Genomic DNA, 124498 nt, shown 5'->3' with positions numbered 1-124498 from the left:
GTTATTTGAAACACCCAGTCCAGGTAAGGTGGCTCATGCCTATAATCCCAGCACTTTAGGAGGCTGAGGTAGGAGGATGTCGTGAGCCCAGGGGTTTGAGACCAGCCTGGGCAACATAGTGAGACCCCATCTCTACAAAAAATATTAAACAAATAACCCATTCTGTGTTGTGATTCTCAGACCTAGGAATTGAATACATATCTTTTCTGTGGAAAGCAAGGCTTAGACTTTACTGGGTTATCTGATTCTATATGGCCTGCACCTTTCATTGTCTATAATTGCAAATTATTCCAGCTTATAAACATGTAAATACATTTTCCATTAAAGATGCAATTCATTTCATTCAGTGAAAGAGGCCATCTCTTAGTAATTCATTTATGCATTCCTGGTTATCTACATATGTGTTTGTTCTTTGGATTCTCCTTGGAAACAGTTTTTATATTTTACTGGTTCTCTCAGTAATTAATGAGTTAAAGTCTTTAAGATGTGTTCATTCTGTATTAGTATGAGTCATGATTTTACCTTTCTGAAAAAAAATTAGCAATAGGTATAGAGAGTCAAGGGATATTATTGTTATTATTATTATATATTTTTTGAGACGGAGTCTCACTCTGTCACCAGTCTGGAGTGCAATGGTGCAATCTCGGCTCACTGCAACCTCCAATTCCTGGGTTCAAGTGATTCTCCTGCCTCAGCCTCCCCGAGTAGCTGGGACAACAGGCACAAATCACCACGCCCGGCTAATTTTTGTATTTTTAGTAGAGACAGGGTTTCACTATGTTGGCCAGGCTGGTCTCGAACTCCTGACCTCATGATCCACCCGCCTCGGCCTCCCAAAGTTCTGGGATTACAGGCGTGAGCCACCACACCCAGCCAAAGGATATTGTTTTGAAACGTCTGCTCCAATTTCTCGGTTCTTTCCCAGGTCAGTTAACCAGGGCATTCTCCATTTACTGCCCCATAAAAGAGATGAATATGGCTGGGCACAGTCTAGCTGCGCCCCTGGGGAGAGCAGAAAGAACTTAGGCATAATCAGTAGATTCGGCAGAATATGAGTCTGAGCAAGTGCTCATGCTTGGTGCCAGATAGACTTCTAGGTGTGGGTGGATGAGAGCGACAGCAGGAGTGAGGAGCATGCAGCACAGCTCATGTGGATACCAAAGCGAGGGTGCCCTGTGCCTTTCTCTAGCCCAAGCCCAACTGTGGGGGTGGGACAATAGACTGTCTCATCACAATGAGTCAATTCACAGCAGAGGGTGTCTCTCTCTCTCTCTCTTTTTTAGAGACAGGGTCTCACTCTGTCACCCAGGTTGGAGTGCAGCAGTGCCATCATAGCTCACTGCAGCCTTGAACTCCTGGGCTTAAGCGATCCTCCCACCTCAGTCTCCCAAGTAGCTGGGAGTACAGCCACCGCTCCTGGCCTTAGTCTTCTATTGTCTTTCCTTTTCCTTTTGGTCTGGTAGGTTCCTCAGCTTTTTCCTTTATCTAGATTAGTGGCTCATTCATACTCAAGAGTAAATGACTGTACTTTTTAAACTGCTATAATATTTTGAGGGGCAGGTAAGAGGAGTCAAAGCCTTAGCTCTAAAGAGCTTGTGTTACTTCAAACATCAGTCACATAGGGGAGGGGACAGAGGATCACTTGAACCTGGGAGGCAGAGGTTGCAGTGAGCCAAGATTGCACCACTGAACTCCAGCCTAGGATACAGAGCGAGACTTTGACTCAAAAAATAAAAATAAAATAGAAACATTGTATTGGAAGAGCCCAGGAAGTTGAGCAGTCAAGGAGCTGGTACCCCATGGATTTAGAAACATAAACCTCAAATCTGGGATGGGGATTGGAGCCAGAGGGGTGGGCTTGGGGATTATCTGCAGAGTCTTGGCTGAAGCCAGGGGAGAGTGGAGGAGTGAGGCGAGAGCGATAAAGGAAGAAGCTTGGGACATGCATGGGTGGAGGCAGGAGGCGAGCGCTGGAGGAAGGGGAGGCTGAGGTCTACCTGTGCCAGGCACATAGTGAAGGCAGAGGCCAGGAGGAGAAGCCCTGGCTTTAGACTTGGGCCATTGGGAACTTGAACCCAGATGCTTACTATGAGCCTCCGTTGCCTTGTCTGCAAGAAGTCCAATACAGAAGGGAGATAGAGGTGTGAGGGACTGAACAAGAGCCCTGGGTGAGTGGAGGGGGAGGGATTGAGGGCACAGGAGGAGTATGGGGGTGCCACAGGAAGGAGAAAATAGCAGACTCAGCAATGCAGGGAGGATGCCCCCCAGCGTAAGACTTAGAGTGGCTGGGGTATCTGCCTGTCACTCAGGCTTCAGAGGCCCACGAGGCCGTTTCCATTGTACGCAGGCACTGGCTCCTGGAATTCAGAGAGTGGGGCATTTGTGGCACTGTTGTGAGCTGTTGATTCAAAGGTCAACCTCATCCTGGCCTTCCAGGTCCTGGCCCAGTTGGGGTCTGTGTGGGTTTCACAGTGGGCCATGGAGATGCCAGTGTGCTGTGGCCATCTGTGAGGGGCAAGTCCTCACTTGGGAAAGGCTCTCAGGCTCCCTGGGCTCCCATTTACCTATTTGTAAAATGGGTCAGTCCCGCTGGTCTACCTCCCAGGGTGCCACTGAGGCGGCATGCCAGAGCCTTTTGGAAACGGAAAGAACTCTACAATCTCAGAGATGGTGACTGACACCAAGCGTATCTCCTACGTGAAACAGGGTTTCCTCCCTGGCTGCTTCTCAGGAGAGTCTGCAGGAAATGATTTGGAAGTGCTTTGATCTCCTTTGCAGAAAGACACTGAATCCATTCAATATGTCACGGCGCAGTAGCCCTTCTGCTTTGGAACTGAGGATGGCCAATTTTATTCAATAGCTGGTGACAACCTTTTGGAATTGCCTAAAACCCCTGAGCCTCATGAAGTCCTGGCCCCTACACTGGCCTGAGTATTGTTTCTGCTTCTATCCCCACAGAGGACCCTGAAATAGGCCCGGGCTCCCTGTGAAGGTGATGTGGGGGCTGGTCCCCTGCTTATGCCGTCGTGTTCCTCGCTTGGTACCAGGGTGCCCATTCTTGGCAGTTTTTCCTGTGACTTGGGTCTGCTGGCCATGCTCAAGTCCCAGTTCTGCCTTGTGGCTACTCCGTCTCTCTGAGGAACAGGAATAATTCTTGTTGCTACCACTTACTGGGTGCTGGCACTTTCCCCACACTGGTAAGGTCAATGCTCACAATGCCCCAGTGAGGAGGTCTCTCATCTCCATCTTCCAGACCAGGTAACTGAGGCTTAGAGGGAACGAGCGCCTTGCCTGGGTCACTGAGCTACTGTGTCAGAATTGGGGTTCACACCTGGGGCTGTCCCATGCCAGGCCTGTGTTCTTTCCACTGTTACTACCTTCTATGGAAGTTGGGGATCCTACTAACTTCACAGGAGTGTCATGAGCAATAGGTGAGCGCTGAAACACAGAAGGTTGGCATGGTGGCATGCACCTGTGGTCCCAGCTTCTCAGGAGGCTGAGGTGGGAGGATCACCTGAGCCCGGGAGGTGAAGGCTGCAGTGAGCTGAGATTGCACCACTGCACTCCAGCCTGGATGACAGAGTGAGACTCTGCCTCAAAATAAACAGAAAAGAAACCTAGAAGGCTCACATATATATACATGTATATCCTGTCTTCAAGTGGAAAAGTGGGGAGGACAGAAAGAACTCTTTCTCCATTTGCTGCTTCTTTTTTTAATTTAATTTAATTTAATTTTTTTGAGACAAAGTCTCGCTCTGTCGCCCAGGCTGGAACGCAATGGTGCGATCTCGGCTCGCTGCAACCTCCGCCTCCTAGGTTCAAGTGATTCTCCTGTCTCAACCTCCTGAGTAGCTGGGATTACAGGTATGTGCCACCACACCCAGCAAAGTTTTGTATTTTTAGTAGAGATGGGGTTTCACCATGTTGGTCAGGTTGGTCTCGAACTCCTGACCTCAAGTGATCCACTTGCCTCACCCTCACAATGTACTGGGATTACAGGTGTGAGCCACCACACCTGGCCCATTTGCTGCTTCTTAATTGCCTTTAGCTCAAAAGTAGTTATGTCAAAGAGACATATCCTGGGGCAACATATTCTAGATTCCCCCAGTGGTGCTGCGCCTCTCCTCCTCTTTACCTCGCTCACTGCCTTTGCCCTCACTGCCACCCCACTGCACCAACTGCACAGAGGTCAGAGCCACACAGGAGTCACATCCTTGAGATGTGTTGCCCTGAAGAATAGGGGAACAAGGCTGGGCATGATGGCTTATGCCAATAATTGCAGTGCTTTGGGAGGCAGAGGTAAGAGGGTCGCTTGAGATCAGGATTTCGAGACCAGCTTGGGCAATATGGCAAAACCCCATCTCTATTAATAAAAAAAATTTTAAATTACCCAGGCATGGTGGTATGTGCCTGTAGTCCCAGCTACTGAGGAGGCTGAGGTGGGAGGATCCCTTGACATGGGAGGATTGCTTGAGGCTGCAGTGAGCCATGATTGTGCCACTGCATCCAGCCTGGGAGACAGAGTGAGATCCCAACTAAAAATAAAGAAGAGGGGCTTAAAAAGTGTAAATTTTGAGTCTTAAAAAGGTTTAAGTAGGCTGGCATGATAGTTCACACCTGTAATCACAGCACTTTGGGAGGCCAAAGCAGGAGGATCACTTGAGCCCAGGAGCTGGAGACCAGCCTGGGCAACATAGTGAGATGCTGTCTCTTATAAAAAATAATTAATTTATAAAACGAGCCGGGCGTGGTAGCTCATCCCTGTAATCCCAGCACTTTGGGAGGCTGAGGCAGGAGGATCACTTGAGGCCAGGAGTTTGAGACCAGCCTGGCCAACATGGTGAAGCCCCATCTCTCCTAAAAAAGAAAAAAAAAAAATTAGCCAGGCATGGTGGCACGCACCTGTAATCCCATCTACTTGGGAGGCTGAGGCAGGTGAATTGCTTGGACCCTGGAGGCAGAGGTTGTAATGAGCCAAGATGGTGCCACTGCACTGCAGCCTGGGTGACAGAGTGAGATTCTGTCTCAAAAAGACAAACAAATAAATAATTTTAAAAAGTGAAAAAGGAAACGCTCAAGGGCCTATGAGAATCTGTCACCTCCTTCCATACACATCGAATGAACATTTTCCAATCCATAACAGAAAGATACAGGTGGGAACCATGGATCCCTTCCTGTAGAATATTCTTGTCCACCAGACATTTCAGGCCTCCTTGGAACAATAGTGCCATCTAAGTAAGCTCTGCCCTTTGAGTTTAACCCTGGAAATAAAAGTGCAGGTAGGTTTGGCAGTTAGACTGACATCAGACTTAGAACCAGGCTCCCTGCTTTTCTAGACAGTGTCTGGTACCCTGAAGAGTCCTACCCCTGGGGCATTCCCTGTGCAGCCAGAAATGGGAATAGGGGTGCTTTCCCCCTTACCTTCTGTGGGATGGAGAAATGGGGTCTCCAAATGCACCACCTTAGCTTCAACAAAGACTTTGACCCAGAATATTCTCTATTCTCTCCTGGCATCTGCTGCTGCCCCTGGCTGGCCTCATTGCCATGGAAACAGAAGGGGAGGATCATTTTGGACTGGCTCAGCAATTCCCGTGCACTTGCCTCCTAGAAGGCAAGCACAGAAGGCAAGGGGATGTTATCGCAGAAGGATTCGCCAGATCCTTGATTTTCAACTTTGAATCACTATGATGTATCTATTCCACTTTATGTAGAAAGAAGTATAAAAATCTTGGAAAATTCCTGCTGCCTCCATGGCTCTTTGATGTTTGTCAAAAAGCGTGCTCTCCTGGCTGTCAGGTTGGCTGCACAGCTTCCTGTTCTGCCCTTATTTTTTTTTTTCCTCTTCATTTAGCATTAATAATGCACTTATATTTTTATGGATGAACATAGTCACATACTTGTGATCTTTTCAGGTTTTATTATGAAAATATTAAATGCCAGCCTGGGCGACATAGTGGACCCTGTCTCCAAAATTTTGTTTTGTTTTGTTTGAGACAGGGTCTTACTTGGTCACCCAAGATGGAGTACAGTGGCATGATCTCAGCCCACTGTAGGCTCAACTTCTGGGCTCAAGCAATCGTCCCACCTCAGCCCCCCAAGTAGCTGGGACTACGGGAATGCACTACCACACCTAGCTAAGTTTTTGTAGTGACAGGGTCTCACCCTGTTGCACAGGCTGGTCTAGGACTCCCAAACTCAAGCAATCCTCCCATCTCGGCCTCCCAAAGTGCTGGGATTACAGACATAAGTCACTGCGCCTGGCCCACATTTTTTTTTTTTTTTGGTGATTAGACAGGCACAGTGGTGCACACCTGCAAAGATCGTGCCATTGCTCTCCAGCCTGGGCAACAGAGTGAAATCCTGTCTCTTAAAAAAATTGTTTTATAAGTTTATTTTTCTTATTTTTTTATTTATTATTATTATTTTTACTTTCTTAACTGCTTCTTCAGCATTAAAAAAAAAAAAAAACTTTTATTTTTTTAAAGAAAATAGGCTGGATGCAGTGACTCACACCTGCAATCCCAGCACTTTGGGAGGCCAAGGCAGAAGGATCGCTTGACTTCAAGAGTTCAAGGCCAGCCTGAGCAAAATCGGGACACCCTGTCTCTATCTATTTTAAATTAAAAAAAGAAAATATTAAATAAGTCATAATGTTTATGTAACAGGTAAAAATGTATATAAATGTTCAATAAATTATAAAGAAGAAAGAAGTTCCCTTGTGATCACACTTCCTACCCAATGATGGTTTGCATTTTGCAAAGTTCTTCATCTATAGACACACAGGTATTGGTGGTGTTGCCATGATTATAACAATCCCTTTTGCTGGCTGCCTTGTATCCTGTCCCATCAAGGACCATGTGTTTTGAGGCAATTGATCTATCCTGCTCCTTCCCAGTGCCAAGCTTGGCATGCACCAAGCATGCGGTGCTTGCCAGAGGAAAGTGAAGATGCTATTCAGTTCAAGGCTCCAGGAAGGTGATTTGGGAGGTGGGGCAAGTCTTGAATGGAGAGACAGAGAAGGCAATCTTTGTGCCATGAGGAAAGGAGAGGCTGTGGGGACCTGGGTGTGGCCCTCCGAGCCTCTGTGGTTGATCTCCACTGCCTGTCCCATAGCCTCTGGTCCTCTTCTGCCTTCTCTTTGGGAGCTCTCAGCCTGGATCCTTCTTACAGTGAACCCTAGGAAACCACTCTAGGCACCCATCCTAGGGTGATGCTTTTGACCACCCACGGGTGCCAGATGTGCCTGTCCTTGGGGGCAGACAGGTGGACAGGGACTGTGGGTTGCAGCCACCCAGAGCTCTCACCAGCTAGAGGAGCAGCACTGCCTCTGGGGTGGTTCAGGTCATTCAGGTGGAACGTCCAGATATCTTTTCCCAAACAACATATGCCAGGGAATCATAAACTACCAAACACTGTGAGTGGCTGTCATCCAATTCTGAAAGTAAAACTTCCTACTTTAGTAGCAGAAACCAAAACTGGGTGTGAGAGGATCACCATTAGGTGCCAATACCACTTCAAGTGGAAGCCCCACCTTCTCTGGCTTCCGGTAAAAGTATGCATGCATCTCTTTTTAGTTTACAAGCACTTGGATGTATATTACCTTAATTCCCAAATTGACTCTGCAAAGTAGGGCAGTATTCCTTATTTTGAAGATTGATATGGTTTGGCTGTGTCTCCACCCAAATCTCATCTTGTAGTTCCCATAATTCCCACCACGTGTCATGGGAGGGACCCAGTGGGAGGTAATTGAATCATGGGGACCATTACTCCCGTGCTGCTGTTCTCATGATAATGGGTGAGTTGTCACGAGATCTGATGATTTTATAAGGGGCTTTTCCTTCTTTTGCTCAGTACTTATCCTTGCTGCTGCCACATGAAGGACGTGTTTGCTTCCCCTTCTGCCATGATTGTAAGTTTCCTGAGGCCTCCCTAGCCATGATGAACTGTGAGTCAGTTACATCTCTTTCCTTTATAAATCACTCAGTCTCCCGTAGGTCTTTATTAGCAATGTGACAATGGACTAATATAAAGATGAATACCCAGACTTAGGAATAAGACTTTGGGCCGGGTGCGGTTGCTCACGCCTGTAATCCCAGCACTTTGGGAGGTTGAGGTGGGTGGATAATGAGGTCAGGGGATCGAGACCATCCTGGCTAACACGGTGAAACCCCGTCTCTACTAAAAATACAAAAAAAAAAAAAAATTAGCCGGGTGTGGTGGTGGGCGCCTGTAGTACCAGCTACTCGGGAGGCTGAGGCAGAAGAATGGCGTGAACCCAGGAGGTGGAGCTTGCAGTGAGCAGAGATCGCGCCACTGCACTCCAGCCCGGGCAACAGAGCGAGACTTCGTCTTAAAAAAAAAAAAAGGAGTAAGACTTTGACTATACAAAATTCAACATTGCTTTCCATGTATTTTTCCCACACTACCTACTTTACGAAGGGCAGTGATGAGTCAAACTGTGTCATGGGGTGAGGAGGCCCTGAACCACATAATAACGAGAACAACTGAAGAAAGTGGGGCCTGTAATCCCAATGACTCAGGAGTCTGAGGCTGGAGGATTGCCTGAGGCCAGGAGTTTGAGACCAGTCTGGGCAACGTAGCAAAACCTGAATAAAGAAATTAGCTGGGCATGGTGGCATGTGCCTGTAGTACTAGCTACTCAGGAGGTTTAGGCTGGATGATCAAATTCCTTGAGCCTAGGAGTTCTAGGCTGCAGTGAGCCATGACTGCACCACTGCATTCCAGCCTGGGCAACAGAGTGGGACCCCAACTCAAATATGGAAGTAGGAATGATTCACCAGTGGAAGGTGTGAAAGTTGTCAGAATCAAAATGGAGTCACTGTGTTAAAAACAGCCTGGGCACGGTGGCTCACTGTTGTAATCCCAGCACTTTGGGAGGCCGGGGCGGGTGGATTACCTGAGGTCAGGAGTTCGAGACCAGCCTGGCCAACATGGTGAAAACCCATCTCTACCAAAAATGCAAAAATTAGCTGGGCATGGTGGCACATGCCTGTAGTCCCAGCTACTAGGGAGGCTGAGGCAGGAGAATCACTTCAACCTGGGAGGCAGAGGTTGCAGTGAGCCGAGAGTGCGCCACTGCATTCCAGTCTGCAATAGAGCAAGACTCGGTCTCAAAAAAACAAAACAAAACAAAAACAAATAAACAAACAAACAAAGCCAGAAGGCCATGAAGAGAGGGTTCTTATGCATAAATGCCTGATAACAAAAACTATCATAAAAGATGTTACAAAAACCAAAATCTTACTTGGGCCATTGTAACCTTAACACACACAAAAATTCTTCAAGGTTATCTGCTCAGCAACTGCCTGTTCAACCCCAGACTGCTGCCATCCTTGTTACTGATCCTTGTAGCCAAGGATAATTATCTCAAAACAATATGTAATCCTCCTCATTTTTCCTTTAAAAACCGTAGTCTTTCTTCCCTTCCTGAATATGCAGTTTACTGTGGCACGTGTATTCCCATTGCAATGCTCTACTGCTGAATAAACATTTTATTTTAGAGACAGCCTCTCTCTGATTTTTTAGGTTGACACAGGGAAGACAGTGGGGACCCGATGACTCTCTTCAGTTACATGGAAGATAAATTATGTGGTGGCCGGGTGCAGTGGCTCACGCCTGTAATCCCTGCACTTTAGGAGGCCAAGGCAGGTAGATTGTTTGAGCCCAGGAGTTCAAGACCAGCCTGAGCAACATGGTGAAAACCTGTCTCTACAAAAAATAGAAAAATTAACTGGGTGCAGTGGCATGCACCTATGGTCCCAGCTACTCAGGGGCTGAGGTGGGAGGATTGTTTGAGCTGGGAGGTCAAGGTTGCAGTGAGCCGAGATTGCGCCACTGCACTCCATCCTGGGAAACAGAGTGAGATCCTGTCTCAAAAATAAATAAATAAGATAAATTATTCTCTGGGGTACCAAAGGCATAATTAATGAGGTTAAGACAAAGGAAAGCAAAGTTGAGATATGTATGTGTGTGTGTGTATATCTTAAATATATATACCTAATATATATACATCTCTCTATGTATAATATATATGTATATATCTCCCTATATAAATAAAATAAACACTTAAAACTTTCTGAAACGTAATTACTTGAGTGACTGGTGAGTTTTTTTTTTTTAATCGCTGAAGGTATTCAAATAAAGGTTGACTGTTACAGAAGACATTCAAGTAAAATGATTTTTTTTTTTTGAGACAGAGTCTTGCTCTGTCAGCCAGGCTGGACTGCAGTGGCACGATCTTGGCTCACTGCAACCTCCGCCTCCTGGGCTCAAGCAGTTCTCCTGCCTCAGCCTCCTGAGTAGCTGGGATTACAGGCATGTGCCACTATGCCCGGCTAATTTTTGTATTTTTCTTTTTAGTAGAGACAGGGTTTCACCATGTTGGCCAAGCTGGTCTCAAACTCCTGACCTCAGGTAATCCGCCCGCCTTGGCCTCCCACAGTGCTAGGATTACAGGTGTGACCCACTGCACCCGACGGTAAAATGACTTTTAGGATATGTTTTGAGGCTGGGCGCGGTGCCTCACGCCTGTAATCCCAGCACTTTGGGAAGCTGAGGCGGGCGGATCACCTGAGGTCAGGAGTTTGAGACCAGCCTGACCAACATGGAGAAATCCCATCTCTACTAAAAATACAAAATCAGCCTGGCGTGGTAGTGCAGGCCGGTAATCCCAACTACTCAGGAGGCTGAGGCAGGAGAATCACTTGAATCCGGGAAGCAGAGGTTGCAGTGAGCTGAGATTGCGCCATTACACTCCAGTCTGGGCAACAAGAAGGAAACTCTGTCTCAAAAAAAAAAAAAAAAAAAAAAAAAAAAAAAAACGCATGTTTTGACCCTGAAATTCTATGAAAATTCTATGATAAGTTCAAGCTGAACATCAAGTATGGCAACAGGGAATGCTGCGGGACCACAGGAAGGGTGTGGTGGCTCACGCCTGTAATCCCGGCACTTTGGGAGGCCGAGGCAGGTGGATCACCTGAGGTCAGGAGTTCGAGACCAGCCTGGCCAACATGGTGAAATCTTGTCTCTACTAAAAATACAAAAATTAGCTGGGCGTGGTGGCGGGCACCTGTAGTCCAGCTACTAGGGAGGCTGAGGCAGAAGAATCACTTGAACCTGGGAGGCAGAGGTTGCAGTGAGCCGAGATCGCGCCACTGCATTCCAGTCTGCAACAGAGCAAGACTCCATCTCAAAAAAAAAAAAAACAAAAAACAAAAACAAATAAACAAACAAAGCCAGAAGACCATGAAGAGAGGGTTCTTATGCATAAATGCCTGATAACAAAAACTATCATAAAAGACTCTACAAAAACCAAAATCTTACTTGGGCCATTGTAACTTTAACACACAAAATAATGGTCCACAGGCTGGGCCTGGTGACTCACACCAGTAATCCCAGCACTTTGGGAGGCTGAGGCTGTCATATCACTTGAGGTCAGGGTTCAAGACCAGCCTGGCCAACATGGTGAAACCCTGTCTCTACTAAAAATACAAAAATTAGCTGGGTGTGTTGGTGGGTGACTGTAGTCCCAGCTACTTGGGAGGCTGAGGCAGAATCGTTTGAACCTGGGAGGTGGAGGTTGCAGTGAGCTGAGATTGCGCCACTGAACTCCAGCCTAGGCGACAGGGCAAGACTCCGTTTCAGAAAAAAAAAAAAAACAGGCCGGGTGCGGTGGCTCAAGCCTGTAATCCCAGCACTTTGGGAGGCCGAGACGGGCGGATCATGAGGTCAGGAGATCGAGACCATCCTGGCTAACACGGTGAAACCCCGTCTCTACTAAAAAAAAATACAAAAAAAAAAAAAAACTAGCCGGGCGAGGTGGTGGGCACCTGTAGTCCCAGCCACTCGGGAGGCTGAGGCAGAATGGCGTAAACCCGGGAGGCGGAGCTTGCAGTAAGCTGAGATCCGGCCACTGCATTCCAACCTGGGCGACAGCGCGAGCTAGACCTAGTGTCATCCTGGAAATTGCCAGAGCCCTTTCATTTCCCCACTTGGAGCCTATCACTGCCTCTTAGACAGCCCACTGCTGGACGAGACTCAGCTGTCCTCCCCTACTCCTTTCTCCAGAAAACTCCACTGCCATGAGCATAGAGGGAAACAGCCTTGCCCCCCAGGACCACAGCCCTGTAGAGTTCCCGTGGATGTGCACAACTCAAGCAGGCTCTCCCCACAGCCTATGCCAAAACACAGGGCTGGAGACACCAAGGCCTCCAGCCCAGCCAAGGATTTCAGGGCTCTCAGGAATGGATGAGTACTGACTTTTTAAAAAGTGATCAGCAAAGTGAAGCAGTTGAAGATGTGCTGAGTCCCACTGGTGTTTGAAGGATGCTGGTTAGGGCTTGGGAGAGGATGAGTATTTTTGGGGAGAAACAAGGATGATTTGGGGCTGCCTGGATTTGGTGGGCCAGGCCAAATAGAAGTGAGTCAGGCAGGCTGCTGGTAAATACAGAGCAGACAAATAGGCTTCCCTAAACAGTATGCAGGGGCCATGGATTTGGAGGTTTGTAATAAACGCTGCAGAAAAGCAGGGAACTTAAACTGATCGTAGAAACAATTAGGAATCTACTTCTGCCCCTCTGCTGTAACATGGTGTAGCAATATTGGCCCAGTGCCAGGAAGGGAGGGGACAAATTCTCAATTCAAATGCTTTGGCTGCTCCTTCAAGATGAATTTGGTTTTTTAATCCACTCAATGTCTTGGGAGCTCTAAATCTGTCTTATATAAGTGACGTGTTGTCTGCAGTTGAGACCATCTGATCAGTGCTGAAAGAGCATTATACATTGAAAAGCTGTATCAATGTAAGGCATTATTATTACTCTGCCACTCAAGTGGAGGGATGTCCTGTGGGATGGAAAATTGAGGCAATTGAGGCAAATATTCAACAAATATGTGTCAAATGACTTGTTACACATTTCTTAAAAATCTATGCAAAAATATGCAATATACTTACTGAGAATGTTTATGTGAGGTTAGAGGCAGAATAACTCATAGAATTCTAGAAAGGGAGTTCATAACCATCTATGGAGGGTGGACTTGAGGATCTCACGGAAATCATGGCTCCTCTCAGAAAAGTGCACAAAACACAGATTTACAAAGTTACACAGAATTTTTATTTATTTATTAAAAAAAAAAAAAATACAGACAGGGTCCGGGGGGCTGAGGCAGGAGAATCGTTTGAACATGGGAGTTGGAGGTTGCAGTGAGCTAAGATCATGCCACTTCCCTCCAGCCTGGGTGACAGAGCGAGACTCTGTCTCAAAAAAAAGAAAAATAGAGACAGGGGCTCACTGTTGCCCAGGCTGGTCTTGTCTCAAAATCCTGACCTCAAGCAATCCTCCTGCCTCAGCTTTCCAAAGTGCTAGGATTAGAGGTGCTCAGTCGGAATTTTTAAATACACACACACACACACACATATATATTTGTGCATTGGAAATTAATTTCCTTCACACATTCAGAACATTTATAAAAACTTTACAAAGAACTGCCTCTCAGGCTGGGTGCAATGGCTCATACCTGAAATCCCAGCACTGTGGGAGGCTGAGGAGAGTGGATCGCTTGAGCCCAGGAGTTTGAGACCAGTCTGGGCAACATGGAGAAACCCCATCTCCACTAAAATAAATACAAAAATGGCCGGGTGCGGTGGTTCACTCCTGTAATCCTAGCACTTTGGGAGGCTGAGGCAGGCAGATCATGAGGTCAGAAGATCAAGCCCATCCTGGTCAACATGGTGAAACTCCATCTCTACTAAAAATGCAAAAATTAGCCGGGCGTGGTGGCTCAAGCCTGTAATCCCAGCACTTTGGGAGGCCGAGACAGGCAGATCACGAGGTCAGGAGATCGAGACCATCCTGGCTAACACGGTGAAACCCCCTCTCTACTAAAAAATACAAAAAATTAGCCGGGCGAGGTGGCAGGCGCCTATAGTCCCAGCTACTCGGGAGGCTGAGGCAGGAGAATGGCGTAAACCCGGGAGGCGGAGCTTGCAGTGAGCTGAGATCTGGCCACTGCACTCCAGCCTGGGCGACAGAGCGAGACTCTGTCTCAAAAAAAAAAAAAAAAAAAAAAAAAAGCAAAAATTAGCTGGATGTGGTGGTGTGTGCCTATAATCCCAGCTACTCGGGAGGCTGAGGCACGAGAATAGCTTGAACCTAGAAGGTGCAGGTTGCAGTGAGCCAAGATCGCGCCACTGTACTCCAGCCTGGTGACAGAGTGAGACTCTGTCTAAAAAAAAAAAAAAAAAAAATTAGCCAGTTGTGGTGGCGTGCTCCTGTAGTCCCAGCTACTCGGGAAGCTAAGGTGGGAGGATCACCTGAGCCTGGGGAGGTTGAGGCTGCAGTAAAGTGTGATCACACCAATGCCCTCTAGCATGGGTGACAGAGTAAGACCCTGTCTCAAACAAACAACCCCCCCAAAAAAATGCATCTCCAAGTCTCTTTTTTTGGTTTGTTTTTGAGGCAAAAGTCAATAGCCAATATTTGTAATCCCCAAGCTTGAAACTATCCAAATGTTCAATGGAATGGAAATATACAAATTTAGGCATAGGCTGCTCTGCCTACATAGTAGCTATTCTTTATTCCTTCACTTTCTTAAAAACTTGCTTTCACTAAAAAAAAGAAAAAAAAATTTAGGCATATTCACACAACGAAACCCTATGCAGCAGTAAGAATTAACACCTATAAATACATGAGAAAATATAAATTTCGCAAACATGTTGACTGAAAAACACAAAAGAATATATGCTCTATAATTCCACTTACTACAACAATCAAAACAAATCTATGGTATTAAAAGTCAAGACAGGCCGGGCGTGGTGGCTCACACCTGCAATCCCAGCACTTTGGGAGGCCAGGCAGGTAGACTGCCTGAGGTCAGGAGTTTGAGACCAGCCTGGCCAACATGGTGAAATCCTGTCTCTACTAAAAATACAAAAATTAGCCAGACATGGTGGTGGGTGCCTGTAATCCCAGCTACTCAGGAGGCTGAAGCAGGAGAATCACTTGAACCCAGGAGGCAGAGGTTGCAATAAGCTGAGATTGTGCCACTGTACCCTAGCCTGGGCCACGCACCCCACCCAGCCTGGGCGACAAGAGCAAAACTCCATCAAAAAAAAAAAAAAAAAAAAAAAAGAAAGAAACCGTTAGGATAACAATTATCCTCGGCAAAGTAAGTATTGACTAGAACGGGGCAGGCTTCTGGGATGCATTAATTTTAGTTTGTGAAAACTAATTGAGCTATAAAATTGTAATCTGTATACATTTGGATTTTTGGTGTGTATGTTATACTTTAATTAGAAAATCGTTTAAAAAGAATGGAGCTTTTCAGTCCCTGTAAACAGCACTAAAATAAATCCAAAGTATATAAAATAAAATAAAACTCTAATGCTGCTCAAAGTATATTATTAGGTTGGTGCAAAAGTAATTGTGGTTGTTGCCACTGAAAGTAATGGCAAAAAAAAAAAAAATGTAGGTGCCATTTGGCTTTTAAAAATGTGTAATTGTGACACAGTGCTTCACATGGTGTGTAGGGAGAACTCTAACCATGCTTTTCCTCATTCTCACAGCACAACAATCATCGATGCAGAAGATTTCTGTGACCAAATGTTGGGGGTGGTTTCCCCACACACCAAGCAGTGGACACCAGCTGGGTGTCCTTTAATTCATTTCTGACACTGTCTATCCAGAGATGGTGTCAGATCCCACAGGTTGAGGGTTCCGTCCCCAAGACTGCCCATCCCCCAAACACCAGTCACAAGTCCGGGCCTCTGGAACTGACTGGCTTCAAGTTGGGGTTCCTGTGACTCCCTCTTTGAGTTTAATTAATTTGGTGGAGTGGCTCACAGAACTCATGGAAACACATTTACCAGTTTATTAGCAGCCAGGTGTGGTGGCCCTTACCTGTAATCCCAGCTACTTGGGAGGCTGAGGTAGGAGAATCGTCTGAACCTGGGAGGTGGAGGTTGCAGTGAGCCAAGATCGTGCCACTGCACTCCAGCCTGGGCGACAGAGTAAGACTCCGTCTCAAAAAAATAAATGAAAAATTAAAAATAAAAAAATGCACGAAAAACAACAACAAAAAAGGAAACAGATAAAGAGACATGTGGGGCGAGGTATGGGGGAATGGACACAGAACTTTCAAGCCCTCCGTGGGTGAGGGGGTGGAGGGCGCCACCCTCCAGGAACCTCCCCGTGTCCAGGTATCAGGAAGCTCCCTGAACCGTCCTCATGGGTTTTTGTGGAAGCTTCAGGACCTCAGCATTCCTTCCCCCAGGATATAGGGAGAACCTCTCTGGGGAGGATCTTAAGACCCACAATCTTAAAGCATGAAAAAGATCAGAGTTCTGCCTTGGGGCAGGTGAAAGGAAGGCAGGAGAAGGAGAGATTCTGTTTCCTGAGGCCTAACACACACCCAATATTACAACAAAAGAACTAACAAGGGCTATGGGAGTTATAAGCCCGGAACTGTGGATGAAAACCAATGTCTACCATAACACCATATGTGGTATAGTAGACATCTGTTATTTTTTTTTATATGAAAGCATTTATTATATCCCAAAGGATAAATTTATAATATATTACACATGAAAAACTCACAAAGCTCAACTTTGTAGGACAGCTTCTTAGAAATTTTTTTTTACATCTGTTATTTTTGTCTGCCCTGTCTACATTCTCTCTTACCTGTTAAGAAGCCTCAAATTTCCTTGGGAAACCACTTATATTAGTTTCCTATTGCTGCTGTAACAAATTAGCAACAACTTAGTGGCTTAGATAAAACACAAATTTATTCTTACAGTTCTGTAGTTGAGCAGTCTGACACAAGTTTCACTGGGCTAAAAATCAAGGTATGGGCAGGCCTGTTTTAATTTCTGGAGGTTCTAGAAGAAAATCCGCTTCCTTGCCTCTTCACTGCTAGAGGCCACCTAGACTCGTCAGTCTGTGATCTCTCCCTCCATCTTCAATGCCAGCAAGGTTGCATGTGCCTGACCATTCCCCCACTCCTATCTCTAACATGCCTCTCTCCCTCATCCATTTTTAATGGCACTTGTGATTACATTGGGCCCTCCCAAAATTTCAAGGTACTCTCCCCATTTTTTGCTTTGTCCTTTTTTTCTTCTAAAATCTCCCTATTTTAATGTCAGCTGATTAGCACTCTTAATTCCCCTTTGCCACATGACATGCCAAATTCACAGGTTCTGAAGGCCTGCCTGAAAGTGATACCAACAGAAGCAGAAAAGGATGAAGAGAGAGACCAAATCTCATGACTTTGTTACAGCTCTTCAATTTGACCATAGTGAAACCAGAAATGTCTCTGGGCTTTTCAGTTACATGAACCTTCTCCTCTTAAGTCAGTTTGAGTTGGGGTTCCCAAACTTGCAATTGAGAGTCTTGATTGTTATATATGACAGCATGTGTTATGTTTGATGTTGAATAAATTTAAGTTATTTTTGTTTTATTTTAATGGCAATAAGTACATACTAAAGTAATGATGAGTATGAGAAAATCAAGAGACACATCAAACTTCAACTTCCAGTAATGGCAGAAAAGGTCATTTGGACCACTCTCCCATCAAAGAAAACTGAGAAAGTTGGAGATCGCGCCACTGCACTCCAACCTGGGTGATAGAGTGAGTCTCTGACTCAAAAAAAAAAAAAAAAAGAAATCCATACTGAAGACACATCAAAATGATATTGCAGAGTCAGCCGGGCATGATACAATGGTCACAGTGGGGGATCCTGACTTTGTTCAGTGGCAGTGGTACAGTTCAATGCAATGATGGCAGGGCTGTGCTTCCAGCAGAGCAGCAGTGGGGGTAGGCACTGGGAGCTTCCTAATCTATGGGCAGCATCCTCTTCTCTTTGGCTCATACAGCCTTCCTGACATTACTATAGCCAACCCCTTCCACCAAATCCCTTTTTGCTTGAAATATCTGGAGTTATTTTTTTTTTTTTAAGTGAATGCTGACTGATTGGAATACTACAAAAAAGTTACATTCCCAAAATAAAGAGTTAATTGGATATTAAAAACGTGAAATCAGAAATAAAAAACTTAATGGAAAGGTTAGAAAAGAATGTTGATGAAATCACCCTGAAAGTAGGGAAAAACAAAATAAAAAAATAAAACAAGGGCGTGGCGGCAAGTACCTATAGTTCAAAATACTTGGGAGGCCGAGGTGGGAGGATTGCTTGAGCCCAGGAGTTTGAGGCTGCAATGAGCTATGATTGTTCCACTGCATTCCAGACTGGGTGACAGAGCGAGATCCCCCTTTCTCTCAAAAATAAATATGGCCAGGAGTGGTGGCTCACACCTGTAATCCCAGCACTCTGGGAGACTGAGTCAGGCAGATTGCTGGAGCTCAGGAGTTCAAAACCGGCTTAGGCAACGTGGCAAAGCCTTGCCCCTAAAAAAATAAAATCAAATTAAAAATTAAAAAAAGAAATAAAAAAATACATAAAACAAAAACCTGGCCAGGCATGGTGGCTCACGCCTGTAATCCCACCACTTTGGGAGGCTGAGGTGGGTGTATCACGAGGTCAGGAGTTCAAGACCAGCCTGGCCAACATGGTGAAACCCAATCTCTACTAAAAATACAAAAATTAGCTGGGTGTGGTGGCGTGGGCCTATAATCCCAGCTACTCGGGAGGCTGAGGCAGGAGAATTGCTTGAACCCAGGAGGCGGAGGTTGAATGAGCCAAGATAATACCACCACATACCAGCCTGGGCGACACAGCAAGACTCCATCTGGGAAAAACAGAAAACAAAAAACCCAACAACATCATAAGTGCTCAAAATTCATAGTAAACTGCAACAATATTATGTAACAATATCATGATGTAAACCACTTATTCTCATGTTATCATATAAATACTATGTGTTGCTGAGAGCCCGCATCCTGCCTGGCATTTGAACATGATGTACAAGTATTGCAGCAATATACTTACTGGTTAGTACAATTTCAAGAGAGCTGAGAAGTGTCAATTTAACGAAAACTAGAGGAAGATTATACTCTTCTAACTAACGACACTGACAAGAACATTAAATATATTTGTGGCTAGATAAGCTTTATTCGAATGCCTGCATAAAAATAAGCTGATGTCAAACAGGAAGAGGTTTTTCCAAAGGCTTAAAATTTATTAAACAGGCTGGGTATGGTGGCTCATGCCTGTAATCCCAGCACTTTGGGAGGCTGAGGTGGGTGGATCACTTGAGGTCAGGAGTTCAAGACCAGCCTGGCCAACGTGGTGAAACCCTGTCGCTACAAAAATACAAAAATTAGCCAGGCATGATGGTGGATGCCTGTAATACCAGCTACTAGGGAGGCTGAGACAGGAGAATCGTTTGAACCCAAGAGGCAGAGGTTACAGTGAGCTGAGATCGTGCTATTACACTCCAGCCTGGGCGATAGAGAGAGACTCCGTCTCAGGAAAAAAAAAAAGTATTAAACAATAGAACTTTGTGCATCTCTTTAATCTGTCTCTGAACTCAGTTGACTGACACATCATTATTAGTAGTCTGCCCTCACTAATCATTTTCACCACATACAGATCTCACATCTTTGGGCGACACTTCCCATGTCTCTGGAAATCTTTTAAACTGCTTTCAGTTACAACAGAAGGGCAAGGTTTTCATCTGGTCATACTCTACTCCATCAGAAGCAAAACCACTTCCCTTAATTATCTCGTTTAAATTGTGGCTGTTTGCAAACCAAGAACTTATTGTTAACGTACAAAAAGTATAGTATAATCTCTATGCTATAACAGTAAGTCCATTTTCATTAAATAATTATTTTGATTTTTATTATCTCTCTACAAAGAAACTACAAAAATACCTGTAAAGGCATCGAAACAGTACTTTAAAATCCTGAACTGATAAGATACATCTTCTATGGTTTACAAGAGTAAAATGTTAAATTCTACAAGTTAGAATTTCTGAATTGATTTTGACAGGAATTTACTAGAAGGAACCAGAACATTAAAGCTTACAGATTTTCTATTCATCCCCAATTAAGTTTCTGAAAAGCTACACATGTATTGACAAGCACAGTCCACTCAGTTACTTGATGCTGCCACTAATGGTGAGACTACTCTGAAGGGTAGAGGACTATATGCTGGAAATGCCCAGCCTTCCAGGCAACTGCTCAAAGTGCTCTCCTCCTATTTTTTCCCTTATGTGTAAAATGGAAGTACAAATGTACATATAGTAAAAAATGTAAATACTACAGAAAGATCTAAAATAATAAGTACATATCCTTTTTCCCATACCACAGCAAATCTGATGTTTTCAAAATCCTCAAATAGTCACATGAGTAACTCACAAACTAAAGTCAACCTTGGAGTCTCTTTATCTGAAAATTATTTTCAGGCCTTTGGAATGGTGTTGATTGTCTCATATATTACCTCTGTTACAGAGGAAAGTCACGCAGTCTTCTCCTTCTCGAAAAAAAAAAAAAGTTTAAAGCAACATGCACATACTGTTCAGAGACAGCAAAGTCCAGACAGCATCGCAGAGTCCATTGGATCTAGTCATGGCTCCGGAGAGTCCCTGGTATCATCCCTGAAATTAAGGAAGCACACTTACTAACAAGCCATTTTCAAAAGTAAGAAAACTTCCTCTTAATCAAAAAAGAGAAAAGTTTTCTCTTAATCAAAATGAGGTCATCTAATTCTTATAATCTCAACACTTTGGGAGGCCAAGGCAGGAGTTGCAGCGAGCCACGATGGCACCACCGGTGACAGAGTGAGACCCTGTTTCATAAAAATAAAACAACAACAATAACAACCAAAAGAAATTGGGGTCATCTGGTCATTATTTAATAGAAGGATATCTTTTATCTAACATTGTACAAAAGGGCACAAGCCACATAGTCCCAGGTAGTCAAAACTAGATCAAACCTTTACTAGAGAACAAAGGGAAGGTGAGGTGGCAAGGGACTAAGGATGGAGAAAGGAAATTCCTTGAGAAATTCCAGCCCCAGTCATGAAAAAGTGGGTGCGCTTACCCCCTGGCTGAGCAGGAAAGACTGACAGAGACACTGGGTGCAGGAGCTCAGCCGAGTCCCGCCTCAATGCCCCGGATCCTCCGGGCCAGTTGCACATCCTTTGGGAAGAGAGTAACTCGGCCGGCATGTAAGGTGAGGAGATAGGCATCTTCAAAGAGATGAACTAGAAATGCTTCTGCTGCCTGGAGACAGAAAGAGAAAAACAGATAGACACAGATGAAGGGGCATGGGCTGCTTTTTCTTGCAGACCAGCTAAACTTAATCTCAGGGCACAAAGGACTGTAGCAAACTGTTCACAGAATGAGACCGAACTTTGTCAGGGAATTCTGCTATCACCACACAGAATCCAGCCTCCAAACCCTCAGGGGTTACCTTGTTGTTCTTTTCCAGGAGGTCAGATTCAGCATGTGACACTCCAGTCAGCCTTGGAGAATTCTGGGCTGCCTCTTTCTCCCACTCAGCCCTCACCCAATTGTGCCTTGGCGCCTTCTTACCTCTTGTAGGGCCAATAGGGCCTGGGCTTGCCAATTGAAGTCCACACCACGAGTGAATTTAACACATATTTCTCTTGCCTGTGAAGGAGTGGGGATGGGGAGGAGTAGGAGTAGGGAGTAACAGAAGAGAGATTCAAGGGACAATGATGCTCTCCATGAGTTCCAGTGAATCCTCCTTTCCATTATTTTTTCCTGGCCCTTAATCTTAGGACCCAATTAGGAGCGGTGTTGACTCCTGGGAGCTTAGGAACTGGCAGATCTCTTACTGGTGATGGGGAAATCACCAGTAACTGGGTGATGGGAAGCAATCTCCCAGGATAGGAAAAGGGATCCAAGGGTGGACAAATGAGAGAGTTCCTATTTATATAGTCAAAAACTACAGTTTTGAAAAGGTAGTAGGGGTTAGAAATCAATTCCACAAAGAAGTACAAGGTGCTCTTGGAGGGCTCATGTTTTCAGAAAAGATTCCCCTACCAGGTTACAGAAGAGATCCCTTGGTCATTTAGGTAAGACACAGTAGGGTCCCTAATACCTGGGAAAATTTTAAAAAGGAGGGTGGTATAGGGGTTGGTGGGAAGCTCCCAGAGCTCACCAGGCGGCTGAAGGGGTACTTCCTTATCAAGAGGTGTGTGCTCTTCTGAAGCTTTCGGATCTCCTTTAGCCAAGCTTGTCTCCGCCGACCATGTTGACGGGAGGAAGGGCCTGAGCAAAAGAAAGGTAAGTTCAGTGGAAAATAGGTGATGCCTCGCAGCTTGGCTGAGTCAGGTAAGCTGTCAAATCACTAAACTATATCTATGTGCCTACACTCCACAGAACAGGGATTTTTGTCTTTTTATTAGGTTGGTGCAAAAGTCATTGCAGTTATGGCAAAAACCACAATTACTTTTGCATCAACCTGATATATTGTTATTTTGCTGCTATCTTCAGCAACTAGAAAACGGCAAATAGGTGCTAAATAAATATTTGTTAAATGAATGAGTGAATGATCCTCTGCATTTGATTTTAAATGCTAACTCTTCCATGAAGCCTTTCCCGAATCCTGATCCCTTCCAAACAGATGGGTGACCGTCCTCCTCTGGGCTTTGCAGGACTTTGTACAAGTCTTAGATCTTTCTCACCTAGATTGGAAGCTCAATTATTTTGTTTTTAGATTTCTTATTTGTTTTTTACAGCTGGAAAGAATCTGAGGGACTAGTACAATTCCCTTGTCTTGATTATCCTGAGGCCCAGCGAGGTGAAGACAGTTGGTCAGCCCTCATTAGTGGCCAAGCTGAGATCTGCGTAAGGAGTGGCCTAACTCAGTGCCAGTGTCAGGCACCTGGGCTGTGGAGTCAGAGTCTTTGGCTCAAATCCTGGTTCCAACAAGAACAAAAAAGAAAATAATCTTAAAAACATTCCCAAAAGTAGAAATCAAAAAAGTCAAATTCTCTAATTGGAAATTAAAAACCCATGAATATAAAAACCAGTTTCTTCTAACTAACCCTGTGTTGAAGAGGAAACTTAATTGAAATTAGACTATTTAGAAATGAATAACAATAAAAAGCCCATACCCCAAAACCTGGAGATACAGCCAAAACAGTACTAGAGGAAAATGCATAGCCTTAAAGTGTACCAATTAGAAAACAAGAACATTAAAAGATATCTGAGCTAAGCATTCAAATTAAGTATTAGAGAGTTATTAAAGTAAACCACAACAAGATAGAACAAAAGAAATATTAGATAATAAGTTAGTGAAAATGAAAGTTAAAGAAAAAACAGCACAGTTGCTCAATAATCACAACCAAGGACCAAGATGAGTGAACCTCCGCTAAGTTGAACAAACAAACAAAATAGAAAAATAACATTTTGAAGGATAAAATCGTTTCAGAAATGTTATTCAAGATCCAGCCAAGCAAAGAGACTCTACACCAAGTTCAACAGAAGGCATTTAATACAATAAACTAATCACAAAGTGTTAGAAGAGCTGCAAGAGCAAGTGGGGAAGGTGAGACAATCCAGAGATGGCCTATGCCAGGCAGCCAGCAGAGAAGATCATCCTTGGGTGAGGCTAGGGAACATAAGCCAATGAAACAGGGCAGTGTCCAGGAGACTGGTGACATTTAAAAGAGGGAGGACTCATACCCAGGAGAGAAGCTACTGACACCTCCCTCCCTCCCCACCACCAGTTGGCAATCCAGTCACTAGAGGCAGTCTTTAATAAACAGACACAGGGCTGGGTGTGGTGGCTCATGCCTATAATCCAGCACTTTGGAAGGCCGAGGTGGGTGAATCACCTGAGGTCAGGAGTTCGAGACCAGCCTGACCAACATGGAGAAATCCATCTCTACTAAAAATACAAAAATTAGCTGGGCAGGGTGGCGGGCACCTGTAATCCCAGCTACTTGGAAGGCTGAGGCAGGAGAATCACTTGAACCCAGGAGGTGGAGGCTGCAGTGAGCTGAGCTCGCATCGTTGTACTCCAGCCTGGGTGACAAGAGCAAGACTCCGTCACAAACAAAAATAAATAAATAAAATTAAAAAATAGACAAGACATAGCATTCACAGAAAATGTGAAGATGAACACAACTAAAGGTCACCCAACAAATTTAAGAAGGCCAATACCATGAAAGAAAGGAACCAAACTCAACAAACAAAATAACCAATACCAGATGAAATTGAGTTAATAGAGAAAAGAGACAGAAATCTCGAGAGAAAAATGGATAATAATCTCAGAGAGGTAACAGAGACATGCAATCCATGAACCAAGAACAAGTGGTTCTGCAAAGTAACCAATTAGAGAGCTCATGGAAAAGAACTGGGATCAAAAATTTAGTAGTTGGGTCTTGAAATGCCAACATGAGGATATGGAATTTAATCCTAATGTAATAAGAAGCCAGGGAAGAGTTTTAAGCAGGATAGAGATGTTGAAGGTCATTCCAGCTCCTGTGTAAGGAAAGAAGTGGAAAGGGACAGAGTGGAAGTGGATTAGCAGCTGATTAGGGGGCTCTCACAGTTGCTCTTGAAAGATGCTAGTGGCTTGGACTAGGGTAGTGGGAGCAGAGATGGTGAAAATGGAGTGATTAAGGAGCAGTTTGGAAGTAGAATTATCTGGACCTGCATTTGTATTGGAGATGGTGGTCTCCCAGGCTTGTGGTTTGAACAACTGGGTGGGTAGTTGTGCCATTTGCTGAAATGGGCAAACTGAGGATGACGGGGCTGGAGGGGAGTAACCAGAAGTTCAGTTTTGGGTGTGTTAAGTTTAACATAACCACGAGCCTTCAGATAGAAAGGCAGTTAGATATAGGTATCTGGGGTTAGAGGAGAGATCCAGGTATACATAAATTTGAGAGCTGTCAATGTAAATCGTGGTGGGATTTAGAGCCACCGAGGAGATGAGACCATCTAGGGAGGGGGTAGAAAGGAAAAGAATGTCAAGGAAGTCCAACATCAAGGAGTGGAGGGAGGCAGCACAAGCAGTAAAGAACACTAAGCAGAACTGCCAGAGTGCACAGTGGCATGGAAGCCAAGGGAACAGAACTCTTCAAGGAGAAAGAGGCCCACTGCGTCAAATGCTTCTGAGACACAGTAAGAACACAGACCCACCTACTGGATTTGGCACTACAAAAGGTGCTGGTGACCCTGACAGGAGTAGTTCAAGCAAATTAGAAGTGGGGTAGTGGTTGTGGGGAGTCAGATTGGAGTGGGTTGTAGGGTCACTAGGAAGGGAGGAATCAGACGCAATGTATGTGGACCTAAGTCTGGCTATTTTAAAAGCAGAGCTATGAAGGGAAATAGAAATGGGAGGTACAGGGAAGTGAGAATGTGGGGTCAAGGAAACACCCCTGTCCTTTCTCTTAAGATCATAAATATGGTTGGGAGCAGTGGCTCACACCTGTAATCCCAGCACTCTGGGAGGCCAAGGCGGGCGGATCACCTGAGATTGGCAGTTGGAGACCAGCCTGACCAACATGGTGAAACCTCATCTCTACTAAAAATACAAAATTAGCCAGATGTGGTGGCGCATGCCTGTAATCCTAGCTACTCAGGAGGCTGAGGCAGGAGAATCGCTTGAACCCAAGAGGTGGAGGTTGTGGTAAGCTGAGATCACCATTGCTCTCTAGACTGGGCAACAAGAGGGAAACTCCGCCTCAAAAAAAAAAAAAAAAAAAAAGATCATAAATACCAGAGCACATGTGCCAATGCCAGTGTTAAGTGTCTGGATTTATCTAAGCACAGGTAGAAAGCTCCTTTGTAGGTGACAGGAGGATATGACCAAGACCCCATGTAGAAGGAGGAAGAGCTTGAATAGGAAGGGGGACACCTAGTCAAGGCCATCATTGGCTAAGAGTAGGGGGAATGGAGCTGTAGGAAGTCGAGGAAGGAGAAAAAGGTATGAAATAGTCATGGGGAGAATGGAAAAGCAAGAATTTCAGACAAAGGGCAGGCACAATGGCTTTTTTTTGTAGAGACAAAACAATTTGTCTCTACAAAAAAGCTTTAAAAATAGTCAAGCATGGTGGTGCACGTGTCATCCTAGCTATTCGGGAGGCTGAAGCAAGAGGATTGCATGAGCCCAGGAAGTCAAGGCTGCAATGAGCCAAGATAGCACCACTGTACTACAGCCTGGACGACAGAGTGAGACTCTGTCTCTAAAACTGAAGGAAGAATACCAGACAAAGGTGGTAGGACTGCCAAGAAGTGTTGACTGCCCATTTGAGATAAACCTTCCATTTGATCCGGAGTAGAAGGATGCTTCTACCTTGGAAAGCAACAGCAAACATCATACTTAATATTCCTGTTAAAATTACAAATAAGACAAAGATGGCCAAAACACCACTCTTAGTGAGTCTCAGGGCCTTACTAGTACCATACAATAAGAAATAAAATGTTTAGAGTCGAAAATGGAAGATTCTAAAGTTATGTGCAGATGACATAATAGTCTACGTAAAAATTCAATTGAAGCAACTAAGAGACTAGGATGAACGAGAATTCAGCAAGTTGGCTGGATGCAAAGGTTAAATGCTTGTGTTTTGGGAAAGAAAAAAAATCCCATCTGCAACAGCAACATCTAGAAACAACCTACTCCAGCCTAGGCAACATGGCAAAACCCCATCTCTACTAAAAATACAAAAAATTAGCCGGCAAGGTGGCATATGCCTGTAGTTCCAGCTGCTCGGGAGGCTGAGGTGGGAGAATCACCTGAGCCTGGGAAGTTGAGGCTGCAGAGAGCCCTGATGGCATCACTGCACTCCAGCCTGGGCGATGGGTCTCAAAAAAACATAAAAAACCAAAAAGCCTATAGGCACGGTGGCTCATGCCTGTAATCCCAGCACTTTAGGAGGCCCAGGCAGGAAGATCACTTGAGGATCACCAGGAGTTTGAGACCAGCCTGGGTAACATAGGGAGACCGAGTCTCTACAAAAAACAATGAAACAGACAAACTCTACAATACACTTCCCATCTTCTTCATAGCTATGTAGCAAGAGTTAAGAGATAAGTAAAGCAGCTGTTGCCACCGTGTACCATACAGGCATCTGCCTCCTCCTGCCCTTAGGTCGCCCATCCACCAGCCTACCATACAGACAATGAATACACAGACTTTGGCCCCTCTTTCCCCGGACACAAGCTCTGGAAGGCAACAGCGTGAGCAGCGCAGAGGGCCTCTGTTCGAGGCCTAACAGCCTCTCCCGGAAGGGAAAAAACCCTGAAAGACACCTCCTAAGAGGACTCCTGTTTGATATCGTCACCGAAAGCAGTCAATACTTTTGCAATTTAAAAATGCACAAACACAGAGGATTGGAAATCCTGTGTCCGCCAGAAAAAGTTGTGTGACTCTGCTCAAGCTCCCTGGCGTGTGCCTTGGCTTTCTCATTAGCTGTAAAATGGGCACGATATGAAGCTGAGATAACGCACGAACAGTGGGAGGCAATGCCTGGTTGGCGGTGGGCGCTGGGTAACCGCTAGTCCTAACAAGAAGACGGCGTTAGGAGCCAAGTGGCTGCGCCGGTCCCTTCCCGCTTTCGGAACCGCCTGCTCCAGTCCCTCGCAGGGCTGCCACCGCCCGTGCCCGGAGCGGATGCCAGACGGCGGAACCGCGTTGTCCCCCAGCAGGGAAGGCCACGGGATCGGGACTCGGGAGATCCGGGCTCCGCCTGCGAGCCTCGGTTTTCTCCTCTACGAGATGCGGCCGAGGCCAGTTACCTAAGGAGGGGCGCCGCCGGGAGGGGCCGGGGGTCGGGCTCGGGCTGCGCCTCCTCGGGGCCTCGGGCTTGCGAATCCGGCGGCGCGGGCCCATGGCACGCCGCGGAGGGTGCCGGCGCCCGGCCCCACGGCTCCTGCTTGGGCGGCCGGGTCCGGGGGCGAAAGGCTGGCTTCTGGGGAGCCCAGAGAGCGCTGGGCCGCAAGCCTCACAGGAGCCGCTGCTTGGCCGCAGTCCGCGCCGCTCGCGTTCAAATCGCTCGCTCCGCCCACTTCACCGCCCGCGTTTTTTAAAACCCGAATCCAGCGACTCCCAGTGGCTGACTCTGGAACGCCCCTTACGTAGAGCGACTGCAGGTAGGGCCAATTGAGGGTATGAACAAATAGCGGCGATGATAGGAGGATAGGGGCGACTGATGGTAAAATCAACCAATAGACACCTAAAGAAGTAAGAGGGGGCGGGAATTCTCCTGCCCCCTGCTTGCCAATCTGGGTGCTGGTGTTTGCGGGACCGTACTGACGTCCTCAGGTGCCCTCCAGTCAAAACACCGAAGCTCAGTTCGGAACGTAGATGGTGTGTTTGTAGCACGTGCTTTTCTAGACAAGTCAGTTTCCTTAAACATTTTATGCTTTGCTCTGGCAACGCAGAGACGGCTTTTAAAGACGAGGAAACAGACCCACAGAGAATGTGACAACCCCATGTCGTGTCTGCGACCCTCCCAGGAATTATCCACAAATACACTCAGAAGCCAGTTCAACTCCGTGAACTTCAACTGCTGATCCTTGGGGTCGCGGGGACGGCGGGATCGGCGGAGCTTGGGTTCGGGCAGGGCAGGCCTCGGCACTATAGCAACGCAATCGTCCCAGAAAAACGCTCTCTTCCCTTTGTTGGGGATAATAAAAATTCAAGTCCTGTCCCAGTATGTAGAGTAAGGGGAATTTTAATTTTCTAAATTTTATTTCTTGCATTTTCTAAATGTAGTACACTGAACATGTAATCAGGAAAAAAGTTAGTTATAAAATTAGTGATTTCATGGAACCCTTGTGCATTGCTGGTGGGAGTGTAAAATGCTGCGGCTGCTGTGAAAAATAGTATTGGTGGTTCCTCAAAAAATCAAAAATAGAATTACCAGATGATCCAGTAATTCCACTTCTGGCTAAATATCCAAAAGAATTTAAATATAGCCAGGGACTTGAACAGATATTCTCATACCCGTGTTGATAGCGTGTTGATAGCGGCATTCTTCACAACAGCCCAAAGGCAGAAACAGCCTGAATGCCCATCAACAGATGAATGGATAAACAAAATGGGTCGTATACCACAATGGGAATTCTGACACCTGCTGCAACATAGATGAACCTTTAGGACGTTATGCTAAGTGAAATAAGGCAGTCCACCAAGGGACAAATGCTGGGCCTGGGTGTGGTGGCTCACACCTGTAATCCCAGCACTTTGGGAGGCCGAGCTGTTCAGATCCCTTGAGTTCGAATCCACCCTGGCCAACATGGCGAAACCCCATCTTGCCGAGTGTGGTGGCTCACGCCTGTAATCCCAGCATTTTGGGAGGCCAAGGCCGGCGGATCACCCGAGGTCAGGAGTTCAAGACCAGCCTGGCCAACATGGCAATACCCCATCTCTATGAAAACTACAAAAATTAGCCAGGTGTTGTAGCGCACACCTGTAATCCCAGCTACTCGGGAGGCTGAGGCAGAACTGCTTGAACCTGAAAGGTGGCGGTTGCAACGAGCTGAGATTGTGCTACTGCACTCCAGGCTAGGTGACAAAAGCAAGACTCTGTCTCAAAAAAAAAAAAAAAAAAAAAAAGGAGAAAAAGAAGAAAGAAGAAAGAAGAAACCACACCTCTACCAAAGATACAAAAAAAAAAAAAAAAAAAAAAGAAAAAAGAAAAATTAGCCTGGGCATGGAGGTGCACGCCTGTCGCCCCAGCTACTCAGGAGGCTGAGGTGGGAGGATCGCTCAAGTCCAGGAAGTTGAGGCTGAACTGAGCCATGATTGTGCCACTGCACTCCAACCTGGGCCACAGAGTGAGACCTGTCTCAAAAAAAAAAGGACAAGGCTGGGTGTGGTGGCTCATGCCTGTATAATCCCAGCACTTTGGGAGGCCGAGTCCAGTGGATCATGAGATCAGGAGATTGAGACCATCCTGGCTAACATGGTGAAAACCCACCTCTACTAAAAATACAAAAAATTAGCAGGGGGTGGTGGCACGCATCTGTAGTCCCAGCTACTCGGGAGGTTGAGGCAGGAGAATTACTTGAACCTGGGAGCAGGAGGTTGCAGTGAGCTGAGACTGTGCCACTGCACTTCAGCCTGGGCAACAGAGCAAGACTCTCTCAAAAAAAAAAAAAAAAAAAAAGGGACAAATACTGTATGAGGTACCTGCAATAATTGAACTCAGAGACAGAAAGTAAAATGGTGGTTGCCAGTGAGTGGGGAAGGAATGGGGAGTTAGTATTTAACAGGTGGAGAGTTTTAGTTTGAGAAGATGAAAAATTCTGGATATGGATGGTGGTGATGGTTGCACAACACTATGAATGTGCTTAATGCCACTAACTGTACACTTAAAACTGGTTAAAATGGTAAATTCTATGTTTTGTGCGTGTGTGTATATATATACATATATACACACACACACACATATATATATGTTTCCCCCCACACCCCAACAGGGTCTTGCACTATTGCCTAGACTGGAGTATAGTGGTGCAGTCACAGCTTACTGCAGCCTTGAACTGCTGGACTCATGCAGTCCTCCCACTTCAGCCTCCTGAGTAGCTGGGACTAATAGGAATGCACCATCACGCTTGGCTAATTTTTTAAAAAACATTTTGTAGGCTGGGTGCAGTGGCTCAGGTCTGTTATCCCAGCACTTTGGGAGGCTGAGGTAGGTGGATCACTTGTGGTCAGGAGTTGAGGTCAGAGACCAGTCTGGCCAACATGGTGAGATCCTATCTCTACTAAAAATACAAAAATTAGCCGGGCGTGGTGGTGTGTGACTGTAGACCCAGCTACTCGGGGGGCTGAAGCAGGAGAATCGCTTGAACCCAGGAGGAGGAGGTTGCAGGGAGCTAAGATCATGCCATTGCATCCCAGCCTGGGCAACAGAGCGAGACTGTGTCTCTGAAAAATAAAAAAAAATAAGTCTCCCAAGTGCTCCGGTAACTCTGGCTTATCATATAGCCCTTATTATACAGTCATGTATCTATAATAAAGGCATTATATAGTTCCCATGCTTAACAATGGGGATATGCTCTGAGAAATGTGTTGTTAGACGACTTTCTCATTGTGCAGTCATAAAGTATACTTACACAAACCTAGGTGGTATAGTGTACTCACACCTTGGCTATATGGTATAGCCTATTGCTCCTAGGCTACAAACCTGTGCAGCATGTTTCTGTACTGAATACTGTACGCAACTGTAACGCAATGGTATTTGTGTATCTAAACATATCTAACCTAGAAAAGGTACAGTAAAAAACAGTATAAAAAATGGGCTGGGTGCACTGGCTCACCCCTGTAATCCTAACACTTTGGAAGCCCAAGGCAGGAGCATTGTTTGAGCCCGGTAGTTAGAGATCAGTCTGGGCAACGTGGTGAGACCTCATCTCCACAGGAAAAAAAAAATTAGCTGGGCACAGTGGTGCATGCCTGTAGTGCCAGCTACTTGGGAGGCTGAGGCAGGAGGATCGCTTGAGCCCAGGAGTTTAAGGCTACAGTGAGATAGGATCATACCACTGCACTCCAGTGAGAGCAACAGAGCAAGACTCTGTCTCTAAAAAGAAAAATTTTCTTCAATAATAAATTACCCTTAGCTTAATGTAACATTTTAACTTTATAAGCTTCTTAACTTTAAAATTTGATTTTGTAGTAACACTTAGCTTAACACACACACTGTGCAAGTATACAAAAACATTTTTCTTTATATCTTTACGCTTTTCTTTTTTTTTTTTTTTTTGAGACTGAGTCTCACTCTGTTGCCCAGGCTGGAGTGCAGTGGCACAATCTTGGTTCACTGCAAACTCCGCCTCCAAGGTTCAAGCGATTCCCCTGCCTCAGCCTCCTGAGTAGCTGAGATTACAGGCTTGTGCCACCATGCCCGGCTAATTTTTGTATGTTTAGTAGAGACGGGGTTTCACCATGCTGGCCAGGGTGGTCTCGAATTTCTGACCTCAGGTGACCCACCCACCTCAGCCTCCCAAAGTGCTGGGATTACAGGCGTGAGCCACCATGCCTGGCCTCTGGCTGCAGTATCTGTGGCAGAACGGGACAGGCAAGGACTGAGAACCAGGACATCTGGCTTTTGCCTGTAACTGGCTATGTGACCCTTAGGAAGTTCTTTCTGCTTTTTGGGTTTCTTCATTTGAACAATGAATGGAAGACTAGGCAATTGGTATGCTTTTCAAACACTGGAGAGATTTTCCATACCAACCTTCTAGAGGCTAGCTCCAGACACCCTCTTATGCCCCTTCTCTTTCATGAAAAAAGTCCAATACTGCTGATATAGTTTGGATGTGTGTCCCCACCCAAATCTCATATTGAAATGTAATCCCCAATCTTGGAGGTGGGGCCTAGTGGGAGGTGACTGGATCATGGGGGTGAATTTCTCATGAATGGTTTAACAGCATCCTCTTGGTACTGTCCTCTTGAAAGTGTTCTTGTGAGATCTGGTTGTTTAAAGTGTGTGGCACCTCCTCCCATGCCCCCTTGCTCCTACTCCGGCCACGTAAGATGTGTCTGCTTCCCCTTTGCCTTCCCCTATAACTGTAAGTTTCCTGAGGCCTCCCCAGAAGCAGATGCTGCTATGCTTCCCGGATAGCCTGCAGAACTGTGAGTCAATTAAACCTCTTTTCTTTATAAATTAAATTACCCAGTCTCAGGTATTTCTTTATAGCAATGCTAGAATGGATTAATACAATTGCCAATTTTCCTCTTTTTTTAAAAAAAATAAAGCCAAAATAATGCTCTTAAGATCCCAGGTTTTAGACAAGGCAGCTGTAGTCTCTCCATCATCCTCACTGTCCATTTCCTTCTTCCAGGGACATACACTGTGGCCCAGAGAAGCTCAGGGGACCCTGGGATTCAAAGCTGGTGGAATGGACCCTCCCTTCCCCGACAAGCTGTAATAACCTGCTGGAATCCCATACAACCTGAGGGCTTCACTTGTCAACAGTTCCCGTCCCTCAGAGGCTATTTTAAGGAAGCATTTGGTGTTTTATGACTGAGTTACCCAGGAAAATGGTTTGAGTCTGCAATCAACTGTTCCAAGGAGCAGCACTGGAACAAAGGCTGCTCAGTTCCCTGTGGTTCCTGATGCCACCCCTTCTCTTCAGGATGGTTATCTAGAGGACAACAGTACATAAGGCTTCCAGCCCAGCTCTAGGAGATCCAACCCAAAGACCCCACAGAGACCTGCATGGGAGGTGGGGCCACAGGTCTGGTATCAGGCAAACCTAGGTTGGAATACTGGCTCCATGAAGAGGAAGTCACTTAACCTTCTCTGGGGCATGGTTTCTTCACCTGTTCCCACCTCTGAAGCCTGTTGTAAGACAGAATTAAAGTTAAGCAACTTAACGCAATGCCCAGGATACCAGAATTACTCTAAATGGTGGAATCCTGGGGATTCTGTCATCTTGAGGGTTCTCTAGGCAGGCAGGTTGCCAGGGGTGGGGCTGAAATCCAGATGTGCTCTAGGTCCCAGTCTGCTGCAGAATCATGTGGCTGCTGGACCTGAGGGCAGGAGACTTCATTTGCCAAACAACGTAGAACTTTGGGCCTCAGTTTCCTTGTCTTTAAAGTAGCAGGTAAAGAATCCATAAAAACAATTAACAAGGGCTGCCTGGAATTCGCCTGTAATCTCTCCCAGGCAGAAGAGGCCTCGGAGGTAGAGTGAGGGCAGGAAAACAAGGACAGGTCTCACTCTGTTGCCCAGTGTGGTGGCTCAGGCCCATAACCCCAGCACTTTGGGAGGCTGAGATGGGGGGATCGCTTGAGGCCAGGAGTTTGAGATCAGTCTGGGCAACACAGTGAGACCCATCTCTGCAAAAAAAAAATAAAACAATAAACCAGGCATGGTGGTACACACTTGTTAGTCTTAGCTACTCGGGAGGCTGAGGCAGGAGGACTGATTGAGCCCAGGAATTCAAGGCTGCAGTAAGCTGTGCCTGGGTGACAAAGCAGGATCCTGTCTCTTTTAAAAAAAAAAAAAAAAAAAAAAAAAGGCTGGGCGTGGTGGCTCCTGCCTGTAATCCCAGCACTTTGGGAGGCTGAGGCAGGTGGATCATGAGGTCAGGAGATCAAGACCATCCTGGCCAACACGGCAAAACCCCATCACTCCTAAAAAATGCAAAACATTAGCTGGGCCTGGTGGCATGTGCCTGTAGTCCCAGCTACTCAGGAGGCTGAGGTAGGGGAATTGCTTGAACCTGGGAGGGGGAGGTTGCAGTGAGCTGAAATTGCGCCACTGCATTCCAACCAGGTGACACAGCAAGACTCCGTCTCAAAAAGAAGAAGAAGAAGAAAAAAATAACCAGCACAGGAGGGCGGTGCTGTGGGCAGAGGGGTATTTCCAGTGGATGGGCTGTTACTGTTTTCTCAGGTTGGTGAAGATCACAGGCCCATGGAATGCTGGGGCCAGAAGGCACTAAGTCCACAGCATCAACATCTACTTCCCAGAGCGTAACACCAAGGCCCAGAGCAACTGGGTAATGTGCTGGGAGCTACAGTGAGTTTGAGGCAGAGTCTGGGCTAAAACCCAGGTCTCCAGACAGGTTTAGGGAGGATCTTAGAAATTTCAGAAAACATAATGCTTAGTTCTGGCCAGGGGCGGTGGCTCACACCTGTAATCCCAGCACTTTGGGAGGCCGAGGCAGGTGGATCACCAGAGGTCAGGAGTTCGAGACCAACCTGGCCAACATGGTGAAACCCCGTCTCCACAAAAATACAAAAATTACCCAGGCGTGGTGGTGTGCACCTGTAATCCCAGCTACTTGGGAGTCTGCGGCAGGAGAATCATTTGAACCTGGGAGGCAGAAGTTGTAGTGAGCCGAGATCATGCCACTGCACTCCAGCCTTGGAGACAGAGCGAGACTCTGTCTCAAAAAAAAAAAAAAAAAAGAAAGAAAATATAATGCTTAGTTCTGGTTTAAATTTGCTCACCGACTTTTCTTCTTTGGAGAATCAGATCTAGCTTATGACTCATAAACTAGGTAACTATGATAATCTAGTTTATGATTCAGATACACTAGGGTGGTAAATTCCTACAATTCAACTTCATGATTTAGCTCTGGTGCTGTAGGAGGGGTCCAGAGAGCTGGGGTCTGTCACTGCACTCAGGCTTGTGGGGGCTGGGTAACACCACCCTGCAGGTGGTAGTGAGAAAAAGAGGACTTGGTGTTGTTATCTTCTGTGGCAGCAGCTGCCCTGGGGGTTCTGTAGGGAGGGGACAGGGTGAGGCCTTGGGGACAGGGCACTCGGGGCCCACAAGCCTGTGTGGCCTCAGTCTCAGTAGAAGCCTCCAAGGAACCTCAGCTGGCATCATTGATGGGAGTCCGGGTGCCACCCAGCAGTCTCTCCTGCTCGCTCTCCTCTGCCGGGGGCCGGCCCCGGGACAGGCGGCCCAGCAGCGGGCGGTGCAGCCCGTTGTAGAGGGCAGTCCCTATAAGGAGTATGAGGAAGCCAAGGATCTGCAGTGCGTGGAAGGCCTCCCAGCCCAGTGCCAGGCTCAGTGCCCAGATGACAACGGTGCGCAAGCTGTCCAGCACCATGCGGGTGGTGGCGCTCAGTTCCTTGGTGACGCTGATGCCTGCGAAGTTGAAGAAGGCAATGCTACTGATGTTACCCAGCAGTGCCACAGCAATGAGTGGCTGCCGGCCCACTTGGCAGAAGGCGTCCAATGCATCCTCCAGCGTCCCACGAGGGTTTCCGCTGAAGGAGCCGGCGGGGATGTAGTACATGGGCACCAGCAGCAGGGAGAGGATCACAAAGCCAAAGAGGCCTGGGGAGTAGAGGAGACAGTTACACTCTCCACCTGCCCCCAGACCCCCAGCACAGCCCACCAGCTTGGCCTCCTCTGATCTCGGGTCAATCCCTCCCAGTGGTCCTCATGCTGGCTCCCTCCTTTTACATCCCTCAGCCTCTTATTGGGAGCTTGTGGCCTATTAGATGGGTTCTAGCTGTCCCTTCTCCACTTTCACTCAGGGTTTTTTTGACTGGATCACGAGCAAGATATACATTTTATATTGTGACCCAGTACACATGTGCACAGGTTCATGGATACACACACACACACACACACACACTCTCATAAAAACATAACTACCCTTACAGTATACAATGCTCTGATATTTAAAAATTCTATTCATTAAAAAAAAGAACTGCTAGCTGCAACTGACTACATTATTTTTACAAGTTTGGAAAACCACAGCTTTCTAGTTCAGTGTGTTACTGGTCTGTGACAAGGAGTTTGCACCAGAAGGTAAGTCCATGCACTGCTTCACTCATTAAGTTCTTGCTAGAAAACAGAAATGAGTGGAAATAGACTGCACGCTCGTAGACATAGCTAATTCACATTCTGCCTAAGCCCTTCAGCTCACTGGGGGCCAGACAAGAGCTGCTCCCCAACAGGCACTAGCCCCCAGGCCATTCTTTGAAAGCACAGCTCTATCTTGCTAATCTCATAATTTTGATAGTTACTTCCCTGCTCAAAAACTTTCAGTGATTCCTCCCTACCTGTCATTTAAAGTCTAAATCTACTTGCTTGATGGTAAAGTTCTCTAATAACATGACCCTGACCTACTTAATTCCTGATTATTTCCCCAACATCAAACCTATACCGCACTCAAATTATTATTTTTTGAGAGGGAGTCTCACTCTGTTGCCCGGGCTGGGTGCAGTGGCATGATCTTGGCTTGCTGCAGCCTCTGCTCCCCTAGCTTAAGCGATTTCTCCTGTCTCAGTCTCCTGAGTAGCTGGGACTACAGACATGCGCCACCACACCGAGCTAATTTTTGTATTTTTTGTAGAGACGGGGTTTTGCCATGTTGGGCAGGCTGGTTTCAAACTCCTGACCTCAGATGATCCACCTGCTTTGGCCTCCCAAAGTGCTGGGATTACAGGCATGAGCCACCGCACCCAGCTACACTCAAATTATTCCTCACTGGTTTTCAAATTCATGTCCAGCCCCCTGTGCCTTTGCTCTGGAGTTGCTCCTACTACTGCCTGTTGAAATTTGCAGCTTGAATGCCACCCTCCCTGTCCTGAGAGACTCAGACAGGCATGGCCAATGAGACATCAGTTGAGCACAAGTCCAAGCTTGAATTCACTGACTGCCCTTTCTTCCTGCTGGTCACCTCCTCTGAAGGGCTTGCATCTCATTCATCTCTGTCCTTGGTCTCCTCTAGCTCCTGGCACAGCAGGTGTCAGAAGATTTGTCAAAACACATCTGGAAGGCAATGGGGGGCAGGAAGTTCACCCCACCCCCCCAAGTGAACCCTGGCTCAGCTCCCCACGCTCCCTTCCACCCCACTCCTTCCAGGCCCCTGTGCCCACACACACCCTCAGTGCCAACTGCCCGCAGTGGGTGCACATTGTGTTTGTAAACGAACTTCTCCTCTAGCACCATCTGGATGGCGACGATGATCTGCGCCATGATGATCAACAGGTCCCCTGTGGGGAAGAAGAGACCCAGATGAGAACACGGCTGCACTGGGGCTGGGGGTCAGGACAGCATGGCCACAGGGACACAACATGCCAGCCCCTGACCTCTGCAGGGCCCCCTACAGTTCACAGGCACAGTCACTACTGCCTGTCCCTGATTCCCCCGGTCCCTGAGGGGCAGGCCCGCAGCGCCAGGCTGAGGCCCCAGAGGCCTGCCTATGTCTAAGAGCTGCCCCACAGGGTAAGACACAGGTCTTTCAAGAAGCAACAGGCTTTGAGATAGACATTTCTTGGCTGATCCCGACCCTAAGTGACCCAGGACAGTCACTTCATTGTAAAATCGGCTGTGATGCATCCCTTCGGGGCCTGTGGGAGTCACTGTGATGAACACACAGTGCTCAGCACCAGGCTGCGCACTTGGTAAGCACCCGTTCCTTTCCACTCCCAAATCCGGTAGTTTGTATGTCTGCATCTATATCAAAGGACAAGCCAGCCCCTCGCCCTGCCCGGCCTGCCACTCATCCTTGGTGGAGCCACATCCCTTTGCAGTCTTCCCTACATTCTATCCATCACCTCCAGAACTACCCGCCTCACCCAGGGCTTGGCATATGGCACATGGCAGAGCTTGTATGAGTCTATGCTGGGCTCCCAAGGAGAACAGGGCAAGATAGGGCAGCCCCGTGTCCCTGCCTCTGGCCGCACCTGTGATCACTTCGCTGAGCTTGTGCTGACTGTCGTGCTTGCTCAGGAGGTCAGCCAGGCCCACGACCACCAGCCCCGCAATGGTGGCTAGGATGCCCAGCCACTGGCTCAGCACCAGCCTCCGGCCCAGGAAGGCCACCGAGAACAGGCCAGTGAATATGATCACTGCACCCCGCAGCATCTGGAAGCTGGAGGCACTGGTCATGTTCAGAGCTAGGAAAGGAGAAATGAATGCCAGTTAGCTTCCCAAGGCGAAGGTCATCTGTTACTAAGGGGTCTTCGGGGATGGGGACATGCCAAGCTCGTAGTAAGTGCTCGCTCAGTCCTGCCTGCATGCCTGAGCGTGTGAAGTCTGGGGGAATGGTGGGATGAAGTGGAGGCGGGTGGGATGGGGCTGTTCCCCCAGTAGCCCCTTCAGCCACAGCCTCCCCTGAGCCCTTCTCAGCCTGGCCTGGTTACTCACCCACATACATGAGGCTGGTCCCTGTCATGTCACAGAGCGCTGGGGGCAGGAAAAGAAGAGGGTTGAAGGGCTGCTGGGGGTCTATGCTGGAGTCTGATTGCCCTGTGGCTCTGCACCGGAGGAGGTAGAAGGCAGCCAGGCAGGACAATTCTCCCAGGAACATGCCTACTGCCTGCAGGGATGAAAACCCGAGGACTTCAGAGCTGGAAGGGACCTTGGGGATCATCTTTAACTATTTTTTTTTTTTATGAAAACTTCTGTCAAACAGGAGCTTACCTAGAACCCCAATATGTACCATAGACAAATGCAGAGCTGCCATGGAGGCCAGAGACAGCCTTCTACGTCCGCCCCAAAGCCCTCATACATCCTGATGAACCCTAAGGCTGTGCAGAGCCCTTTCTGAAAACCATCCATCTAGGCCAACCCCTAGTCAAATTGCAGGTGGAGAAACCTAGACCCAAGAGAGGCTCAAAGACTTATGTAAGGCCACAAAGAGGTAGAGCTGGGGCTGACATTTGAGTCTCCTGATTCTCAGTTCAACAAATAGTGTCTTCCATTTATGGTGTCTGCCCTGTCCCAAATGGTGTCTGGGCTCCCAGTGGATACAGAGCCGACTTGTTACTAGGGTTGATGTTTTCCACGTGTCCTGACTTGGGTGTGGTGAGGACATGACCACTTGCCAGGACTTTCGCAGAGGATGGTGCTCTTTGCCCTCTTCTAGACCTTGGATTCTGCTCTGGGGAGGGAGAGAGAGAAGTGGATGGCTCTTCCGGGAGCAGAAGAAGTCTCCACTCATAGGTCAGGAAACACCCTGGCGGGGGCGCCTGGTCTGAGGCCCGGGAGATAGGAGGTAGGAGGGACAGGGCCAGATACCTGGAGGAAGGGATGCTGGAAGCTGTGCTCCTTGCTCCCTCTGCAGCCCTCAGCCATGAAATTGTCCGCCCATCTGTGGAGAGAGAGGGAAGGTCAGACCTTGGCAGCATCGTGCCCTGGTTCTAGCGAAGAGGCTCACACCTCTCAATGTCAAGAGGCCCAGACCTGGGTGACTCGGCCCCGGAGTGGGGCTCCCTCTCAAAGGGGCCAGTCTTCACCTCAAGTAGTTGTAACTTGGCATTTCCTCAAGTTACTGTGTCTGTGCCTCTGTAATGCACAGAAATCACAGATACTCTCATGATCACATTATAGTCATTGTATATATCATGAGGTATCATTTACACTCATTACTCATGAAAATTACAGTAGTCAGACCCACTTATAACTTAATGTAGTAGAAAACATTTCTATATAGCTGGGCACAGTGGCTCACACCTGTAATCCCAGCACTTTGTGGATCACTTGAGGTCAGGCATTCGAGACCAGCCTGGCCAACATGGTGAAACTCCATTTCTACTAAAAATACAAAAATTAGCCGCGCATGGTGGTGCAAGCCTATAATCCCAGCTACTCAGGAGGCTGAGGCATGAGACTCACTTGAACCCGGGGGGCAGAGGCTGCAGTGAGCCGAGATTGCACTACTGCACTCCAGCCTGGACGATGGAGCAAGATCTTGTCTCAAAAAAAAAAAAGAAAAAAAAGCATATCTATATATATTACTATATCACAAATTTGCTTTTTTAAGTGTTTGATAACTGTATTTCAATTTAATTGACTTCTTTTGTAATCCTTGGTCTTTTTTTCTTTCCCACGGAGTCTCACTGTCACCCAGGCTGGAGTGCAGTGGCAAGATCTTGGCTCACTGCAAGCTCCACCTCCCGGGTTTATGCCATTCTCCTGCCTCAGCCTCCCAAGCAGCTGGGACTACAGGCGCCCACCACCACGCCTGGCTAATTTTTTTTATTTTTTTATTTTTAGTAGAGACTGTTTTGCCGTGTTAGCCAGGATGGTCTCAATCTTCTGACCTCGTGATCTGCTCTCCTTGGCCTCCCAAAGTGCTGGGATTACAGGCGTGAGCCATCGCGCCCGGTTCAATCCTTGGTGTTTTTATTTACACATTTTAAAACATTACTGTAAGAAGAGGTCCATAGGCTGTGCCAGACTGTCAAAGAGTCCCATGGCATGAAAAAATATCAAGAACCTCTGGTCTACACGAGTATGTGGGCCCTGGGAAATGACCACCTAATACAGACCACCTGCTCACCTTCAAAGAGCCTGAATGGTTTGGAAGATCTTTCTAATGCTGACTTTTAAGCAGGTGGCAAAGACATCACACTCATGGTGTGACCTCCCAGTCAGCACCTGGCAGATGGTGATGACTGATTATGACATACTTCCCCAGTGAGCCTAGACACAAGCCCAGAATCCTTTGTGGCATAGTGCTTTGGGCAGCTTAACCACCAATCACTCTGAACTGTCTGCCATCTGTGCGTGAAAAGTCTCTGTCTTGAATTTCATCTTTGCTGGGCTTGGTTAGGTCTGTGGAATCTTGTCTAATCTTTCATTTGAAAGCTCTTTAGGTATCTGGGGACTTACCGACCTTCTTCTGAATCTTCTCATCTCCTGGCTAATCAGCTCCAGCCTCTCCTAACCTTTCACCCCTGGTCACTGACTTCTGGAAGTACTCTGGTGTACCCAGGCCCAGAGCCAAGAGCATGTGATCTGGCCCAGACTGAGGCTAGCAAGGCGTTCTCCTCCCTCATGTTGACACCCTGGGTTTGTTGACACAGCTCCAAATGCATCAGTCACATCACGTGCTGACTCAAGTCAACACAGACCCAGAGCTGTTTCCTGTGGGCCACTGACCTGCTCCTACTGTAGCATACCCTGCGTAGGCAGTGGATGTCTCTAAAGTGCAAGACTCAGGGCTTCTTTTTATTAAATGTCTTTCCTTGAAATGTCTTTCCAGGGCAGTCAGATTGCAGTGCACAGCCCTGCACTGCCATTGGCTCATCTCTGTAGCGAGCCTCAGCTCCCAAAGGGCAGGGGAGTCCTCTGGTTCCTGTACCTCCCCCGCAGTGCCCCAGAGCATGTGCCACTGGTTGTGCCGCAGTTAGGGTCTAAGTTTGACAAAGTCCCTGTGCAGCTTTGGCTTCTCTATATGCCTCTGAGTTTGAGGAAGAAAACAGAGCTATGGCAAACCTATTCCACAGTGAGAGACCCCACCAGCTCCTGGAGATGTGGAGAAAGAGCAGTAGTTAAGACTGCTTGTGGTTCTTAGGAATGGCGGAGGCAAAGGAGAGTTGAAGGAAGAAGTTCGGATAGAACTGGTTACAAGGCAGAGAGAAACTGGGAGCCTGGCAAGGCTTGGGGACCAGGCTATAACCAGTCCCAGTACCAGTGGGGCAAAGAAAACAGGGAGTTTGGGAGCAGGGGAAGCCTCCACCCCAGGTCAGGAAAACATCTGACCTCATGGGCTGGAGTCTCATTTCTTTCTCTTTTTTTTTTAGAGAGAGGGTCTCACTATGTTGCCCAGGCTGGTCTGCACAAATCATTTACAGGCATGAGCCACTGCACCCATGGTGCCTAATTTCTGCCTGATTTGCTGTTGGCTCTTGGATCCCTGGCCAGGACAGCACATGGAACATGGGTAAAGGCCACAGACCCATCAGGGCTGCTCTCGAACCCAGTCTTGCTTTTGCAGAAAGAGCCGCCTGAGAAGGCTTGCATGAGGCAACTGAGTGAAACAGAGGCAAAGCAAGGAAGAGAGAAGAGGTCAAGCCTTACCAAGGGCACAGAGCCAACTGCCCAGAGCAAGTGAAGTCAGAGAGATGGGAATCCCCAGGCCAGGAGCCAAGGCTCCTCTAAGAGGGACAAGGGAGCTATTGCCAGGTCCATGAAGGTCGACCAGAAGCTTCAGGCAAGGATTATTATTATTATTATTATTATTATTTATTGTATTATTATTTTTGTCTGCAGGGGGCAGGTATGGAAGCTGCTTCCTCATCCTGGTACCATACCCAGACCACAGACTGGCAGGCTCAAGAAGTCCTCCCTGATCTGGCAGTGGGGTCACCACCCAGAACTCATGCTGGGCTACTGCTTGAGTCACTTATAGTAATGACAACTCACATACCCAGCACATTCTGGTTCCTCATTTACTGTCATCTGAGAGAGCTCAGCACCCAGCTGCTTCCACATCTCTCAATCCCCTGCTCCAGGCACGTTACTCCACCGAAGCTCAACAGTTTTTGTAGAATGAATGAGACTTCCGGATCCCTCCCAGCAAACAGGCCAGGTACTGCAGTGCAGAGGCCACGTTTCCATAAGTCCTACTTCCCACCTGAGTCTGAGGGCTCCCTGCTGGTAGAACGAGCTGGTCCACAGGGGAAACCCCTTGGGGCCCATCCTTCCCCAAAATTGGGGCGTTTCCTGGGGAGCTGACTGTAGGGCTGGTGCTGAGCTCTCCACCTCCCACAAGGGTTATCTTCGCTTTCTCCACAGGTAGCTCTGCCTAGACAGGCCTGGTTGGCAGCGCTCCCAGCTGGGGAAATGGAATCTCTTTGTATCTGAGGGCCTGGGGCAGGCTGACAGCCCAAGGGATTGGGTGTCAGCAGCATGGGATGCCTTGCCCAGCCTGAGATGCTCAGGCCTGCAGGTACCTTGGGGCAGAAAACCAGGCTTCTCATCCTGGATTGGAGATAGGCTTCAACTCAAGGTGCAGAATCAGAAAGACCCCAGCCTCACAGGCTAGAACAAAAATCCAGCCCCAGTGTGCCTGCCCCTAAGGTGGACAGCATTTTGCTGTCAGTCCTTCACAATGTTTGTTTTTTGTTGTCTTTTGTTTTTGTTCTTGTTTTTTTCTGAAACGGAGCCTCCCTCTGTAACCTAGGCTGGAGTGTAGCAACGTGATCTTGGCTCACTACAACCTCTGCTTTCCAGGTTCAAGTGATTCTCCTGCCTTAGCCTCCTAAGTAGCTGGGATTATGGGCACCCACCACCATGCCCAGCTAATTTTTATATTTTTTGTAGAGATGGAGTTTCATCATGTTGGCCAGGTTGGTCTCGAACTCCTGACCTCAAGTGATCCACCCACATCGATCTTCCAAAGTGATGGGATTACAGGTATGAGCCACTGCATCCGGCCAACAACGTTTGTCTTTTTGTTTTGTTTTTTCAGACAGGGTCACGGCTCACTACAGCCTCAGCCTCCCAAAGCTCAAGTGATCCTCCCACCTCAGCCTCCTGAGTAGCTGGCACTACAGGCATGGGCCACCATGCTCGGCTAATTTTTGTATTTTCTGTAAAGACGGGGCCTTGTTATGTTGCCCAGGATGGTCTCGAACTCCTGGCCTCAAGAGATCTACCTGCCTCAGCCTCCCAAAGTGCTGGGATTACAGGTATGAGCCACTGCGCCCAGCTCATGTTTCCTTAAATGCACAATTCATAGGACACTCCATTAAGCCTTACAACAAGGATCCTCATTTTAGATGAGGACTCTGAGGCTTAAGGCAGATCCAGGGTCACACCTTGCTTGAATTTATGCTCAGAAAAGGCAGAATACAGAGAAAACCCAGAGTTTTAAGTCCCACAGGCTGGACAAGTTACAGGGATAATCTTATCAACACTGACAAACTGTCAGAAGCAATACATGATATAAGGGTACATACATGACCTGGCACATGGCAGGTATTCAGCAAAACTCATTTTCTGCCCCTTCTCCTTTCCCTTCATTGAACAGAAGCCATCTCCCCCTTGTTGGGGTCAGTGTGGCCCCAGCTCTGCTTCAGCCTGAAAGCTACTGGAAAAACATCTGGAACCTGTCCTGCTGGCTGAGGCAGAGGTGGTTGGAGGGGCCTTAGGCCATTGTCCCTGCAGTTCACAGAGCCACAATGCTGAAACAGAAGAAACTCAGCCATCAGCTGAACGGAACTCCTTATTTGACAGACAGGAACCCAGGCGCCAGAGAGGGCTCCAGGGGCCCACAGCTCCTCAGGTGTTAAGACAGGGCCAGTACCCTGGAAGCTCAGCAGACAGTCATCCGCCCCCTCCCTGATGCTCTGAAGTTCTCCTCTGAGTTCCTACTTCCCCAGCTGGTGGGAGGAGAGGGGCAGCCCAGTAGATGGGCCTGTCTTCTCCGCAGACACTGCATTCTAGGGGAGATGACCTGCGGGGCTGGAGGCCCGAAGGGCCCTCGCGGGAACAAGCTGAAGCCCTCCTTTCGGCAGGCAGGCTGGGGAGTGGGCTCTCCGTACTGGGTGGTGAGTCACTCCCTAGTTTGGCCAGGCCCAAACTCAAAGCTCAGCATTCTGGGAGGTGTGCACGCCCACGTGAGCAGGGGTGGAGAACACAGACTGAGGAAGTGGCGACGGGGCTGGCTTGGGCAGATTAGCTGTGGCCATTCCCACAGAATCTCTGCCACTTCCTCTTGTGTCCCCGGCTTGTCAAGCCCAGTGAGTCCCCTTCTTTCTCCTGCCTGGAACCTACAGAAGGGCCAAGGCTTCTCTACTCTCTGGGGTGCCACAGCAGGTGGCCCTGGCTCCTGAGGTGACAAAGATGAGCCCTCTCATCTCTATGGACTAGAAAACTTTCCTCATGCTGGGCGTGGTGGTGCATGCCTGTAATCCCAACACTTTGGGAGGCTGAGGCAGGTGGATTGCTTGAGTCCAGGAGTTTGAGACCAGCCTGGGAAACATGGCAAGACACTGTCTCTACAAAAAATACAAAAATTAGGTGGGCATGGTGGCAGGTGTCTGTGGTCCTGTTGACTTGGGAGGCTGAGGTGGGAGGATGGCTCAAGGCTGCAGTAAGCTGAGATGGCACCACTGCACTCCAGCCTGGGCAACAAGAGAGACTGTGTCTTTAAAAAAAAAAGAAAAGGCTGGTCGCAGTGGCTCACGCCTGTAATCCCAGCACTCTGGGAGGCCGAGATGGGCGAGGTCATGAGATCGAGACCATTCTGGCTAACACAGTGAAACCCTGTCTCTACTAAAAAAAAAACAAAAAAATTATCCAGGCATGGTGGTGGTGCCTGTAGTCCCAGTTACTTGGGAGGCTGAGGCAGGAGAATGCATGCACCCAGGAGGCGGAGCCTGCAGTGAGCTGAGATCACACCACTGCACTCCCAGCCTGGGCGACAGAGCAAGACTGTCTCCAAAAAAAAAAAAAAAAAAAAAAGGAAACCTTCCTCAGTAGATCTTCAGTGTCCGGGAAGAAGATAGGGCAGAGATCACCAAGTCCATTTTACAGATGAGGAAACTGAGGCTCAGAGAGGTCCAGTGGCTCATCTATTCCCCAGCTCCCAAGCCTTATGCACTTCCCACTCTACTACACTGTCCTCCTGAGTTAAGACTTTCTCAAGCTGGCCCAACAACCCCTTTGAAGCAATTATCCCATGCCAGTTCATGGAACCAAAGGGTGGTGGGGGCAGCTGCCAAGAGCAAATATTGGAGCTGGCACAGAAAAGACACAGAAGAAAAGCGAATGCCTCTTCTCTAGTAGAGGCCTAGTGGTTTCCAGGCTTCCTGCCACTTCCTTGGCAGGGTCCCCGGCCTGGGCATGAAGGGAAGTCAGGCTCATATCCCTGCCTGGCTGGGAGGGCCCTACAGCCTGCAGAACTTAGGAGGGGAGCTGAGCTTTACTTAGTGGGCATCTACTAGACCCTGGCTCTATTAATTAATTAATTAATTACTATTATTTGTAGAGAACGAGGTCTCCCTATGTTGTCCAGGCTGATCTTGAATTCCTGGGCTCAAATGATCATCCCACCTCGGCCTCCCAAAGTGCTGGGATTACAGCCTGGAGCCACAGTGCTCAGCTGACCCCGGTTCTTCATATGTAGAACCTCAGTTGGATTCAGGAGACTGGGGCTCTGAAGTGAGTACCTGAGGATGGGCACTGGCTCAGGCAGACAGAAGTGGCTTGGACTAAAGAAGGTAATTGACAGAAGGTGCCAGTGAAGAGGTTTTGAGAAAACAGCCAGGGAAAGAAGAAGCCACTTCACAGGGAGGGGCCCCCTACCAGGACCCAGGGATGGGGCCACAGGGCCAGCATGGTTGGTGGCAGTCTCCCAAAGCCTGCTGAGCGTGCAGAGAGGAAAGCTGACCTGCGGCCCCAGCACAGCAGGCAGCACGTGCTCAGATGTGCTTCCTCATCCACTGCCTTTCATCCTCCCAAGAACCTGGGAAGGGAAACATCATGCTCTTGTCACAGGCCAAGAAACTGCCAGAGACAACCATAGGCTGTCAGTCTGAACCTTGAGTGGCCTGGGCTCCAGCGGGAGGACAAGTAGGCTGGTGACAGCAGGGTCTCCAGGCCGGCTGAGAGGCTTGACGCCCAGTCCTGGAGAGAGGACACATCAAAGGCTGGGAGGGCAGATGCCACTTACAGGTTTACAACTTCGACAAGCACAGGCTTGTCTGTCCTGTCCTGGGGAGCTGTGAGAGGAAACCCCCAGGAAGGAGGGACTTTGGGGTATCACAGTCATAAAAGAACACGACTTAAAGTGCTGAGGCCTGGGTTCCAGCCTTCATTCAGACACCAAACAGTTGAATCACAGAAAGAAACTTCTCCTGGGGCCTCCTTTGTAAATTGTGGGGATTAGACTGGATGATTTATCTGCTTTTAACAACTCTAAATGCCCCCAAAATGACCGGAGAAGTCCCCAGCCACACCCTGCAGTGGTGGTTAAGAGCATGGATGCTAGAGCCAGACCATGCTGGCTCAACTATAAACTCTGCCACTTAGTAGCTAAGTTGAACTTGGGCAAGGAATTTAATCATTTCCTACCTCAGTTTCCTTATACAGGAATATCAGCCCCTAGCTCTGTCTGATAGGGTGGTTATGAGAATTCCCTGAGTTCACACATGAAAGGGCAGAGCAGGGCCTGGGGCATGCGAGGTGCTCTTTGTGCATGAGATGCTTCTGCTAGTTGTCAGTACATGCTTGTCTGTCTGTGCCTGCTGGAAACCATGGGTCAACAATGTGATTTCTTTTTTTTTTGAGACTGAGTCTCACTCTGTCACCCAGGCTGGAGTGCAGTGGTGCAATCTGGGCTCATTGCAACCTCCGCCTCCCAGGTTCAAGCAATTCTCCTTTCTCAGCCTCCCAAGTAGCTGGGACTACAGGTCACACTACCATGTCCAGCTAATTTTTAGTAGAGATGGGGTTTCACCATATTGGTCAGGCTGATCTCAAACTCCTGACCTCAAGTGATCCATCCGCTTCTGCCTCCCAAAGTGCTGCGTGACAGGCGTAAGCCACTGTGCCCGGCCAGAAATGTGATTTCAAATCCATACTTCACATTGGGGTGCACGCAGCTGCTCCCACGTGCTCTTTCTCCCTAAGAGTATCCTTCTCATGGTTTGACCTTAGAACACTGTTTAGGGTCCAATTTGGGGGCCCGTCTTGGTGTGGGAGGATCCTGAGAGGCCCCACACCAGTTGTCAGGCAGGGGACAGGACCAAAAGTTGGGTCTGTCACTTGGGAGCCTTTTTCCTGACTCTCAGGCAGCCTCTAAGGGTGATGCCTTCTGGGATTGAGGATCTCTGTTTCCTACCTGACTGGTTTGGAGTTTTCTAAGGAAGGAGGTGAGTCAGCACAGTTTACCCCAGCAGTAACTGGCAATCTGGATTCTCCTTAGGGGCAACAGCCCTGGTGGACTTACAGCCACTCTCTAAGCACTTCACAGAGGCCTTGGCTGGCATGACAGAACAGAAGACTTGCTTTGCTGCGTTCAGATCCTGAGATGGGAACCCTCAGGCTGGGGCCTCTGAACAGCTAAGGACTCAGCATGAGGAGTGATCCCCAGGAGGATGCAGGGCCTGGAAGCCAGCAGTTCTCCACAAGGCACAGCTGGCCAGAGGTGAACCAGAGGAACAGGTGGGGCCCACCCAGGGCTCCAGTGACTGTGCCCACCGTTTGGGGAAGGGAGAACACTGTGACTGCTGTATGCGTACATGTGTGTCTCCTTCACCTCAGATTCCAAGCATCTCAAAGGTAGGGATCACCTCTTGGTCACTTCTGTCCCCTTCCCTCACACACCCTAGGTACCTTATACATGCCTGATGAGGCACTTTTCATACCACTGATGGGGTGTGCTAGGTATAAATGCCTCAGAAATGAATAAGAAATGGCCATTTCCCTTTAAAAGGCTGACAGTTTCTCAAAATGTGAAGCCAGATAGAAAACCCAGGGGACCTGGAACACCACTTTCAGAGTGGAAAAGCTCCTAATAAGCTTTTCCACACCACACCAATCCCACCTCGCTCTGGAGCCTGACAGGGCCCAGGTGGACATGAGGTCTAACTTGGAGAGGGCCACTGTCCACTGTTCTCCATGTACCTTGGTATCATTTCAGACAAAGGCCACTGGGCACTGCAGCTCTTATGGTGAAAAGGAGGGGCCGGGCATGGTGGCTTACACCTGTAATCCCAGCACTTTGGGAGGCTGAGGCGGCAAATCACCTGGGGTCAGTTCAAGACCAGCCTGACCAACATGGATAAACCCAGTCTCTACCAAAACTACAAAATTAGCCAGACGTGGTGGTGCATGCCTGTAATCTCAGCTACTCGGGAGGCTAAGGCAGGAGAATCGCTTGAACCCAGAAAGCGGAGGTTGCCGTGAGCCAAGATCGTGCCACTGCACTCTAGCCTGGGCAACAAGAAAAGGAGGGGCAGGAAGGCCCTGCCCTGAGATGGAGACAGAGAGAGACAAAGAACTGTCATCCTGCCCACAGCAGAGGGGAGGTTAGGCCCTGTCCCTCAGTCTCATGACTGCCCTGGGTCCTTAGTCCCTGACCTCCTGGGAACTGTCCCCCTGTCTCACCCCCATACATCAGAGCTGAACTGCCACTTGCCCTCTCTGAGTTAATGGCACTTCTCTTCTCCCAGGCAGAAACCCTGGAGTGATCTTTGTTTCTTGCTCATGTGGTTCAGGCCTGTGGCCATTCAGCATCTGGTCTCTCCCACCAGTTGTCCCTTCCTTTCTCTTCTCACTGCCACCTCCTAGTTCCCCTCATCTGCTATGCAGCAGCCTTGGAGTGGTTTTTCCTGCACCAAACGACTCTTCATGTCATCGACTGAATCATATCACTTTCAACATGTCATTCCCCAGCTGAAAAGCACTTTTCTGATTATGGGAGAAAATCTAGCCTGGGCATTTGATGCTGGTTACAGTCGACTTTGATCTGGCCTTTCCGTAGACTTTCCTTGGCTTAAAGTCTCAGCCACATTCCGAAATCCCACCTAAGCTTCAAGACGCAGCTCTAACCCCTCATCCTTGCAGAGCCGTGGGGTACCTCCCTGTCTGCCGCTTGAGGCCTCCACGTTCACTGGGTCACTCGGCCTGCACAGCCACTACTGCAGTTCGTGTGTACAGTCCTGGGGTCTCTCCCAGCTCATGGAGGGAGGTGCTCAGGCTTGAGCACTGGAAGGGCCGTGGAAAGGAATCGGCAAACCCTCCTGTTAAAATGTGGAAACGCCAGCACTGGAAGGGCCGTGGAAAGGAATCGGCAAACCCTCCTGTTAAAATGTGGAAACAGACGCGGAGGCTGTACAGCAAATCAAAGCCGGGGCTCGGATCCCCCCGCACGGGGCGCAGCCCCGCTCCGCATTTCCCCGGGCCTCGCATCCCTTGGGTGGTCATAAAACGCGCGAACAGACTGGAGCAAGTGGGAAAGCAAGAGAAGCCGGGAGGGCAGGGCCGAGAAGGGGGAAGGCGTAGAACGAGCGCGGGGGTCGCCAGGGCCTGCATGCCTGTCAGGGCCCAGACTCACTTTGCCGAGAGCGTGTTGATGGAGCCGGTAACGAGCATGAGCCCGGCCAGGAACAGCTGGTACTTGGTCCAGGCCATGTCGGCGGACGCTGGCCCTCGGTCCAGTTAGCTGCACCCGGTCCCGTCACCCGGGGTCTACTGCACGAGAGCTTCCGGGCCGGGCGTCACGTGACGCCTCCCTCTCGCCCCGCCCCCGGGGAGCGCGCCTAAGCCATGGTGCCCGCGCTCTGCGGAGTTGGCCTGGAGGGCTTTGGTGGCCACGCCTTGGCCCTAGCAAATCACGGCCCAGGTCTTCGTATTTTGTTTTCTTCTCTTCCTCGCCCTCCCCCGCTGTTTTGGGTTTCTTTTCTTTTCTTTTTTTTTTTTTTTTTGAGAAGGAGTCTCACCCTGTCTCCCAGGCTGGAGTGCAATGGTATGATCTCGGCTCACGGCAACCTCCGCCTCCTGGGTTCAAGCGATTCTCCTGCCTCAGCCTCCCGAGTAGCTCGGATTACAGGCGCCTGCCACCACGCCCAGCTAATTGTTTTGTATTTTTAATAGAGACAGGGCTTCACAATGTTGGCCAGGCTGGTCTCGAACTCCCGACCTCAGGTGATTCGCCCGCCTCGGCCTCCCAAAGTATTGGGATTACAGGCGTGAACCACCGCGTCTGGCCTTGGTTTCTTATTTTTGTCTTTGGGTCTTCCTATTTGTAAAAGGGGCGGATGGGACAGTGCAGTGAGGGTGCATCGTGGATATTTACAGCATTTTGTGACTCGTTTTGAGAGGTTGAGCTGGGCAGTGTCAGAAAGGAGCCCTGAAGTGGGCCTGCCAGGAGTTCCTTGGGGACCCTGTAGAGAAGAGATTCCCACGCTGGACGTTTCCACGTCGGGGCTCCTCTCTGACACCGCCCACCTTGGGCACAGTTCATATCTTTCAGCAAAGTGGCGAAGGCATCTAGCTCCAGTTGCCGAGAAGACCATTTTATAGCTGAGGACAGTAAATTCAGAGAAGCAGAGTGATTTGCTTAAGAACCTGCTGGTGAGCAGTGGGGTAGGGATTTGCGCTTGGGTTCTCCAGTCTCCAAAAATCCGTGACTTCCGCATGGCCCCTGCACCAAGCCCTGCTTCACTGCTCCTTTGTGGACTTTCTGGTCGCAGCTCAGAGGCATCCAGGCAGAGAGACCATCCCTAGGTTTGTTTGAAGAGGATGTTGACAAAGAGTCAAACCCTAAAATATTTGAAGAGATTTATTCTAAGCCAAATATGAGTGACCATGGCCCGTGACACAGCCCTCAGGAGGTCGTGAGAACATGTGCCCAAGTGGTCGGGGCGCAGCATTTTAGAGAGGCACTAGACATCAATCAAATACATTTAAGAAATATATTGGTTTGGTCCAGAAAGGCGGGACAACTCAAAGTCGGGAGGAGGGGAGAGGGTGGGGAAGGAGAGGGAAAAAGTATCTATCTATGTTAATAGAGATTCTTTTTTTTTTTTTGAAACAGAGTCTTGCTCTGTCTCCCAGGCTGGAGTGCAGTGGTGCGATCTCAGCTCACTGCAACCTCCACCTCCCGGGTTCAATCAGTTCTCTGCCTCAGCCTCCCAAGTAGCTGGGATTACAGGCGCCTGCCACCAGGCCTGGCTGATTTTTGTATTTCTAGTAGAGACGGGGGTCTCACCATGTTGGCCAGGCTGGTCTTGAACTCCTGATCTCGTGATCCACCCACCTCAGCCCCACAAAGTGCTGGGATTACAGGCGTGAGTCACCGCTCCCGGCTGGTAATAGACATTCTTTACAGATGCAAATTTTCCCCCACAAGAGACAGATTTGCAGGGCCATTTCAAGATATGGCAAAGAAACATGTTTTGGGGGTAAAATCTTTTGACTTTCTTCTTTGTCACATAATATTATGCCAGAGTCAGATTGGAAAGTAAGTCACGATATATAGGGTCAAATAAAACCTATCTGATGAGAATTTATAGTTTGTAGGGCATGACTCTCCAGACCTCTTAGATAGGAATTTGGGCAAGGTAAAAAAAAATCAAAGCTTAGTCCTCAAGGGGTTCTGGCTTTTAAAATCCTACTCTTGGCCTGGTGTGGTGGTTCACACCTGTAATCCTAGCACTTTGGGAGGCTGAAGCAGGCTGATTCTTGAGCTCAAGATTTCCAGACAAGCCTGGGCAACATGGCAAAACTCAGCCTCTACTAAAAATACAAAAATTAGCTGAGTGTCATGACAAGTACCCGTAATCCCAGCTACTCAGGAGGCTAGGAGGATCGCTTGAGTCCCTGGAGGCGGAGGTTGAAATGAACTGAGATCGTGCCACTGCGCTCCAGCCTGGATGACAAGGTGACACCCTGTCTTAAAAAAAAAAAAAGTCCGGGCGCAGTGGTTCGCACCTGTAGTCCCAGCACTTTGGGAGGCTGAGGCAGGTGGATCACCTGAGGTCAGGAGTTCAAGACCAGCCTGACCAATATAGTGAAACCCTGTCTCTACTAAAATACAAAATATTAGCTGGGCATGGGGGTGCATGCTTATAATCTCAGCTACTCCGGAGGCTGAGGCAGGAGAATTGCTTGGACCTGGGAGGCGGAGGTTGCAGTGAGCCAAGATCGAGCCATTGCACTCCAGCCTGGGCAACAAGAGCGAAACTCTGTCTAAAAAAAAAAAAAAAAGAAAAAAAAAAACTGCTCCTAATATACCTTTCCCAGCACTGTAGTCTGCACCCATGCCCTGTCATGCCAGAGAAAAGACCCTTTTGTTACCAGAAAGGGGTTCTGATCCAGACCCCAAGAGAGGGTTCTTGGACCTGGCACATTGTGGGGAATCCATAAAGTGAAGGCAAGTTTATTAAGAAAGTAAAGGACAAAGAATGGTTACTCCATTGGCAGAGCAGCCCCGAGGGCAGTCGATCGGCTATTTTTATGGATATTTCTGGATTATACGCCAAACAAGGGGTGGATTATTCATGAGTTTTCTGGGAAAAGGGTAGGCAATTGCCAGAACTAAGGGTTCCTCCCCTTTTTAGACCATATAGGTTAACTTCCAGATGCTGCCATGGCATCTGTAAACTGTCGGGCACTGGTGGGATTGTCTTTTAGCATGCCAATGCATTATAAATAGCATATAATGAGCAGTGAGAAAAACCAGAGGTCACTTTTGTCACCGTCTTGGTTTTGGTGGGTTTTAGCCGCTTCTTTACTGTATCCTGTTTTATCAGCAAGGTCTTTGTGACCTGTATCTTGTGCCCACTTCCTATCTCGTCCTGTGACTTAGAATGCCTAACCTCCTGGGAATGCAGCCCAGTAGGTCTCAGCCTCATTTTACCCAGCCCCTGTTCAAGATGGAGTTGCTCTGATTTAAACGCCTCAGATATTTTGGAAAACGACTTCAGACCCAGCCAGCACACTTCCCCTATGCTGCAGATCTTGTTTCTGTGGTGAGAAAATAACTTTTACCTGAGGAATGCGAGTCCTATAAGTTATCAGGCCCAGAGAGACATTAAAATGAGACAGCAATCAAGTCCTACTCCCGCTTTGAGTTATGTATTTATCTCTTGAAACTGCTTGCTATTGCCACAGCTGTAAATTAACCTAACAATGCTGCACTGAACACTGTATCTCACATCCTATAGCTTAACACTGTACAGCCAATCACTAATCAATGTTATTTCTGTAAACCAATGAGAATTCCTGACAAACAATTTTGTATCAGCCCACTCCCTGTCCTCCTTTTTCTGTCTTTAGAAACCTGTTTGTAACAAAGAGGGAAAGGAACTCATATCCAAGATCACTTGGTTCTGAGTCTTTTGGGCAGCTGTCCTTATTTTGGCTCAAGTAAACTCTTTAACTTATATTTTGTGCCTCGGCACCTTCTTTTTTTTTTTTTTTTTTTTTTTTTTAAGATGAAGTCGTGCTCTGTCATCCAGGCTGGAGTGCAGTGGCACAATCTTGGCTCACTGCAACTTCTGCCTCCCGGGTTTAAGCAATTCTCCTGCCTCAGCCTCCCAAGCAGCTGGGATTACAGGTAAGCACTATCATGCCCAGCTAAATTTTTTATATTTTTAGTAGAGATAGGGTTTCACCATGTTGGCTAGGCTGGTCTTGAACTCCTGACCTCAAGTGATCCACCTGCCTTGGCCTCCCAAAGTGTTGGGATTACAGGCGTGAGCCAGCACGCCCAGTTGGCTGGTAACTTCATTTTAGATGAACAGGAGGTGGCCTGTGTGGTGGCTCATCTGTTATCCCGGCACCTTGGGAGACCGAGGCCTCCTGATCTCAGGAGTTTGAGAGCAGCTTGGGCAACATAGCCAGACCCCCATCTCTAAAAAGAAAATTAAAAAATTAGCCAGGGGTGATGATGCGGGCCTGTGAGCCCAGCTACTGGAGAAGCTGAGGTAGGAGGATTGCTTGAGCACAGGACTTTGAGGCTACAGTGAGCCATGGTCACACCACTGCACTTCAGCCTGAGCAACAGAGCAAGACCCTATCTCACACACACAAAAATTTTTTTAATTAAATAATAGATCAACAAGAGGTAGGGCCTGTCTGCCAACTCCTCCTACTTGCCCTAAGACAGCCTTGAACTTGTGAAAATGGCCAGAGTGTACTTAGAACTCTCAAGGGGCTACACCAGACCCCCTTATTGCAAGAAGACCTGCTGGCGAAGGTGTGTAAGTGGGATCCTGGAAAAAACACAGGAGGTCCCCAGACAGACAGCAGAAGGGTTTTCTTGCAGATGGACATGGCATGTACAGCAGTGCAGAGGTATGAGTGTGGAGCAAGTCTGGGACCCACAGAATGTTCTAGAACTTTCTTCAATTGGAGCCTCTTCTTTCAGTCAGTGGGGAGTTGGAAGACCCAGAAGAGGTTTCTTCTAACCTTTTTTTTTTTTTTTTGAGATGGAGTCTTCGTCTGTTGCCCAGGCTTCTCCTGCCTCACCCTCCCAAGTAGCTGGGAGTACAGGTGTGCACCACCACACTTGGCTAATTTTTATACTTTTAGTAGAGACAGAGTTTTACTGTGTTGGCCAGGCTGGTCTCAAACTCCTGACCTCAGGTGATCCGCCCACCTCGACCTCCCAAAGTGCAGGGATTACGGGTGTGAGCCACTACACCTGGTCTCTTCTGAATCTTTTGTCTCCAACAACACCTCTAGTTTTGTGTGATTTCAAAGGAGTTCATTGATTTATCAAAAAATGTTTATTGAGATGTAGGATGAATAAAACACAGCTTCTGTCCCCAAGGGCATACTTGGGTAGCCTATAGCAGCAGACACTCATCCCTATCAGAGGCCGTTCCTATAGGGCATAGTGACTCAGTCGGTGAGGCTCTGGACCATTTTCCTCATGTGTCCAGGCCAAGGGCACTGTCCTGAAGTAAACGTTACTAATGATCATTATTAATTACCAGACCGACATGATGTCACCAGCAGCACAGTCTCTGTCTGTGTCTATAGCCACATCATACAATGAATTTTCATGTATCACAATTCCTGACCATTCATCAAACTACTGTCTGTGGATCCCAGGAGCCAGTTTATTGGCAAATATACATGGAGTCCACTAAGTGTAAGGCCTAGAGCCAGATATGGGGTCCTAAGGAAGCAAGACAAGGTCACTGCCCTCAGGGAATTTGAGATTCATTGGAGGAGAGGGTCAGCAGGGCATTAACCATGAAGCAATGTGAGAATGTGTAAGAGGCAGAGGGGGTTGAGGGAGGGATGGATTACCTAAGGGAGTGGGCAAGAAGAGGGGACAACAGTGACAATCAGAGCTGTCCTGGACCAGGTGCCCCATCTGTGTCAGGCCTGTGCCTGGAGCTTGACCTCCATGGCCTTGGTTTTCACAGTAGCCCTGTGGAACTGGAATTCAGAGACCTGAATAGGGACTTGAAGGAGGAGCCGGATTGCTCCAGGTGTGGAAAGCAGGGTCACCCCAGGCAGAGACAACCACGTGGACACCATCGAGTGGCTGATCAGCCCTCACGCCAGGGTGTGACCTACAGTGAGGCTCTCAGTCTCTGCCACCTGGCTAGAATGGGCTTTAGGGGAGAAAACTAGGATTTCATTAGTGCTTCCAGGTAGCAGTGAGCCCCGGGCTAAGGTATCAGGGCCTGAAGAGACAGGAATTCTGAAAAAAATACAGAGGAATTGTCAGAAGCATTTGATAGAGAGCAACTCTATCTTGAATCAAAGCTGGGTAAAATAAGACTGAGACCTACTAGGCTGCATTCCCAGGAGGTTAAGCATTCTTAGTTACAGGATGAGTCAGGAGGTTGGCATGAGATACAGGTCACAAAGACCTTGCTGATAAAACAGGATGCAGTAAAGAAGCCGGCCAAAACCCACCAAAACCAAGATGGCGACAGAAGTGTCCTATGGTCAAAAAGGGGGAGGAACCCTCAGTTCCAGAAAATCCCCGCCCCTTTCCTGGGAAGTTTATGAATAATCCACCCCTTGTTTAGCATATAATCAAGAAATAACTGTAAGTATACTCAGTCAAACAGCCCATGCCACTGCTCTGCCTATGGAGTAGCTTTACTTTCTTAATAAACTTGCTTTCACTTTACTCTGTGGCTTCACCTCGAATTCTTGTGTCTTGCTCAAGATCCAAGAACCCTCTCTTGGGGTCTGGATTGGGATCCCTTTCCGGGAGCAGAATCAGGATGAATATGTACATGCAGAGGCTTTGCAAAATCTATCTATTGACCTGAAATAATCAAAAGGTTCAGAATTCAATTTTAAAGAGTTTATGCAAGGGAAAAGCTGGGAGTAGCCACCTAAAAACAGACACCAGAGAAATGGGGCCAGCGCTCTAAAGTTCAAAGTTAAGGTCTTTCACATCCTAGTAAGCTTGGGGAAAAGCCAGAAAAGTTAAGGTTTAGCTTATATAGGCAGGCAACAAAGACATTTAGTTGGATTATAACATTCTCTACAACAGACTGGTTTATGAGTTATAACAATTAGTTTTTCTTTTTCATAGAGCTTGTTTTCTTTACAACTTTTTATTTCCTTTCCAATTTAAAAGAGTGTATTTAACATCCCGTCTTAGACAACGTGGTAGTCATGAAGTCTTTGTATAGTAAGTTAATCTGTAATGGCTGGGTGTGGTGGCTTACGCCTGTAATCCCAGCTGTTTGGGAGGCCAAGGCAGGTGGCTCACTTGAAGTCAGCAGTTTGAGACCAGCCTGGCCAACATGGTGAAACTTTGTCTCTACTAAAAAATACAAAAATTAGCCAGGCATGGTGGCGGGTGCCTGTAATCCCAGCTACTTGGGAGGCTGAGACGTGAGAATCACTTGGACCCTGGGGCAGAGGTTGCAGTGAGCTGAGATCGCACCACTGCACTCCAGCCTGTGCAACAGAGCCAAGGAAGGAGACCATCCCTCATATTGTCTTATGCCCAATTTCTGCTTCCAACGAAAGAAAAAGTAAAAACTAAAAGGCAGAAATGAAATCCACAAGCAGATAGCCTGGCGCCACACCCTAGGCCTGGTAGTTAAAGATCGACACCGACCCAATTGGTTATGTTGTCTATAGATTACAGACCTTGTATAGAAAAGCACTGAAAATCCCTATCCTGTTTTGTTCCGATCTAATTACTGGTGCATGCAGCCCCCAGTCATGTACCCCCTGCTTGCTCAATCGATCACGACCCTCTCACGCTCACCCCCTTAGAGCTGTGAGCCCTTAAAAGGGACAGGAATTGCTCACTTGGGAAGCTCGGCTCTTGAGACAGGAGTCTTGCCAATGCTCCCGGCCGAATAAACCCCTTCCTTCTTTAACTTGGTGTCTGAGGAGTTTTGTCTGCGGCTCGTCCTGCTACAGAGCAAGACTTGGTCTCAAAAAGAGAAAAAGTTAATCTGTAATGAAGATCAACAGTGAAGCAAGGGGGTCTTCCTTGGCACCCTTTAGTCATTTATATTTTACAAAACAATGTAGGTAAGGAAAAAAACTAATCAGAGAAACAGGTTACAGCTGCCTTGGTTACAGCTGCCCGTCGTGTGACCCAGGCCTCATAATCATATTCCCTTAAGGCTCAATATATGTTAAAGTTGTCTCACACGTCCGTGTGAAGAGACCACCAAACAGGCTTTGTGTGAGCATCATGGAGGCAGGCTGAGTCCGAAAAGAAAGTCAGCAAAGGGTGGTGGGATTGTCATTAGTTCTTACAGGTTTTGGGATAGGTGGTGGAGTTAGGAGCAATGTTTTGTGGGCAGGAGGTAAATCTCACAAAGTACATTCTCAAGGGTGGGGAGAATTACAAAGAATCTTCTCAAGGATTGGGGAGATTACAAAAAGCCTTCTTAAGGATGGGGGAGATCACAAAGTACATTGATCAGTTAGGGTGGGGCAGAAACAAATCACAATGGTGGAATGTCATCAGTTAAGGCTATTTTCACTTCTTTTGTGGATCTTCAATTGCTTCAGGCCATCTGGATGTATACGTGCAGGTCACAGGGGATATGATGGCTTAGCTTGGGCTCAGAGGCCTGACGAAAGTTCCAACAGTGTAAAGTTTGAATTACTAATTTTTACACATCAGATTATTATTTGGTGTAATTTAGGGATAGAACTTAACCTGTACGTTGGATAAAAATTTGCCTCATATTTTTGTAAGCCCTGATTTCCTGGGTAAAATATTATATCTGTAAACCAGCATAAATGTTAACACTTGGCCTGTATCTCCACCCTTCTGCATTCCTGGTACCTGTCAGGCCTCTGAGCTCAAGCCAAGCCATCGCATCCCCTGTGACTTGCACGTCTGCCCAGATGGCCTGAAGTAACTGAAGAATCACAAAATAAGTGAAAATGCCCTGCCCCTGCCTTAACTGATGATATTCCACCACAAAAGAAGTGAAAATGGCCGGTCCTTGGCTTAAGTGATGACATTACCTTGTGAAATTCCTTTTCCTGTCTCATCCTGGTTTAAAAGCTCCCTACCTGAGCACCTTGTGACCCCCAACACCTGCCTGCCAGAGAACAACCTCCCTTTGACTGTAATTTTCCTTTACCTACCCACATCCTATAAAACGGCCCCACTCTTAATCTCCCTTCGGTGACTCTTTTCAGACTCAGTCCGCCTGCACCCAGGTGATTAAAAAGCTTTATTGCTCACACAAAGCCTGTTTGGTGGTCTCTTCACACGGACACACATGACAGTACCCTTGAGGACACAGCCCAGAGAAGCCAATTGGTGGCTGTGGCCTGCAGTCAGTGAAGACAAGGGCTAGGGTGAGGTGGGACAGGGTTCTCCTTCCTTTCCTGAGTCTTTAGAAAGTGAAACATCAGTCAGCCTTGGTTGTATGGTGACCTCAGCCATCAGAAGAACAATTGTCTCCTAATGGCTCATATTTGATTTGTTAAAGCTGATAAAAGACAACAGCTTATGTAACGTTACAGATCATGAAAAGGAGCGAATTCAGCACATTTTTAGCAAAGGAAGGAATTTTACTGTTAAGGGCCCCCTGCCACAGAGTCCTCAAGTGTGGATGGGGTGGTGGGAGGACATAGGAGTTTCTTCATGTATCCCTGAGAATGCAGAATCTTCAGACATGCAAGGACACCTACGCAAGTTGTGCCTAACTAGGGAAAAGTGAGAGGAGGGCTCTGGCTGGGTTTGCCACTTTAAGCAAGGTGACCATGTTTGGGTTGCTGAATCACTCAGAGCCCCACTTTCCTATCTGTAAAATGGAAATGACATTCATAGCTTGTGTAGAGAGAGGACAGATGTGGAAGTGCAGTGCAAGCCTCCCTGGGGAGAATTACTACATCTGCTCTAAGACCAGAGCCCACCCAATAGGGGGTATGGAGAAAGCCCTTACCCGCTGTGCCTTCAAAAGCACTCCTCACGGTTTGCATACGAGTTTGATCCAGACTTCCTGCCTTTTCTCCCAAAGTCGGAGACATTTTGAACACATTTGCATGCTACCTGCAAGCAGGCTCTAATTTCCAGTCACTGCAAACCCTGCATTTGTATTCAGTGCTTACTGCCAGCCTGTGGCTTGTCTGAAAGACTGAATGTTTTCCCAATCAATGTAATCACATTCTGGATTAAGAGAGAGTCGCTTTACCCTGGAAAGGACAGAAAGATGCAGGCAGACAAGCCAGGTCACACCTGCTTTTGTTTTTTCTTTAAGCAAGCTTTTGCTATGTATCCTTGGGCTGTTCCCCTCCTGTGTAGTCTACTCCCTGGCTAGAATGTGACTTCTTCCTGGGCAAGGACTGGGTATCTTGCTGCCTGTCTCTCCCAGTGGGGTCAGTATTGATGGGCAGCCACTTGAAACTGTGGCTAGAAAGAGGAACAAAAGGCTTGAGAAGAAGAGGACTGGGGTAGATCCTTGGCTGGAAGCACGTCTGATAACAGTACGTCTTGGGGGAAGGGAGTGTGGACTGTTTACACTGGCAGAGAGGCGTAGATATTGGAGCTCATCAGCTCATTCTGGTTGAACTTACAGCTGGTTTCTATGGTGGCCAGAGATGATCAGATTATAACCCACCTGCTCCTTCTAGCTGCAGGCCCTCCTACAGTCATTCTCAAACCTCTTTCTTCTTTCTTTTTTAATTTTTTTTTTTTTGAAGATGGAGTCTTTCTCTGTCACCCAGGCTGGAGTACAGTGGCATGATCTCGACTCACTGCAACCTCCACCTCCTGGGTTCAAGCAATTCTCCTGCCTCAGCCTCCCAAGTAGCTGGAATTACAGACGTAACCACCAAGCCTGGCTAACTTTTGGATTTGTAGTTGGCCATGCTGGTCTCAAACTCCTGACCTCAAGTGATTCACCCGCCTTGGCCTCTCAAAGTGGTAGTATTACAGGCATGAGCCACCGCACCTGGCCTCTCTTTTCTTTCTTATTATCTCCTTTGGTCTCTACCCACCTCCTTGCTCCCACCTCTCACCCCCATCAGTGCTGATCGCTAATCTTTTTTTTTTTTTTGAGACAAGGTCTCACTCTGTTACCCAGGCTGGAGTACAGTGATACGATCTCGGTTCACTGCAACCTCCGCCTCCTGGGTTCAAGCAATTCTCCTGTCTCAGCCTCCCGAGTAGCTGGGACTACAGTCACCTGCCACCACACCCAGCTAATTTTTCTATTTTTAGTAGAGATGCAGTTTCACCATGTTGGCCAGGCTGGTCTCGAACTCCTGACCTCAGGTGATCCACCCACCTCGGCCTCCCAAAGTGTTGGGATTACAGGTGTGAGCCACCACGCCCAGCCCTGATCACTAATCTTGAGGTGGTCATTGGATTCTGGAAGCTAGGTCCTCTAAGAGCGGGTTCAAGTCAGATTCAGATAAAACAGAAACTCCCAGTTAAATTTGATTTCAGATAAGCAGTGAGCCATTTTGTAGTATGAGTATGTCCCTAGTGTTTAGGACATACTTATGAAGCTGTCCTCACAGGGCTAACAAGAATCCTGGACAGAAATATAGTTATAATTAAGCATTAATGAGGCTGCACTTTCACCCACTTCCTTGTAACGGACAGTCACATAGCACTAGATACTGACCACCTTCATACCCATTGTTCCTATAGATTGGATCTCTGACATTAGAATCATAAGGTTGGGCTGGGCATGTGATCCCAGCATTTTGGGAGGCTGAGGCAGGTGGATCACTTGAACTCAGTGACCAGCCTGGCCAACATGACAAAACCCTGTCTCTACAAAAAATAGCCAGGTGTGGTGGATTTGTGATTGTAGTCCTAGCTACTCCGGAGGCTGAGATGGGAGCATCACCTGAGCCTGGGGTGGTTGAGGCTGCAGTGAGCCATGATTGTGCCACTGCACTCCAGCCTGGGCAACAGAGTGAGACCCTGTCTCAAAAAAAAAGAATCATAAGGGTTTTGTTTAAGAATTGCTTAAGATGTTTTTCAGGTCCCTGAATTCCAGTGAAACAGCTGATGCCAACCAGTTTGAAGACCCCCAGAGAGGAATGAAAGCAACATAAGAATAGTGTCTTCATCTCCTTGTCCCATGACTTCATGCACTCTTTGCCTAATCAATGATCTCCACACTTCAGCCCTCTTCAAAACCCTTAAAAACCCTAACTCCAGGCCAGGCGAGGTGGCTTACACCTGAAATCCCAGCACTTTGGAAGGCCAAGGTGAGGGATTGCTTGAGCCCAGGAGACCAGTCTAGGCAACAAAGTGAGATCCTGTCTCTATAAAAAGTAAAAAAATTTAGCCAGGCATGGGTACATGCTGTGATACTAGCTGTATGGGAAGCTAAGGCAGAGGATTGTTTGAACCCAGGAGGTCGAGCTCCAGTGAGCCATTTTTGCGCCACTGCGCTCCAGCCTGGGTAACAGAGAGAGACCCTGTCTCAAAAAAACAAACAACAAACAACAAAAAACCCCTAGCCTCTGACTCCTTGGGGCGATAGATTTGAAGTTTCCTCCCTGTCTTCTCATTCAGTGGTCCTGTATTAAACCTCTTTCTCTGCTGCAACCCTGTGTCTGGGTGTATTGATTTGACAGTAGTGTTGGGCAATGAACCTATTACAGTTAGGCTTAGAGTAAAAAGTGATTCATTATTTATCTAAAATTCAAATTAGATATGCATCCTGCATTTCATTTCTCAGTCTGGCACCCTGCTGGTCTGGCATCCAGCTCAGTGCCCTTGCTCAGAGATAGTGACTATGACAGCGGCTAATTGATTTAATGCATCTCAGGCACGTTTTCCTTTCTAATATGCTGTTGACTAAGCTTATGATATTTTCTCCCTCTGACTCAGTTACATCTCTAAATTGATACCAGCCCCCTTGGACATGGCCTTCACCCTAGGGAAGTCTAGGTTCCTGTATTTAACACCCTTCTCTTTTTTTTTAATTTTTAAAAAATGCATTATTTTTAAAAAAGTAGAGACAGGGTCTTGTGATGTTGGCCAGGCTGCTCTTGAACTCCTGAGCTCAAATGATCCTCGTCCTTCAGCCTCACAAAATGCTGGGATCACAGGAGTGAGCCACTGCACCCAGCCCTGTATTTAACACCCTTCTGACACAGATCATCAACTCCAGTAGTCTGGGGCTGGGCATCTAAAAATTCTGAGCACAGACAGATTGAGAACACTTTCCTCTTTTGCATACAGTTTCAGGGTATTCCCAGATCTCATAAAGCCCAGGTGTGGATTGCCCCTGAGATAACTTCTTATCCAACCCCCTGCTTTTCAGAATAGAAAACCCAGGCCCAGAAAGAAGGTGACTTGCTCAGGTCAATAGCAAATGACTGTGAGCTGGTCAACTCCATGTATTTATTTATTTGGCTTTGATTTATATGAACTAGTTTAAACCTGATAGTAATAAAAAAAATTCACTGGCCCTACAAATGCTTAATTACATTTAAAGTAATACAACCTATGAACAAAAGAAATGTAAAAAGATATTTTTGGCTGGGCGCAATGGCTCACGTCTGTCATCCTAGCCCTTTGGGAAGCTGAGGCAGGAGGATCACTTGTGTCCAGGAGTTTCAAACCAGCCTGGGCAACATGGTGAAACCCCATCTCTACAAAAAATAAAAAATTAGCCGGGCGTGGTTTCACGTGACTGTAATCCCAGGCTGACGTGGGACGATCACCTGAGCCCGGAGAGGTTGAGGCTGCAGTGAGCTATGAGCTACGATTGTGCCACTGCACTCCAGCCTGGGCAGTAGAGTGAGACCCCCAACTCAAAAAAAAAAAAAAAAAAAAAAAAAAAAAAAAAAAAAAGAAGATACTTTTGGAACTTTTGGGAGAAAGTAAAAATGATCTATAGAACGAGTTCTCACTAGTTTTATTGGTTGTATTAGCTTCCTGTTGCTGCTATAATTACCACAAACAGAGTGAGTGGCTTCCAACAACAGAAACTTATTATCAGACAGTTCTGGTGGGTAGAAGTCTGAAATTCAGTCACTGGACTAACATCAATATATTGGCTGAACTGTGCTCTTCTGGCAGCTGGGAAATTTCAAACAAAGTATGATAATGTGCTGTTGGTCTGACTGTAAGGAAACTGTACACTGATGGTGGAAATCAAGACAGTTCAGCCTCTGAGAAGGGCAATTTGGTAATATCTATACAATTAACACATTCATACCCTTTGTCCCAGCCCAGAGCTACCATGTGCCCAGGAACTGTCTTCTTCTAGGCTTGTTTGCTGTGAGATAATGAGGCCTTACATAATTAAACTCTTATTATGTTGGGTTTTCTGGTCTATGAGACCAAAATGAAAACTGGTAATTGTAGCAATTCCACTTCCAGGAATTTATTCTAACATGTTTTCCCTATGTGTTTTTCATAGCAATGAATTGGGAACCACTCAAATTTCCATCTAAAGGAGAGTAGTTAAATACATAATGATGCCTCCATGTACTGCCATGCAGGGAATACAATATTGCTTTACAAAGGAATGATGATGCTCTTCATGTGCGATGGACAATGATCTCCAAGATGTGTTGTTAAGAGCCCCATGTATGGGGCCGGGCGCGGTGGCTCAAGCCTGTAATCCCAGCACTTTGGGAGGCCGAGACGGGTGGATCACGAGGTCAGGAGATCAAGACCATCCTGGCTAACATGCTGAAACCCCGTCTCTACTAAAAAAAATACAAAAAAACTAGCCGGCTAGCCGGGCGACCTGGCGGACGCCTGTAGTCCCAGCTACTAGGGAGGCTGAGGCAGGAGAATGGCGTGAACCCGGGAGGCGGAGCTTGCAGTGAGCTGAGATCCGGCCACTGCACTCCAGCCTGGGCGAGAGTGAGACTCCGTCTAAAAAAAAAAAAAAAAAAAAAAAAAAAGAGCCCCATGTATGGTCGGGCACAGTGGCTCACGCCAGTAATCCTAGCATTTTGGGAAGTCAAGGTGGGCAGATTGCTTGAATTCAGGAGTTCGAGACCAGCTTGGGCAACATGGCAAGATCCTGTCTCTACAAAAAATACACAAAATTTAGCCAGGTGTACTGGCATGCACCTTTAGTCCCAGCTACTTGGGAGGCTGAGGTGGGAGGATTGCTTGAGCCTGGGAGGTCGAGGTTGCAGTAAGCCAAGATCACACCACTACACTGCCCTCCAGCCTGTGTGACAGAGTGAGATCCTGTCTATAAAAAAAAAAAAAAAAGAAAAGAAAAGAAAAAAAGAAAAAGCCTTGTGTATGATATGCTACTGTGTATGTAAAAAGCTAAAATATTTGTATATATTATACTTGTAAATATAGAGAAAAGCTCTGGGTGGAGATGTGGAAAGTGATAATTGTGTGGTGGAGGGCCAGGGTGAGAGAGACTCACTTTTCACTGCATATTCTTTTTGTGCCTTTTGAATTTTATACCATGTGTAAATTGACCTATTCAAAATGGTAAACAGAATAAAGTATGCCGCACCAGGAAGATGGTGCACCCTGAGAATAGGACTCTCTCTACCTTCACTTCACAACTATCGGATATGGCTCCAGATATGCAGTTTCTCCAAAACACCAGGGAAATTCGAGAAGCACAGTCTTGTTGCTCAAAAGCTGGGTTACGGTCCTGGAGATGGATTCTAATTTGCCATGTGCTTTTAGGCAAGTTACTTCCCATCTCTGAACCTCTGCTGGACCACCTGACTCCTAGGGGCCTTCCAGATCTCACGCTCTGCTTCTGCCACTGGGCCAATACAAGGCTTACTAGACAGCCACCAGATGGCGCGCTGACCCTGTTTCTAGAGGGAGATGAGCTTGGACCCATCCAGCTTTTACAAATGATGGGTGTCACTGGAGGGAATTTTAATATTGAAAGTATCAAAAGGTCACTTCTGTAATCCCAGCACTTTGGGAGGCCAAGGTAGGGGGATTGCTTGAGCCCAGGAGTTCGAGACCAGCCTGGGTGATATAGCAAGACCCTTATCTCTATTTATTTATTTAGAGACAAAGTGTCGCTCTGTTGCCCAGGTTGGAGTGCAGTGGCGCAATCTTGGCTCACTGCAACCTCTGCTCCTGGGGTTCAAAGGATTCTCCTGTCTAAGCCTCCTGAGTACCTGGGATTACAGGCGTGTGCCACCACACCTGGCTAACTTTTTTTTTTTTTTTTTTTTTGTATTTTTAGTAGAGACGGGGTTTCACCACGTTGGCCAGGCTGGTCTCGAACTCTTGACCTCAAGTGATCCACAAACCTCAGCCTCCCAAAGTTCCGGGATTACAGGCGTGAGCCACCCCACCCGGCACCCCCATCTCTATTAAAAAAAAAAAAAAAAGACAGAGAGAGAGAGAAAACATCAAAAAGGGTGTGATTCAGGGAGCTGCAGAAAAACAAAAACAGGTGCTGAGGGCTGAGTTTCTCCAGGAGTCAGATGGTGGAGGACACAATCAAGTGTCCTCAACCAGGAGGGCAGGGTGGTCTAGCGTAAGAGACTGGCGAGACTGTAGGCTGTCAGGAGGTTTCAGCCTCCCTGTGAACTGGGGAGGCCTTGGCTGGGGCAGAGAGCCATGAAGGGCATGGGCTGTGGAATCAGGGGCGGGCAGGTCTGTTGACCTCTCTGAGCTTGTTCCCATTTGTAAAATGGGGTAATTCTGTCAACTGTGATACTGATTGTCATTCTTTTAATAGTGTTTGTTCTTGAAACATTAGAAAGCTCAGTAAATGTAGCTGTTTTGTCTATACATAACGGGGAAGCTGCCTCTACAGAGGACACCTTTACTTGGGGCTTGATGTCCAGGCTCCTAGCCCAGAGGGTAGGCATGAGGGCTTCTTGCAGGAGGGAGATCCCCATGTGAGGCAGTGGTACTCTGTGGGGGCTGATCATTGCTGGGCTCAGAGGGAATTCCCTAGTTGTCTAATGTATGGTAAACACCGCAATTACTTTTGCATCAACCTAATAGATATCTCCCAGTTTTTCCTTTTTATGTGGACATGTGAGGAAAGTCCTGTGTATCTTTGCCTTAAAATGGTTCTGTTTAAATGTTATAAAATATAAATGCTGTGGATTAAAAAGAGCGGGTGGCCTTTTTAAGACATTTCTGGCTGAAGCCAGCATTTGAAACTGCTGGAAACCACTAGGGCTGTTAATGTGTAATTTTTAGCGACTCGGGGCAAAGTGACCTTTTCTCCAGAGCAGAGATTGGTGTTAGTGGGGAGGGGTGCCGGCAGGATAAACGCTGCAGTGGGACACTCTTCTTCAGAGTGAAAGTGACCAAGTGGGAGGAGCATCTGCCTCAGGCCTCTGCACTTCTTCCTCTCTTTCTCAGCTGAAGGAATCTTGGAACTATGTGCTTACAGGAAGGGAAATCTTTTTTCCACCCCTACACCATGGAAAGGGGCTCTTTGCTCACCACGTGAGATTGTAGCTCCTGGAAGAGGCTCCTTGTTAATTCCACCAAGGGGGCATATCAGCTGGCTTTGGCCCTGGTGGAATAGAGTGGGAATTGGTTTTCCTTCCTCAAAAACAGAACCAAAGTCTTTCCTGAGAGCAGCAGATCCCAATCTTTATTTCTCCAAAACAGTGCTTCCAGAACCTTCCTGTTAACATGCAGATTCCCAGTGGCCATTACGCAGTGATTCTCGAGAGGGTAGGTCTGGTGACTTGGTCCTGACAGTTCTGGTGGGAAGAAGCTGTTCCAGCTGCCTCAGCCCTCCAGCAGGGGCTGGGGGATGACACAGACATGGAGAGACCCCAGAGCATGGATGGGAGGGAGCTGACTCAGGGGCCACAGGGCCCAACCTCAGGGGTGCAGGCTGAGCAGGCAGGTAGGGCGACACTACCCCAAAGCAAATAGCAGGGCAGCGGCTAGGTCTGAGGGGAAGAAGGTGGAGTGGGAGAACATCGCATCTGCAGTCCAAGTTCTGTTCCTTACCACCTGGGTGACCTCAGGCAAGACACTCAGCCACTTGGGCCTCACCTGTAAGTTGAGCATGGTGATTCCTGCCTGGCATCTGATAGAAACTCAGCAGAGGTAGTGATTTTCTTCCTTGCATTAGATCATCTGAACTTGGCCCACAGGCCCCTCAGGGAACAGGCCTCAGAGTGTCTCTTGTGCTGTGAGAATAGGGGAGGGAGTAAACTAGGCCTATGCCCTTTGTAGCAGTACCCACACATATCCCTTCCCCTGCTGCGGACCTCCTTGACTCACCTGTCCTGATCACTCCCGGATTCTTGGTCTCTTATAGCAACTGAAAGTATAGATGGTCATGACTGCCTCCTGGGTCCTTATCAGGCCTCAGTTTCCCTAGGGGTGAAATGAGGCAGGCTGAGATGCCTTTGGGGTTCCTTCCAGCTCTGGCCAAATCTTGCATGAGGATTTGTTCTGCTCTGTGCTGACTGAGGCAGGGAAGGGGAGCCATGTCATCCTTCATGGCCCTGCTGCCGGTGTCCCCTGGGGACCTCGGCTGACTTCCTGACTGCTCTCAGGACATCGTCATGGACATAAGGCTTTGTGTGAATGCAATGGTCAGATTTTTCACCATGAACCAACCAGAAGGAAGGGGAGAAGTCCTTTCCATGATTGGCCAAATCAGAGTGGCTTTTTGACTTTAATCTGGCTCTGCTACTTTTCTGGTGTGACTCTGAGCTTATCTGAGCTTTCTGTATCGAGCCTCCTCATTAGCAAATGGAGCGGAGGAAGAGGTGGTCCCTGTAGGGCCTTTCTGTAAAGGCAGACATACTTGGTCCCACTGTGAGACTCTGTACATTTCCACTGAAGATCCATTCCTCATGGTTTGAGGGCCCTTTTTGAGGCTGGCTGGGGAGCTGAAGCTACCTCTCCCTAAGCATTTTAGCTATGGGATTTAGACAGGTCCACTGGCCTAGTGGAAGCATGAAGCCCTCATTCACAGAGTGGGCACAATTTTGACTGCCCTGCCCGCTTCACAGGTTCAGAGAGTGGACAGAAGTGTCCCCTAGAAAGTAAGTACTGTTCTAGGTATGGTCGATTAGGAGGTCCATTTTTGCAGCCCTGAGCAGGGGGAAGTGGGAGCTGCTGTTCACTTTTGATGCTTGGACTGGGATAGCCTGGCCTGGGCAGCAATCTGCCCTCAGCATCCTGGAGCCCTCAGTATCCTGGAGCCCTCAGTGTGCCCCCCACCACTCCCAGCTAAGAGCTGATCCCACAGGAGGTGGCATCTTAGGAGAGGGTCTTGGGCCTTCCATGGCTCCTGAGCTGTTAAGTGGTGAGGGAGCCAGGTGGACAGGTGCTACCGGCCCATCCCCAGCCTCAGCACACTCCTGCTCGTCACGGCTCCTGCTCCCTGCCCTGAAGGCAGGGCTGCTGGGGCCACCAAGGCCACTGGCATGACTATCAGGACATCTGATTCTTGAGCTGGAGGCTGCTGTGCAAATGTGAGGCCAAGGAGAGCCCATAAGATTCCATTACAGTGTTTTCACAATCTTCTCCCTTGGCTGTGCCACAGGCTGTCCTTAGCCTCCCTGCCAGGCAGGGGAGTAGCTTGTTTTCAGCTCTGGAAGCAGCAGCTGGGGCATCCTGGTCCCTCCCAGCACAGAGAAGGGCCTGCTATGTGCCCTCCTGCCATTCCCCTGCCTAGGCTGGTGTAGAGACAGTGATCTTACAGAGAGCAGGCGTTGGGCTGCGAATATCTGTCAGGAGTGAGTGATGCCAGGTGAATCTTCTAGAAACTTTACATTCCACGCATTTTTTCCTCCACTCTGAAACTTTTGCTGGCTCCCTGTTGCCTCTGAGTAACAGAGCTAAGAGCTGAACATCTTGTCTGGTGGATGCCTCCAATGTCTCTTCCATTCTCCCCTGCCTTTCCTTACTCCTTCCCTCCTCCCCACACTCACAACCATCTTTGATGCCTGGTAAGTGTAAGTATGGCATGAAGCTCCAGAGATAAAACCACAAAAGAGATGGACACAGCCCGGGACTCATGGAGCCTCACTCCCTCCCCTTCCTAAGGAGACCCCCGGGCTCTTCTCATTGTTCTCCAGCCCTCTGGGAACATTTCCCTGTGGGACCTTTGCTCAATTTCCTGCACCTGAAATGCTGTTGCCATGTGCTAGATCCCACCATTCCTTCCAGGCTCAGTCAGGGCCAGCCCCGCCCTGTGTCACCTCCCCAGCCTTGGAGCGCTCTCTGTCTCACTTGGCACTCAGCCCACACATCTTTACCCTGACCTTCATTTCTCTCTGTAAAGCTCCATCAGCCCTGGGCTCACATGGTGAGCAGGCAGGAGCGGGTCCTATCCAAGTCCCTCCCTGGGGCCCAGTTCCTAGTACTGGAGGAGGGTGTAGGGGTCCCCATGGGGTCAGAATTGGACTCATCCAGGAATGCAGACCTGAGTGGCAGGGCCGAAGGGCTTTAGGGGCAATTTTGCATTAGGATCTGTGGTGCTTCTTGGCCAGCCTCATCTGAAGGGAAGCAGGCAGCCCACAAGGGAAATAAGAGCATAGCAGAGCATAGCACTGAGGTTTATATGGTTCCTGCCACACAGCTCAGTCCTCATGCATTCAGGAGAGAGGGCTAAGTCACAGAGAGGGGTCTGTGAGTAAAAATCCATAGCATTTTCACTAAACTCACTTCGAGAGTTTGGAACACCGGACAACATGCTCTGAAGTTGCAGAATGGAGTGTCACAGTAGGTGGGTGGGGTTTGAGGACTGTGCTCATTGGGGCAGACTCTGCAGCCTGAGCAGCAGGATGGCCCCCTGTCTTGACTGCTGTAGGTGAGGAGGAGCCTGTCTCCTTGAGCAGCTCCAGCCCCAAGCGGCAGGTAGCAGAATGATTGGGCCACATGGTGCCTTGTCCCTCACCTTGATGTGCATGCCAGCCTAGGCGGAGGTTACCCTGTAGTGGTTTAGATGGGATGAGACCCTTTGGGACTCCTGGAAAAAGTTGGGAGAGTAATTTTAATAGGTGAAGAAACAGCCAAAGAAATGCTGTGTCATGGGCTCTGGGGATTTTCCATTTACCCTCAGTCTGGGAGGACCTGAGAGACCCTGTTTCCCTAGGCAGAGGCACAAGGTTTTAGATTAACTCCTGCCCCAGTGACCTTTGCTTGATGTCTGGCTTGTGCCAGCAACACCCCATGGGGACCTCATGGTTGCTTGTTACATCCATATACTGATATGTGTCCAGCTTCAAGTGACACTAGTGACACCTGTGGTGACAGCTGGCCTGGTCTGGGGTGGGCAGAAGTTGACCAGAAGCATTGGTGGTCTCCCCGCTGACCCTCTTATAAAGAGGCATGGGGGACTTACACCCCCTACCATGGCCATCAGAACAAAACGGGTGTGGGTGAGAGTGCTTACTTCATCTGCTGGGCCGTGTGCAAAGCCTCTGTGGTTTTTTTTTTCCTAAACAGCTTCTTTGAGATGAAACTGACGTACAATAAACTACATGTATTTAAAATGCAGAATTTGGTAAGTTGACAGATGTATATACCTGTGAAGCCATCACAGAGAGCAAATGCATCCTTCGCCCCAAACCTTCCCTTGCTCCTCTCCTGCCCCCCGCGCCGCCGTGCCCCCGCTTTTTTTTTTTTTTTTCTTTCGAGACAGTGTCTCACTCTATCACTCAGGCTGGAGTGCAGTGGCACAATCACGGCTCACTGCAGCCTAGACTTCCCGGGCTCGGGTGATCCTCCTGCCTCAGCCTCCTGAGTAGCTGGGACCGTAGGCGCGTGCCACCACGCCTGGCTAATTTTTTTGATTATTTAGTAGAGATCAGGTCTCACTATGTTGCCCAGCTGGTCTTGAACTCCTGGGCTCAAGGAATCTACCTGCCTTGGCCTCCCAAAGTGCTGAGATTATAGGCGTGAGCCACTGTGCCTGGCCTGCTCCCCTTTTTAATCCCTGCCTCCTTCCCTGGGCCAGGGCAACTGTTCATCTGCTTTCTGCCCCTCTAGATTAGCCTCTGTTTTCCGGAACTTTAGAGTAATGGAATCCTCCCATATGTGCCCCCGTTTGTCTGACTCCTTCTACTTTTTGTGTGTTTCAATAGCTTCTTCCTTTTCATGGCTGTGTTGTATTCCTTGCCAAGCATATACCCAGCTAATGTATCCGTTTCCCTGTGGATGGACACACAGGTTGTTTCCAGTTTCGGCCTGTTACAAATAGAGTTGTGAAGCTGGTGCAGATGGGGGAGAGCGCTAGCCAGGGAACCCAGAGGCCCATTCCCTCCCTCTTTTTTTTTGAGACAGTTTCACTCTTGTCGCCCAGGCTGGAGTGCAATGGTGCATTTTTGGCTCACTGCAACCTCTGCCTCTTGGGTTCAAGTGATTATTCTGCCTCAGCCTCCCTACTGGCTGGGATTACAGGTGCCTGCCACCATGCCCGGCTAATTTTTTTGTATTTTTAGTAGAGACGGGGTTTCACCATGTTGGCCAGGCTGGTCTCGAACTTCTGACCTCAGGTGATCTGCCTGCCTCGGCCTCCCAGAGTGCTAGGATTACAGGCGTGAACCACCGCGCCCGTCCTCCCTCCCCTCTTTGTCTTCCTGTTTTTCTGAAATATGAAGCATTAGACTCACAGTTCCTAGGGGCCCCTTGGCTTTAACAGTGGTCTTCCTTCGTTTTTCTCTGTTAGTGATGTGCTCCTGTGACAGTGAGGGCCAATGGCAGAGGCTGGGCCTGCTCAGGACCTGGGCGTGCTGGGCTCTGCACTGCCCAAGCCTCATTCTGGAATTCAAGTGGTAAGTTTGTAGCCTCTCAGCTCCGGTGAGCTTAGGCTACAGAATTTGGAGCTAGAAAGGACCTGAAGCATTGTCTGTATGGTTGCCTGACTGGGTGCATGGGTCCCCTGAAATGCGTGTTGTGGATCTGCTGGAGTCAGCCCACTGTGGCAGCAGAGCGCTGATGCTTGAATCCCATCCACCCTGGGGGGCTAGGGAAGGGTGGGGTGGAGCTGGGTTTGTCCCCACCCCTACTCTCTCCACTGCCCCCTCTCCCCTGCCACGGCCAACTGGCCTCTCTCCCTGCCTCCCAGCAACCTCAGCAGTGCCCTACTTAGACCCTGGAGAGGGGTCTGCCCATCTGTTCACCATGATGAGGCTGGAGGGGGTGGTGGCAGTCGGTTCCTATTGTGTCTGTGGTGCCAGATTTGGAGATTAACTCCAAATCACTTCCGTCTCAGGTACAACGAAGTGGCTTCCCCGTAGCCTGATGTCACCCCACCAACCTGCTGCTCCCTCTGGGAAGGGAGGATCAGGAAGGGATGGGCTCTGGCTTACTCTGCTGAAGCAGCATCTGGGATCCCAATTTGCTCAGGGGCAGGGATGAGGTGCCTCCCTCTGCAGGGGTGTTGGGAGAATTGAGTAGCACTCCTAGCCCAGCTCCTGGCATGTGCTTCATATCTATTGTTTGCTCCACACACCTCAGCCCCAACTGATCTAAGGGCTCTGGCCGTCAAGTTTCCTGTGGCAGATCTCAGCCCTTGGAGGCTGTCCTGAGTGCTAAGGGACAGCCCTCCTGCTCCCACTCTTCAAGGACAGAACAGTTACCTGAGAGAGGAAGGGGCTCAAGTCTGAGCTGGGAAGGGGCTGGGAAGGGCCATGCCCAGGTCAGGAGCTAGGGGTGGGGTTTGGGCTGGGCAAAGCTTGGCTAAATGAAGAAGCCCAGATAAAGTGGTGGTGGCTGGGGGAGAAAGGGCGAAAGCTTAGTCAGGCGTGGAAGCACCTTTTTTTTTTTCGTTTTGTTTTGTTTTGAGACAGGGTCTCACTCTGTTGCCCAGGCTGGAGTGCAGTGGCACAATCTTGGCTCATTGCAACCTCTGCCTCCCGGGTTCAAGCGATTCTCCTGTCTCAGCCTCCTGAGTAGCTGGGATTGCAGGCATGCACCAGCACTCCCTGCTAATTTTTTTATTTTTAGTAGAGATGGGATTTCACCATGTTGGTCAGGCTGGTCTCGAACTGCTGACCTCATGATCTGCCTGCCTTGGCCTCCCAAAGTGCTGGGATTAGAGGCCTGAACCACCGCGCCCGGCCAGGAAGCACCTTCTATCTTTAGCAAGTTCAAATCTCCAGCCCAGGTCACTGACATCTAGGGACTAGGGAGCTGTACTGATGTGACTGGAGCCCAGCCACCGGCTGGCTTTGATTAAACAGATAATTTTCAAGAACAGATAAAAGGAGTGATGAGTAGCCAGAGCCAGCAACAGTTCACCAAGAACACGCCAGAATAAATGTACCCTGAATTAAGGGTCCCTTATCTGATTCTGTCCTCTGATATTTTCATCAAAGGCTTGAGTAACGGCACAGAAGGCTGTATTACCAAATTAGTGGGTGATGCGGGGCCAGGAGAGAGCAGGAAGAGATTTAATGTGGAACCAGACTTCAACACCTGAAGCATCATCAAAAGCCTGGAGCTACACAGTGGCACTAAAGTGCAGTCTGGCTCTGATACTAAAAAGGGCAACTGCTCAGCTTCAGCACAGGAAAGGCCTGGCTCAAAAGGTAACAGGCCGGGCATGATGTCTCACGCCTGCAATCCCAGCACTTTGGGAGGTGGAGGCGGGCGGATCACCTGAAGTCAGGAGTTCAAGACCAGCCTGGCCAACATGGCAAAACCCCGTCTCTACTAAAAATACAAAAATTAGCCAGGTGTGGTGGCAGGTGCTTGTGATCTCACCTACTCAGCGGGCTGAGGCAAGAGAATTGCTTGAACCCGGGAGGCGGAGGTTGCAGTGAGCTGAAATCGCGCCACTGCACTCCAGCCTGGGCCACAGAGTGAGATTCAGTCTCAAAAAAAAAAAAAAAAAAAAAAAAAAAAAAGAAGGTAACAGGCACTGATTTTTTCTCTTGTCTTGGAATTTGCCACTAGAATGCACAGCCAAGGATGAAGAGATGCTCTCAGTTCTCCCCAGCCTGGATAACTAAAAGAAGAGAAGGAGGATCCCTCTAGTTGTGGGTTGTCAGCCTCGGAGAGGAAACCTGGCAGAGTTGGAGCTGCAGGTTCCCAGGGATCACTCATAGAAACTGCAGGAAGGGGAGATGGCATCTTCTTCCCAGGTTGGATGTCTACTTTGAAATGAGCTCACTGCTCTGCTCCCAGTGCCTGTTTGAACAAGTGCAAAGAGCATGGGGAGAGGTGGTGAGGGTCCCTGGGGGCCATCTCACTCCCATTGTCCAGCATGTGTTCCACAGTCAGCGGTGACCTGGTTATGTGTTTCCTCTTCCAGGAAACAACAACTGTGGGAGAGTGTTGATTTGGAGAGTCAGCCTGGTCAAAGGCATGACCTTTTCCCCAGGAACCTTGGTCTCCTCCGGCCAAAGGGCAGAGGTCATTGGCTGAACATTTTGCTGCCCTTGGTCCCGAGTCTAGGCCCTGGGCAGGGTTTGCTCAGGAGACGTGGTGAAGTGGGTGAAGTGTTCCTAACTCCTGTCTCCTTTGGATAATGGGTTCTGTGAACCATGTGCACCTGGGGCTCCTCAACCCCTGGGAACCTGCCCAGCAAGCTGGGAGGCCGGTGAACAGTGGGACACTGCTGGCCCATAGCTATTGTGATTAGGCTGCAGCCCTGGCCCAGTACATCCATCACCGCGGAAATGCAATGCCTGTGGCTCTGCCCAGTCCTTCACATACAGGGTGAATGTGCAATAGTCCCTGCTTGCAGGACATCAGGTCTTTCTAAACTGTAGTTTTGTAATCTGTAAAACAGGGGTGTTAATCCTGACTTAAATCACAGTGTTGTTCTTTTTTTGTTTGTTTGTTTTTGAGACAGAGTTTCGCTGTTGTCACCCAGGCTGGAGAGCAATGGCACTATCTCAGCCCACTGCAACCTCCGACTCCTGGGTTCAAGCAATTCTCCTGCCTCAGCCTTCTGAGTAGCTGGGATTACAGGTGCCTGCCACCATGCCCAGTTAATTTTTGTATTTTTAGTAGAGATGGGGTTTCACCATCTTGACCAGGCTGGTCTTGAACTCCTGACCTCAGGTGATCTGCCTACCTCGGCCTCCCAAAGTGCTGGGATTACAGGCATGAGCCACCGCACCCAGCTCCACAGTGTTGTTCTGATGATCAAATGAGAAAGTGATGTGAGAGCTCTGTAAATGCAAAATGCTGTTAAAATGAATTCTTGAGGGGGTGCTGTTCACTGGCCAGAGAGGGTCATGGAGGTCAATTCCATCACAGTCCTTGCCCTAAGGGGCTGGCACCACCCCACAAGGCCCTCCCCTGCAGCTGGGAGACTGAGGGGCAGGAGTGTGAGTCTCTCTGTTTGTCCAGATGTGGATGTGGTAAATTTCCAGCATCAGAGTGACTCAACCTCAGAGATTAGCAGTTTTCATCTGAAATCAGAGTCAGAGAAGGCTGGGCCCTTACTGGTGTGTGTGTGTGTGTGTGTGTGTGTGTGTGTGTGTGTGTGTGTGTGTTGGAAATTTAGGCTATGTGGATACTAATTCTGGCTACACCATTATCTCGCTTCATGACCTTGAATATGTCACTTCCACTCTGAACCAAAATCCCTTCCTCTGAAACAGAGGAGCTGAAACAATTAACTGCGTGTGTGAGTGTGTGTGTGTGTGTGTGTGTGTGTGTGTGTGTATCTTTGCAACCTTTGAGAAAAGATAATGGCTGCCAGGTGCGGTGGCTCATGCCTGTAATCCCAGCACTTTAAGCGGCTGAGGCAGGCAGATTACTTGAGGTCAGGAGTTCAAGATCAGCCTGGCCAACATGGTGAAACCCTGTCTCTACTAAAAATACAAATATTAGCCGGGTGTGGTGGTGGGCGTCTGTAATCCCAGCTACTTGGGAGGCTGAGGCAGGAGAATTGCTTGAACCGGGGAGGTGGAGTTTTCAGTGAGTCAAGATCACACCACTGCACTCCAGCCTGGGCAACATAGCAAGACTCCATCTCAATAATAATAATAGTAATAATAATAATAAAGATGCTATTGTTCCAGCATCAAGGCTCCTGCCTCGCTGGGCAGAGGAAGGTACTGAGTCCATGACAGATTGAACTTTTCAGAGGTTACCTGAGAAACAGAGCCATTCAACCTTCTTACCTGAATCCAGCTTTGGGATTGAGAGAGGGCCACAGCTTTGTGCTGCTCAGCGGAGATGGTGATGTGAGCTGCAAGGGAGGGAGCTTGGCTTGGTCACTGTCGGCAGTGCCTCTTTCTTATGCCAACATGTCTGTCCTAAACACATCCTTCCCTGGCCCTGGACAGCCCTCTCCTGCCTCTAGCTTCCTGCGATAAATTACGGGAAGGCTACTGGGCTTGGGGGTAGGGAGAAATGCTCAGCCTGCAGAAAGAGCTAAATGGTCCTAAATGTGGGAATGTGAGGGCCTGAGGTGAAATAGGATTTCCTTTTTATTTTTTTTATTTTTTTGAGACGGAGTCTCTCTGTCGCCCATGCTGGAGTGCAGTGGCACGATTTTGGCTTCCTGCAATCTTCACCTCCCAGGTTCAAGTGATTCTCCTGCCTCAGCCTCCTGAGTAACTGGGATTACAGGTGCACGCCACCACACCCAGTTAATTTTTAAATTTTTGGTAGAGACAGGGTTTCTCCATGTTGGCCAGGATGGTCTCAAACTCCTGACCTCAGGTCATCTGCCCACCTCTACCTCCCAAAGTGCTGGGATTGTAGGTATGAGCCACTGTGCCCAGCTGGAATAGGATTTCTTAGCTCCAGTGGAATCTGTCATCTTTGAAGGATGACATCTTTAGATTACAGCCTCTTCTCTCACCGAGGTTCTGAATAAGAAATGACCACATCACAAATAGGTCTGAACTTCTGCCAAACCTTTGTTGAAGACGTGGATCATCATGGGACAGTACACAGCAGGTGGGTAAGAGCATATGCCTCGCAGCCATTGGCCTGTGTTCAAATCCCTGCTTTGCCGGCAATTCACTGCCTGATATTGAGCAAGCGGGCTGCTTTGAGCCTTGGTTGAATCTGGCATGTAATTGAGAATAACATATGTATTTTATATTGTTGTGGTCTTCACTCATAGAAGGACTTGCAAGCTAAACTTCTCTTATAATTTAGTGTGGGGTGAGGAGGAAGGATCAGCCTTCTCTCTTCATCAGTGAGATTTCGATAGATCAGCATTTCCCAAAGCGAGTGCTGTGACATACAGGGCTTGGAGAGATGTCATGCAAACAGAGGCTCTGGCATTTGGAATGAGTTTGGGCAGTGCTGGGTTAAGCAGGGGTAAACAGCATCTTTGCTGCAAGACTTTTCACAACCTTTATTAAGCTAAGATGCCTTGTGACGCTCCATGAGTGGGTGATATTGACAGCGTTTTCCCAAATTCATTTGACCAATGAACCCTTTTTTCCACGAGACACGTTTTGAAAAGAATTGTCGTTACATCCCTCTTTCTGTCTTGGCCCCCGGAAACTTCTATTTCCATCTGATGCTCACCCCAAGTAACCAAATCAGTGGGGATCTGGGTATATTTATACCCCACCTCCACTCTGCTGTGCTGGTTTTCTATTTTTGTTTTGCTGTACATATATCTTTTAGTGCAGGATGCCTCAGATGCTGTGTGGAAATGAGGGGGGTGGGGATGGCATCATCTGGAGAGAAGGAGCCCACGCTAGAACCTCAGGCAATTCTGAGATCTTAGAAGAAGTGAGCAGGGACATGGGTGCAGTTCACCACTGCTCTGCCCAGCTGCCACAATGCTGATCACCCCTAGGGAGATGGGGATAAATGCAGCCCCTTAGGAGACTCCTCCCAGGTCTATTTGTAAAGTCTGTCCCAGGCGATGAAGAAAAGAGGGCAAGTGTCATCATGTTTATGTCCTGTAAGCACTGCTTAAGAAAATAAAAGCCACCTTTAACTGGTCATTGCCAACCTCAAAAACAAGCTAATTTCTGCTATTGTTGCATTTAGCTGTTTTAAGAAAGACAGAGGCAGGTGAGCCAGGGCAATAAGCCTCAGATTTTGATGTGGTGGCCTTAGGAGTGGGTGAGCCAATGGCATCTAAATCCCCTGAGGGGTGCAGGCCAACAAGGAGCTGCCAGGAGTGCCATCACAGGAGGGCTGGCTGTGTCCTGCCTCCAGAGGCAGGGAGTGCAGGTGCCATCATTTCTTCCTGTTAACTCTGAACCCCCCATCAAAGGTTCCCTCTCTGTATCTTTCAGTTGACCTACGCGGGTAAGGCGGGGGGCGGGGGAACTGGGAGAAAGTGTCCATTCTCCCACTCCCTCTATTTCTCCAGTATATTTCAATCTGCCGGTATTAAAACAATAGCAGGTAGAGGCATCAATTTAGTGGATTGTGACCAGCATTTTATAACATGTAATGGAACAGAACGTATTAGAGTCACTGGCTGTAGCAGGGTTGCTAAGAATCCGGCTTTGGGATTGGGAGGGGGCTACCTTTTGTGAAAGGTAGGCAGATAGATAGGCATGGAGCTAGATAGGTATGGAGCTGTGTGCTATTACTGTGGATTGTACCATATGAAGTTCGGGGGTTGCTGTAGCTGACCTGGGGAGCTGGCACCAGATGGGTAAGGTGGGTCTGCTCTCAGGGTCTGTCCTGGGCTCTGAGGCCCAGTCCCAAGCCTGAGGTGTCCTTCTAGACCCAGAGAAAAATGTACCCCAAAGAAAGGTGCTTGTGATGCACTCTCCTTCAAAGACATATGTTTTAGTCAATCAGGCCACTCAGCCAGGGGCCCCTACTGCAGGAGAAGGAATCCATACTCCTGGCTGGCTGGGAGGTACCACTGTCAGCTGGGGTGTGTCCAGGCGGACTCTGCAGGCTGTGTGAGGATGGACAGCACTGGAATAGGAATCCCCAGTTCTAGTTCCTAGCCTAGGTCTGCCCCTCACTGCTGTGTGACTCAGGCAGGGGATTTGCTCTCGGTGGGCCTCAGTTACTCATGTACAGGTGGGACAATAGGACCAGGTGATTTCTTTTTTTTTTTTTTTTTTTTTTTTTTGAGACGGAGTCTTGCTCTGTCGCCTAGGCTGGAGTGCAGTGGCCGGATCTCAGCTCACTGCAAGCTCCGCCTCCCAGGTTCACGCCATTCTCCTGCCTCAGCCTCCCGAGTAGCTGGGACTACAGGCGCCCACCACCTCGCCTGGCTAGTTTTTTGTATTTTTTAGTAGAGACGGGGTTTCACTGTATTAGCCAGGATGGTCTCAATCTCCTGACCTCGTGATCCGCCCGTCTCGGCCTCCCAAAGTGCTGGGATTACAGGCTTGAGCCACCGCGCCCGGCCAGGACCAGGTGATTTCTAAGGTGTTTCTTAGTCTCTTCCAGGAGGACATTAAGAAAATCTGGATCTTCTGGGAAATCCCAGAAGGGAAGCCAGTGTCGCCCACAGGCCAGCGAGACCACGGCGAGTCAGTTAGGTATGTTATTTTATTATTATTATTATTATTATTAATTTTTAGACAGGGTCTCACTCTGTTACTCAGGCTGGAGTGCAGTGGTGCGATCTCAGCTCAATGCAACCTCCGCCTCCCGGGTTCAAGCGATTCTCGTGCATCAGCCTCCTCAGTAGTCGAGTAGCGGGGACTACAGACACGTGCCACCACGCTCAGCTAATTTTTGTATTTTTCGTAGAAATGGGATTTTACCATGTTGCCCAGGCTGGTCGTGAACTCCTGACCTCAGGTGATCTGCCTGCCTAGTGCTGTGATTACAGGTGTGAGGCACTGCGTCCAGCAGCTAGGTATGTTTGAAGACCCCGGCAGGGGAGGGGGTGGAAGATGGCTCCTCCCTGGCAGCAGCAAGGGCATACGATGACAGAGGCAGCTGGAGCCTGAGCCTGGTCTCCGTGGATAGCATTTATTGGGCGCCATTCTCAGTGTGAAGACAGATAGGCAGGAAGAGCTGAGGGGAGGCTGTGGCAGCCACGGCCTTTGGAGTCCAGGGGCTGCCCGGGGTGGGGGTGTGGGCGTGAGGACATGGTCACCCACACATATTGCATATTCTGTGGCAGTGTGCCCAGGCATAAGGCATTGGGGAAGCAGAGAGGCTGCCTGCAGTGAAAGGGAGTGAGGGGGAAGCAACACTGGCCTTCCAGGTCCCTAGGAAAGACCCAGCAGAGACTGAACAGTCTGCCACGCTGTGCCCCACGGCCATTCTACACCCTTCCCCACCTTCTCTCCGCAGCTTTGGTTGTGGCTCCCTCGGGACTGACAGGACAGGACCCTTCGAGGGCAGGGTCACACACAGGACAGAGGCAGCCAGCACTGCCCCCCTACCCCCAACATAAACACAGTGAGCACCTCCAGGTCCTGGGCCCTGCTTTCCTGGCATGTGGGCAGTCATATCCTCCACACTGAGACGGGACTCACAAGCAGGGTAGACTTCTTCCCCCTAGGGGTCCCCAGAGACTAGAGGATGCAGGTGGGGGCCTGAGGCTGGCCACCCTGTGGGTGCTGTCCTCCAACTTCCCTGAATGCCATATTGGTCGGCAGTGTTAAGGAGCTGACAGGGGAACAGCATGGGAAGGCAGTGTTGCGGGAGGACAGGTCCCTCATCCACCCCTTGATGTTGTCCCAGTCACTATACCGGCTCCAGCTGTGGGGCCCCAAAAGTGAGCCTCGAGCATCACCTTCGTCAGCTGCGTTCCATCTGGGCTTCTGGGTTGCAGGTGTGGTGGGCAGAGGGCAACTCTGGTCCATACCCTGCCACCTGGGAATGGTGTTTCTTGCTGCAGCCTCAGCTTCTCACTAGTTACTTGGGACACAGGCACCAACAATGACAATGGTGCCAGGGATCATGTGCCATAGGATACGCCTGCCAGCTTTCTTGGCCACTCTGCCCAATTCCCAAACTCCTAGAGCTCCAGATCCTGGCCTTTCTGCCATGGCAGGTAAGCCCTGCTTACCTCGGTCCCAAGAACTGCACTGTTTGTAAGCATGCACCTTGGTGACAAAGGCCCCTGTGCTGCCTCAGGAGCCCATTCAGAGCTGCTGCCTCCTGACCAAGAAGAGAAGAGGCTGAGCCTCAGCAGTGCCCTCTGACCCGGGACTTCTGATTCTGGTTTAAAACCCAGGTAGCCACACAATGCCAGAATGTACACTGCAGGAGCTTTGCTTTCAAGAGCAGGCCAAGCTGGAAGAAAATAACACTTCAGCTAGGAACAAGTAGGCTGGGCTCTTGTCTCCCTTTGCCATTTTTTTTTTTTTTTTTGAGACAGGGTCTTGCCCTGTCACTCAGGCTGAAGTACAGTGGTGCAATCAGGGCTCACTATAGTCTCGGCTTCCCAGGTTCAAGCAATCCTCCCATCTCAGCCTCCCAAGTAGCTGGGACTCCCAGGCATGTGCCACCACACCTAGTTAATTTTTTATTTTTTGTAGAGATGGGGTCTCACTGTGTTGCCTAGGCTGGTCTCGAATTCCTGGGCTCAAGCAATCCTCCCACCTCAGCCTCCAAAGGTGTTGGGAATACAGGTGTGAGCCACTGCACCCAGCCCCCACCCCTTTGCCTTTTGCTCTCTGGTCACTTCACCTGTCCAGGCCTCAGTGTTCTCATCTGTAAAATGGGGGTGAGAACTCCTGCCCTGGTGACCTAAGTAGGCTGTTGTGAGACTCAAAGGAATCAGTGGCCAGTATAGAGTTTTCAGAGGCTAAAAATCACTCGACAAATTTAAGAGTTGGGAATTGTCAGCAGTGGCTGGGGATGGTGAGTCTGAAGTTTTCTGCTCCAGATTCTAAGGGCAGTGTCTGGAAGGCTGAAGTCCTATCTGCTATGAGAATGTGGCTAGAGGCCAGTTAGTTTGAACCTCCAGTGTGACCATTCTGCAGACTGGCAGGCCACTGCCTCCTGCCTCCCGACTGGCCCCTCCTGCTGCCTGCCTGTCTCTCCTTCTTTCTGTCCTGCTTTCTGGGGACCAGCTTTAGGGACTGCTGTGTTTCCACTTTCTCCATAACTGCAAAGCCATGCAAAACAACACGAAGGGAGGTTGGGAGACACAGCTGGGGATGGGGAGGGGGAAGGGGAGTGGGACTGAGTGGGGGTGACTTGGACAAAGACACCCTGGCTTTTGGAACCAAGGGAAGGTGGGAGACCTAGCAGGACAGAGGTATAAATAGAGATGCAAACGTACACGGAACATGAAGTCCCCTCCGGAGGTGGGGGTCTGGGTACCAGCAGGGTCTCTGAGGACTGGGAGCTTCTTAGATTTTCAAAGGGAAGGGAGGCTCCCAGCTTCTGCCTTCCCTCCCTGACCCCACCAAGTTTCACATTTCTCGGAATTTGCAGGGCTCCAATGGGGGCCCCAGGGGTCCTCAGAGCCCGGCCTCCTGCCGGCTGGTGCAAGCAGGCACAGTTGGAGATGGGGGTGCTGGGGGAGAGTGGTGAGGGATGTTGCGGGGTGTCCCACTGGGCAGAAGGCGGCAGGGGCAGTCTCCTGGCCTCCCAGCAGGGGTCCCCCGCCCGCGCCCCCAGGTGCTCCAGGCCCCTCGGGGCAGTCACACGGAGCTCCTGCGCTTCATGAGGCCGCGGAAGGTGGACAGGCTGTGCAGGCCCGTGGACACCGAGCTGATGGCGGAGCGTGGCGCCCCGCTGCACAGGCAGCGTCGCGAGGGCGTGTCGCTGTAGCGGCCGCCCGCTCCCGGCGACGAGTGGCTCTGCTCCACGCACGTGTCGGACGTGGAGAGGTCCCGTGGGATGATCATGGGGATGGAGTACTGCAGCTTCTCGCGGCTCTTGTACCACAGGCACGAGCACATGGACTGGAAGTGCAGCACCTCCGCGTAGACGTTGCGGAAGCCGCCGCCGCCAGCTGCCGCGGTGGACGAGGCGGTGTCCGTGGTGTGCGCGCTGCCACCTCCTCCGCCGCCGCCCGCCTGCCCGTTGCGTGTGAGCAGCGCGCGGTGCTCGGCGTCGCGCTTCTCGTCCTCGGCGTTCATGGTCATGAAGCGCAGCACCACGAGGTTGAGGAAGGCGCCGATGACCGTGAGGCCTGTAAGGATGTAGACGAAGCTGAAGGCCACGTACTGCGGCTGCGTCTGCAGGGCCTGGTCCTTCTGCAGCGCCACGTAGTCACCGAAGCCGATGGTGGTGAGCGTGATGAAGCAGTAGTAGTAGGCCTGGAAGAAGGTCCAGTGCTCGTAGTGGGAGAAGGCGGCAGCGCCGATGCACAGCGTGCTGATGCATGAGAAGAAGCCGATGAGCACCATGTTGGCCATGGATACGTCAGCGCGCCGCATGCCCAGCCCCTTCTTGGCGCGGTGCAGCAGGTACCTCACCAAGGTGTTGATGCGCTCGCCCAGGCTCTGGAACATGACGAGCGTGAGCGGGATGCCCAGCAGCGCGTAGAACATGCAGAACACCTTGCCGCCATCTGTGCTGGGCGCCGCGTGCCCGTAGCCTGGGGGGAAGCGGGGGAGAGGAGAAGAGAAAGCACACGCTATGGGGCTGCCCTTCCAGAAACCCTCTTCTCCCTCCCCCTCGCCCCGCCACCTTCCCCACCTTGCGGGTCTGGGCCTACAGTGACGGGCGCTCCTTGTCTCCACGCACTGTGCTAGGCCCTTGCTCATGCTTTCTATTGTACTCTGTGACACCTGCAGAAAGTATGTAGGAAGGAAGAAATAGGGAGGGCTGACTCCCAAGGTCACACGACTTGGGAGCAGAGCAACCGTGTTTGAACTCGAGTCCGTTTGACCTCAATGACTGGACTGTTTTATATGCCTAGAGAAGGGGTGGCCTGAGTGCTGCTGAGAACTCGTCCAGAGGCACAGGGAGAGAGTGAGGGCACAGGTCATCTGGGAGAGCTGGATTCTAGCTCAGTGTCCTGGGCTGCGGGCGTGCTCCTTGTCCTCTCCATGCCTCAGTTTCCTTGACTACAAGGTGAAGTGGTTGCCCTGAACGGGTTCTGACATCCTGTGATCCAGTGTACAGGAAGGGAGACCGAGGCAGGGCTGGCTTCTTGGTGAATTCCTTGCTGCCAGCCAAAGCTTATGTGGGGTTGGTTGGCAACAAGGGCCCTCCAGTCTCCCTGGGGCAGCTGGCCCACTGTGCCAGAGGAGAAAGGAGACTGCCTGCCCCTCCCCGCAACAGCTGGATGAATGAGTGTTCCGGGGTCCTCATCAGCCTCCAGTTGGAGACCCTGGGATCATCCTCTGTGCTTGGCCTGATGTAGGGTCTGTCCTCATGGGGAAGTGTGTTACCCTTGGCAAAGCAGGAGTCCTGGGTGTCCTTCCAGGTGTGTTACTATCATCAACCAGATAACCTCTCTGTGCCCCGCCCCCACCCCGGCCCACCCTGAGCCAGGATCAGGGCAGAGGCAAAGGTTCCCTCTGCACCAGCCATTCAAAGGCCTAAGTCGAGAATTCTTCTGGCTACCTGGAGGGAAAATGAACCTGGATGGGAACTCATCCCCAGTGACAGGGCCCTAGTGGCTGTGTGACCCTGGGCAAATTACTCCCCCTCTCTGAGCATGTTTCTTCACTTGTAAAGTGTATTTACTGGTGCTGGCCTGCTTCTTTCATTGTTGAGATATTTACTACTTTTATTAATAGAATTATGATAATAACATGATGCTGGCATTTTCTTCTCTTCTAAGTCTTATCAAATCTTAACCAAATATTTCTTCTTTCATGCAGTCCTCCTGGATTCCTCACAGCTAAAAGTGATCTCTGCCTTATTTGACTGGCACTGAAAATGTTCAGCTTGTAATTCCAGGGCCAATATTACCACCACCCCCTGTCCTCCAGGATCCCCAATGACATAGAGCTAAACACTAGCTAGGGGGGTAAGGGGTGGCACTGATGGACCTTGTCACACTCCTCTCTGGCTTCCACCTCCACGTTGCCAGCCATACCTATGGAGGCCCAGAATATGTTTGATAACTAAATTGTAGGGCAGGATACTGGACTCGCGCTCTCTCTCTGTCTCTCTCTCTGTCTCTCTCTCTCTCTCTCTGTGTGTGTGTGTGTGTGTGTGTGTGTGTGTGTATGATTTCTCTGAGCCTTAGTTTCCACATCTATAAAATGGGGTTAATAATACACTTGCCTCACAGGACTTTGGGGAGGAATATGTAAGATATTGTGTGTAATGCACTTAGCTCAGAGCCTGGTACATTATCAAGTACTCAGTAGTGGCTCCCTGTGATTAACAATGAGTGAAGTGCCAGATTACTCTCATGTTTCCAAGAGAGCAGCCAGGCTCGAGGGCCGCTCAGTTCAGACTGGCACCTCTGTCAACCCAGGGCCTTTTGGATCTTAAAGCTCAGGGAGCTCTGGGGACAGCTGCTTGGGGCTGCCCTTAGAACCAGCTCCCCTGCCCCCCTCCACAGCGTCGGGCCAGTAACTATGTCACTGTTTGCTGAGCTGTAGAGCCACTGTGTGTGGGACGTCTGTGCTCCAGCAGGGTGAGAACAGATTGTGCCCGCCAGCTCGGCCATGGCAGCCAGACCAAAACTCACTTCAACAACTGGGCAGGCCCCGAGCCAGAGCTGCTTCTCATCCTGTCCTTCCCTGTCTCCCAAGGCCGGCACTACTTTGTGGAGAGGGGAGGGCATGGCACCATGGATGGGGCTCAACAGGGAGTAGGGAGCGTGAACCTAGCCCCAGCTTGGCCATATGATAGCTGTGTGGCCTTGGGCAAATCCCCACCCCTCTCTGGGCTCACTTGCCTTTCCTGCACTCTGGAGGCTTGAGCTAGAGCTATCAACCCCCACCCTCGCTGCCCGCCAGAGCCATCTGCAGGAGCACAGGAGAGACCAGGCGTTAGAGCTCTTTGGAACCTGTGGCTTGCAAGATGGAAGCGGCGGTGGTGGGATCTCACAGGGGAAGGGTGACCTGAGAGCATGGGCCTGGGGGCAGGGCCATCTCTGTGGGGTCAGGCAGACACGTACCACCATCAGGGACCCTCACTCCCTCTCTGCCACCACTGCTCCCTTGTCCTGTGTTTGTCATAGGCTGTGACTTCCCTGGGCCCACCGTCTCTTAGTAAAAGCCAGTGCCTGCCTGTCTGGCAGCCTCACTGCCCACTGTGACTATGCTCACAAAACCCCCAGCTTCAAGGAGCTACACATCCCTTCCTTGCCCTTCTTTTGCTATACCCTGCAGCCACCCCAGAGACCTATCCTCATCCCACACCCAGCCAAGCTGGCACCTCCTCTCCACAGTGCTTCCCACACTGCCTCGTGGCCCTCCTCTGCCTCTCCTACCCCAGCCTGCAAGGACCCAGCTCCTCAAGACCCAGCTTCAGCCGCCAGTGACAACCCCTTCCTCTGCCCTTCGTCCTGTTGAACTTAGTGACTCAAAGCAAATGACAAATCCAGGCTTAACCAGAGGCTCTTATCCCAGGCAGCACCTCACGCCCCACCACAGCCACTGCCCTGGCCAGGCAGCCCTGGCCTAGATGTGCCTCCTCTTTGGGGTCAGATGCCCCCAGGGCTCAATCTCACTTCCTACTGCAGGCTGAGGCTTAAGAATAATAAGTTCTTACCCTTCAGATGTATTTTTAACTTTATCCTCAAAAACTTCTTACAAGGTCACTATTATGACTATCTCCATATTACAGTTGGGGTCATGAAGTCCAGAGAGGCCTTGGGTGTTGGCCAAGGCCACTGGGCCTTTCTGACTCAGCATTCATTCCGGTACATGGGAGCCAATGCATCACCCAGGAAGGGCGACCAGGCCGGGAGGCCCTGGGAGGAGAGCATTTCACTTGGGCATCAGCCTCAGGCATTGCTCTGAGCCGGGTGCAGCAGAGGTGCTAACAGGAGGGCCATGCTCAGGCAGACAGACGCTTCTCCAAGTACCCGGTTCAGGGTGTCCCCCTCCCCATCGCCTGTTCTATTGTCACTGGGTGAAAGGGCAAGGGAGTGTGAGGACCTGCTGACGTGGGCGCCCAACTTGGAGGGGTGCCAGCTGGGTGGAGCCACTCCCAAGGGACCCTGGAGCTTCTGGGAAGTAAGTGGGAGTTTGGCAAGACCCGTCTGCCTGCCAGGAGGGCCGCTAACTGCCTGGTCCTTGCCCACATCGGGCTTGGCTTTATGAGGCAGGGGGCAAAAGGTGTTCTCTATCTTCTCTTCTCTGTCCAGCCCTTTGAGTCTCTGGGTGAGGGGCTGCCTCTGTCCTTCTGTGGCACCCATGCACATGGAGGCTTCTCTCTGGGGCTCACTCTCTGAGGACCCTCTCTCACAGTACCTGCTGGGCTGATCAGCCAGAGCACATGTTCTGACCAGAAGACTCTAGCCACTGTCTCTCAGAAAACGACCAAGACCATCCATACTGCCTCCTCTCCCAGCCTCCTTTCCCTGAATCCAACATAGGTTTTAAGGTTCTCAGAGCCAGAAATACCCTTAGCCATCATTTGGTTCAGTCTTTATACGGTACAGATGAGGAAGTGGAGGCCCAGAGAGGAAAGCAATCTGTTCAAGGTCACACAGCTTGTGAATGCCAGAATCAGGACTATAACCCCAGGATACTTGGTTCTAAAACCAATGCTCTGTCCACTGCCTTCCAGCTCAGGTATGACCAGAGTTGTGCCTCTTCATTCGATCATGGCCCAGCAGCTCCTACTTGGGAGCAACTCAGCTAAGAGATGGCCTAGGAACCTGGCTGGAGGCACGAAATCCACTTAAGGAAGCCAGGTGACTGGATATAAAAATTAATTATTAGTCTAAATATTTTAGGGCAGCAGGAAAACCGAGAGATCGGAGGCAAACCCCGGGCCACCTCAGTTCCTCTGTTTTCCTCTCGGAATTGTCAAGGAGGTCAGAAACTGTCTGAAGCTGTCTTCCAGGGAGATGTAGGGTGGGGATGGTGGTGTGGGAGTGGGATTGGGTCTGGTCCTCCCTTTTACTGGTCTTTCTCTCCCTGTGGCTTATTTCCTTCTATTCAAAGCACAACTAGCCACTCTGAGCCCTTGTTCATGGCCTTGGCCGGACTGGGCTTGACTGCTTGTTCCCCACTGGTCTCGTATGCCTGCTAGCCTGCTTGTCTGACCTCCTACCCTTGGCCTAGCTGGCCACAGCCTTGGGCAGAGGAAAGAGCATGGGGCTGGGAGGCAGGAGATCTGGGGTCTGACCTGACCCTGATCAAAGACAGCTTTGTGTCTTGGCGAGTTCCTTCCGGGCCTCAGGTTTCCTCATCTGTGACATGGAAGATAGGGCAAGAGATGAGGTTCCCACCTTTTCCCACTGCCTTTTATTATTTTCTCTGTTCACTCACCCATTCATAGAGTCAAAATTTTGGAAGATTTTATGTATGGAATTCGATGTGGTGATCAGTGCAGTGTGAATACTCTGTAGAGCAGGCACTGAATAAATCATTGTTAGAGCCATAATTAATTTCTTTCCCCATCAAAATTAATTAAGAACACATCTGTCAGTCAGAACGTCTGATTAGCTTGAGATAATTGACTCTTTGAGACGGAGTTCAGTTATTGTTGTATGTTTGAAATACTGAACACAGAGAGAGGATCTCTGAGGTTTAGTGGAGTAGAGAAGATCACAGGCTCTGAAACCAAACAACTTTATCTTTAGCTACACTGCTCAATCCACTGTGCCTCAGTTTTCTCATCTGTAAAATGGGAATAATGAAGTACTCACTTCATAGACTTGGTGTGGGGACTTGATTGAGTTCATAGACTTAACATGCTTAGGACATTGAGATCAATAATTATGAATTATTAATATGAATATTTTGGGGAGCACCAAGATTTAATGATCTTTAAAGTTCCTTTCCGTGCCAACATTCTATGATCAGTGTTTACTCAAGTCATTTTTCTGAAATACCAGTTCCATGGAATGTTAACAACTGTTGGATGAGAAAAGAGTTGCTTGGTTCAATTAAATTGGGGGAAATGCTGAATTTAACAGGATTCACCATCATTTGATTTGTGCCTAGGCTTTCTCAGGGCTATGTATGTGTTCATGTGCAGGGTCGATCAAGGCCGGGAAAAGGTGCCTGTCTTCCCACTTCCTTGACCGTGGAGCACTTTTCTCATAGTGTACATTACCGAGCAAGAGTTCCTGGGAGCACAGTTTGGGAAACGCTCCCATCAGCATCAAGAACCTCTAAGGTCCTTCCCCCAGGTCTCTGACATTATGATTCTTTGATCTCCTTCTCTGGGTGGCCCAGCCCTTCTGTAGATTAAAAAGCACAGCCCTTGGCAATGCCGGCTGTGCCTGTCTCCAGGCTGACCTAGTTATCTAATGTAAATAGGCAATGGCTGGGCTAATGTTTGTCCTGAGGGAAGATGGATGAGGGACCTGTGGCCTGAGGCGTCCAAAGGCCGTGAACTCTGGGCTGATGCCGAAGTGCATGGGTGCATGGGTGACCTCAGTTTGGCTTGGGCCTGGTGCGGCAGCCAGAGAGGAGTGCGGACTTAGGGGAGACAGAGGCAGCTCTGGGGGCTGCAAGACACAGGGAGGGCCCTCAGAGGAAGGCTGGGCTCCCCTGCTGGATGGCAGAGGGCAGCTGGGCTCAGAGAGCACCTAGGGGAGGGCCCAGGAGGAACCAGCTCAGGGGCCTGAGGCACAGACAGGGAGCCGCCCCTCAGAGTGGGGATGGCAGCAGTGTCGAGCCAGGAAGTGGGACTGCAGGCTCTGAGGGAGCCTAATTGGCATGTTAAAGGAGATGAGGTGGAAGGAGCCCAGCTTCTGTGCCCAGGTCCTGGGGGAGGAGAGGAGGGAGGGGCTGCAGCTTGGTGGAGACAAGAGGAGGGCGCAGGTGCTCTCCCTCCTCCTGTGAGATGCAGCTCAGACACTGCCTTTCCCGAGAACCTTCTGGGAACCTTCTCCGGGCACTGGAGGGGCCTCTCCTCCCTCTGCCCCTCTCAGGCCCCCACTCTGTATTTGGGCACTCATGTCTACAGAGGAGTCCTGCAGGACTGGCTTGTCCCCTCAATGTCCAGCACAGGTCTGGGGTGGGAGGGCTGCAGAACCCAGAACCTCCAGTTCTGGAGGACTCTGAGGTCTGAGATGGTGATGAGAAACCATCCCTTAGACACCCAGGACAGGGATGAGAGGTGGCCCTTGGCAGGGGGGTCTTGGGTGACTCATAGCTCCTGCCTTCACTGTGGCCTCTGACCCCTTCAAAATGAGGTCAGCTTCAAGGTTTAGAAGGAATCCCCCTGCACTGGGTCTGGGCAAGCCCCTAGCTAGGCCTGAGAACCACCGGGTCTCATGGAGCTGGGGTAGGGGTGGGACCAGTGTACAGAACGGGGTCTGGAGTTTGTCCCTCTTCAGGCCAGAGCTCCTGGGAAGGACAGTTCTGAAGCACAGCACCTATCTGCTCTCTGCTTCCTCTCCCCTGCCCCTTCCTGAGGCCTCTCTTCCCATCGTCCCATCTCCTGTCCCAGCTCTTTCCCCCTACTACCCCCAGCAGCTTCTCTCCCTGCCCCATGCTTCCTCCTGGACTCCTCACTCTTGGGCCCACTGCTCTCTCCTCTCTTGCCTTGAGCGGTCTCCCATCCACAGGTGGCCCTAGTACTGATTTGGGGGCCTTTGACGTAGGACAAACCCCCAAATCCCCCATCCCCCACCCTCCTCAGGCCCATGTATGATGCAGGGAGCTCAGAGGGAGGGTGCTGGTGTCATGGAAAATCCCTGCGGCAGCCAAGGTCAGTGTTTGCAGACACAGCCTGGCTTAGAGCCAGGCCTGCCTCCCTGGCCAGCTCCTTCTGGCCTATCCCAGAGGCTGGCTTTGTGCAGAGGCCCTCAGAGGCACCCCAGGGCTGCTCTGGGTGCCCGGGGATAGGGACCTTAGGAGCTATCAGTACTGCTGTGACAACGTAGTTCAACCCACTCTTTTTTGTTGTGTTTTGTTTTGTTTTTGAGACAGAATCTCGCTCTGTTGCCCAGGCTGGAACGCAGTGGCACAATCTCAGCTCACTGCAACCTCCACCTCCTGGGTTCAAGTGATTCTTCTGTCTCAGCCTCCCGAGTAGCTGGGACTACAGGCGTGTACCATCATGCCCAGCTAATTTTTGTATTTTTGGTAGAGACAGAGTTGCACCATATTGGCCAGGCTGGTCTTGAACTCCTGATCTCAAATGATCCACCCGCCTCGGCCTCCCAAAGTGTTGGGATTGCAGGCATGAGCCACAGCGCCCTTCCCCCCACTCATTTTAAAGATGGGTAAACTGAGGCTGAGAGAGGAGCAGAGACTAGCCCAAGGTCACAGAAACTCAGTGACACAGCTAGGACTGGAATCCAGGGCCCTCATGTCATCTTTCACTGCCCCATGCTGCAGAAGGGAGCATCCTGAAGTCTGTTCTGATAGGCCAGGGAATAACAAAGGCTGGCTAAACACTTCTGTTACACAAGGGCTAGCTTGAGGTTGTGCTGGACTTGAATTGGTGATGTGGCCAGGAGAAATAGACCTAGATGATCTATTGATGAGGTCCCTGACCTCAAAACACTTTCCATTTGGGATTGAATCAAATGAAACCTCTCAGTGGAAGCACTTTGAAAACTTCAGTGCCCTGTATAAAGCAGAGGTTATTATTACACAAATTATTAAAATGCATGGCAAAGGTGGGAAATGTTTTAGGAGGGATTTAAGACAGGCTGAAGGAGGGCTGGAGATAGAGACTTTGGTTGGGGTGTCAGGGAGGGCTTCATGGAGGCGGTGACATTTACTCTGAGCTCTGAAGGGTGGATAGGAAAGGCAGGGTTCCGATGAGGGAAGCTACTGAGGCAAGGATACAATGTTAGGATGACACGTGATGTGCTAAGGTCAGAAAAAATAGACCTGCATGGGACTGGTGGGTGTGCTCACAAATGGGAATGGGGTGGGGGCCAGCGGACTCTTTCAGAAAGGCAGCTGCATGATACGCATCCAGAAGCTTAGAAATGTGTCTACCCGGTATCCCTGTGTTGCCACTTCTAGGAATCTCTGCTCGGAAAATAACCAGAGATCAGAACAAAGATTTATGAACAAGCATGTTTATAGCAGCATTTTCATTGTGAAAAATTGTAAACAGTCCAAATATCCACCAATAGGGTTTGGTTAAACATATTAAGGTATATTTATGTGATGGAATATTGTGCGACCATTAAAGTGCAGTTCTTGAGAAGTCTCTTGATCACATAGAAAACTACCACATCATGTTAAATTAAAAGGGTAAGAGACAATGCTTTCTATATTGTGGGATCCCATACTAATACGAAAATATGAAAAATGTGGCTGGGCACACTCGTTCATCCCTGTAAACCCAGCACTTGGGGAGGCTGAGGTGGGAGGATCACTTGAACCCAGGAATCCGAGACCAACCTGGGCAACACAGTGAGACCCATCTCTAGAAAAAACAAAAAATTAGCTAGGCATGGTGGCGTGTGCTTGTGGTCCCAGCTACTCGAGAGTCTGAGGTGGGAGGATCACTTGAGCCTGGGAGGTCGAGGCTGTGGTGAGCCATTATCGCACCACTACACTCCAGCCTGGGTGACAGAGGGAGACCCTCTTTCAAAAAAAAAAAAAAAATGCATATACACATATACATTTTGTATGTGTACACACACATATACAGCTGTAAGGAAATATTCTAAAGCTCACATAGCTTATCTCTGAATAATGGGCTCATGATTAATTTTAACTTTCCTCTTATAAATTCTACACTGCAAAAAACCTATTACTTTTGTAAGTAGAAAACGATGAATATTATAAACCTAAAAACAGCACAAGTTCTTCCAGCGTTCTTGGAGCAGGAAGTACAGTTGAAAAGTAAAGACTGTCAAGGTGGGAAGGGGCCAAAATTTGAGGAGATTTCAAGGGTAGGTTCAGGAATGAAGTCTTCATTTTAAGGCAATGAGGAGCCATGGATGGCTCCTGAGCAGGGGAGACGGCGGCAGGAGGATCCACTGGGGGCCTCTGCATGGTCTAGTTGTCAAGTGCTCAGGCCTGAGCTAGAGGGAAGCGGAGGATCCAAGAGTTCGGGATGAGCGGAGGAGGTAGGGGCAAGGGGCTGAGAAAAGAGAGGAGAGGAAGGGGCGAGGGGAGGAGAGTGGATGCGCAGTGTGTGGGATGCCCTGCTTTCATGGGTGAAACTGTAAGCCCCACGAGGACAGGGGTTCTCGTCTCTTTTGTTTGCTACTCGATCCCCCACACCTGGAAGGGGGCTTGGCACAGAGCTGCTGCTTCATCAAGTTCTGTTGAATGAATGACTGAGGGAGAGGGAGGCATCAGAGATGAGCCTGAGGTTTGAACAGAATGGAGACAGAGAGGATAAGCAGAGAGTGAGGCCTAAAGGGGGCAATGCCACACCACCAGCCAGTTATCCTGGGGGTCCTGGGCAGGGCCCTGACCTGGGGCTGGTGGGGCCTGTTCTAAGCCAGCCACCGAGCCAGGTGCCATGGCCCGGGCCTGTGGCCTGTCTGCATCCTCATGACCAGCTGGACAGGGCATCTGTGAGCTCAGAGCTTCTAACAGATTGGATCTGGTGGGGTTTTAATTAAATGAATCCACCAGGAACAGCCTGGCATTGAGAAAGGAATTCCACAGCACAATTTAAAGTGGACTTGGCCCTCTTTGCGGATGGCTGAGGTGCCAGTTCTCCCCCACATGCTTTTTTCAAGGCCCTGTCCATGACGCTGGCATCTGGCTGGCCCGAGTCTTACACATTTACACGCCCCGGCCTTTCCTGTTGAGCCCATTGAGGAGAAACAGGTGTGTTGGCATTGCCTTGCCACAATCCCCAAAAGGGAATGAGCTGCTCCCAACTGGAAGCCCTGTTGGGTCTGAGGAGCAGCAGAGGCCAGCCTAGGTGTGGGCCCAGAGTCTGGCTGCCTGAAATCTCACCCTGTGGGCAGTGTTATGGGGGCAGGGTAGGGCCCAGAGGGTGATGGTGCACAGGAATTACAAAGCACTAGGAGTCAGGAGGCCTGGCTACCATCCTAGTTCTGCTATTACCTTGCTGTATGACAGGGGTCAGCAAACTGTTTCCTGTAAAGGGCCAGATAGTAAATGCTTTAGGCTTTATGAGTCTATGGTCTTTTGCAACTACTCAACTCTGTCATAGAACCAAGAAAGCAGCCATGGATACTATGTGACAATGAACATGGCAAATGTAGTGTTCCAATAAAACTTTATTGACAGCAACAGGTGGTGGGCCAGATTCAGTCCATAGGCCCTAGTTTGCTAAGCCTACTGCAGGGTGTATTAAGCCACGTCAGCTCCCTGAGACTTATATCTGAATCAGTTTTCTTATCTTAATTTTCCTACCTTCAAAAGAGAAGTTAGATTAGAAGATCCCTAATGTCTCTTCTTCCCTGAAAAGTTGTATTTTAGCATTGAATAAATTTCTAGTTCCTCCTATTCCATGTACCATGCAGAGGCCCCAAGGAGAGGGGTACATTTTGAGCAGGGTCTAGTGCCTAAACCTGGCTGTGGACATGGTGTCAGCAGCTCTTGGGAGGGCCCCTTTCCACATTTCTGGACACTGCTCGTGCTCTTTGTTCTGCCTGTTGGGCTTCTACTCCTCCATCAAAGCCCATTTCAAAAGTCACCCTCTCTCTGAAGCTTTCCCTGATCTCACCCACCTAAACAAATCAGTGCTCCAGGGGCCCTTTGTTCATTACTCATCATCCTTCAAACATTCCTCCACTCCAACCAGCAGGTGTTTTTGAGTTCTTAATATGTGCTGTGCTCCGAGTTCTAGAATAATAATCCCTTGTATTTCATTTGTGCAGGACCTTATCATTTACAAAGCAATCTCTGTACATTCTATTGTTTGCGCTTGCATTGCTGTCCTTTAGAGGAGGTGCTATTATTCCTATTTTACAGATGTGGAACCTGAGGCTCAGAGAGACAGCGTTTTATCTCAGGCCGTAAGTGCTAGAATCAAACTTGAAATTCAAAGGCAGTTTTTTTCTGCTGCACTTGGCTACCCTGGGACTCTTTACACCAAGAGGGAAGTCAGAAGACCTGGGGTGTGGTTCAGTTGTGCCGCTGCGTGATCCTAGGCAAGAAGCTGCCCCTCTCTAGGCCTTGAGCGCTTCCTCTGGGACTTGAAGAAATTAGAAGCCGTCCATGAGGCCCTTCAGCGTTCTAGGACTGTGGGCTTTCAGAGGGCCACGTTCTCTCCCCCACAAACAGTGGAGACTGCAGTAGTTTCAGTCAAACAAAGGCCACTGGGAATGTCAGCTGCCCAAAGCAATGACACTGGGCATTTGGGTGTGTGCCAGACTGACAGTACTGGTGGGCACTGATCAGATGCTGTGGAGAGGGTGAGGGACCTGGGGCCGGCCTGGCCAGCCCAGCTCTCATTGTAACATTCCCCAGCTGAAGTGGAGGGGCAGACAGAGCTAGGTGGAAAATCCCTGACCCGGCCCCTTACACCCTCCCGGCCCTCAGGGGCACGTGGAGTCAGGGAGGAGATGGCTATGTGTCCCTGCCTGAGTCTCCCATGCCGAGACAAGCCAGAGCATTTGGGAATCATGCTGGTACCCAGCTTCTCCCCTGCTCCCTGCCACTCATCTCATGCTGGAGACCAGGATCCTGGGGCCTTGAACCTTTGCTTTCTTTCATTTATTTAGCTGCTGCTGCTTTTTATTTTGGGTCTCATTTTGTCCTGTAAGTCTGCATGCAGAGGCTGTGGAGGGCAGGGGTACTGCCTTGTACTTCTTAGTGGCTCAGTGCCTGGCACACAGCAGCTAATGGTGGTGGTAACAACAACAGCAGCAGTAGTAATAATAAAACTCACATTTATTAAGCACTTGTATTCCAGACACTGTACACTGTACTAAGTGCTTTCTGCTCATTATTTAGTTTCCACAAAAATTTTAGATAAGTATTATGTCCACTTTGCAGATAAGAAAACTGAGACACAGAAAGTTTTCATGACTCATTCAAGTCCACACAGTTAGTGAATGTCTGAGCCAGGGGACAAGTTCAGGCCTGTCACCTTGTCCAGTCTAACTAATGTTAGTTGAATGGATGCTGAATTCTGGAAGGTAAGTGCCCTGGCTTTCCAGCTAAGGAGACTGGGCTGAGTGGCTGGTGATTTGGACAAGGCCACACAGGTATGTGGCCTTCAGGGCCTCTGGGCTAGGACCCAGGGATCAGGGTCCATGGCCCGTCTTAGGGGACCTTGATGCATCCCTCCTTTTTTTTTTTTTTTTTTTTTTGGGAGGGAGTCTCACTCTGTCACCCAGGCTGGAGTGCAGTGGCATGATCTTGGCTCACTGCAACCTCTGCCTCCTGGGTTCAGGCGATTCTCCTGCCTTATCCTCCTGAGTAGCTGGAATTACAGGTGTGTGCCACCACTCCTGGCTGATTTTTGTGTTTTTAGTAGAGGCAGGGTTTTGCCATGTTGGCCAGGCTTGTCTCCAACTCCTGTGATCCACCTGCCTCGGCCTCAAGTGATCCATCTGCCTCGGCCTCCTAAAGTGCTGGGATTACAGACTGGAGCCACTGCATCCTGCCTGCATCCCTTCTCTTAAGGTTGTTCTGGAAAGTGATGGCCTGGGGAGGGCAGGCAGGCGGGTGCTCTCTCCATCTCTGCTTCCTCTTCCTTCCTGTCCAACCCCTCCCCACAGCAGTTGGGCCTGAGAGTGCACTGGGTCTCCACAGAGGACCCATCCACTGGCCTGAGCCAAATGGCAGGAGGCTGCAGGCTGAGGCTGGCCACAGGTTGTTGGGGGCTCATGGCCAGCCCTGGAATAAGACATCCCGCCTCTGGCAGAGGGAGCTGTGGCACCTGGGGAGGCTGAGCGGGAAGCAGGGTCCCCAGGGAGGCTGCAGCACTTGGCTCGTCTCAAGAATATCATCTGGAAAATCAGCAAGGCGAAAATGACTTTATTCCCTCTTAGCTTGTCTTAATTAATTAATTGAGCAAACATTTCTTAAGCACCTACTACTCTGTGCCAGGCACTAGGCTAAGTGCGGGAGAGGCTGCAGAGACAGGCCAGCTGGATCTTGCCCTCTGGGAACAGAGATTTGTTGAGAAAGGCAGGGAGGTCTTTGCAGTAACTCTAGAAATCTGAAACTATTCTAAAACAATTGCCAGCAGACAGGTGAGAAATGGCTCTGAGCAACAATTTGCCCCAGGATATACTACGTCTATGCCAGAGGGGCCCCTTTGGTGAAGGCGGGACCCAGGAACCTGGAAAGGGAGCCAGAAGGCCTGGGCATCTTGCCAGTGTTCCTGTGGCTGGAAGCATGGCATTTTCCACTTCTCGCAGCCTCGGAAGATGACCCTGGACACCTGGAAACATTGTTCAGGGTTGGTGTGAACACCTGGCTGGTGTGCGGAGCTGCTTGTCACTGCTTGTCACTACAGATTGGATCATGGTCAATGTCTGAGGCTACACTCTCTCTTTTCCTCCTTCTTTCTTTCTTTTCTGGTTTGTTTGCCACTTACTATTTTTTAAAACCAACTTTTAAATTTTAGAACAGTGTCAGATTTATAGAGTTAGTGCAGAGACCTCCCTTCCTTTCTCAACACTCAGCACCTCTCCTACGTTGATGCAGTGCTAGCTGCTGTTCCTCCCCCTGCACCTTGCCTTCCCCCAGGAAGCCTCCTTCCTGCTGTGGCCCCAGGAGCCTCCTCTGCTCTCCCCACGTGACATCCATCTCTGCCCCTCGGTGGGCCTCTCTTGGCAGGCACTGGCTGGCCTATTTACCCATCTCCTTATGCACAGCGGTGCCTCTATGAGCAAAGCTCCTTTTAGTCAAGTCTGCCTACACAGCACGGGGGATGAGGGCTGGCTCACACGGAGGGGTGCTGGGCACTGGACAAGCCTTTTGGGAGGTGGTCAGGGCTCAGGCCTGGACCCCTGGGTGGGTGCTCTCCTGCTGGCCTCCCCTCTGTGCAGCTGAGTCTGGGCTGCAGGTGGGAATGCAGAGGATGGAGTGTAGAAAGTAAGGGTGAGAAAGTGAGGCATTCACGCGCCGGAGTGGAGCCTGTGCTATGGGAACCTCTGCGAACAGTGGCAATGGTGGCAGGGAACCTGGATGCCCTCACATTTGCTATCCCTAATGTTCCCCGTGACCTGAAGGTGGCTATGATTTGCTCCTTTTTGATGGAGAAACTAAGTTTCAGGAAGGTTAGGCACTGCTGGCCCAAGGTCACACAGATAAAAATTGGCAAAGGTAGGATTCAACCTTGTCTGACTCCCTTAGATGTCCCCAGGACCACTCTCTTTGTCAAAGCACATAGAAAGTATGTCCAACAGGCCAACATCCCAAGACCGCTGTACTCCGCTCAAGGCAGAACCTGGCCTTGCAGTCTTGGTGCCCTGCATACAGCAGGTGCTCAAACTATGTGAGGATGGAAGAGGCCTTCCTAGCCAAAGCCCCTCTCTCCTGAGCCAGCCCCACCCTGCTTTCTGCCAGGTAGATGCACCCTGAGGTTGGGTAGCCAGACTTTTCTGTCCTAGGGATGCGTCAGTGTGGCCCTGAGCCAGACAGAGCAGGAGGTGAGAGGGGGATGCTGGAGTGCAGGGGTCAGGGCTCCAGGCTGTCTGTGGTGGGCATAGTTGCAGGGCCTGCCCACTTCTACCTCTTTGGAATTGTCTGTCCTACAACAACCCTAGTCAAGGGTGTACCTAGGCAGCCCCTTTGTACCATGTCACCCTGGCACCAGAGCAGATTGGACCAGGATTGGACACCTGGGCTGAGAGGACTTGGCTGGGCTTAGCAATTCACATTCTCTCTTCCAGGAATTGTGATGCGGGGCCAAGGGGCTGGGTCAGCTGTGAGGAGCTGAGCTGCAGGGTTAGAAAGAGGTGAGTCCTAGCAGGGACCAGGGTGAGCCAAAGCCACATGCAGGTCAGTTACAGGGGAAGAAAAGTCCGAGAATGGCAGAGCAAGGCAGAGACAGGAACAATGCAGCCTGAGGGACGGGAGGGAGAGGCCTGGGCTTCTGCCTGCTGGCCTTTGACATTGGCTGTGTGGCACTATTTCCTTTCAGAAGTCCCCTATACTTGCTGTGGTCCAAAGGGGTACTGTGCCCTCTCTATGCCCCAGCCACTCCAGACAGAGGGCCCCAGTCCCCAAGCACTTTGTCCCAGGGGTCCCCAGCATAGCGAGCAGTGCAGGGCCATTTCTGTTGAATCCCTGTGGCTCACTGGGAGGGGTGGTGTCCGTTCAACAGTTGGGGACACCGAAGCCTGGAAAGATTGGGCGTGTCACCCGCAGTTGCCGCTCCTGAGCTGGACCTGGGACCCCAGCCTCTTGATTCCAGGCCTGCTGCTTCCCCTCCACCTACACTGCCTCTCTGAGCCCATCTCTTGCTAGGCAGCTGGGGGAGCTTGGGGTTAGAAGACAGCATGTAAAATAACATGTCCAGTACAAGCTTGGCATATGGAGGGTCTCACAAAGTAGGAGCTGTTGTTAACAAATGCATGTTTCTTTCTTTTTCTTTTTCTTTCTTTGAGAGAGTTTTTGCACTGTTGCTCAGGCTGGAGTGCAATGGCACGATCTCGGCTCACTGCAACCTCTGCCTCTTGGATTCAAGCAATTCTCCTGCCTCAGCCTCCAGAGCAGCTGGGATTACAGGCGCCCACTACCACGCCCGGCTAATTTTTGTATTTTTAGTAGAGACAGGGTTTCACCATGTGGGCCAGGCTGGTCGCAAACTCCTGACCTCAAGTGATCCACCCACCTTGGCCTCCCAAAGTGCTGGGATTACAAGTGTGAGTCACAGCACCCTGCCCTTTTTTTTTTGAGACGGATTCTCACTTTCTTGCCCAGGCTGGTGGTACGATCTTGGCTCACTGCAACCTCCAGCTCACTGCAACCTCTGCCTCCTGGGTTCAAGCAATTCTCCTGTCTCAGCCTCCCAAGCAGTTGGGATTGCACACTCAGATAATTTTTTGTATTTTTTTTTTTTTTTAGTAGAGATGGGTTTCACCATGTTGGCCAGGCTGGTCTTGAACTCCTGACCTCAAGGGATCCGCTTGCCTTGGCTTCCCAAAGTGCTGGGATAAGTGAACCACCACGTCCGGCCCACATATGTGTTTCTAAGCCCAGCTCTGTGTTGCCATTCACCACTCAGAAACCTTCCTTAGTTCCCCAAGTCCACACAGTACAGTCTGGGGGTTTCCTGGTCAGCAAGTGGACTCTCCATCCACCACCTGATCCCGCCCTACTTGCCTGCCGTCTCCTGATTCCCTCACCATTTCTGGTCTCATCTGTCCCATGCCTCCCCTCTGAGCACTTCCGCTGCTGCAGAGTCACTGGAGTCGCTGCTGCCCTGACTTCCCTCCCTCATCTCTTCTGGTCTCCAGTGAAAGGCCCAGGGCTGCCTCCTCCTTCCGCTGTCTCCCTGGAGAATGGCATCTTCTGTGCTTACCACCGTCTGCCAGGGTATTAGGTTTTGCGTGGAGATGGCCCCTCTCTTACTGGCCTGCTTGCCCAGTGCCCACAGTGGAAAACTAGCAGATCCACGAAGCTAGTCTTGATGAATGGGTTGGGTGTGGTGGGGGGAGTTTGGGGTGTGTGTGGCCCCATCTCCATCTTCTGCTCCTCACTCTCCTTTCTGGTCATGGCCCAGACAGCTCTGGGCTGGCAGAAAATTTGGAAGCAGATGCCAGGAGATGTGAAAGGAGGCTTTTCTTAGGCTCAGCACCCTCCCCAGGGCTCAGGAGCTCAGATGGTGTAGGCTGGCATAGTGCCCAGGGAGAGAGGGACTCCAGGCAACAGGGACTTCAGCCTGGAGGCAGCTGCTGGGACCTTCTCTCCCTCGGAGCCAGCCTGCAGACATGGGGTCCCCACCCCCAACATTTACATGTGTGTGCGCACTCCCCCCTCCCCACGCACACACTCCAACACCCAGCCTCTCCCCCACTGTGGCCTCTGGGCACACCTCTGCCCACCATCCCGATAGATTACAGGGTGGACAGACCCAGGGAAGGGGGACGGGAGAGGGAGCACCTCACAGGACCTTGCCTCTGGGCCTCCCACTCCTCCCATTGTTCTCACAAGCTCCAGGTCCTTAGGGATCTAAAGAAGCCACTGAATTCAGCCTCCCCTTCTCTCCAGCCAAGGGGACAGACTTTTCTAGGAGGGTAAGATTCCATCACTCTCCATAGAAACATACTCACTCAACCCTGCACTCTATAGGAAATGCTCTTTCTGCAGAATGAAGCGAATGAGGATTCGGCCGCTTGACTCAGTCTGTCCTCTGTGGAGACAGCAAACAGCTGTCCCCATCCTTGGGGACACTGCCCTTTACATGGAGACAGGGAGGCAACTGCCTGCCCCAGCCTGTTTCTGAGACCTGATTCGCCCTGGGCTTGCTGCTCTCTTCTGACCTCTGATTTTCCAGCCTTTCCAGTGGCCTCGACCACCCTGAAGCCCTCCAGCTTCTCTGTTTGCACCCACTGTTCACAGTGCAACATCGGCAAGAGATCAGCCAGGCCAGGGTATAAGAGGAGAGTGACTTCCTGGCTTCTGTGATCTGCCTGTTTATGCACTGGTGTCCTGAGCTTGCTTTTTATGGTGCCAAGAGTTCCAAGCTGGGCAGCCTCCCCAGGACCCAGGCAGTCTCCCCAGGACCCAGCTCCCTCCAGCTGCTGCTTACAGTGCTACGCTGTTCCCTCCCCCCAGCCCCGATATGGAATCTGGGCAAGCTGGCTTTCCCTGCACTTGACTTTATTCGAATGATTAAATGCCTCTGTCACTGATCCTCCTCTCCTATTCAAAACAATACTAGCTAACATTTATAGAGCGCTTACTACGTGCCAGGCACTGCTCTAAGCGAGCTCATATACGTACGTTGCATAATCTTCAAAAGACCCTATCAATATGTGTTATTATTATCCCCATTTGAAGATGCAGGAATTGAGCCACAGAGAGGTCAAGTAGTTGCTCAAGATCACGCAGCAAGTAATGCAGAGCTAGGTTCTCTCTCATACTGTCTCCCCTGTACTATCTCCCTTCACCCCAGGCAGCCTGGATTAGGGTTCAAACAAACGGAAAATGTGGAGGGCAGGTCTCAGGGCTGGTGGGAAAGGGAGAAATGGGAGAGGAGCCTTCCAGACTGGAAGTGACTCCTCTAGGGAGAAAGATGTGCCTTGGAGGGGACTTAGTGGGAGAATGCGGGGCAGCATGCTTGTACCAGGGTTAATCACGCTGTTCCTTGATGTCTGTGCACCAGTTCAGTTTATTGCACACTTCAGAGTGTTTTCACAGTGAGTAAGGCAATGTCACTTTCACTTATCCCACTGAGAAATGAGGAGGCGAGGCTGGGACAGGTGAGGTGACTTGGTCAAGGTCATGCAACAGGTGTATCAGCGTCATGACGGACACGTGGGAATTTCCCAGGGGTCTTCCCCAGCGGTCTTCTGCCTCCAGCCCACCTGTTCACCACAGGCTGGACTCCGAGCTTCAGTGCAGCAAGAAGCCCCCTGGAGCCAGTGAGGGCCAGTTAGCTCCGGCACTCAGGGCGGGACCGTGAGGGAGGGGCACATCTTGCCCTGCTACATTCCTGGCCCAAATTGGCACAGGCACCTGGGAAGGGCAGCCGGCCAGCCACGTGCCAGTGTTACTTTAAAAATAAACCAGGGGAGAATGAGACAAAAATAACCCTGGGGATATGTGGGGAGCTAATTACTACTGCAGCCCCCTGTCAGGCTTTCGGGAGAGTGGCTGGACCTCCGTGGTGTCTGGGTGTTAGGTCTGCTCTATTCATCTCTTCCAGTTGAGAATCGGGTGCCAGGCCCTCCCAGAGAAGCTGGGAGCAGCAGAGCCTCAGAATCCCAAGGCGTCAGAATCCCAAGGGTCAGAGCTGGAGGCTGCTAAAGGCATCCCAGACAGCCTCCTTTATCCCAGAGACCAGAGTCGGGAAGGGGAGCCAGGCTGGGCAGGCCCCCAGCTCCTGCCAGGGCTTCCCTCTTTCCCCCTACACTGTCTGTGAGCCTTGCACATGACTTCCCTCTAGAGTCACCTGGCTCCAAAAGGGACTTTGAGTTCCCAAGCCCATCCCCTCTTCTCTGAAGCTTGTGTGGTAGTGGTCACAGGCACCGGTAGGTGTTGCTGGCTACCTCTTCCTATTTAGGACTCCGGCCCACTGCTCTTCGTCTGCCCCCTTCTCGAGAAGCACTGAGGCCCTTCTTGACCCATCAGGGTTAGGAGGCACGGCCCTGCCGGCTCGCTCCTGGCTGCCTCCGGAGGCATCCGTGGACTGTGCGCTTGCGTCTCATCTCTGGGCCTCTGTGCTGAGCCCAACCAGGCCCAAAGAGCCCCAAACTCTTTCTCAAAGAGCAGTCGGGGGACAGGGGCCACACTCCTGTCTCGCAGGCCTGGGTTTCCCCACAAAGCTCTTGGTTACTCTTCAGCCCTCCACCCTTGGCAGAGAGTGCGGGAACATCTTGCAAGGACAGGGTGGGAGGGACATGGGGCCCAGCTGAGGACGCAGCAGAGGACAGACGTGCAGGATCAAAGAGAAAAAGCAGAGCTTTCCCAGAGGAGGGAGGCAGAGGCCAAGACTGTTGGAAGCTGACAGAAATGATCAAAGGACAAGGATGGATGAGGTGAGAGGGAATGTGGAAGGCGGTGGCAGGGTAAGGCAGGCGGAGTTCGTGGGGCTGGGGCGAGGGGCTGCTGAGGAAGAGTGGGGGCTTTGGAGTCAGACAGGCCTGGACTCGGCTTCCTGGCAGTAGCCCTGGGCCCATCGCCCTGCTGGGCCTCAGGCCTCATTTGCTTGAGGGATATAAGGCTAACTCCCTCGTGGGTCTCTGTAGGGGGAGGGTGTGAAGCATTTACAGAAAGGCCTGAAAATAGGGCGAGCTGCGGTATAGTTGCTCTTTCTCTGCCTCTCCTGCAATCTGGCCTCTCTGTTCCATCTCAGGCCGACTCCCACCACCCTCCCCTTGCCTCGCTCCTGGAGCAAGCTGTTGAACGTTGCACTGCTTTCATGGCCAGTGTCTCCAGTGGCCGCCATGCTGCAGATCTACTGGTGGTTTCCATCCTATTTGATCTCCCAGCAGTGGCCAGCTTGGGTGACTGTTCTCTCTCTGGAAACACTCCCCCTGGCCTCGGGGCTGCCACAGTGCCCAGGTCTCCTTCCTGTCTCCTGGCAGCCTCCTTTCCTTGCTTGACCTCCCAGCACTGGAGGAAGGGCTGGGCCCTCTGCTCTTCTTGCCAGCTCTACCCCCTTCCCAGCTGATCTCATCTGGCGCATGACTTTCAATATTATTTCTGTCTGATAACTCCTGAGTTGATATCTCAGCTTTGACTTCTCCCTGGAGCTGCAGACTTATCTGTCTAACTGCCTTCATGGATTTGAAATGAGCATCTCAAAATTAAGCTAGGTATCCGAAACAGAAGTCTTGAGTCTCTACCCTCTGGGTGTTCTTTTCCATCTAGTAAATGCACATCCTCCACCTCGTTGCTCAGGTCAAAAACTGAGGACCATTCTCGATTGTTCTCTTCCCCTGACTCCTACAGCCCTCGCTCTAACATATGGATCCTACCATCAGCAAGTCCTGTCTCCTCTGCCTCTCAAACATAACTCAATCCACCCACGAGCTCTGCTTCCACTGCCACCACCCTGCTCCAGTCCACCACCATCCTCCCTTTGGAAGGGTTGACCTGCGGGTGGCCTGGTGACTTGTGGCCTGGCAATCTCCCTGCTTTTGCTTTGCACTGCCACCGTCCGATCTTTGCAGAGCAACTAGAGTGCTCTTGTAAAAATTTAAGTCATGTCACATCACAATCCACTTAGAACCTTCCAGTGACTTCTATCATTCTTAAAAGTCCAAATTCTTTTATTTTTATTTTTTATTTTTGAGATGGAATTTTTGCTCTTGTTGCCCAGGCTGGAGTGCAATGGCGTGATCTCGGCTCACTGCAACCTCCTCCTCCAAGGTTCAAGAGATTCTCGTGCCTCAGCCTCCTGAGTAGCTGGGATTACAGGCACATGCCCCCACCCTTGGCTAATTTTTTTGTATTTCTTTTAGTAGAGACAGGGTTTCACCATGTTGGCCAGGCTGATCTCGAACTCCTGACCTCAGGTGATCCTCCTGCCTCAGCGTCTCAAAGTGCTGGGATTACAGGTGTGAGCCACTGTACCCAGCCAAAAATCCAAACTCTTGACCACGGTCTCCATGGCCCTGCAAGGTCCAGCCCTTACAGATTTCCGCCTCTTCTCGCCACTTGACTCAGCATGCCACAGCCACACTGCTCCTGTTCCTCAACCCACCCAGCACTGGCTTGCTTGAGCCTTTGCATCTGCTCTTCCCCTGCCCAGAAGTCCGTTCCCCAACCTCTGCCTTCTACAGGCCCCTCCTAGAAGGCAACTCTCCCTCTCTCTCTCATCCCCGGGCTTTCTTGTCTTGCTGGCACTTATTACCATTGAGATGATGTTGTTTATTTTTTACAACATAATTTAGTTTGTTGACTCTCTACTTCCTTTAAAATGGCCCCATGAGAACAGGGGCTGCTCTTTTTCCCTGCTGAGTCCCTGGGGCCTAGAATGGGGCCTGACACAGGGAAGATGTTCAGAGAGGCCGAGTGAGTGGAGAAATGACTATGTGGGTGCCTGAGGGGAGTAGAGAGTCGCGGGCCTGAGTTCGAAGACTGCTTTGTCACTGGACTGCTGTGTAGTGGGGCCACGCCACTGCCCATCTCCCCTGCACCCTGCCTTGGGTCTCATCCCCTCATCTGGAAGAGAGAAGGATTGGGCTGCATCAGTGGTTCTCAAAGAATCTGAAGCATCTGCAGGACTCTAGGAATTGCTAGAATGCTATCTGCTGTCTGCCTGAGCCTCTACTCTGCAGGTGCGGACCAACAGCAGCACCGTGAACTCATCCCATCCTGGCCAAAGGTTGAATACATGTCTGTGTAGGCTCTGCAGCAGGGAATCATACCATGCCCCAAAACATTCTGAGTGATCAAACCACAGTGGGGAGCCCCAGGGCTAAGCCTTGATCCTGAGAAGATCCAGCGGGTTGCTAGTCAAGGTGAGATGTTGAAGGTTGGTGCATGAGCAGAACACAGCTCCCGGTCCTGGCAGCCTTGGAGCAAGCCCAAGGCCTGGATGGCAGGACTGGCCGCCAGTTCACTCATCCTGGGCCGGCTGGGGTGCAACAAAGCTGTGTCTGCAGCCTCGCTCCTGGCCACTCCCTGTCAGAAGGCAGGGGCTGGGATCAGCCTGCCCTCAGCACCAGTGCTCCCTCCCGCACTCCATTCCAGGGACTACTGTGGGAGCCATGAGCAGCTGACCCTGTCCGGGTGGGAGGCTCCTGCATTCCAGCAGCCCCAGGGGCTGGGGCAGTGGACTCGCTGTGTTGATAAGCAGGACCTCAGCCACACTCAAAAATGCTCTCTTTCCAGAAAGGGGTGAGTTGGAGGTCCTCGACAGAGCTCTATTCTTGGGACTGGACACAGAGGAAGTCCCTCCAGGGCTCGGACAGCATGGGGTGAAGCGGGGACAAGAGCGTAATCCTGGGTAGCATGCTGCTCAGGAGGGATGGAGGGGAGGCCAGGGCAGGTGCAACAGAGATGGCCCCAACTGGAAGGGCTTTAGATGCCACCAGCCCAGTCCCTCACAGACAAGGCCAGGGGCAGGTATGACTCGTCCCAGGTTTCACAGCCAGGTGGGAGCAGAGGAGGAGTGGAGGAGGCTGGATCCTCTCTTTCCTTGGCCCAGTCACAGCTCCAAGAAAGGACACGATGCCTGTCTCTACGAGTTCGCTGGCCCATACCCTGGAAGCAGGCAGGAGACAGCACAGCCTCTTTGGAGCCTGGGCAGATGAGTGCTTGGGACTCCAGGGCACTGAGCTGGGCACGGCATGCAAGAGGAGGGCTGCCACTGAGTTTGGTTCCAGGTTTTCTCTCTCTGGCCCCTCCTGAAAGTGGACTAAGGACAAGAAGGGCCCCTGCTCCAGAGCCCTGGGAAGCCCTGGAGGGTCTTACATTGTCTGACCCTCACGGTGGAAAACCCATGACTCAAACTCACGCTGCAGAGGGGTGCACCCTGGCTCAGCCTGGCCGCAACCTGAGATTTGTTCCCAGTGGAGGGGGCCTCCCCTGGTCTGACCCCCTTCCCTGGGGTTGTTTGAGAGCAGGCAGTGAGAACTAAAGCCATGAAGTGAAAGACACAGCCTGTCCCCAGGACCCCAGGAACCCTACTGAGGCCCTCTCTGATCCTCCTCTGGGGGCAGGGGAAACAACCTTCTCCTGGGGCCACCCACTGACTCCTGATGTCTTGGTCACCTGGCTCACCCTGGGAGCTTTGGCTTGAGAATGAGCAAAGATCTTCCTCAGCCACCTTTTCATGTTTCTGAGACACCAAGGACAGCCAGAAAGAAAATTCTAGCAGCTGGTGAGTGGCCCAGCCTCCCAAGTATGGAATGCAGATCCCAACAAGCTCTCTTCTCCATCATCCCCATCCAGGCTGCAGATTCCAATCGCCGGGGGGGTCCTTCGGACTTGAAGCCTCCTGGGCTCACCTCAGCCCTAATGAATTAACTCCCGTGGGCAGGGTCCTCATACTCATGACTCTGGCTCCAGCAACTGCTGCTATAGGGACAACTTCCCTACTCAGCACACAAGGGTCGTCTGACCTGCCCCCCACCCCCCCATCTCCATACCAGGGAGCAGGTGAGTTGCACAAGTCACCCTCAGCAAGGCCCCCTCTCCACTCAGTGGCCACTGTTAAGAACTGTCACTCTGTTCCCATTCTAGTCTCAGATTCCCATCTGGGGGATGGTATGGACAAAGGCTGGGAACCAAAGCCATTCTGTGACAACTGCCCCTGCCCCCGAGACTGCCTTTTTGCCCCTCATAGGCTGACACAACCCTCTGTGACATCTCTAACATCCTTACTATGGGAATGACCTGTTTTCTGCCACTGTCAAGGGGGCAAGGGCACTCGTGGTTGGGGTGGGCAGGGGAGAAGCTCAGTGTTAAGGTTGGGAAGTCTGGACTGGACTCTGGCTCCCACATTCACTGGCCCTTGATTGCAGGAAGTGACCTTATCTCTCAAGTCCAATTTCTTTGTTGGCAAAATAGGAATAATGATGCCTACACCTTGGGGTTGATATGAGGCTCAGAAGAGACACTCGATGACCGAGTGTTTAACATATCCCTGTTCTGCCATTTGCCAGCTGCATGACTTTGGACACATCCCCCAGCCCCCTGAGGCTCAGTGTTCTCATCTGTAAAATGGGGATTATAATACTGCCTCCACGCCACACGCAGTGGCTCACACCTGTAATCCCAGAACTTTGGGAGGCCGAGATGGGAGGATCACTTGAGCCCAGGAGTTTGAGACAAGCCTGGGCAACATAGAAAGACTCTGTCTCTACTTAAAATTTAAAAATTAGCTGGGTGTGGTGGCACATGCCTGTGATTCTAGCTACTTGGGAGGCTGAGGTGGGAGGATCATTTGAGTCAGGGAGGTCAAGGCTGCAGTGAGCCATGATGGTGGTTGCATTCCTCCAGCCTGGGAGACACAGTGAGACCCTGCCTCCAAAAAAAAAAAAAAAAAAAAAAAGAAAGAAAGAAAGAAAGAAAGAAAAGAAGAGAAAGAAAGAAAATAATGCCTCCCTCCTAGGGCAGCCATGAGGATTGGACGAGGTAATACCTGTAAAAGGCTCAGTCCAGAGTAACCTCCTGATGAATGCCAACCTTAGTTCATGACCCTGGTAACAGAGGCAGGCTGCCTGAGGAGTGGCTGCTCCACGTTGGGTGTAAGATCTGTGTGGAACAGCCGAGGGCAGATCCATCTGTTGCGCTGATCGGAGGCTCACTCTGCCTGGAACTGTCTGCCCTCAAAGCCCCAGGGAATCTCCTCTGCACAGGCAGGGGGCCTAGACCTCGTCCTGGAGGAGCGGGCCTGCCCCTGTCTGAGTGCCTGTGTAGATCTCCCCAGGCTGCCCCACTGGGGCCTGACAGTTCAGTTCCCTGGAGAAAGCCCCGGATGGTCCTATGGCTGGTGGGCTGGAATGTGACTCTCAGGATGTTTCCAAGATGGTTATTTCTGAATCGGAGTTGTGGTTAGGAGAGGCCCTGTGCATTCCTGATGAGGGACACTGAGTCCATGCCAAGCCTCGGAGCCCAGAGCAGAAATCAAGGAGGGTACACTTGGGATCCAGAAATTAGGACTTGTTGGGGGGTGTGTGGGAGAGAAAAGGGGTCTGAGAGCAGGGCCTGGGGTTGTCCATGCAGAAGCTATGCACTCAGTGTTGGATGACAGCATCCTCTTCAGCTCAGCGCTGTTGCTGTGCTCCTGCAAGCCGTCAACAAAACTGTGCTTGGTGTGAGTTTCAGAGTGGACCTTTGACCCAGAAAAGGAAATGGGGTAGGGTAGCCAAAAACTCCCTGGGGGCTAACTGTGGGCTGCTGGGTAAGCAGGGTGGGCGGGAAGTGAGGCAATCAGGATTCAGGTCACCATTACCCTTGGGTTCAACTGGAATCACAGGGCATTCACTGCTTTAACTGGGGTCATGGGGGCATTCACTGGTCAGGACTCAGGCAGGGGCGCACAGATCGGGCCCATCCTCTGCCTTCCAGTGCTTGTCCACTCAAGTCCACCCACCAGAGTCCAGAGCCCTCCAGGGTCTGCTCACGAGTGCCTTTCCTTGGGCACACTCATGCCCTGGCTTGTGTCATGCTCACCCCAGAAAGATCTGGCTGCTGATCTTCACCTTCTGAAGCCCTCACTCGTCGTTCAAGCCTGTCCCTGGACACCTTCTCAGACCCCTCTTTGGGTCACTCTACTTGGATTTAGCATGTGCACCGTGCAACTTGTGCTTTTCAGGATTCCACTAGACCCAAGTCTCCTTGGGGAAGGCTCTAGGTCTTAGTTTTTTGTTCTCTCTCTCTTTTTTTTTTTTTTTTTTTTTTGAGACGGAGTCTTGCTCTGTCACCCAGCCTGGAGTACAGTGGCGCGATCTTGGCTCACTGCAAGCTCCGCCTCCCGAGTTTACGCCATTCTCCTGCCTCAGCCTCCCGAGTAGCTGGGACTACAGGCGCCCGCCACCACGCCCGGCTAGTTTTTCATATTTTTTAGTAGAGACGGGGTTTCACCATGTTAGCCAGGATGATTTCGATCTCCTGACCTCGTGATCCGCCCGTCTCGGCCTCCCAAAGTGCTGGGAGTTTTTTGTTCTCTTGATGCCTCACATAGTGCCTGGCACACAGGAGATCTCGGGACATCTCAAATGATCTTTGGTTAACTGAACTGAAAGGAAGGCTGAAGCCAATTCGATTTGGAAGGGGACCTAGAGGGCCTGAGGGCCCCAAGGACGCTCCTGAGTCCCACTCTGGGTGCCCTAACTCTCCATGCTGCCCCTTTGAAGATCAAGAAATCAAAGCATCTCAGGGTTGGGAAGAAACTTAAAAGCCATTCATTGTGACCCTCAGTGGGATATATGGGTGGTGTGATGGTCTTTTTGATGTGTCATCTTGGTTAGGCTAAAGCCTCTAGTTGTTCAATCCAACGCCAATCTAGGATTGCTGTGAAGACATTCTGTAGATGTGATTAAAGTCCATAATCGGTTGTCTTTAAGTTTGGGAGATTATCCTAGATAATCTGGGTGGCCTAATACAATCAGTTGAAAGCCTTAAGAGCAGAGCTGACGCTCCCTCGAAGAAGAAATTCTGCCTGTGGACAGCAGTTTTACCACAAACTGAAGAGACCTCCAGCCTGCCCTTCTTTTTTTTGAGACAAGAGTCTCACTCTGTCACCCAGGCTGGAATGTAGTGGTGCAATCTTGGCTCACTACAACCTCCACCTCCCAGGTTCAAGCAATTCTCCTGCCTTAGCCTCCTGAGAAGCTGGGATTATGGGCACCCACCTCTACGCCCAGCTAATTTTTGTGTTTTTAGTAGAGACAGGGTTTCACCATGTTGGCCAGACTGGTCTCGAGCTCCCAACCTCAAGTGATCCACCCGCCTTTGACTCCCAAAGTGCTGGGACTACAGACATGAGCCACCGCACCCAGCCTAACCTTTCCTTCTTTTTTTTTTTTTTTTTTTTTTTTTTTTTTTTTTTTTTGAGGCGAAGTCTCGCTCTGTCGCCCGGACTGGAGTGCAGTGGCCGGATCTCAGCTCACTGCAAGCTCCGCCTCCCGGGTTTGCGCCATTCTCCCGCCTCAGCCTCCCGTAACCTTTCCTTCTTGATGGCCTGCCCTATGGATCTCAAATTTGCCAAGCCAGTCCCTACCAGCCTATACGCCAATTCCTTGCAATACATCTCTTAATATGTATCTCCTACTAGTTCTGCTTCTCTGGCGGAACCCTGGCTGACACAAGTGGCTTTTGCAGTACATCCATCCAGTGTCTGTTTGTATACTTCCTGTAATGGGAAGCTCACTACCTCTTGAGGCAGTTCAATTCGTCTTTGGTCAGCTTCAATTTTAACAAGTTCTGCTTTACAGTGAACTAAATCAAGACTTTCTATGAACTTTACCCACTGCTGCTGGTTCAACCCCTTGGACACATTCAGAACAAGATTGGTCCTTTCACCTCACAATAGACCAGCAGATATTTGAAGCTGGTATTCACGCTGTCCATGCCCGCCCTACCAAGTGTCCCTCATTTGACCTGTTGCTCCCCTCCTCTGACAGTCCCCCAGATTGTTGATGTCCCTCTTACAGTTTGATACACACATGGCCCAAAGAAAACAGGTCTTGTGCTACTATCTGCATTCCACACTGTAGCCTGCAGCAGGGTGAGTGTCTGGTAGCACTCGCTCTCACTCTCTTTCTCTGTCTGTCATGTGAGGATGTGAGGACACAGTTAGAAGATGGCTATCTGTAAACCAGGAAGCCAACTCTCACAGACACTGGATCCCCACACCCTGGGGCCTCCTAGAGGGTGGAGGGTAGGAGGAGGGAGAGGTTTGGGAAAAATAACTAATGGGTACTAGGCTTAGTACCTCGGTGATGAAATAATCTGCACAACAAACCCCCATGTCACAGGTTTACCTGTATAACAAACCTGCATGTGTATCCCTGAACTTAAAATAAACATTTGTGTTGATTGATTGATTGATTGATTGATTGATTGAGACAGGGTCTCTCTCTCTGTCACCCAGGCTGGAGTGTAGTGGCGCTTTCTTGGCTCACTGCAAACTCCACCTCCCGGGTTCAAGTGATTCTCCTGTCTCAGCCCCCGGAATAGCTAGGACTACAGGCATGCGCCACCACGCTTCACTAATTTTTGTATTTTTAGTAGAGACAGGGTTTCACCATGTTGGCCAGGCTGGTCTCAGACTTTTGACCTCAAGTGATCTGCCCTCCTTGGCCTCCAAAGTGTTGGGATCACAGGCGTGAGCAACCATGCCCAGCAAAATAAAAGTTTTTTAAAAATGTGTGTTGTTCAAGCCCCCAGTCTACACCCCTGCTCCCCAGCCTCCTCATGAGACAAGCCCTTCTCCACTTCTCCCCTCCCTTTCCATCCACCCTCTCCACTTCCCTTTCTTCTACCTCATGGTACCAGCCACAGCACGTGACTCCACCCAGGCCCTGTAGCTGGCTCCTATGGGGCAAGACACAGCATTGCTCCAGCCTCAGGGAAGGGGCCACAACTCCTGGGACCTAAACTCTGACATTTTACCACCAGATTCCCAAGGGCTTTTCCAGCTGCAGAAGTTCCTTTTCTTAAAACTGTGGTCCACACACCTCATGGCTATTCCCAGATGTCAGGTCTCCAGGTTCTTTAGATCCTTGCTATTCAAAATGTGGACCATGGATCCGATCCACAGCATCAGTGTCCCCTGGGGGCTTTTTAGAAATGTAGAATCTCAGGCTCTGCCCCAGACCTGCTGATTCAGATTCTGCATTTACACCAGATCAACCAGGTTATTCCCTGCGGATTAGTTTGAGAAGTATTGACTTAGAGAACTGTGCATTGCTGAGCTGGCCTCCTCAGTTCCTTGTGGATTGCCTCCTCTATACAGATGGGATGACTCAGGTATACTAGGGAAGTATCTGCTTCTTCCATGATCACAGAGCCAGCAAAGACAGACAGACAGAGAGAGAGAGAGAGAGAGAGAGAGAGAGAGAGAGAGAGAGAGAGAGATGTGATGATGATGATGATGAAGAAGCAGAAGCAGCAGCAGCAAACAATTTGTCTAAGACCTCTCTAGCACCAAGGGCAGCCTCCTGCCCCACATTCCTGGCAGCCATGTGGCCCCTTCACTACGGGATCTTTGCTGTGTCACTGGAGGAAGTGGGGGTAGTAAGGAACTTGCTTTTGTGAAAGGTGAGGATGGGATGTCAGGCCCAGCCAGAAAGGCCACCAGCCCAGGACAACTGGAGCTGTGGCTCCAGGCCGCAGTTGAGGTTGGCTCTAGCAAATGGGAAAGTGAAGGTGTGACTTATGGCAGTAGCTTGGGGATGATGGCTCTAGCTGAGGGGAAGGTCTCTGGGAGCCACCTGGGAGCTGCTGTAATATGAGCAGTTTCTGGACAACGAGAGAATGTGGACAGACAGGGAGGCAGTGGCACCAGCTGGGCGATTGACTGCTCTTTGTGCTGCCATGAAAGACATTTGTCATGTGGCTCTCTGAGGACCAGAGGCTGGCAGAGGGGTCAGGAAACAGGGCTCTATGCCCAGCTCTGTTAATAACTGTAAGCGTGACCTTTAGCAAGCCCCTTCTCCAGCCTGGATTTTAGTCTCTACACTGTGAACTGAGAGGATTGGAGCTAAAATTCTGTTCTGTCTTTGGGCTAAATGCTCTATCCATAGTTCTGAGGGCAAGAGACCCTGAAACTGAGCCCACAACTAAGCACCCTGCATAGACCCTGGTACCCATCCACCACGCTAGCTGTGTTCACATAGAAGGAATCACAGAGGCTCCATGGGGAGTGGGGGTTGCATGACTCCATGAAGAAATACTCCCTACAGACCTGGGTGCAAGTCCTGGTGCTGTCATTTTATATTTGTAGGGTCCTGCACAGATTTATGAACCTCTCTGAGCATCCTTTTCCTTGACTGTGCAGGATGATGCTGCCTGTGGTCCTGGAGCAGTGTGGGGATTCTGGTGACAGGAAATGTTGTGGACAGCGCCTGGCCTGTTACAGACAGTTATCCGTTCCCTGTGTCCAAGATGGAGAGGGAGTGAAAAAGGGAGTGCCTGTCCTGGGTCTCCACTGAGCTTGGCCTAGACCCACAGTGGTCTCAGTTAGAGCCTGGTCTCCACTTGCTGCTGGCTGACTGCAGGGAAATCATTTCTACATTTTTTTTTAATTACAAAATCAACTCACAGATTCACCGTTTGTGCAGCCAGCTGAAAGCTGTTTATAGTGGTGATTTGCACTACATTCATCTGTGCTTGTTTATGTTTGCTTTGAAAATACTTATTGTGTTTGTCCTGTCCCCACTGTGGCCAGGCGTGTGTCTTCTATTTTTGTCCTGTTCTCACCCCCACTCTCTCTGTGCCTCCAGCCCCTAATGGTGATGCATGGAAATGGGACCTCTAGACAGGAGGCATGGCAGAGTCAGAAAGATCTCTGGCCAAACACACTCCATAGTTTCTCCTACCACCATGTACCTCTCTCCCTGGCTAGCTTGCTTGCTTTTCTTCTTTCTTTCCTTCTGTCTTTCCTTCTTTCTTTCCTTGCTTCTTTGCTTCCTCCTTTCCTTTCCTTTCCTTTCCTTTCCTTTCCTTTCCTTTCCTTTCCTTTCTTTCCTTTCTTTCTTTCTCAGAGTCTTGCTGTGTTGCCCAGGCTGCAGTGCAGTGGCACAATCTTGGCTCACTGCAACTTCCGCCTCCCAGGTTCAAATGATTCTCCTGCCTCAGCCTCCTGCATAGCCGTGATCACAGGTGTGTGCTACCATGCCCAGCTAATTTTTGTATTTTTAGTAGAGGTAGAGTTTCACCATGTTGGCCAGGCTGGTCTCAAACTTTTGACCTCAGGCGATCTGCCCATCTCGGCTTCCCAAAGTGCTGGGATTACACTTTCTGCAGGGTCTGCCCACCTCAGCCTCCCAAAGTGCTGGGATTACAGGTGTGAGCCACCACACCCAACCCCTGGCTAGCTTTCTGCCCTTAGGAGGAGCAGGAGCCTGAACAGTTAGGGAGACACCAGGCATGGCTGAGGAGTGGGGAGATGGGGGGTGGTGAGTGGGATTGGAAAGATAAGGGGAAGGGGTGTGGCAGTCTCCTGGCCCCCAACCCCACTGTTCCCACTTGTTAGGAAGCAGCAGAGGTAGCCGTGGTCATGGTAACCCTTGGGAGACAAAGCAGTTCCTTGGTAAGGCAAGTAATAATACACAAACAATAGTATTAATAACAATAATAATGGCAGATTATTAAGTACCTTCTCTGTACTAGGCACTTTCTTTTCATAATCTCATTTAATCTTGGCAGGCAGATATTATTATCCCCATATTGTAAATGACAAAATAAGCTCAGAGAGATTAGATAATGTGTCCAAGGACATACAGCTAGTGGCAGTAGGGGAGTGGGGGTAGGGTGGATTGAGATGAACCCAGGCACTCCGGCTTCCAAGTCAGTGCCTATGTTCCTCCGCTGCCCTGCAGAAATTGTGGGGTCGAAGCATGCCCACAGGCTAGCCTGTGGGCAGGAAGGAAATGCCAACTGAGGTGGGTGCCGGGACTTTCCTAGGCTGGGCTGGCCTTCCTTCACCTTGGAAAGTCAAAAGAGGCCTCAAACAGTGGAGTGATGAGCTGCCAGAGGCCTGAGTGCTAAGAGAAATGGTGGGGTGTGGGGGACAGGCTGGAGGATGCAGAGAATGCCTGTGTGGGCACTGGAAGGCCTGGCTTCTAATCAGGGTCATACTCTCAACTCTCTGTGTGAGGGTGGATAAGCCGCTCACCTCTCTGGGAGTTTGGAAGATTGCTAATGTTTCCTTTTCTTATTTTAGGACTTCTGGGATTTTGGGGGTGGCAGGTCACATCTGTACTTTCCTTCTTGAAAAGATGTAAAAAGTATAGGTTTCCTCATGAATCACCTGCTTGAATTCACAGTCTAAGGGTTCTCAAGCCATGTAGTGGGTGACGGGAGGTGGTGCTCAACTGAGCACAGGCTGGAAGCTGGGGAAAGAGCGGAACAGAAGGTTTTCTGCCCCAGCTCCATCAGTGTATCAATCACCTGGTCTCTTTGTTGTTGCCTTAGAGCCAAAAAGATTCCCAGGACCTGCAGTGGGAGAATGGGCACCTGTGAGCCCATGGCAGGTGCCCATGGCGGGTGCTGGGCACAGCTGTGACAAGTCCTCTGGTTTGGTCAGGGGCCAGGGTGTGGGAAGCAGTAGGCCTGAATGGAGTGTGCTGGAGCAGGAGGTCCCCTGCTTCTGGGGAGGGCTTTGTTGGGGAAAAGGCAAGCCTTGGCTTCTAGGTGCCCTAGGCTGGAGTGCAATGGTACGATCTCGGCTCACTGCAGTCTCCACCTCCTGGGTTCAAGTGATTCTCATGCCTCTGCCTCCTGAGTAGCTAGAACTACAGGCACGAACCACCATGCCTAGCTAATTTTTGTATTTTTAGAAGAGACTGGGTTTTGCCATATTGTCCAGGCTGGTCTCGACCTCCTGGCCTCAAGTGATCTGTCTGCCTCCGCCTCCGCCTCCCAAAGTGCTGGGATTACAGGTGTGAGCCACCGCACCCGGTGTGGAATGGGCTCTTGAAATGAAGAAAGAATTTGTGAAAAATCCAGGGCAGGAGAGTCAGAGAGGTCCAATAGAATCTGGGCAAGCGCCGTGCTTCCAAGGCCTCAGACCATGGGGAAGTCATCTACCCTCAGAGCCTCAGGTTCCTCAGTTGAAAAATGGGGGTAATAGTGCCCATCTAGAGAGGTTGGTGAGATAATTGAATAAGGAGGTACAAATGAAGCGTCTAGCATAGAGCCTGCCACAGAGTAAATAATAAATTGTTGCTGCCATTGTTATTGTTGTTGCTGCTGCTGTTGTTAATAAAAATAATGAATGAGTATCCTGAACAAGTAGAAGGAGTAGGGGACTGGGGGTCCGGTTTTGCTACCCTCTGACTGTGTGATTTCTGTCACCTGTCTGGCTCCTTATCTGTGAGAGCAGGGGGTGGTACCAGCTGATCTCCGAAGCCCCTTCCTGCTCTGACAGCCTCTGGGCTATGAATAGATGAGGCTTGGGCCCTGGAGGAGTTTAATGACTCAACAGCTAAAGAGATTAAGACTTCCTAAGAAATGACTTTCTATTAGTGTTGGGTGAACTTAGGGCACCAGCTAAGGAAGGGTTTCCTGGCTAGGAGGCCAGGGATAGGGAGCTGGAGGAATCCTTCCAGCCAGTGGAGACAGTGACTAACCAGGTGAATGACTAAGTCAGACCCTGCCGACCTCCAACCAATCAGGGCTGCGCATGAGCACCCTGTGAACTGGCATCACTGAGCACGGCTTGGCTGTGTCAGGCCTGGCTGGGTCTGAGCTTCATAGCATATGGAGGCAAAGGAAGCAGCCAAAAGACCAGCAGGGAAAGAGCACTGGGCTTGGAGTCAGAAGACCCAGCTTCCCGACTCTGCTGCTCACCAGCTGGGTGACACAGGGGGAGCTGCTTCCCTTCCCTGAGCCTTCACACCTTCATCCAAGCAGCAGAGCTAACAATACCTGCCCAGCAACTTTGCCAAGTTGTGAAGACTGAGAATCGTGACATGAGATGCAAGTACGTTGTGATCACTAAGGTACCAAATGATGGGAATTGCTGTCATTATTCCATCCCAATGGGACACCTGGTATCAGAATGAGATTCATTCATGTTTTCAAAGGGATTCGGTGAACACAGGCTGCTGCCCTTGGGTTTGGGGCCAGAATCAGCCTAACTTAGTGCCCCTTCCAACCATCTGATCACGGCCCAGATAGGTTTTTCTTAGGGTAGAGACCCTGTGAACAGCTTCCAGCAAGGTGGCATAGCTGCAGTGGAAGGCAACACAAAGCCAGGAAGGTCAGGTGGTGGAGGGAGGCAGCAGTGCCAGGCTGGGGCCCCCATGGAACCAGGGTGGTGGTCTGATGTTGTCTTCCCTCTTGCCCAGCACTTTATAAATAAATAATCACCGGAACCGCACTCTGTTTGCCTCTCCCCTCATGGCTTTTAGCGTCTCTCTTGGTGAGGATTGCAAGCACTTTGGGAAATGGCAGCGGTGGAGGGAAGGATGCTGCCCTTTCATTTCTGCACACCTTAAACCCATCAATAGCATTCTGTGTGTGCTCACAGCCTCTGGGTACTATGCTGGTACTTGGAGAACAGAGACAGGAACTGCAGGGTCCTGCCCACATGGAGATTAAGTACAGTGTGGTCAAAGAGACAAAACACTTCTCCTATAATGTAAATAACCATTCAAAACAGCCAATAATGTGTCACCCAGATCATCCTGCCAGTGAGACCTGCAGTTGTCCAGAACAGTGGCCTGGGAGGCTTTGAGGAGGAGGTGGGATTTGAGCTGGACCTGGAAGGTTAGCATGGACAAGATAAATAGAAGGTGGAGCCAGGCGCAGTGGCTCACACCTGTAATCCCAGCACTTTGGGAGGCCGAGGTGAGAGGACTACTTGAGCCCAGGGGTTTGAGGTTGTGCTGAACTATGATTATACCACTGCATTCCAGCCTGGGTGCGACAGAGTGAGACTCTTTCTCTCAAAAAAAGAAAAAAGAAAAGAAAAGAAAAGAAAAAGGGTAGAGAAAAAAGCATGCCAGACAGACATACTTAAGGTATTCTCAGAAGACAGGTTGGCAACTGTTGAGAGGGATCACGTAAGTAAGAAGTGAGATGTGAAGTCAGATATAGAGGTTGGAGCCAGGTATAGAGATCCTCAAAATTTGAGATAAGGATCATAGACCAGATTCCATGGACAGTGGAGAGCTGCTGAGTGATTCCAAGAAGGGAATAGGTTTGGTGACAGCTGAGTTTTTCTTTCTGGCAGCATTGTCCAGGGAAGCATGCCTTGTTGTGTGGTAGGCAGGGAGGTCAGTTGGGAGGTTACTATGAAGCTGGGGACCATGGGCCTGAGAAGGAAAGGGGACACACGCGAAGGCTTGATGTGTGGAAAAGAGGGAGAGAGAGGGTCCGAGGATGGTCAGTCTGATTCTTCTGATTCTCCAGACAGCTAAACAGCTACTGAAATCCTGGCAAGTAGTAGTGGGGTGTGAGAATGGAGGAGACTGCAGACCAAACCTGGGCTGGTCTTTTTCAGGAGGTGGGCTCCTCTTTGGTCAGACCTAAATCTAATCATCCACCCTAAACTCACAGGATCAGTAGGACCCAGAGGTGCCCCAGCTGGGCTGCATCCACTCCCAGGGCCCTTTCCTCCCTCTTCCAAGAGAAGAATCCAGAAACGACACAGCATAGCTCCCCATGGTCCCCAGGGAGCAGTAGATTCTTGGAACAGCGTCCTGCAGTGGACAGACAGCAGGAATAGCATCCAGTCTTGTCTTTTACTCCCTCAGGTCCTGTTGACTCTCAGGAAAACAATACTATCTTCATGGGCTACACTAAATGGCAGTGAACCCCTGGGAGCCTGACCAAAGCAGGGAAGGGGACTAGGGAGAGGAGAGGGAACGGTAAAGACGGAGGAAACTGTTTCTGGAGGCATCTCAATGGGATTTGGGGGAAGGTGAGTTTCATCTCAGAATCCAAGCACGTCAGGGCTGGGGAGGAGCTCTTGAGATCATTTCGGCCACCCCTCCTTGTCTGGAGGTGAGCCTGAGACCCAGGCAGGGGAAGGGACTTGCCCAAGGTCATATAGCACAGTAGTGTTGGAGCTGGGCTGGAATCATAGGGTGTTGGGGACAGGTAAGGTGTTACTCCCATCTGGACAGTTTTGAATAGCACCACCAAGGGCCTGGCTAGAGATTCCTTTCCTGGACGCTTATGCATTCTCTGTGTGTGTATGCCTGTGTGTGACTGCCCTGTGTGTACCCTGTGAGTGCCTGTGTGTACCTGTGTGCCTGTGTGCCTATGCCTGTGTTGTCGGACAGTCTGGGTGTACGTGTGGCCTCCTACATGGTGATCTGCCCTGGCTTGGAAAGGAGAACTGGGGTCATTCCTGTGAGGTGACTGTTTTGCTGGGACAGCAGAGAAGGCTGACAAGGCCGGATCTGGCTTCCCACACCAGTTCTGCCGCTCTAAGAAAATCACAGGCACTGACTGGTGGCAACCAAACTCCTGGAGCTGAAACACGCAGACACACGTACACTCACAGCCGCCGTTACAGGGTGGCCCCGAGTGCCCCGAAGTGCCGCATTCCGGCATCCTCATGCCTCCCCGGAGCCCAGCAGGTGTAGACCTGCTAGGCTGTGGAAGCCGATCCGCAGGGACAGGGAGCAGTGGCGCGCTCCCGCCGCTCACACTCAGCGCCCTGTTCCAGGGCCTGGTCTGGCCACACCCCTCCTGCCCGAGCCTCCGCCGGTCGTCCCTGCCCCTCTCACACACTTCGGAGTCCCTGGGGGCCTCTGCAACCTGGCAGGGCCAAGTTAGGGCTGGCCCGGCTGGAGAGTCAGGTCCGGAGCCAGGAATCGACGCCTTCCCGAGTCCCGTCCCCGCGGAGCACACACACCAGACTGAACTCGGGTTTCCGCGAGCGCGGGTTTCGGCGCCCAACCCCTCTCCGGGGAGCCCTTGCCCCTAGCCCCAGTCGTCCCCGGACGACTCCGGGAGCCCAGCGCCCAGCCCTGGATTCCCGCCCCCCGCCCGGCGAGCCGTTACCGATGGTGGTGATGACGGTGATGGCGAAGTAGAAGGAACCGGCGAAGCGCCACTGCACGCCGGCCTTATGCGGCTTGAGGCGCAGCACGACTCGCTCCAGCTCCTCGTAGCCTCCCTGGCTGAGGTTGTAGCGCGCCCGCAGCTCCTGCTGCCGCAGCTCCAGCCGCTGCCGCTCGATCAGCTCGGGCTCCGACTCCAGCGCGTCGAAGACCGCGGCGCCCACCAGCAGGTAGGTGAAGGTGCACACGATGAGCGCCAGCGTGCGCACGTTCTGCCGCTTCATCGTCCCGCCCGGGCCGCCGCCGGCCCCCCGGCGCCCCCGACCCGCGCCCCGGCCCCGGCCGCCGCTGCTGCTGCCCAGGAGGCGGCCTGGGGCATGGCTGCGCTCGCCGCTCTCCGCGCCGGGCACCCGCTCCGCGCCCGGGGCCGCCGCCGCTGCCGCCGCCGCGGAGCTGTCCCTTCAGCACCACCCACCGCCCTCCTCCGCCAGGCCCCGCGCCCGCCCCCCGCCCCCCGCCCGCAGGCCGCCTCCTCCCGCCAGCCCTCCCGCCCAGCCAAATAAGGACTGGGGAGACGCGCCGAGGAGGGAGGAGGGGGGCTGGCGGAGGGGACGGGAGGGGCGGCCGCGGGAGAGCCCGGGCAGGACAGAGAGAGAGAAAGAGAGAGAGCGAGCGAGCCCGGGAGACAGAAAACTAGACAGCGAAACGCTGATAACTACGGAGAATGGGAGAAAGGCAGTGTAGGACTGAGGGAAGGGGGCTGTGTGACAGAGGAGGAGATAAAATCAGAGGTGTACTCAGACAGAAAACGAAGAGAGGCGGGCAGAAAAATACAGAGCAAAAGATGGAAACAGAGAGAGCAACAGACTGAGACAGAGAGGCCTGGATTGCTGGAGATAAACTAATGACACAGAAATAGACAGGAAGGCAAGGAAGGCAGAGCGAGCCCCTCCCCACCCCACCCTCCACCCTCATCACAGCATGTTGCAGCCAGGAGGGACTTGGGGCCTCGCTGTCCTGCCCTTATCCTATGGATGAGGAAACGGAGGCCCAGAGAGGTCAAATGACACGCATGGACACCCAGTCATTTCGTGACAGCACTGGGACTCAGCCAAGCGTTCCTTCCTCCCAGTCCACACTCCTTCCTCCCTTGGGCCAGACTCTGGCTGTCTTGGAAGAAGGCAGGCCCCAGCTGTGGACCTGGGCACACATGAGCTGACACCCAAGGGAAAGCCCTGTTCTCAGGCAATATGTGCCTTCCCAGGTCAGCACAGTTCTTGGAACTGGCTGACAAGGCACAGGCTGAGAGTCTAGGCCTCCTGCTTTGCTCCTAGGGGCTTCCAGGCTGTCCTGGCTCCCATGGTTCCTGTCCTGCACTCGTGCACAAGGCTGGGCTTAGGCTGAGCTGCCGGATATAGCACCTGCCACCACCTTAGGGCATCCCAGCAGAACCGGGATCTAGCTGGAATCGAGCAGGTGGGGCCCAGAGCAGGAGGCTCACTGGCAGACTGGGGGGACTGGGGCAGGAGAAGGAGTCCCTATGTCTCAGTTTCTTCATTTGTCAATATGGTGGCTATGGTGGTGAGGTGGGAAGGGCAGTGGAAACTCAGGCATTACTGACCCTCTCAGAGCCTTGTTTCCTTATCACTTCAACGAGGTGTCGTAGCAGATGATCCCATAGGCCTTGCCCAGCTCCAAACAACTCCAGACTTGGATGGGCTGAGTGAACAGAATGATTGGAATGCAAATCTCAGTGCCAAGGAGGGTTAAAAAGTCCTTCACAGGACCCTGGCATGGGCCACGCAGAGAGACGGGGTAGAGACACCAAGGCCCCTGACTGAGAGCAGACTCAGGAGGCAGTCAGCCAGAAGCCGGAGCACTATCTACCCACAGGCTGGGCTGACCTGTCACTGCTGGACACTACACTCCTCCAATGACACCCCAGAAGTGCCACCAACACCTTCATTCCTTCAACAAGTATTTATTAAGCATCTGTTGTGTGTCAGGCATTCATCATTTCTAGCTCTTACCACAATCCTGAAAGGTAGGTGTGGTCATGCCTATTTTATAGATGGGGAAACTGAGGCTAAAGGCAACATAGAGAATCGGCAAAGTTCACTCAGCTGGGAAGAGGCTTCAGTCTGTCTGCCTCTTAAACCCATGCTCTTTGCTATGACTCCTTGAGTCTCTTTTTTTTCCCCAATTTTTAAAGTGGAATAGATAATAACATTAGCTCTACCCACATCTTGAACCATTTGTTTTGAGAGATCAAAGAAGAACACACATGTGCAAATCAGATGATATGAGGCTCTCTAATGACTTCAGAGCCTGATAGGAGGGTCCTACATTTATAGAACCGTGTTCCCCCTCCCCGTTCAAAGGAAGATCTTTGTTTCTTTGCAGGCACAGACTTTCTGGTCTTGCCCTCTGACCAGGAACTCAGCCTATTGCAGTCTTTTTCTCTTTGCATCTTCTGGCTCCCTGGATGAAAAGTACTGCCGTTCCCAGCTTCTCAGAGGTGAAGGTACAGGTTAGGTTCTATGCATTTCTGATGTATGGGCTCCTGACAACAATCACCCCAGCAGCCAGTTCCTCCAAAGCCTGTCTAGATGAGTAAGAGGGTTGCTAGACCAGGTTTTCAAGGTGAAAAGGCTGTGTCCAGGTTCTGCTTGCTGTGACTGCCAGGCCAGACAGCTGTACCGATGAAAGGTGATATTATGAGTGAAAGAGCTTTGGAAAAGGGAAAAAGCTGACTTTAGGGGCAGGGCATGTATTATTAATCATGATGAAGCTTTTTCTCACAGCACTTCAATACTGAAAGGACCTTTAGAGATCATCTAGCCCAACCTTCTCGTGTTACATATGAGGAAACTGAGGCCCAGAGAGTAGGAAGAGTGTTGTCCAAGGTCACACGGTGAGTGGGGGGTGGGACTAGGATTCATGTCCCAAGGCTGGCACTTTCTTGTTGCACCTATTATGTATGGGACCAGGGCACCTGTCAGTTGGGAGGTCCTGAAACCCA

General features: G+C 50.1%; 3 protein-coding genes across 4 annotated transcripts; all 3 read right to left on the bottom strand.

Moving 5' to 3' along the window:
* Window positions 1-19778: 19778 nt before the first annotated feature.
* CENPA (centromere protein A) lies at window positions 19779-27988 on the bottom strand. 2 transcript variants are annotated; one of them, XM_030921569.1, is made up of 5 exons: window positions 27687-27988; window positions 22099-22208; window positions 21507-21584; window positions 21013-21194; window positions 19779-20567 (listed from the first exon to the last, which is right to left on the bottom strand). In XM_030921569.1, exons 1-4 carry the CDS (start codon window positions 27778-27780, stop codon window positions 21060-21062), a joined length of 417 nt encoding a protein of 138 aa, XP_030777429.1. In that variant the 5' UTR covers window positions 27781-27988; the 3' UTR covers window positions 19779-20567; window positions 21013-21059. The 2 variants fall into 2 exon arrangements, with proteins under 2 accessions (XP_030777429.1, XP_030777430.1); XM_030921570.1 differs by lacking the exon at window positions 21507-21584 and having other exon boundaries at window positions 27687-27955.
* Window positions 27989-34915: 6927 nt separating this feature from the next.
* On the bottom strand, window positions 34916-50324 carry SLC35F6 (solute carrier family 35 member F6). Its single transcript, XM_010371269.2, has 6 exons — window positions 50172-50324; window positions 39398-39470; window positions 38525-38696; window positions 38062-38274; window positions 37258-37368; window positions 34916-35698 (listed from the first exon to the last, which is right to left on the bottom strand). The coding sequence occupies exons 1-6, from the start codon at window positions 50246-50248 to the stop codon at window positions 35229-35231; spliced, it is 1116 nt and encodes a 371-aa protein (XP_010369571.1). The 5' UTR covers window positions 50249-50324; the 3' UTR covers window positions 34916-35228.
* Window positions 50325-80756: 30432 nt separating this feature from the next.
* KCNK3 (potassium two pore domain channel subfamily K member 3) lies at window positions 80757-121915 on the bottom strand. Its single transcript, XM_030921816.1, has 2 exons — window positions 121478-121915; window positions 80757-84312 (listed from the first exon to the last, which is right to left on the bottom strand). Exons 1-2 carry the CDS (start codon window positions 121758-121760, stop codon window positions 83411-83413), a joined length of 1185 nt encoding a protein of 394 aa, XP_030777676.1. The 5' UTR covers window positions 121761-121915; the 3' UTR covers window positions 80757-83410.
* Between the last annotated feature and the right edge of the window lie 2583 nt (window positions 121916-124498).

This window comes from Rhinopithecus roxellana, chromosome 17 (assembly GCF_007565055.1).
Source record: "Rhinopithecus roxellana isolate Shanxi Qingling chromosome 17, ASM756505v1, whole genome shotgun sequence".
NCBI lineage: Eukaryota > Metazoa > Chordata > Mammalia > Primates > Cercopithecidae > Rhinopithecus > Rhinopithecus roxellana.
Note: the sequence above shows the minus strand (reverse complement) of the source record. Positions and strands in the feature narration are given on the sequence as shown.

Excerpts from the sequence above, each read along its gene's own strand:
- CENPA (XM_030921569.1), bottom strand. The coding sequence starts at position 27,780 with ATGGGCCCGCGCCGCCGGATTCGCAAGCCCGAGGCCCCGAGGAGGCGC. Across the intron at positions 21,585-22,098 it reads AGTACCCCTTCAGCCGCCTG|GCAAGAGAAATATGTGTTAA; the intron begins GTGAGCTCTGGG and ends ACTCCTTCACAG. Across the intron at positions 21,195-21,506 it reads CCCTATTGGCCCTACAAGAG|GCAGCAGAAGCATTTCTAGT; the intron begins GTAAGAAGGCGC and ends TTCTGTCTCCAG.
- SLC35F6 (XM_010371269.2), bottom strand. The coding sequence starts at position 50,248 with ATGGCCTGGACCAAGTACCAGCTGTTCCTGGCCGGGCTCATGCTCGTT. Across the intron at positions 38,275-38,524 it reads GACCAGCCTCATGTATGTGG|CTCTGAACATGACCAGTGCC; the intron begins GTGAGTAACCAG and ends CTCCTTTCCTAG. Across the intron at positions 35,699-37,257 it reads GCGGGCAGTTGGCACTGAGG|GCCTCTTTGGCTTTGTGATC; the intron begins GTGTGTGTGGGC and ends TCTACTCCCCAG.
- KCNK3 (XM_030921816.1), bottom strand. The coding sequence starts at position 121,760 with ATGAAGCGGCAGAACGTGCGCACGCTGGCGCTCATCGTGTGCACCTTC. Across the intron at positions 84,313-121,477 it reads CACCGTCATCACCACCATCG|GCTACGGGCACGCGGCGCCC; the intron begins GTAACGGCTCGC and ends GCTTCCCCCCAG.